The sequence below is a fragment of the Pongo pygmaeus genome, chromosome 3, assembly GCF_028885625.2.
Source record: "Pongo pygmaeus isolate AG05252 chromosome 3, NHGRI_mPonPyg2-v2.0_pri, whole genome shotgun sequence".
Taxonomy (NCBI): domain Eukaryota; kingdom Metazoa; phylum Chordata; class Mammalia; order Primates; family Hominidae; genus Pongo; species Pongo pygmaeus.
In genome coordinates, this window is record NC_072376.2 from 123,966,589 (window position 1) to 124,110,767 (window position 144,179).

The following is a 144,179-nucleotide window of genomic DNA, read 5'->3' on the forward strand; positions in this document are numbered from 1 at the left end:
AACTCCTTAAGGTGATAAGCACCTTCAGCAATGTCTCAGGATACAAAATCAATGTTCAAAAATAACAAGCATTCCTAGACAAAAATAATAGACAAACAGAGAGTCAAATCATGAATGAACTCCGATTCATAATTGCTACAAAGAGAATAAAATACCTAGGAATACAACTTACAAGGGATGTGAAGGACCTCTTCAAGGAGAATTACAAACCACTGCTCAAGGAAATAAGAGGACACAAACAAATGGAAAAACATTCCATGCTCATGGATAGGAAGAAAGAATATCATGAATATGGCCATACTGTCCAAAGTAATTTATAACTTCAATGCTACCCCCATCAAGCTACCATTGACTTTCTCCACAAAATTAGAAAAGAACTACTTTAAATTTTATACAGAAGCAAAAAAGAGCCTGTATAGCTAAGAAAATCCTAAGCAAAAAGAACAAAGCTGGAGGCATCACACTTGCTGACTTCAAACTATACTACAAGGCTACAGTAACCAAAACAGCATGGTACTGGTACCAAAACAGATATATAGACCAATGGAACAGAACAGAGGTCTCAGAAATAAAACTACACATGTAAAACCATCTGATCTTTGACAAACCTGACAAAAACAAGCAATGGGGAAAGGATTCCCTATGTAATAAATGGTGTTGGGAAAATTGCTAGCCATATGCAGAAAACTGAAACTGGACCTCTTCCTTACACCTTATACAAAGATTAACTCAAGACAAATAAGAACCTAAATGTAAGACCTAAAACCATAAAAACCCTGGAACGAAACCTAGGCAATACCATTCAGGACATAGACATAGGCAAAGACTTCATGACTAAAACACCAAAAGCAATTGCAACAAAAGCCAAAATTGACAAATGGGATCTAATTAAACTAAAGAGCTTCTGCACAGCAAAAGAAACTATCATCAGAGTGAACAGGCAACCTACAGAATGGGAGAAAATTTTTGCAATCTATCCATTCAACAAAAGGCTAATATCCAGATTATACAAAGAACTTAAAGAAATTTACAAGAAAAATCAAACAACCCCATCAAAAAGTGAGCAGAGGATATGAACAGATACTTCTCAAAAGAAGACATTTGTGCTGTCAATAAACATATGAAAAAAAGCTCATCATCACTGGTCATTAGAGAAATGCAAATCAAAACCACAATGAGATACCATCTCACACCAGTTAGAATGGCAATCATTAAAATGTCAGGAAACAGATGCTGGAGAGGATGTGGAGAAATAGAAATGCTTTTACACGGTTGGTGGGAGTGAAAATTAGTTCAACCATTGTGGAAGACAATGTGGCAGTTCCTGAAGGATCTAGAAGCAGAAATACCATTTCACCCAGCAATCCAATTACTGGATATGTTCCCAAAGTATTATAAATCATTCTACTATAAAGACACATGCACACATATGTTTATTGCAGCACTATTTGCAAGAGCATAGACTTGGAACCAACCCAAATGCCCATCAATGATAAACTGGATGAAGAAAACGTGGCACATATACACAATGGAATACTATGCATCCATAAAAAAGGATGAGTTCATGTCCTTTGCAGGGGCATAGATGAAGCTGGAAACCATCATTCTCAGCGAACTAACACAGGAACAGAAAACCAAACACAGCATGTTCTCACTCATAAGTGGGAATTGAAGAATGAGAACACATGGACACAGGGAGGGGAACATCACACACCAAGTCCTGTTGGGGGTTGGGGGCAAGGGGAGGGATAGCATTAGGAGAAATATCTAATGTAGACGGTGAGTTGATGGGTGCAGCAGCAAACCACCATGGCATATATCTATCTACATAACAAATCTGCACATTCTGCCCATGTATCCCAGAACTTAAAGTATATATAAAAAAAAGTTGTGTCATACCCCAAGTTATTTTATTTTAAAAAATTGTCTTTCTTCTTTGGATCAGTTTTAGGTTCACAGCAAAAGTGAGTGGTAAGTACCAAGATTTCCCATATGCTTCCTCCCACAACATGCACACTGCCTGACTATCAACATCCGGCAACAGTGATTCATTTGTTACATCATTGAAACTATAGTGACACGTCTTTATCACCTAAAGAAAAAAAAATCCATATTTTCTAATAAGGTTTTCTTTGTGTATATTCTATGGCTTTTACAAATGTATAATGACATATATCCATATTTATAATATACACAATAATTTCACTGCCCTAAATATGCTCTGTGGTCCACCTGTTCAATCTTCCCTTCCTCTAACCTCTGGCATCCACTGATCTTTTAGTAACTTGAAAGATCTGCCTTTTCTAGAATGTCATATAGTTGATGTCATACGGTACATAGTCTTCTGGATTGACTTTTTTTTCTTGGTGGTGTGCATTTAATGTTCCTCCATGTCTTTTTATGGTTTGATAGCTCATTTCTTTATAGCACTGGATAATATTTCATTGCCTAGATTTACCACAGTCTATCCATTAAGCTACTGAAGAATATCTTGGCTGCTTCCAAGTTTTGGCAATTATGAATAAATCTATCATAAACATCCATGGCTCTCCTGATCTTCAGTCTTTTAGATTGAGACTGAAACTACATCATCAACTCTCTGGAGTCTCCATCTTGCTAACTGTAGATCTTGTGACTTCTCAGCCTTCATAATCACATGGGTCAATTCCTTATAATGAATTTTATAGATAGCTATGTAATTTGTTGTGAAAAATCCCTTCCAGCTCCAAGAATGACTCTCTTTAACCAGAGGGCGATCTCAGACCAAAGCAAGAGGCAGAATACTCTAGGTTGGTAGGTAGTCAAAAATTCATTCAGGGGAAAATTACATATGAGGCAGTCTTGGGCACAGCAAGATGAGGTAGATCACACTTGCAATGCATGCCCATCTAGTCTTTTATACCATGCAAAGAAAAAGGAAAGGAAAAGGAGGAAAAAAGTCACTGATGGCATGTGAAGCAGTCTGGTTCCTTTCTTAATCTATTCACTCTCTGCTTAAAGAGATTGTTGGGTTTCCCTACAACCTGGTCAGCATTCCTAAGTGTGTGTGTAAGGGTGTTCACAGCAGCAGCAGCTATCTTGGTTCTCTGGTCACAGCTCACTTTGAGGTCAAATATACAAAATATATTTTATATTTTTGCAACACTATATATCTATGTATCTATTATCTGTCTATATCTATCTATCTAATCTCTTTATCTATCTATCTATCTATCTATCATCTATCTATCCAATTTATCTCCTGTTGTTTCTGTTTCTCTGAAGAATGTTTACTAATACAGATTTTTAATACCAAGTGTGGTTCTAAAGAAACAGAATGTTAAAGATGAGTTTTCAGAGTTGGTTCCAGGGCTTCTGGAATTGGCTCTCTAATCTGAATGGATTTAAAGTTGCTAATGACTCTATTTCCAGTTGTACAGAGAGAACTGATAGTCTATGGTGTAATCTGTCAATAGAAATACACAAAACACCTCCATTAAATTCTCCTAATAAACCACTTACAAGAAGCAAGGAGGTGAGTGACTGTGAAGATAAAATTTCTGAACATTTTTAGAAAACTAACAAATATAATTATGTTGGCAGACTGCTTTTAATGTCTCTGGAGAAAGTGGTGAGAGAAAAGAATGAGCTCAGGGATTCGAATTCCCAGCTTAAGCACTCCATGAAGGACTTGAAAGCTTCTATGTATTCCCTGAAGGAGACCCTTATCTCCTGTAGCCACAAGGATGAGGTTGCAAGAAATCAAATGTAGAATCTCATCTTGGGACTTGCTGAATTATGACACAAGTTAACTCTCAGCCTCAAGGGTGTGTGTACTGTTAAAGTGAAGGCATTTATTGGGAAAAAATGAAATAATAGAAGATAGAATGGAGAGGTATGGGAATACCCTGATGAAGCTGAGGATGTTGAGTCCCTAAATTCTGACAAGTCTTCTTTGTCAGTGGAAGCAGACTTCCCACCCCTGGTAGAAGTGGCCTCTCCATCCCTAGTGGTAGCAGCTTCCCCAACCTCACTAGTAGCAGCCTTCCTACCTTTCTGAAGGGATTAATCCTGCATAGCCTGAGGTAAGTGTAATGGCCTGCCCTGAGGCACTTGCCAGGAAAGATAATGCTTATTCTTCATAGGACCCATCCCTGCCACCCCTTTTTACTTCCAGACCTATAACTAGATTCCAAGTCTCAGCATTCCCCTAAAGGTGAGGTCTAATATGAGACCCATGAGCTTGTATGCTGCATTCCAAAACAACTACTTAAGTTTCCTAATTTATGTAGACAGAAATCTGGGGAACATATGTAAAAATGAATGTTGAGGGTGTGGAATAATGGTGGAAGAAACATAGAGTTGGATCAAGACAAATTTACTGATAAAGGCTCACTAACCAGAGCTTTTGCATTTAATGTTGTATCTGGAGGAGTTAATGAGGGCTGTAACAGTTTTCTTGGGTGATTGATTGAAACATGGACCAACATGACATGAAACATGGGCAATGAAATAATTAGAAACACTGGACCTGCCTTAGTTTAATTTACTGGAAGGGGTTCAAAAGCTTAGGGAGATTGAATTATTAGAGTAGATTTGTCATTTAAGACCTACTCACACTGGGAGGTTCCCAAAGTCATACCTATTACCACTAATGTGAAAAGTATATTTGTGAAGGGAGCCCCAGCATCCTTGAAGAGTTCTGTGATTATTACTTTTTGTAGGCCAGATGTTAGAGTGGGGACTGCAGTACTGACCTAAAGGCAGTAGGAGTAACTGGATCCCAGGGTAGAAGTAGCTGAGTAGCAGCACTCATCCTCCAAAAGCAATTTGGCTGTGGTTACTAGAGAGGACAGCAGAGTTAAAGCAGCAATCAGGATGTTCTGGCTCACACAGACTTATGGCATTGGCTAATTGATTCTGGTGTTTCTGTAAGTGAAATTGATAGGAAGTCTATTAAATTTTTGTTTAATTTGTATAAGCCAGGTCAAATGAATAAAAGTCTCACCTAAATTATAAAAACAGGATGTCACAGCCCCTCAATCAATTCCCAGATTTGAGCTATTGTACCCTTGAATGAAGAAAAGGCAAAGTCCTCTTATAAAATGACCCCAGCACACTGTCAAAAATTGATGCTGTTAATTTTTCTCCAAACCTTTTCTAAAGGGGCCTATGGGAACTTTTACCAAGGTAATAATATATTGGGAGAAAATAATCAGACCTTTCAGGGACTACTAGACACTAGCTCTGAACTAATTCCAAGAAACACAAAACATCACTTTAGTTCATTAGTTCAGAGTAGGGGCTTATGGAGATGAGATAATCAATGGAGTTTTAGCTCAGGTCCATCTCACAGCAGGCCTAGTGGGTCCCTGTGGTTATTTCCCTATTTTTGGAATGCATAATTGCAATAGATAGATTCAGCTGCTGGTTGACTCCCTAAGTTTGTTCCTTGACATGGACTGAGGGCTATTATGGTGGGAAAGGCCAAGTGGAAGCCACTAGAACTGCCTCTACCTAGGGAACTAGTAAACCACAAGCAGTACCACATTCCTGGAAGGATTGCAGAGATCAGTGCCATCGTCGAGGACTTGAAAGATTCAAAGGTGGTGATTCTCATCACATTCTATTAAACGTGTCAATTTGGCCTGAACAGAAGAAAGATGGATCTTGGAGAATGGCAGTGGATTATTGTAAGCTTAGCCAGGTGGTGACTGCAATTGCAGCAGCTGTACCAGATGTGGTTTCATTGCTTGAGCAAATTAACACATTCTCTGGTATCTTCTATGCAGCTATAGATCTGACGAATGCTCTATTCTTGATACCTGTGAGTAGAGGTCACCAGAAGCAGATTGCTTTTAACTGCCAAGGCTAGTAATTCAAGGCTAGCAATTCACCTTCACTGTCTTACCCCAGGGCTATATCAACTCTATGTTATCAACTCTATATACCCCAGAGCTATATCATAGCTCTATGTTATAATTCAGTTTGTAGTAATACTGATCTTCTTTTCCTTCTACAAGACACTGGCTCATTATGTTGATGCCATTATGCTAATTGGACCTAATGAGCAAAAAGTGGCAACTAATCTTTACTTATTGGTAAGATATTTGTGTGTCAGAGGGTAGAAAATGAATTCAAAAACATTCAGGAGCCTTCAAAACCAATGGAATTTCTAGGGTTCCAGTAGAATGGGAAATGTTCAGATATTCCTTCTAGGTTGAGGGATGAATTATTGCCAAATGAGTCACAATGCTTAGTGGGCTTCTTTGGATTTTGGAGACAACATATGCATCATTTGGGTGTGTAACTGCAATCTATTTACCAAGTGACGCAAAGAGTTGACTGGGGCCCAAAGCCGGAGAAGGCCCTGCAACAGGTCCAAGCTGCTGTGCAGGCTTCTCTGCCACTTGGGCCATTTGATCCAGCAGATCCAATTGTGCTTGAAATATCAGGCAAATAAGGATGCTGTTTGAAGCCTTTGTAGCCACTATAGATGAATCATGGCATAGGCCCTTAGGCATTTGGAATAAAGCCTTGCCACCCTCTTCAGATACCTACTCTTCTTTTGAGAACCTGCTACTAGGCCTTAGTCATGACTGAACACATAAGCATGGATCACCAAATAACCACACAATTGAAGCTGCCTCTCATGAGCTGGGTGCTATCTCACTCCTAAGCTATAAAGTTGGTGTGACAGGAGAATTTCATCATCAAATGAAGGTGTGATCAGGTTTGAACAGGCCCTGAAGGCACAAGGCACAAGTAAGTTACATGAAGTGGCCCAAATGCTCATGGTTCCACTGCTGCTACACTGTTTTCTCTCTCCCAGTCTGTACCTGTGACTACATGGGGAATTAGCTATGATCCGTTGACAAAGAGAAGACTAAGTCATGGTTTACAGTTGTGAATTTTATGTTGACACTACCCAAAAGTGAACAGCTGCAGCACTATAGCCTCTTTCTGAGACATTCATGAAAGGCAGTGGTAAAGGTGAATTCCCCCAGTGGGTAGAACCTCAAGCACTGCACATGGTTGTCAACTTTGGTTGAAAGGAGAAATGACCAGACTTGTGATTATACTCTGATTCATGGGCTGTGGCCAATGGTTTGGCTGGACAGTCAGAGACTTGGAAGAAACATGCTTAGAAAATTGGCTACAAAATATTTGGAGGAGATGTGTGTGGATAGACCTCTCTGGGCAAAAACAATGCAGATATTTGTATCCCATGTGGATGTTCACCAAAGAATGATTTCAGCAGAGAAGGATTTTAATAATCAAGTGGATAGGATGACCTGTTCTATGGATACCAGTCAACCTCTTTCTCTAGCTACTTTGGTCTTTGCCCAATGGGTTCATGAATAAAGTGGCTGTGGTGGCAGCAATGGAGGTTATGCATATGCTCAGCAACATGAACTTCCACTTACCAAGGCCAATCTAGATGTGGCTACTACTCATTGCCCAAACTGCCAGCAGCAGAGACAAATACTGAGTTCCTGATATGGCAGCATTCCCTAGGGTGATTAGCCAGATACCCAGTGGCAGGTTGATTACATTGGACATCTTCCATGATGGAAGGGGAATAATTTTGTCCTTCCTGAAATAGACAACAAACAGATGATTTGATTTATTTCCCCTGCATATAATGCTTATGCCAAAACTACCATCTGTGGGCTTACAGAGTGCCCTATCCACTCTCTTAGTCCATTTGTGCTGCTTTACCAAAACACCTTAGACAGATAATTTATGAAGAATAAAAATTTATTTTTTGCAGTTCTGGAGGCTGAGACATCCAATATTAGGATACTGTCACTGGTGTCTGGTGAGGCTGCTCTCTGCTTTCGAAAAGGTGCCAGGTCACTGTGTCCTCACATGTCAAAAAGTGGAATGGCAAGAGAGTACTCTCTTCAAATCTTTTATAAGGATGCTGATTTCATTTATGAGGGTGAAGCCCTCATGACTTAATCTTCCTCCAAGGGCAACACCTCTTAATACTGTTGCAGTGAGCATTAAATTTCAACATAAATTTTGGAGAGGACACCATCACTTAAACCATAGTATCCACCATCATGGTATTCCACTCAACGATGCTTCTGACCAAATAAGCTCAGGAATCAGCCCATGCTTATGGAATTTAGTGGTCTTACCATGTTCTCCACTATCCTAAAGTTGTTGGCTTGATAGAATGGTGGAATGGCTTTTGAAGACTCAGTTACAGTTCCAGCAAGGTGGTAATACCTTGCAGAGCTCAGACAAGGTTCTTTATTACAGAAGGCTGTATATTATGTGGATTAGTGTCCAATATATGATAATATTTCTCTGATAGGCAGGATTCATGACTCCAGGAATCAAGATATAAAAATGGAAGTGGTACCACTCACTCTTACCCCCAGTGCCCTGCTAGCAAAGTGTTTTTTCTCTTCTCATGACCTCATGCTCTGCTGGCTTAGAGTTCTTTTTTCCTAATGGAGTAATGCTTCCAACAAGAGATAACAACAGATGCATTGAAATGGAAGTTAAGACTGCTACCTAGTCACTTTGGGCTCTTGAATCAACAAAGAATACACTTATTGTGCTGGCTGGAGGGACTGATCCTAACTACCCAGAAGAAATTGGACTACTTCCTTGTTATGGAGGTAAGAGACACAGAAGGTCCCTGAATGTGTCTATAACCCTGCTCTGTGATTAGGGTAAATGCAAAACAACAACAAGCCAATCCAAGCAAAACTACTAATAGCTCAAACCCTTCAGGAATAAAGGTTTGGATGACCCCACCAGGTTAAAAAAAAAGCCATGACTGGCTGAGGTGCTACTGAAGGTAAAGGGAATATAGAATAAGTAGTGGAAGAAGATAGATATAAATGCTAGCTAGGGACACATGACCAATTATAGAAACAAGGACTGTAATTATCATGAGTATTTTTTCTCATTTTGTTATGAATATGTTTGTGTGCACATATAAAAATATGTATATATAAATTTCAGTATATAAGCAAGTGTATCTGTTTTTTTCCTCTCTTATTCCCTTATTATGTAACATAAAATGTGTTGACTTTATATCACAGTATTTAAGTATTGTTAATTTTACATCATAGCACCTCAGCTGGACATTCTTTACCTGGTGGGGTTATTCAAACTTTCATTCCATAAAGATTTAAGCTACTAATAGTAGTTAAGTTATAAAATATCAAGGAGAAGAAAAAACATTACTCAAGGCTTTGCCTCCTCTCCTGTGGGAGGGGTTAGTGCATTTTTAATTGTAGGCAGGATAATTGTATAGTTGTATAAGTGGAATTATACTCTTGTTATTGTCTTTCTTTGTAAAGTAAATATGGTTTAAGGAGACATATATGAGTGTCAAATTGACAAGGAGTGGACTTGTGTGTTTAATTTTATGTGTCAACTTGACTGAGCCACAGGGTGTCCAGATATTTGGTAAAATATTATTTTGCCATGTGTCTGTAAGATAGCCCTGCCCTACCCTGCCCTGCCCTGCCCTACCCTGCCCTGCCCTGCCCTGCCCTGCCCTGCCCTCCCCTCCCCTCCCCTCTCCTCCCTTCCCTCCCCTCCCCTCCCCCTCCTCCCTTCCCCTCCCCCTCCTCCCTTCCCCTCCCCTCCCCTTCCCTTCCTTTTTTCAAACAGGGTCTTGTGCTGTTGCCTAGGCTGGAATGCAATGGTCCTAGGCTGGACCTCCCAGACTCAAGTGATCCTCCCACTGCAGCCACCCAGGTAGCTGGGACACAATGCCTGGCTAATTTATTTTTAAATTTGTGTGTGTGTGTGTGTGTGTGTGTGTGGAGATAAGATCTCACTATGTTGCTCAGACTGGTTTCCAACTCCTGAGCTCAAGTGATACTCCTGCTTCAGCCTCCCAAAGTGCTAGGATTACAGTCATGAGCCACTGTGCCCTGCTGTAAGAGAGTTTCTGAATGAAATGAACATTTGCATCAGTAGACTGAGTAAAGCAGATTTCCCTTCCCAATGTGGGTGGGCTAGAATAAAATAAAAATGCTGAGTAAAAAAGAATTCTCTCAGCCTGACTGCCTTCTTCTCCTGCTTCTTTCTCCTTCTCTTGCCTTCAGACTTAAAGGCAGACTGAAACTCATGCCATTGGCTTTGCTTGTTCTCAGGCCTTTGGACTCAGGCTGGAACTATACCATTGCCTCTCCTGATCCTTAGCCTATTTACTGCAGATTTGGGATTTCCTAGCTTCCATAAATGTGTGAGCCAATTCCTTATAACAATATCTCTATCCCTCACCATATATATGTGTGTGTATTTTTATATATGTATATATTTCTCTATAAAATCATAATACAACTTAACGTTCCTTAGTGTTTTTGGTAGGGCAGTTTTTAATTTAATGAAATTAGCTAGTTAATTATTTCTTTCATGGATCAAGACTTTGGAATTGTATCTAAAAAAACACTGCCACACCCATGAGATCATCTAGATTTTCTTCTGTGTTCTCTTCCAGGAGTTTTATAGCTTTGCATTTTGCATTTAGGCCTGTAAGCAATTTAAGATGAATTTTTGTGAAGATTTAAAGGTCTGTGTCTTTTTTATTTTTTTGCTTTTGGAGGTCCTGTTTCTCCAGCATCATTTCTTGAAAAGATTATCTTTTCTCCATTATATTGGCTTTACTCTTTTGAAAAAGATCTGTTGATATTTATATAAGTCTATTTCTGGGTTCTGTATTCTGTTCAATTGATCTAGTTGTCAATTTTTCCCCCAACAGCACATTGTCTTTATTACTGTAGCTTTATAGTAAATCTTGAAGTTGGGTAGTATCAATTCTCTAATTTTGTTCTTATGCTTTAATATTGTGTTGGCTACTCTGTACTTTTTTCTCTCTGTATAAACTTCAGAATCAGTTTGCAATATCCACGAACTAACTTGCTGGGATTCTGACTGAGATTGTGTTGAATCTAAAGACCAAGTTTGGAAGAAGTGACATCTTGACAATACTGTTTCTTATTTATGAACGTGGAATATCTCTTCATTTATTTACTTTTCTTTGACTTCCTTCATCAGAATTTTGTAATTTTCATCATACCAATCTTGTACATATTTTGTTAGACTTCTATCTACATATTTCATTTTTTGGATTGCTAATGTAAATTGTATTGTGTGTTTAACTTCAAATTCTAATTGTTCATTATTGATATGGAGAAAAGCATTGGCTTTTGTAAATTAAACTCATTGCCTACAACTTTGTTATAATCACTTGTTAGTTCCATGAGTACTTTTTGTCAATTCTACTAAATTTTCTACATAGATAAGGTCATCTGCAAACAGAGATTTTATTTCTTCCTTCACGATCTGTGTACCTTTTTATTTTTTTCTTGTTTTATTATATTGGCAAGAACTTCCAGTATAATGTTGAAAAGGAGTGGTCAGAGTCGATATCTTTGCCTTCTTCTTGTCTTAGCTGGAAAACTTATAATTACTTACCATTGAGTATGATGTTAGCTGTAGGTTTTTTGTAGATGTTCATTTTCAAGTTGAAAAAGTTCACCTTCTATTCCTAATTTGCTGAGTTTTTATCATGAGTGGGTGTTGGATTTTTTCAAATGCTTTTTCTGCATCTATTAATATAATCATGTAATTGTTCTTCTTTAGTCTGTTGATGTGATAGATTATATTGATTTTTGAATTTAGAATCAGCTTTACATATCTGAGATAAATGTCACTTGGTCATAATGTATAATTGTTTTTATACATTGTTGAATTAGGTTGCCTAATATTTTGTTGAAAATTTTTATGTCAGTTCTCATGAAAGATATTGATCTGTTGTTTTACTTTCTTATAAGGTTTTGAATTAGGGTAATACTGAACTAATAGGATAAGTTAGAAAGTAGTCCCTCTGCTTCTGTCTTCTGGAAGATATTGTAGAGAAAATTGTATATCTTTCTTAAAATTTTGATATATAATTCACCAGTGAACTCATCTGGTTCTGGTGTTTCTTGTTTGAAAAGTTATTAATTATTAATTCAAATTCTATAATCAATATAGGCCTATTAATCTCATTTATTTCTTTTTATGTGAGTTTTGGCAGATTGTGGCTTTCAATAAATTGGTCCACTCAATTTAGGTTATCAAATTTGTGAACATAATGTTGTTCATAATTTTTTTATTATACGTTTAATGTCTATGGCATCTGTAGTGATGTCACATATTTCATTTCTGATATTAGTAATTTTTCTCCTTCATTGTTTTTCCTAGCCTGGATAGAGACTTATCAGTTTTATTGAGTTTTTCTAATAACTAGTTTTAGGTTTTATTTCTTTTGTCTATTGATTTTATGCCTTTGTTTCCACTGATTTTTACTTTGAGTTTTTTTTTTTTTTTTCTTTTCTTTTCTTCTGCTTACTTTGGGTCTAAATTGCTGTTCTTTTTCTAGTTTCTTAAGAAGGAAGCTTTGATTATTGATATTTGGTTTCTCTTCATTTGTATTATGTGCATTCAGTGCTGTAAATTTCCCTGTAAGCACTGCTTTCACTGTATTCCACAGATTTGGGTATGTTATATTTTCATTTTAATTTTGTTTAAAATATATTTAAGTTTGTAAAAATATTTCTTCATTGATTCCTATGTCATTTAGAAGTATGTTGTTTAATCTCCAAGGTTTTTTTGGTATTTTTTAGTTTTCTTTCTGTTATTGGATTGCAGCTTAATTCCACCATGGTCTGAGAGCAGACATTGCATAATTTATATTCTTTAAATTTGGTTAAGATGTATATTGTAGCCCAGAATGTGGTCTATCTTGTGAATATTCCATATGAATTTGAGAAGAATGTGTATTCTTCTGTTTTTCCTTGACGTAGTCTACACATGGCAATTATATCCAGTTAATGGATGATGCTGTTGAGTTCAACTATGTCCTTAGCAATTGACTGCCTGTTGGATCTGTCTATTTCAGATAGAGGAGTACTGAAGTCTCTACATATATAGTGGATTTATTTTATTTTTACTTGCATTTCTATCAGTTTTTACCTCATGTATTTTGATACTCTGTTTTTATGGACATACCCATTAAGAATTGTAACATCTTCTTAGAGAATCAACCTATCATTAAGTAATGCACCTCTTTATATCCAAAACCTTCTGTTGCTCTAAAGTTTGCTCTATCTGAAATTAATATACTCACACTTGCTTTTAATTTTGATTAGCATTAGAGTGATGTATCTTTCTCCATCTCTTTATCTTTAAGCTATACAATATCTTTATATTTAAACTGGTTTTCTACTAAGCAACATAGAGTTGGGTCTATATGATTTTTGATATGCTCTGAAAATCTGTGTTTTTACTGGTGTATTTAGACCATTCATCTTTAAGGTGATTATTGATATAGATAGATGTATTAGTTCATTCTCACACTGCTATAAAGAACTTCCTGAAACTGTATTATTTATAAAGGAAAGAGGTTTAATCAACTCACGGTTAAGCATGGCTGGAGAAGCCTCAGGAAACTTACAATCATGGTGGAAGGCAAAGGAGAAACACAAACCTTCTTCAAATGGCAGCAGGAGAGAGAAGAGTAAAGAATGAAGGGGGAAGAGCCCTTTATAAAACCATAAGATCTTGTGAGAACTCACTCACTATCACAAGAACAGCAGTGGGAAAACTACCCCTACGATCCAATTACCTACACCTGGTCTCTCCCTTGATTTGTGCAGATTATGGGGATTATAATTCAAGATGAGATTTGGATGGGGACATAAATCCTAACCAAATCATTCTGTCCCCAGCTCTTCCTAAATTACATGTCCCTTTCACATTTCAAAACCAATTATGCCTTCCCAACAGTCCCCCAGAGTCTTAATTCATTTAATAATTAACCCAAAATTTAAGTCCAAAGTCTCATCTGAGATGAAGCAAGTCCCTTCTGCCTAGGAGCCTGTAAAATAAAAAGCAAGTTAATTACTTCCAAGATACAATGGGTTGCAGGCATTGGGTAAATGTTTCCATTCCAAAAGAGAGAAATTAGCAAAAAGGAGCCAAAGGTCCCATGCAAGTCTGAAATCCAGCTGGGCAGTCATAAACCTTAAAGTTCCAAAATGATCTCCTTTGACTGACTCCATGTCTCACATCCAGGTCATGCTTCTGTAAGAGTTGGGCTCCCATGGCCTTGAGCAGCTCCACTCCTGTGGCTTTGCAGAGTACAGACACCCTCCTGGCTGCTTTCATGGGCCGGCATTGAGTGTCTGCAGCTTTTCCAGGTGCACAATGCAAGCTGTTGGTGGATCTACCATTCTGGGGTCTGGAAAATGGTGGCAGTCCTGTTTTCACAGCTCCACTAGGCAATGCCCCAGTGGGGACTCTGTGTGGGGGCTCCAACCCCACATTTTCCTTCTGTAGTGTCCTAGCAGAGGTTTTCAATGAGGGCTGTACTCCCCCAGCAAACTTCTGTCTGGACATCCAGGCATTTCCATACATCCTCTGATATCTAGGTGGAGGTTTCCCAAACCTCAATTTTTGACTTCTGTGTACATGCAGGCCCAACACCATGTGTAAGCCACCAAGGCTTTGGGCTTGCACCCTCTGAAGCAATGGCCTGAGCTGTAAATTAGCCCCTTTTAGCCTTGGCTGGGATGCAGGGCACCAAGTACCCAGACTGCACAAAGCAACAATGTCCTGAGCCCAGCACACAAAACCATTTTTCCTCCTAGGCCTCCAGGCCTGTGATGGGAAGGACTGCCATGAAGAAGACTTCTGACATGCTCTGGAGACATTTTTGCCATTGTCTTGGCAATTAACATAGAGCTTCTCATTACTTATGCAAATTTCTGCAGCAGGCTTGAATTTCTTCCCAGGAAATAGGTTTTTCTTTTCTATCACATTGTCAGGCTGCAAATTTTCCAAACTTTTATGCTCTGCTTCCCTTTTAAGCATAAGTTCCAATTTCAGATTATCTCCCTCAAGTTCAAAGCTCCACAGATCTCTAGGGTAGGAGCGAAAGGCTGCCAGTCTCTTTGCTAAAGCATAGCTAGAGTGACTTTGCTCCAATTCCCAGTAAGTTCTTCACCTCCATCTGAGATCACCTCAGCCTGGACTTCATTGTCCACATCACTATCAGCATTTTGGTCAAAACCATTTAACATGTCTCTAGGAAGTTCCAAACTTTCCCACATCTTGCTGTCTTCTTCTGAGCCCTTCAAACTGTTCCAACTTCTGCCTGTTACCCAGTTCCAAAGTTGTTTCCACATTTTGGGGTATCTTTATAGTGGTACACCACTCTCTGTGGTACCAATTTACTATATTATTCTGTTCTCACACTGCTACAAAGAACTTCTTGAGACTGTGTAATTTATAAAGGAAAGAGGTTTAATTGACTCACAGTTTTGCATGGCTAGGTAGGTGTCAGGAAACTTACAATCATGGTAGAAGGCACTTCTTCATGGGGTGGCAGGAGAGAGAATGAATGCTGAGCAAAAGGGGAAGCCTCTTATTAAACCATCGGATCTTGTGAGAACTCACCCTCTGTTATGAGAACTGCATGGGGGAAACTGTCCCTGTGAACCAATTTCCTCCACCTGGTCTTTCCCTTGATATATGGGTATTATAGGGATTATAATTCAAGATGAGCTTTGGGTGGGAACATAGAACTTAATGTTATTAATGGACTGATAGCTACCATATTTGTTACTGTTTTTTATTTGTTGTCCTTTTTCTTTGTTCTATTGTGTGTTATACTCTTTTATTGCCTTTTGTTGTTTTAGTGAGCATTTTATGTGATTCCACTTTCTCCCCTTTTTAGCTTATCAATTAAGCCTCATTTCTTACTTTTTAAAATGGTTGTCCTAGAGTTTCCAATATACCTTTACAAATCATCCAAGTCTGCTTTCAAATAACTCTGTCTCTTCATGGGTATGGCAAGTCCCTTACAAAAACAAAATAATCCTCATTCCCCGTCATAGCTGTTATTTATTTCATTTATACATAAACATATATGTATATATATTATAAACCTAAGCATACATTGTCAAACATTGTTTCTATAATTATTTTGAATGATTATCTGCTACATAAATTAAGAAGGATAAAAATAAAAATTTTAGTTTTTTTTTTACTCATTTTTCTCTGGTGATTTCCCTTTCTTTATGTAGTCTGAGTTTCTGCACTATGTATTTTTCCTTCTCTCTGATACTTTTTAAAAATATTTCTTGCAAGACAGGTCTACAAGTAACAATTTCTCTTTTTGTTTGCCTGAGAAACTACTTATTTTCCTTCACTTTTGAAGGATAATTTCATAGTGTCCAAATTCTAGGTTGGTGGTTGTTTTTCTCTTAACACCTGAAATATTTTGCTTCCACTCTCTTCTTGCTAGCATTGTTTCTTATAAAAAGCCAGTTATATTTCTTATTTTTGTTTCCATATAAATAAGTTTTTTCTTCTGGTTTCTTTCAAGATTTTTTTCTGCAGTTTCATTTATGTATATTTTTATTACTTTGTTTGTTTTTTCATTTATGCTGCTTTGTGTTCTCTGAGCTTCCTGGACTGTAACATGGTGTGATATTGATTGCCTTTGGCTATTTGTCCATTAGAGTTTTTCTATCTTCGCCTTGATTTTTGTGATTTCTGGTCTGGTTCCTGTGAACATTTCTGCTCTTGTAAATTGTGATTTTCTTTATTTGTCTGTCTGTTTCTCCAGTTTAAGGGGGCAGTGGTTTACACTGTGACCTTATTTCTCTAACAAATCTAAGAACAGTTGTTGATTATTTTGTTTAGAATTTTACTTGTGTTAGGACAGACTGATTACTTCTAAACTCCTTATATGTCAGACTGGACACACTTTTTTTTTTTATCTTTTCCCAGTAGATTATTATTTATTTTGGCCCCATTTACTTCAAGAATTAGTCAACATAACATTTCCTGGTTTCAGATTATTTTCAATAACACGTTTCTGATTAATTATAAGTGTCTGAATCAGTTACTTTCTTCATCTTATTTGTTAATAGAAAAAAGTGTCATACAAGTGATGATGTTGGGAATGGTAATGCATTTGATATTATCAAGTTCATAGTCTTTCTATAAGATTCAATTTTTAGATATTTTGAAGTCCATAAATATATTTAATAATATCTGATTATGTTTATAATTTACATTTAGCAATTGTTATAAGCAATAAAAACACACTAAAAATTGTCAGAATTGATCAAACAGAATGGTGAATGGCATCTAAATGGGACTTTGGTTGGGTAGTACTATCAATTGTTGCTATAATTAGATAAATTTATGAAGCATAAATTTAAAGAATAGGACTTCCATTTAATATTCGAGTATACTGAAATACTTCAGATAAAAAGCACCTTAAAATGCTGGATAAAATACAAAAATCAGTCTTTTAAAGTAATTTGTGCTTGTAAGAAAATAAATTTCCTTGTGCTCTAAATTAAAAAGACTGAAAACCAGAGAGTTTAGTGTATGCACTAAATGTTTCATAAACTAAGTGGAGTTTTTACCTGAGGATTCCCAGGGATGAAACTTGACTGTTTGAAGGTGACTTAATAATACAAAATTACCAATTGTATCTGGATTCAAGCTATTGTAAGTAAAAGTCAACAGAAATTACAAACAAAATATTTGAATGTGTGAGTATTTTAAATATTAACATTAACAAGCAGAGACAGAAAAATCTCACTGAAATGTTTAAAGAAAGGTAAGGTAAAATTCTTCCTTGTAATTAAGAAAGATTAGACCATCAAAAATTACCAAGCAGATTTGAGAAAATAAAAATATATGTTTCAGAAATTAAAAAAATAGAAATTTGAGTTATGAACTTAATGGTTAGTATAAACCATGAATTATACATTATTAAAAGCAATGTATACACTTAGTAATGTATGCATGTGTACATTTAGTAATGTACACATGTACATTTGGTAATGCAAGCATTTCTAAGTACACTTGAAAATTAATCAAAAAATTATCCAGTTCAAAATACAAAAATGAAGCTGAAAATATGGAAGAAAAGTTAAGAAATATGGAAGACAGAATGAGAACATGTTTAATTGGAATTCTACAAGAAGTAAATAGTGAGAAGACATTTATTTATTTATTCATTTATTATTATTATACTTTAGGTTTTAGGGTACATGTGCGCAATATGCACGTTAGTTACATATGTATACATGTGCCATGCTGGTGTGCTGCACCCACCAACTCATAATCTAGCATTAGGTATATCTCCCAATGCTATCCCTCCACCCTCCCTCCACCCCACAACAGTCCCCAAAGTGCGATGTTCCCCTTCCTGTGTCCATGTGTTCTCATTGTTCAATTCCCACCTATGAGTGAGAATATGCAGTGTTTGGTTTTTTGTTCTTGCGATAGTTTACTGAGAATGATGATTTCCAATTTCACCCATGTCCCTACAAAGGACATGAACTCATCATTTTTTATGGCTGCATAGTATTCCATGGTGTATGTGTGCCACATTTTCTTAATCCAGTCTATCATTGTTGGACATTTGGGTTGGTTCCGAGTCTTTGCTATTGTGAATAATGCCGCAATAAACATACATGTGCATGTGTCTTTATAGCAGCATAGTTTATAGTCCTTTGGGTATATATACTGGGTATAGTCCCAGTAATGGGATGGCTGGGTCAAATGGAATTTCTAGTTCTAGATCCCTGAGGAATCGCCACACTGACTTCCACAAGGGTTGAACTAGTTTACAGTCCCACCAACAGTGTAAAAGTGTTCCTATTTCTCCACATCCTCTCCAGCACCTGTTGTTTCCTGACTTTTTAATGATTGCCATTCTAACTGGTGTGAGATGGTATCTCATTGTGGTTTTGATTTGCATTTCTCTGATGGCCAGTGATGGTGAGCATTCTTTCATGTGTTTTTTGGCTGCATAAATGTCTTCTTTTGAGAAGTGTCTGTTCATGTCCTTCGCCCACTTTTTGATGGGGTTGTTTGTTTTTTTCTTGTAAATTTGTTGGGGTTCATTGTAGATTCTGGATATTAGCCCTTTGTCAGATGAGTAGGTTGCGAAAATTTTCTCCCACTTTGTAGGTTGCCTGTTCACTCTGATGGTAGTTTCTTTTGCTGTGCAGAAGCTCTTGAGTTTAATTAGATCCCATTTGTCTATTTTGGCTTTTGTTGCCATTGCTTTTGGTGTTTTAGACATGAAGTCCTTGCCCATGCCTATGCCCTGAATGGTAATGCCTAGGTTTTCTTCTAGGGTTTTTATGGTTTTAGGTCTAACGTTTAAGTCTTTAATCCATCTTGAATTGATTTTTGTATAAGGTGTAAGAAAGGGATGCAGTTTCAGCTTTCTACATATGGCTAGCCAGTTTTCCCAGCACCATTTATTAAATAGGGAATCCTTTCCCCATTGCTTGTTTTTGTCAGGTTTATCAAAGATCAGATAGTTGTAGATATGCGGCGTTATTTCTGAGGGCTCTGTTCTGTTCTATTGATCTATATCTCTGTTTTGGTACCAGTACCATGCTGTTTTGGTACGAGTACCACGCTGTTTTGGTAACTTTAGCCTTGTAGTAGTTTGAAGTCAGGTAGTGTGATGCCTCCAGCTTTGTTCTTTTGGCTTAGGATTGACTTGGTGATGCAGGCTCTTTTTTGGTTCCATATGAACTTTAAAGTAGTTTTTTCCAATTCTGTGAAGAAAGTCATTGGTAGCTTGATGAGAATGGCATTGAATCTGTAAATTACCTTTGGCAGTATGGCCATTTTCACGATATTGATTCTTCCTACCCATGAGCATGGAATGTTCTTCCATTTGTTTGTATCCTCTTTTATTTCCTTGAGCAGTGGTTTGTAGTTCTCCTTGAAGAGGTCCTTCACATCCCTTGTAAGTTGGATTCCTAAGTATTTTATTCTCTTTGAAGCAATTGTGAATGGGAGTTCACTCATGATTTGGCTCTCTGTTTGTCTGTTACTGGTGTATAAGAATGATTGTGATTTTTGTACATTGATTTGTATCCTGAGACTTTGCTGAAGTTCCTTATCAGCTTAAGGAGATTTTGGGCTGAGACAATGTGGTTTTCTAGATATACAATCATGTCATCTGCAAACAGGGACAATTTGACTTCCTCTTTTCCTAATTGAATACCCTTGATTTCCTTCTCCTGCCTAATTGCCCTGGCTAGAATTTCCAACACTATGTTGAATAGAAGTGGTGAGAGAGGGCATCCCTGTCTTGTGCCAGTTTTCAAAGAGAATGCTTCCAGTTTTTGCCCATTCAGTATGATATTGGCTGTGGGTTTGTCATAGATAGCTCTTATTCTTTTGAGATACGTCCCATCAATACCTAATTTATTGAGAGTTGTTAGCATGAAGGCTTGTTGAATTTTGTCAAAAGCCTTTTCTGCATCTATTGAGATAATCATGTGGTTTTTGTCTTTGGTTCTGTTTATATGCTGGATTACATTTATTGATTTGCGTATATTGAACCAGCCTTGCATCCCAGGGATGAAGCCCACTTGATCATGTTGGATAAGCTTTTTGATGTGCTGCTGGATTTGGTTTGCCAGTATTTTATTGAGGATTTTTGCATCAATGTTCATCAAGGATATTGGTCTAAAATTCTCTTTTTTTGTTGTGTCTCTGCCAGGCTTTGGTATCAGGATGATGCTGGCCTCATAAAATGAGTTAGAGAGGATTCCGTCTTTTTCTATTGATTGGAATAGTTTCAGAAGGAATGGTACCAGTTCCTCCTTGTACCTCTGGTAGAATTCGGCTGTGAATCCATCTGGTCCTGGACTTTTTTTGGTTGGTAAGCTATTGATTATTGCCACAATTTCAGCTCCTGTTGTTGGTCTATTCAGAGATTCAACTTCTTCCTGGTTTAGTCTTGGGAGGGTGTATGTGTTGAGGTAATTATCCATTTCTTCTAGATTTTCTAGTTTATTTGCATAGAGGTGTTTGTAGTATTCTCTGATGGTAGTTTGTATTTCTGTGGGATTGGTGGGGATATCCCCTGTATCATTTTTTATTGCATTTATTTGATTCTTCTCTCTTTTTCTTTATTAATCTTGCTAGCCGTCTATCAATTTTATTGATCCTTTCAGAAAACCAGCTCCTGGATTCATTAATTTTTTGAAGGGTTTTTTGTGTCTCTATTTCCTTCAGTTCTGCTCTGATTTTAGTTATTTCTTGCCTTCTGCTAGCTTTTGAATGTGTTTGCTCTTGCTTTTCTAGTTCTTTTAATTGTGATGTTACGGTGTCAATTTTGGATTTTTCCTGCTTTCTCTTGTGGGCATTTAGTACTATAAATTTCCCTCTACACACTGCTTTGAATGCATCCCAGAGATTCTGGTATGTTGTGTCTTGGTTCTCGTTGGTTTCAAAGAACATCTTTATTTCTGCCTTCATTTCCTTATGTACCCAGTAGTCTTTCAGGAGCAGGTTGTTCAGTTTCCATGTAGTTGAGCAGTTTTGAGTGAGATTCTTAATCCTGAGTTCTAGCTTGATTGCACTGTGATCTGAGAGATAGTTTGTTATAATTTCTGTTCTTTTACATTTACTGAGGAGAGCTTTACTTCCAACTATGTGGTCAGTTTTGGAATAGGTGTGGTGTGGTGCTGAAAAAAATGTATATTCTGTTGATTTGGGGTGGAGAGTTCTGTAGATGTCTATTAGGTCGGCTTGGTGCAGAGCTGAGTTCAATTCCTGGATATCCTTGTTGACTTTCTGTCTCGTTGATATGTCTCATGTTGACAGTGGGGTGTTAAAGTCTCCCATGTGTGGGAGTCTAAGTCTCTTTGTAGGTCACTCAGGACTTGCTTTATGAATCTGGGTGCTCCTGTATTGGGTGCATATATATTTAGGATAGTTAGCTCTTCTTGTTGAATTGATCCCTTTACCATTATGTAATGGTCTTCTTTGTCTCTTTTGATCTTTGTTGGTTTAAAGTCCGTTTTATCAGAGACTAGGATTGCAACCCCTGCCTTTTTTTGTTTTCCATTTGCTTGGTAGATCTTCCTCCATCCTTTTATTTTGAGCCTATGTGTGTCTCTGCACGTGAGATGGGTTTCCTGAATACAGCACACTGATGGGTCTTGAGTCTTTATCCAATTTGCCAGTCTGTGTCTTTTAATTGGAGCATTTAGTCCATTTACATTTAAAGTTAATATTGTTATGTGTGAATTTGATCCTGTCATTATGATGTTAGCTGGTTATTTTGCTCGTTAGTTGATGCAGTCTCTTCTTAGTCTTGATGGTCTTTACATTTTGGCATGATTTTGCAGTGGCTGGTACCGGTTGTGCCTTTCCATGTTTAGCGCTTCCTTCAGGAGCTCTTTTAGGGCAGGCCTGGTGGTGACAAAATCTCTCAGCATTTGCTTGTCTGTAAAGTATTTTATTTCTCCTTCACTTATGAAGCTTAGTTTGGCTGGATATGAAATTCTGGGTTGAATATTCTTTTCTTTAAGAATGTTGAATATTGGCCCCCACTCTCTTCTGGCTTGTAGGGTTTCTGCCAAGAGATCTACTGTTAGTCTGATGGGCTTCCCTTTGAGGGTAACCCGACCTTTCTCTCTGGCTGCCCTTAACATTTTTTCCTTCATTTCAACTTTGGTGAATCTGACAATTATGTGTCTTGGAGTTGCTCTTCTCGAGGAGTATCTTTGTGGCGTTCTCTGTATTTCCTGAATCTGAATGTTGGCTTGCCTTGCTAGATTGGGGAAGTTCTCCTGGATAATATCCTGCAGTGTTTTCCAACTTGGTTCCATTCTCTCCGTCACTTTCAGGTACACCAATCAGACGTAGATTTGGTCTTTTCACACAGTCCCACATTTCTTGGAGGCTTTGCTCATTTCTTTTTATTCTTTTTTCTCTAAACTTCCCTTTTCGCTTCATTTCATTCATTTCATCTTCCATTGCTGATACCCTTTCTTCCGTTTGATCGCATTGGCTCCTGAGGCTTCTGCATTCTTCATGTAGTTCTCGAGCCTTGGTTTTCAGCTCCATCAGTTCTTTTAAGCACTTCTCTGTATTGGTTATTCTAGTTATACATTCTTCTAAATTTTTTTCAAAGTTTTCAACTTCTTTGCCTTTGGTTTGAATATCCTCCCGTAGCTTGGAGTAATTTCGTCGTCTGAAGCCTTCTTCTCTCAGCTCATCAAAGTTATTCTCCATCCAGCTTTGTTCCGTTGCTGGTGAGGAACTGCGTTCCTTTGGAGGAGGAGAGGCACTCTGCTTTTTAGAGTTTCCAGTTTTTCTGCTCTGTTTTTTCCTCATCTTTGTGATTTTATCTACTTTTGGTCTTTGATGATGGTGATGTACAGATGGGTTTTTGGTGTGGATGTTCTTTCTGTTTGTTAGTTTTCCTTCTAACAGACAGGACCCTCAGCTGCAGGTCTGTTGGAGTACCTGGCTGGCCCTGTGAGGTGTCAGTCTGCCCCTGCTGGGGGGTGCCTCCCAGTTAGGCTGCTCAGGGGTCGGGGTCAGGGACCCACTTGAGGAGGCAGTCTGACTGTTCACAAATCTCCAGCTGCGTGCTGGGAGAACCACTGCTCTCCTCAAAGCTGTCAGACAGGGACATTTAAGTCTGCAGAGGTTACTGCTGTGTTTTTGTTTGTCTGTGCCCTGCCCCCAGAGGTGGAGCCTACAGAGGCAGGCAGGCCTCCTTGAGCTGTGGTGGGCTCCACCCAGTTTGAGCTTCCAGGCTGCTTTGTTTACCTAAGGGAGCCTGGGTAATGGTGGGTGCCCCTCCCCCAGCCTCGCTGAAGCCTTGCTGTTTGATCTCAGACTGCTGTGCTAGCAATCAGTGAGACTCCGTGGGCATAGGACCCTCTGAGCCAGGTGCGGGCTATAATCTCCTGGTGCACCGTTTCCTAAGCCCATCGGAAGAGCACAGTATTCAGGTGGGAGTGGCCCGATTTTCCATGTGTGCCATCTGTCACCTCTGGAAAGGGAACTCCCTGACCCCTTGCGCTTCCTGAGTAAGGCAATGCCTCACCCCTGCTTCAGCTGGGGCATGGTGCGCTCACCCACTGACCTGCGCCCACTGTCTGGCACTCCCTAGTGAGATGAACACGGTACCTCAGATGGAAATGCAGAAATCACCTGTCTTCTGCATCGCTCGTGCTGGGAGCTGTAGACCGGAGCTGTCCCTATTCGGCCATCTTGGCTCCTCCCCCATGAGAAGACATTTTTTAAGAAGGAAGTAAACTGATTATTTCTGAACACCTCTCAGAATTGATGAAAAAAGAAGTCTTAACTACAGGTGATATGATACCTGCAATATTTGCCTATAAAATTCAAAGTTTAAACGGAATGTTCCTTTTGGCTACAGATAGCATTATTCTGAAATGCTTTGTTTCTCATGCAGTGGCCAATACTGGTGTGACATATAGTGGGTGCTTAGCAAATGTTTGTTAATTGAATGACTATAGTCTCTTCATCGCATCTCTGTCCATCATAGCCGCAAATTATATAGTAGGACTTCATGGAGAACAATTATTATGATGTATATAAAGGTAATTTAAAATTGTAAAGTAGTATATACATACATTATTTGTAAATAGTAATAGTAGTACTTTAGGAATAGCAAAGGCAAGAGTGCTACCCTTGTTTTAAAATAATTTTAAATTGTACTTTAATCTGAATGTAAGGCTAGGCTTGTGTGAGATATAAAAGTCCCCACACCCACCTTATGCATGCCCAGTGGGATTATCTGATCTCATAGTGGTATCATAACATTTAGAGATTATGATTTATTAGTTTTATACATATTGAGCAAAGATGTCATGCACTATACTAGGCAATGGGGAGATTGCAAAAATCATTTAACTATGGTTCTTGCCTTTGAGAACTTCCAGTACAGTAAGAGAGATGGAGCTAATATGATGTAGTTACTGAGATACCTGAAATACTTTGGTCGTGAGAGGTCTTACGCAATTCAGATTTTGTTCCTGCTACTTCTTCATAACTTAAATTATGGTACAACCCAACTCCTCATACTTGTCACTGTCTTCTTTCCTGCCTTTTACCTTGCAATACTCTTTTACGATTAAGTTTCCCACTTTGGCCAACAAGCCTTCCCGATCATCCTACCCCCGACAAAGGGTTAAATATTCTCCACTCACTTTTAGAACACCCAGTTCATACTTTTCTTGATGCTCATTATATTATGATTGCACATACATACCCATCACTAGACTGTGAGTTCTTTTAGTATGGGGATGCTACCTTATTCATCTATTGTCCCCATCATTTATTCAAACATCCAACACTTAGTAATAACTCAGTAAATACCTACTGAAATGAAATTTTAAAACTTCAGCTTGGGAGAAATGATAAATTATCTACAGCGGAATTACATTAGAATGAGTGGAATCATTAGAGCAACAGTAGAAACCAAAACTATTTTGAGATAAAATACAGGTTAATCTAGCTAAATCATTAAAGAAAAAAGAAAAATATATAGATAAATTGAAAATGAAAAGTTTATCACCATCCAAATATTCTAAAAGGATGCTTGAAATGTATTCTTTAGGAAAAAGAAAAATGACTTCAAAGAAAGTACTGAGATGCAAGGAAAAATAGCAAAGACGAAGTTAATAAACATATGGGTAAAATTCAGACAAACATTGTCCATATAACACAATAATAATGAATAACATTGGGAGGCTAACAAAAGATATTAAAACCATGTAACATAATATGTAAGAATAGAGAATATGATTGTTTTTATAATGTTTTAAGATCCTTGTATTTTGAGTATGTATAATAAAAATTTAGGATAACCATTAAGAATAAAAACAGTATATAATTTCCAAATGAACTAATTGGAAAATGAAGCTAAAAATCAATCCACAAGAATGCAAAAACAAAAGCATAGAAAACAGGATGTTTAGCATAAGAGAACATAGTAGAAATAATTACATAAACACAAATTGATCAATTCATTAAGAGTTAGAGATTAATTATAATATGAAGCTATTTATATACGTTTTATAAACACGCAAAGAAGGTACTGTTCTTTATGGATTATACAGCTTTAGTAAAAATAAATAAATTTCTGAATAATCAATTTTTCACATAAGCCAGTGATTTTCTTAGGAGTACATTGAGCGTTTCATACATGATGCCCATTAGTTACTTCTTCATTCCTTTCATAGATGGGAAACATTTGCTAATATGTAGGTGAAAACCCAGATTGGATTTTAATCTGCTTTTGAATCAAGAAGTTGCTGCACTCAGTAATATTGCACATGGTAATTTTAATTATCAAAAACCATCTATGTATTGTAATATTTCTACTGTATGTATTTTAGTTTTTTAGCCACCTGTTGTTTTAATGTTTGATGTAGTATCTTTGAATTATGGCTTGAAACATGACAAGAGCAAAGAAACTAATTTTCATAAGCAGCATCTTAAAAGTTGAGACATATCTTAGATCTGAAAGATGAGAAATGGCCTCAGCTATGGGAAAACTGGAATGTAGAAAAACATTTAAGCTAGTATCTGGTTACAAGGATTTTCTACCTTCCTATTGCTCATTTTTAAGGGGGTGCTTTTTTTAGGTAATGTGAAGAGTAGAATGAATTCCCCTATTCTCCCAGTTTCCAACACCACAATTTGCACCATCTGTATTAAATGACACTTTTTGCCCAATGGAGCGATAGAATTTGTTATATTAGCTTTTGTGAGATAAATGACTTGTTGCAATCCTCCAGTTTAACTAACATGAAATTCTCACCATCCTATCATTCCTTAGACTAGTTTGAGTGTTGACAGAATGTTCACAAAAATCACTTCAGAGCCTGACACATAACACCCAATCAATGGTCTTCCTTTCTGCTCAATTTTTCTTTCTTCTGAAATATATTCTTTTACTTTTTGGATATTGATGAACAAATGCTTTATTTTACTTTATTACATTTTTTCCTGTAACTTTGGAAAATTAATGGAGATATTTACAGAAACTTTTTTATTATGATTATAGCTATGACATTTGGTTTACTTCATTACTCATCTTGTAGACACAAGAGAATATGGCTGAGGATAATAAAAGAGTATTAACTGCTGCAATCTCATACATTTCAAAAATTATGTTTTCTTACCCAAAACTAGCATGTTGCTTACAGAAAAATTAGAATATATAAAAACTAAAATATTAATCTAATCTCACCATCCAACAATAACCACTGATGTTCCCAATGGTAGTTTTTAAATGAAATTCTTTGATTTGCAACCAGGCATAATAGACAAATGGAAAAATATCTAGATAAACAAATATCTAAATATATTATTTCTACCAATCAATTTATCTTTCTATTTGTTGCTCTAAACTGTAAATCAACAAAGAATACTTAATAATTCTCTTGCAGTTAGAGGGTAAACTTTTTTTTAGATAATTTTACAACTGTTTTAAAGTTATAAGTTGTATATAAATTTGAAAGTAAGAATTTTATATGTTTCAACTTTGAAGTAAGTTGCCTTTATTGTAATAATCTGATCCACAGGTGAGTATCTGCTGGTGTTGGTGGTAACATAACTTGAATTCTGAAGTTGTTTCATTTGTGATTTTTTAATGACCTCTTTGCCTCTTAGATTTAGTATTTTTAGACTCACCTGCAATATTTCAAAAAATCCAATTTGATTAGTCATGTATACCCTATTTTAAAAATGTTCACTTTTTTATTATTCAAGATAGGCAGGGTTAATGAAACTCTTCTAGGATATCTTAAAGTTTATGTACATAATAATGATTCATTGATAAAAGGTAGAAATGTTGCACATTTTTCAGGACACCGACTTTTAAAAAATTATACAAAGAAGATAAGAGGAATAATATTACAAACCAATTTCCCTGAATAAGTCCTACTACATAGATTGTCAAGTTGAATTCAACTTCATTTTAGGGGCTGTAATCAATAGTCAAATAAAAGCTTACTGGGATTTGAGGAATTTCATATTCAAGTTTCCAACACTTCCTCTAACAAAATAAGGATCTGAATAAATCAACTACAGAACAAAGAAATCCATCAAGACAGACATATACTATGAATTTTTTGGACAGTATTAAAAAATACTTTTTTCTCTGTTGTTTTCCCTTCCATTTCCTGAAAATTTTGGAGTAACAAGATTTTCTTTGTTCTAATTTTCTATTTTTGAAGGTTATAAGGATATAAGTTAAAAATATGCTATTTTCAAGTGTGTTTGGTAAAGTATGTTATTATTGCATGCTTTTCCAGGACTTCATAAAGTTAAAAATTGAATAAATCACATTCAAAAAAGGCTGAGATGTTAGTTGAGCAGGGCACTTTCTAAAAGTGAGTTGCTCAGGCAGTTGTCTGATTCACATGAATTTGTGAAAGATCTCCCCTTAAATTTGGAAGGGAGAGCTGCACTAACAATAAATCCTTTTTTGGTTAAGTAAAATCAATAATAGAGTTCTAAAACACAATCAATAACACAATGTTAAACTAAATTAATCTAATTAATAAAAACTATTAGTTTTATATTAAACTAATCTAAAAATACTTTATAATTTATATTTTTAGAATATAGCAATTTAACCATTTGGGTCACTCAATTGTCCTGATATGATTATATTCAAAACATTCATTAGAACACATACCGTTAGAAAGATGCCAATAAAACAAATCAAATGCAAGGTTTCTTTGCTCATTTTCAATATTAGCTTAAATTTTGCCTTATGTTTTTTATTGCATGAGACTGTGTCCTGGTGGAGAAAGGAAGTGATTCTGAAGCAAACATTCCTTTTTTTTTTTTTTGAGATGAGTCTCGCTTTTTCGCCCAGGCTGGAGTGCAGTGGCGACATCTCAGCTCACTGCAAGCTTCGCCTCCCGGGTTCACGCCATTCTCCTGCCTCAGCCTCCGGCGTAGCTGGGACTACAGGCACCTACCACCATGTCCGGCTAATTTATTTTTGTATTTTTAGTAGAGATGGGGTTTCACCATGTTAGCCAGGTTGGTCTCGATCTCCTGACCTCGTGATCCACCTGCCTCGGCCTCCCAACGTGCTGGGATTACAGGCGTGAGCCAGCAAACACTCTTTAATTAAAATCACTGTTTTCTTGATTAATAGTATATGACTTTGGGCAAAAAAACTTCATTCTCAGTTTTCTCACATGTAAAATAATAACAGTAGCAATAATACTACCTTTCTCTCAAAGGATTAAATTATGTAACCTATAAAAACACAATGGATAACCATAACACATACAAATTTGATACAGAGTCTTCCATAGATGTTCCCATAGGTGTTATTGCTTCCACAGGTGTCTCAGACTTGCATTGCTCACATTGCTTGATTTTCTACTCATCTAGCTGAGATAACAATTATTTGTCTTCATAATTTATTGAATCAGATCAGGCAAATGTTTTCTCAGAGTCTGAAAAGATTTTCCTTCCATGGTCTAGAATTTAGATTTCTGTTTATTTTAAGTATATTGTGTTGGTCTGGTACCACTGTTTATTTTTATTTTTATTTTTTGAGACAGGGTCGTACTCTGTCACTCAGGCTGGAGAGCAGTGGCATGAACATGGCTCATTGCAGCCTCTACCTCTGGGGCCCAAGTAATCCTCCCATTTCAGCCTCCCAAGTAGGTGGGACCACAGGCACCACCATACCCAGCTAATTACAATTTTTTTTTTTTTTTTTTTTTTTGCAGAGAGGGGTCTCACCATGTTGCTCAGGCTGGTCTCAAACTTCTGGGCTCAAGGTATTCACCTGCCTTGCTCTCCCAAACTGTTGGGACTATAGGTGTGAGCCACTGCATCTGGCCCCAGTGTTTTATTGACTGTTAGGTTGAATGATTTACTCATAAGAATTCTAAATAAAACAACCCATAGTATTTTGTCAGCAAGATATTGCCTAATATATATTACTATATAATGAAAGTTTTTATTCCTGAGATAAATCTATTAGGAATATTTGATTGATAGTAAAAATAAGGGTCCATTTTTCTCCTGCTTTGAGTTAGGTCATTTGATCTCACAATCTATTGACATAAGCATACTTAAAGTACTGAGTTTTACTATGCCAGTTTTATAGATAATATAACAGGCATAGGTTAAAGTGTTTGTTTGCACAAATTGTCACTAGTGGAACTGGAATTTAAATGTAAACTTTCCCACTCCAAATACAGTGGTTTTCCCATTATGCTTTAATTCCTTTATTTATTATGTTTTATTTTGGTTTTATATTGATGAGATACAGTGTGTGCTTCAATACATATGTATATTGTGCCATAATCAATTTAGGGAAATTAGTGCATCTGTCATCTCAAACATTTGCCATTTATTTGTGGTAAGAACATTTAAGATCCTCTTTTCTAGCTATTTTTGAAGGGTATATTATTACCAACTCTAGTCACCCTACTGTAACAGTTCTCATTTATTTTGTGATTTAAAAAACTATTTATTGAGCACCAGCTGCAATCAGTATTGCACTATGCACTGGAAATACAGAGGTGAACAAAGCAGGCCAGTTCCTATAGTTACAGAACTTAGAGTCTTGTGTCTCAAGATAACAGTTACATTAGTTGCCTAAGAGGGTTGTCATTTCAACCCACAAACCCTGATGCTCTTCAGGAAGAACAGATTTCCTAGAACCCTCAGTGCTTTGAGCAAGGGTCTATTGTTGTGATTTCTCTTTCCAGTGTGGGCATATAAGGATCCAAACATCCTTCAAAATAATACCAATGTATACTGAACAAATTACAAAACAAAAACAAAGCCAGAAGGCCCTAGAGAGTGAAGAAAAGCAAGCATCTTCTAGAATGGAGTTGAAATTTGAAAAAAGAGAGCAGCATGGGGTAAATTTCTCAGTTTTCATGATTTTTAGCTTAGAGGTAGGCTGAAATTAGCACCAATTAGGGTGACTAAAACTCCTAATGAAACCCCAATCTTTTTATGACCTAAAGAATATAAGGACAGTGTTTGGGGAACAAGAATCACTAGAAAGTGAGAGTGGACTTCCTCTCTTCCTATTTGAATACTCTTTATTTATTTATTTATTTATTTGCCTGATTGCCCTAGCCAGAACTTCCAATACTATATTGAATAGGAGTGGTAAGAGAGGGCATCCTTGTCTTGTGCCAGTTTTCAAAGGGAATGCTTATAAATAATTCTGCTATAAAGACACATGCACACATATGTTTATTGCAGCACTATTCACAATAGCAAAGACTTGGAACCAACCCAAATGCTCATCAATGATAGACTGAATAAAGCAAATGTGGCACATATACACCATGGAATACTATGCAGCCACAAAAAAGGATGACTTCGGGTCCTTTGTAGGGACATGGATGAAGCTGGAAACTATCATTCTCAGCAAACTAACACAGGAACAGAAAACCAAACACTACATTCTCTCACTCATAGGTGGGAGTTGAACAATGAGAACACATGGACACAAGGAGGGGAATATCACACACCAGGACCTGTTGGGAGGTGGGGGGCTAGGGGAGGGATAGCATTAGGAGAAATACCTAAATGTAGATGATGGGTTGATGGGTAGTGCAAACCACCAAGTCACGTGTATACCTATGTAACAAACCTGCACGTTCTGCACATGTGTCCCAAAATTTAAAGTATAATTTTTTAAAAAAAGAAAGAAGCCAGTATGAAAAGTTATCATATTATCCTAGCTATATGACATTCTAGAAAAGGCAAGACAAAGAAAACAAAGAGGTCAGTTGTTACCAATGATTCAGGGGAAGAGAAAGATTGATAGGAAGGGGAAGATTGATGAGTAGGTAGGGCACAGGGGATTTTTAGGGCTAAGCATTTGGCAAAACCCATATAACTGTATGAGACAAGGAATGAACCCTAATGTAAACTATGAACTTTAGTTATACTAAGTTATCAATATTGTTTCATAGATTGTAACAAATGTTCCACACAAATGCAAGATGTTAATAATAAGGGAACCTGTGTTATGTGTTGCAGGACATGTGTTGCAGTATGGGGTAGTGGGGGACAGGTATATGAATACTTTGTACTTCTTGTTCAGTTTTTCTGTAAAATTAAAACTGTTCTAAGAAAAAACAAGGAAGTGAGAGTGGAACCCTGGAAAGGAGAGCTGTTCTATGTACTGTATGTAAACTCTCCCTAAGTCTCTGGCTGACTCCTGAACCATGTATTCTCAGAGCAGATTCCAAGGAGCCCAGCTAAAGTCTGAACTTAGTAATGGATGGCCCTATCCAGAGCTATTATGCAAGAGAAACAAATAAAAGACATCTAAATTAGAAAAGGGGAAGTCAAATTATCTCTGGGGGCTGAAAACATGATTGTACACCTAGAAAGCCCTAAAGACTCCTCTAGAAGACTCCCAGACTGATCAGTAACTTCAGTAAAGTCTCAGGAGACAAAATCAGCACATGAAAATCAGTAGATCAGTAACGTTTCTATAAATTAATAGCATTCAGGCTTAGAACTAAATTAAGAATTTTATCCCATTTACAATAGCCAAACAAACAAAGAAACCTAGGAATACCTTTAACCAAAAAGGTGAAAGGGCTTTATAAGGAGAACTACAAAACACTGCTGAAAGAAACTGTAGAAGACACAAATAAATGGAAAAACATCTGATATGGATTGGCTCTGTGTACCCATCCAAATCTCACCTTGAATTGTAATCTGAATAGTAGTCCCCATGGCTGAGGGTGGGACCTGGTGGGAGGTGATTGTATCATGGAGGCGGTTTCTCCCAGACTGTTCTTGTGATAGTGAGTTCTTATGATATCTGATGGTTTTAAAAGTGGTAGTTTTCCCCTCTTTCTCTCTCTCTCCTGCCACCATGTAAGATGTGCCTTGCTTTCCCTCCACCTTCTGCCATGATTGTAAGTTTCTTGAGGCCTCCCAGCCATGCAGAACTGTGAGTCAATTAAACCTCTTTCTTTATAAATTCCCTACTCTCAGGTATTCTTTATAGCAATGTGAAAATGGACTAAATACAACATCCCATACTCATAGATTGGAAAAATCAATATCATTAAAATGACCGTATTACCCAAATCAATCTACGGGTTCAATGCAACCCCTATCAAATTAAGATCATTTCTTCACAGAATTAGAGAAAACAGTCCTAAAGTCCATATGGAACCCCAAAAAAAGCCCAAATAGGCAGAGGACTCCTAAGCCAAAAAGAATGAAGCCAGAAGCATCACATTGCCTGACTTCAAATTACACCACAAGGCTAAAGTAACTAAAACAGCACGGTACTGGCACAAAAATAGACCCATAAATCAATGGTACAGAATAGAGAACCCAGAAATAAAGCCACATACCTACAATCAACTGATCTTCAACAAAGTGAACAAAAATACACAATATGGTAAATACACCTTATTTAATAAATGGTGCTGGGAAAATTGGCTAGCCATATGCGGAAGAATGATGCCCGGTATCTCTCATCATATACAAAAATTAACTCAAGATGGACTAAAGACCTACACATAACACCTGAAATTATAAAAATCCTAGAAGAAAACCTAGAAAAAACTCTTCTGACATCAGCCTAGGCAAAGAATTTATGATGAAGACGGTGAAAGAAAATGCAACAAAACCCAAAATGGACAAATGGGACTTAACTAAACTAAAATGTTTTTGCACAGCAAAAGAAATAGTCTACAGGATAAACAGAAAACCTGCAGAAAGGGAGAAAGTATTGACAAATTATACTTCTAACTAAGGATTAATGTCCAGAATCTACAAGAAACTCAGACAACTCAACAGGAAAAATAATTAAAAATTTGACAAAGGACATGAACAGATACTTATCAAAAGAACACATATAAGTGGCCAACAAACGCATGAAAAAATACTCAAATAATCATCAGATAAGTGCAAATTAAAACCACCTCACACCAGCCAGAGTGGCTTTTATTAAAAAGTTAAGAAACAACAGATGTTGGAGTAGATATAGAGAAAAGGGAATACTCATACACTGTTGGTGAGAATGTAAATTAGCTTAATATCTATGGAAAACAGTACGGAGATATCTCAAAGAACTAAAAATACAACTACCATTTGACCCAGAAATTCCACTACAATTCCACTACTGGCTATCTACCCAAAGGAAAAAAAATAATCATCATACAAAAAAGACACCTGCACTTGTATGTTTACTGCAGCACTATGATAGTAAATTCATGAAACCAACCTAAACGCCCACCAACAGTTGATTGGATAAAGAAAATGTGAGTATATATATACACACACACACACACACACACACACACTATTGAATACTATGGAGCTATACTATATATACTATAATATAAAATACTATGTATACTATACTATACTATACTATAAAAAAGAATGAAATTCTGTCCTTTGCAGAAACATGGATGGAGATAGTCTATCTTAAGTGAACTAACACAGAAGCAGAAAATAAACTATCACATGTTCTCACTTATCAGTGGGAGTTAAACAAACAGTACACATGGACATTAAGATGGAGAGCATAGACTCTGGGGACTCCAAATGTGGTGGTAGGGGCGTTGAAAAATTATCTACTTTGTACAATGTTCAATATTTGGGTGATGGGTACATAACATGGTCAACCCTCACTATTATGCTTATAATACCCATGTAAAAATAAGTACCCTTAAATTTAAAATGAAATTTTAAAAGTGAAGTCTGAACTTAAATGAGATTGGAGCTGCTGCCTGAGATGGAATTTGCAGTTGGAATCCAATCAAATTAATTGCTTGCTAAAAGAAAAACATCAATGCTCTTTGGAGGACTATAATAAAATCTATAGATTTCATAACTTAACTTTTACAATGTCTGGAATACAATCCAAATTGCTCAACCTATGAAGAAACAAAAAAAAAATGTGACTCAGTCTGTAACAACCAAGACCCCTAAGATTATTGAGTTGTTAATATTAGAATATAGGTGGTAGGTAAGTGGATATACACCTTCTTTCACCTTTGCCATGTATTTGTGAATAATCACACAAAAGTATGAAAAAAAGAGTCAGTGATGTTAGATCATATTTCATACCTTCCTCTCCTTTTCATTCTCCCATTCCTCTTTCTCCATAAGTCATAGCTTCAGTTTCTTCATAGGTTCTACTTTAAATGTCTTACTGGACATCACATTTTATAATCTTTAGCACCACATATAGAGTTTAGCATATAATAGACACTCAAAATATTTTTTTAACTTAAATACTGAGTATTAAAGTTCCATTGGACTTTCCTATAGAGCAACACAGTTATTTTCTGTCAGTGTCTTATGAATAAATGTGGTTTAATGCTTTTTTTTTAACCTCCATGAATGATTTGTAAACATGACTAATGGCACCAAACACCCTGATTTTAACCAAAGCCTATTTGTAGATGGCCCATTCCTCTTTGGCTAGAACACTGCCTCAGCTTTGAAAGCTAAGTCCCAACTTATGTACCTAAGTTCCTTTTATTAGTTCCACATACTACCACACAAGCAAAGAGCACACATGCTGTGCATTTTTTGTGTCATTAAATGCAATTTTCTTACAAGCATAAACTTGATCCTGTGTCAAGAAAGGTACAACCTGAATTGATAACACTGATAAGATGCCGCTACAGGTATTTGTTTTTATAAAATAGTCTTATCTTGTTAAATATTCAGCTAAGAAATACATAGGATGATTTTTTCTTGTTGGAAGGTCTAGTTTATTCTTAACCCAAAACATTTTTAAATGGTGGTATATTAGTCTGTTTTCCTATTGCTATGAATAACTGCCTGAGACTGGGTAATTTATAAAGGAAAGAGGTTTAATTGACTCACACAGTTCAGCACGGCTAGGGAGGCCTCTGGAAACTTAACAATCATGGCAGAAGGCAAAGGGGAAGCAAGGCACCTTCATCTCAAGACAGCAGGAAGGAGATGTGTCGAGTGAAAGGGCAGAGCCCCTTATAAAAGCATCAGATCTCATGATAACTCACTCACTATCATGAGAACAGTATATGGGAGACTGCCCCCATGATTCAGTTACCTCCACCTGGTCTCTCCCTTGACATGTGGGGATTATAGGGATTATAATTGAAGATGAGATTTTGGTGGAGACACAAAGCCTCACCATAAAGGTGGGGAGGAGCTTATGAAAAATTTAAAAAAATCATTCACACACTGAGACTAATAATAAAATTAAAATTAATTTTGTAATATTCTTAATGAACTAATTCAATGACTAATACTCCCAAAGATATTAGATAGGTGTCATCTTTGTCATCAGACTTTCAAAAGAGCAAATTCATTAGGAATTCAACCATGACATGAAATTAATTTTAAATACCCTACATCCTGTCTAGAAAATTCACCTCACCAGTAGTAATTTAAATAAAATCCTGTTGTTTATCTTAATTCCTTTCAGCAATAGAGCAACCTTGACAGATCCAATTTTGTAATGGACAGTTTACTCTGGTTAGTAATTAGGTGAGTGGTTAAAACATTGTTTCCGTATAATAGGATATTTTTCTTTAAGTGGCCCCAGTATTATCATTTTGGTCTAGTTCATGAATTAGCCTTTGTAATGTCCATAGGCAGAAATTTTTAATAGATTATCTAGCCTCAGAAGATGTTTGATATGGTTTGAATGTTTGTTCTCTCCAAATCTCATGTTGAAACATAATCCTCAGTTTTGGAGGTGGGGCTGGGTGGCAGGTGTTTGGATCATGGTGGGGATCATTCATTAATGGCTTAGCACCATCCCCTTGGTGATGAGTGAATTCACATGAGATTTGGTCCCTTTCTTGCCATGTGATTTGCCTGCTTCCCCTTTGCCTTCCGCCATGACTGTAAGCCTCCTGAGGCCCTTGACAGAAGCAGATGTTGGCACTGTACTTTGTGTATAGGCTGCAGAACCATGAGCCAATTAAACCTCTTTTCTTTATAAGTTACCCAGCCTCAGTTATTTCTTTATTGTAACACAAACACAGACTCATACGATATTCTAAGATTTTACAAAATAGCATTTTAAATTTCACTTTAATATTCACATCATTCATTACTCACCTGAAAGCAGGGTAGAGTGTCAATGGAGAGTTTGTATCACAGTTCCACCGTGGACCAACTGACAAAGACCTTCAGCAATCACTTAACCTCTCGGCTTCTTTCTCTCCAGAGATGTAAAATGGCAGTAACTACCACATTGTGTCATTAATGATTAAATGACTGATGTAAAGCACTTAGAATGAAATCTGGCTTCCGATAAGTATTACATGTTAGTTAATGTGACTGTTGTTCATATACTCATAGCCTGGTATTTAACTTCTTTCCTCTGCCAACCCCCATCCCCACACCCACTACCTGCAAAAAAACATCATCTTAGTCAACTTATTGAGTGGTAGACCTTATTAATAAACTGAAACTTTCAGTAAGGAATACATTAACTTCTTTTTTTCTGTAAAATTATAGTGGAATATAAGTTTTTCCATAGGATAAGATTTAGACACATATGATAACTTATGAGATATTCAGCAAATAAATTTAATTTTTTTCTCAAGCCTTTACATTATATATAAAGTAATTTACTTAGGCTGTATTTTAGACAGTATTTCAAATATTTACCTTGATTCAATATGTAAGATGGTAGAGGTATTTCTGAAAGGCAGTGGAAAATTGAAAAGCATTTAAATGCTCAGTTTTAGGGAGGAATTGCTAAAAATATAAATGCAAGTTTCTTTCTGTATCTCCTAATCAGCGAATAAACTTAGCTAGAGGTTCAGTATGGTTTTACTTAGATCAAATCTATAACATCTATGTAAATTGAAATGTAGAATGCCAAACTTCTGGAAATAAGAGACATATTAGTTAAAAGTCCTGAAACTTCAATTCAACAGTCAACAAATACTTTTAGGACTTTTCAGAGAGTATTGGTTTTCCCTACTGTGCTTACAGTTTCTGAGTTCACTGTGGTACTAAGTCCTGAGTAAATATGACGGCCAACTAATGTAAGCTGTATTTTCTTTGCTTCTAATTTTCCTCAATATCTGCCTAAGAGTTAGTGTTATATGGCACACAGACTGCTGGTATATTTTACAGGCAAACATGAGTTCCAGTCTAATTTAGGTAACTTTCTAGTTTTGGGTAAGTCATCATTTTCAAGTCTCAGTTTTCTCATTGGTGAACTAGAGATGCCTGTTTATGATTCTTTCCTCCTAGGACTATTGGGATAATGAAATTATGTGGTATATGTGAATGTTCTTTGTGAGCAGTGTTGTTATTTGAACTATCTTGACAGTGATAGAATCATCAAAATGAAGACAATGAAGGATTCATAGAGATAGTACTCAATCTTTTCTCCAATTGATCACTTTGCCACTGCCTCTTTACAGACATAATTATTTCTAGAGAAATAACATATAGTAGTTAAGTAATGATAAATATATAGGATGTTCAACGGGGTGACAAAATGACTATGAGTTCAGACCTTTCTCACATCTAAGCAAAATTGCTAAGGGAAGTCAAAATGATATTTTGGAAACTGTGCTGTCTAAGCTTCTGGATCCATCTCTTGCTGCCCTCCCACAAGTGCTCTGCCTCATGCTTATACCCAAATGAGCTGTGCTCCTTTTTACCTCCTATCCTTACACATACTGTTTGCTCTGCCCAAAACATTATTATTTTTTCTCTCACATACCTAGTGATCTTTTACCTATCCTTCAAAACTCTATTCATATTTACTTCATCCATCAAGTCATTCTGAACTTCTCCAGGTAGTTTTACACTTCCTTTATGTGTGTATCATAAGCCTATCATAGCTGGTACTTTTCACTCAGTTGGAATTGTAGCTTTGCATTCTTGTCCTTTACACTGGATTGTGAAGCTCCAGATGGCAGGGACAACATAGAATTTAAAAAGCACAGGTTCTAACATCACAGTGCATGAGTTAAAATTGTAGTCCTACACCTACTAGTCATATGAGCATGGACAAGCAAAGAAATCACTCATATGTAAATTAGGGTAACAATAATATGTACTTAGATAACCAGTGTATTCAGTAGACTAGATGAGTAAAACTCTTAGAACAATGTCTGGCACACATCTCAAACTCAATTAATGTTAGGTATTAAAATGATTCCATCTTTTTACTGAGACATAGAGCATTTCTAATAACAACTTGAGTGAATAAATAAGTGATTATAATGTCCACTTATGAGAGAAAATTCAGTTACTTTTAAAATATGACCTCTTATTGACATACTTGAAAAAATGTTAAAATATATATTAAAATATAAAATTATTCAATGCATACAAAACAATGTGATTTCTGTGAAAAAAGGCATATATTAGGAGAAGTAAGTTCTGCCTAGATGCATACATTTTTTGATTTGAGCAATAAACAAATAAAGTGGAATAGAAAATACAATTTATTTAGCTTTTTAACAAATTTAAAGATTCACACCAAAACCATAAAAAATAAACAAGGAAAAATAACTGAATTCTGAGTTGCCATGTCATTAAGGTCAACATTTGGTCATGGGAATATTATTCTTGGAATTAATTTATAAACCTAATGTAAATTTATTTCCAAATCCCTAGTGTTTTTCTAACATTTTACAAATATTTATGAAGTTTATATAGAAAAATAAATAGGTGCATTATAGGCAAAGCATTTTAAAAATAGATGAATGGATGACTTTCTCTGTTGTATCTTATCAATTAATTAAAAAGTGACGCCAAAACATGTAAAGTCACTAACATTGATAAATCGTCATTTCCAAGCACCAATGAAAAGATGGATTTTTAGATAAATGATCCTAGATTAATTGATTAAAAGAATAGTGAGAAAAAGAAACAGTCTTATAACATACCATAAAATAAATTGCAAGTCGATATAGAAGTAAATGTGAGGAAGAAATTTTTTTTAAGTAGGAGAAAAATGGACATGACTTTGTTTTGGATCACAGGGTGAGGAAGGTCTTTCTAGGCATAAAAGTGAAAGGAAAAAAACACTCTATAAGATTGATAGATTAAATACATGAAAATTAAAAACACCTGCAATGATAATATACCCAGTGGCCAACAGCACTGATTTTGAGATAGGCACATCCGGGTTTGAAAAACCACTCTGCCATTTATTAGGTATGACCTTGGGCAAGGTACTTAACCCAAAATGCTCAATTTTCTTATCTGTAAAATAGTCATTGTGATAATAGTAACAACTATTGTTATTATAATAATATAGCAACTACCACATAAGGCTTTTTGTGAATAATAAATAAAATAATGTTTGTTAAGCACTTAGCATAAACAGTGATAATACAAATGGAAAAACTAAATATTTATAATTATATAATATACAAAGATTTAACATCATTAATATAAAAAGATTTCTTACACATTTACATTCAAAAGATGAATCAAGAGGAAAGATGTGAACATGTAATTCACACAATAAACAATAGATGCCAGAACTAGCGCTAGAGATCAAGATTATCTTTAACTCTTAGAATCAAGAGGGATTCTTGGGTTTTGCATTTTTCAAGTTGTCTACAATAAACAATTTACTTTTATATTCAGACAAAAAAACTACAGAATTATGTATTTTATTTATTTAATTTACAGCACAAGAAAAGTGTAAATGAATATGTTGACAAGTATTTTTTAGTTTTGAGGATCTACTTTTTCTTTACTTTGTATATTCCAGGGCTTGATCCTGGGTCTTGCATGCCTTCAGGAAATCAAGATGCCTTCAGAGAATTTCTACAGATTCCTAGAATGTTCTTACATGTCCTGGTTTTTGCTTATTACCTTTTGTCCTGAGACATTGGCTTTCTTGCAATATCTCTTACTACCTTGTAACTGCTCTTCCTTGTCCTGCTTCAACCAACCCTGAGAACATTAAGAGAGAAAGAAATAGAAGGAAGGGTAGAGGGGGGTGTTAAAATAATTAATTGTCTAGTTTTTGATGAAGATATCAGCATACTATTCTCATTAGAGTATTAAAACAGACTCCTGCGTGAAATACACATTGTATAACAATGTACAAGTTTTACGTCCTAAAGCTCTATAGTAAGATGTTTAAACGTCATAAATGTAGTTTACTGATGTGAATCTGAGGAAGATTTTACAGACATATTTTAAGGGCAGACAGAATGAGATTAGGCTATGAAAATTGAGACTACTATTTCAAATAGATTGCTATTCCTTATTTGTCTGTGCCTCTGCCTTTTTTTATTGCTGTCTTCCTATGACCTTTAACTGGGAGACATATATAAAGATTGCACGCTAATGTCTCAACTGATTTCTTTCATTGTTATTGGTAACTTTTATACATAAGGTTCTTATTGTCCCTGTTGAAGGGAGAGGTAAAATCAATTTCCTCTTCAACATATTGATAAACAACTCCAGATATAAGAGGTAGGGAGGAGAAACTAGATTTACCTTTGTGTGACCTACAAAGGAATGCTGGAAAAAATTAATTCCAGAATATTATGTCAACATTCCTTGAAGTTGTGGATATGATTTACATAGTAGGTCTTCTCCATCCACCCAGCTACTTTCATCTTGATACTGTAAATTGCTTTCATTTTCCCCCCTCCGATCTGTGTGCTTGAGGTATTGTTGTGATAAATTATGGAGGTACAGAACTGAAAACGGTGCGTAGATTGTCTAAGAAATTGAGTGCAGTCAGCCTTAAAAGTGGTGGATGATGTGCTAAAGCAGCTACCTCACCCTGACCATGTCCCATATGTCGTCAATGAACAGCTGCTTTTAACTTTGCCTTTTGCCCAGAGCACGAGAGCTGCTGGATTTATTGAATTAATAACCACTCCATTATGTGTGTTTTGTTTTCCTGTGACCGTGAAATCTGGCTATAATGTTAGGAAAGTGTAAGACAGGTCTCCTTAACAAACAAGGCAGTATCTATTTTGGGGGTCATTATTTAATACTTAATCTTTTGGGTAGAAAATAATAGGGAAATCCTTTCAAATCTGGAATAGAATGCTGCTAACAATATTTAGTTAAAAAGGCATTTTGTGGGTTACATAGATAGATAGAAGCTGGCTTTCACTATGATTTGTAGTCTGAAGCACAGCTACTGACTGCAATGTGTTTGTGATTGAATAGGGTTTTTTTTGAAACCTGTATTTTCTTTTTTAAAGTAGAATGTTATATATATATATACATATATATATACATACACACACATATATATACACACACATATATATATATAGTTATATGTATATTCCCTAACAAATATCTAAATGCTTTCTGCAGGAAATGAGGGTAAATCGTAGACTATCTTCCTTTTACACCCTGGATCGTTTCCTGAAGAGTTTTGAATTCAACACGAAAGGCAGGATTGTAGCAGGGGCAGAATGCAGCACATGTGGAAAAGGTTGTACCAACGACCCTTAAATTTTTTGAGCAAGAAGGTGAGAGATAAGTCTTCTATCAAGAAGTTTTAGTCTAGGCCATTTTGACTGACGTGGTTTCTTTTCTTCCTTTCTTTTCTGTCTTTCCCTTTCTTTCTTTTTCTTTCTTTCTTTCTTTCTTCCTTTCTTTCTTTCTTTCTTTCTTTCTTTCTTTCTTTCTTTTTCTTTCTTTCTTTCTTTTTCTTTCTTTCCTTTCTTTCTTTCTTTTTCTTTCTTCTTTCTTTTTCTTTCTTTTCTTTCACTCTTTCTTTTTCTCTCATTTTCTCTTCCTCTCATTCTTTCTCTTTTCTTTCTTGCCAACTCGCTATACATTGCTCATGTTTCTGCCCTAAATTCTAACCCTCCCATCATGATTTCATAGAAAAAATGCAGCAGGTAAATGAATACCCTTTTATCAGTTGTGTTTCAAGCTGTTGGTTATTTCCCTGTTGCTCCCAGCAAGTGGCAGAAATAGTTCTTTTGAAGACTTAGAAAATAATAGTTTTGAAATTTATTCTGATTTGTTTCTTGAAAATAAAAGTAATAAAAACAATCAAGTTTATTGATAAAAAGGGCCTAAAAGATTGACTATTTCCAAGCTTAATTTTATATATGGGGGAAATAAGACTCAGAAAAGATTTTTAATTTGCCCAAGGTTATACAAATGATTTTAACCAATGTCTACTGATTCCTCTATCTACCATGAAACTAAGGAGAAAGGCCTGGATATTTTAATGAAACTCACTCTTCCCTTTGTTATTTGTTCTCAATACAGAATTATCCATAACTGTTAAACAATGAAATAAGATCTTTCTAGCATTCTCTTTTCAAATCATATTTTCAAGCTGGAACTGAAAACTATAGTGTATTAAAAGTGAATGGTTATAACAATACTTTTCAAAATATTATAAGACTCTGAAATGTTTCTGAATCATTCGAGTAAAGTTAAATTTTGTTTAGCAAAGTATATTTTATTATGTTTCAAAAATTGGGTAACACAACATAATTACTTAATAAATGCCTACTGTGAGTCAGGCACTGGCTCAGTGTCACCAATCTTCAAAACAACCTTCCATAACAGGAATCATAGGCCTCATTTTACAAACTAGAAAAATGAGAATTAAAGTTTTAGCAATTTTAAGTCATAAAAATAAGTGATTGTACTGGGATTCAAATTCAGTTCCATCTTAGTTCAAAACCCAAGCTCCTTCTGTTATATCAGGTTATTTACGTATATGTAAATTGTGTAATAAATAAATTAGTATCCATACCCCAAATAAACAATAAAGCAGATAATTTACTGCATTTGCCTTTGAAATATACTCAAAGAACATCTGAGTGAATAGTCTCCCTTCCCTTGCCTGTCCCCACCCTCCACAAACTCAGACAGCACACAGGCACACACATATTATCTCAAGTTATTATGTGCAACACAGTCTTGAATGACTTGAAAATGGCCTTTATTATTGGTTAAAAGTAGGAATGGATATTGCTTTTATTTCATAATTTTATTTATAATTTCTGAAACAATTTGAACCAATGACACTATTTCTGAATTATACTTTAAATTGAAAAATATGTATTCTAAACTATAAAAATTGGATTCAACTAAAATATTTACTGGCTTCCTGAATCAATATATTTATTGGTGATAACTTGCAAAAAATATTAGAAAACAATTTTGGGAATTTGTAGGCTGGATGTTGTGGCTCATGCCTGTAATCCTAGCACTTTGGAAGGCCGGGGCAGGAGGATTGCTTGAGCCCAGGAGTTTGAAACCAACCTGGGCAACATAGAGAGACCCTGTCTCTAAAAAATAAATTAAAAAAATAATCTGGGAATTTGTTTTGTTTATTTGAAGATTGTTGGTTGGATTAGAGTGAAATATTGGGTCATCGTTTCTATTTCTAAGTTTAATATAAAAATGAAATAAATTATTTGCTATGGGAAAGATATATTTTTGGAGGAGTCTAGTTATTTGTAGATCGACTGATTATTTATTTGCCTGGGGCAATGCTGGCTTAACTTGTTCAGGAACTCATAGCTCTTAGTCTCTCTCTCAAGTGGTTCTAGTTTGAGTGATATTATATGCCCACCCGATTGAGAGAGCACTGTAGCACCACATGTTTTAAAGAAGGATTAACTAATCATGTTATAGGATGTTTTAACATCTCCAAGTGAAGGAAAAAGGCATAGTTCATTTTCTATGTATATTAATATTTTCATATATCAATAACCTTGAAATTCCTTATATAATTATTTCCTTAAATTCCAAAGAATAGTGTTAATGTATTGTTTCTACAAACACTTTTACTCTAATTGTGTATAAGTTGCCTGGTGAAAATAGAACAGTAATAACCCTTCTATTGCCATCAATAAAATTAACTCTATCTGGTCTTGTTTTCAACATTTTATCTATGAGAACAAAACTCATTGTTGATTTGAGATGGGACTCATAGGCCCATTTGTCAGAGAGACTTATTTTCTCACCAGCCTCTTACTTAAATAAGACAAATCTTTTTTCCAACACTTCACAGCAAAATCTAGCCCCTCCAAAACAGAACACCCGTCTCTACACCATTACACACATTTTACACTAAAAATATCTCAAAGGACTATGATTCATTTTAAAAATTGAGTTGATTCACTTTAGAAAAATGAAATATATTATTTTTCTACCACATGAATAAGATGAAGCCTCTACTTCTAAATTCATTTTCAGCTAAATCTATCCCCATATAAATGAGAAACGCTGACCTTGGGTGTCCTTTTTGTTGGAGCTGGAACAATAATTTCACATGCATATTGATACCTGACATTGAAGGACAGATTCCAAAGATCCATTTATTGTAGACACAGCACTGGGATCTTTATTAAACATGTGGTGGTGGTGAGGCAATCTTAAATTGATATAACAAATTAAAAGAGACCATATTCCTGTTTTCCAGTTCAGAAACTAGTCCCTAACTACTATTGTGCAGAGGAGGTAATGCATTAGAGAGGAGAACGAAGATCAGTATACTAAAAACTTACAATGTTTATTAGAGAAATGTAAGTAAAAGTTTACTTTCTATTCAAACCCTTTGACCTTTGTCCTTAGCTAAGCTACACATAAAACATCCATATGGCCCATAGAAACCCCATCATACATCCTAGTAAGCTTTAAATATTTATTTATTTAAACTTACAAATAAATAAATTGAATGTGCTTATTTAGACAATTGTGGTTATGTTTAACGACAGGGGTGTTATTTTTATTTAAGTATTGCTTTAAATTAAATGAGACCCTTGTTGAAGCTCTTGAGCTGCTGTGTAAATGTACGTGACAGCGGACCAAGTCCTGCTTTGCAATCCACACAGTGGCATGAAGGAGAGAATGTGAAAGTGTTCCTTCAATTGAGCTACTTTCTAGAGAAGACAACTATTTAAATTTCATCTTTAAGATTTTTCATTGTATTCTAAATAAACAAATTGCCATTACAGTGTAGACACAATTGCAATGTTCCCCATTCTTAAGTCAACAGACTGTGGCTGCATTCTGCGGTGGCTGAGTTTCCTGGGTGGTCTTTAAGAATTGCCCCAGGAGGTAGGCACTGTCATAGTCTAATCCGGATGTTACAAAGGTATGTAAAATGGCATGTCTTGCGAGTTTCGTTTATGTGTTGTCTGGTCCTTCAGGTGGAAACAGACATTCTTTAAAGCTTTTTTGGAACGTCTGTGGAATGAACGGGTTTGAAAACTATTAACATTGATTTTCTTAATAAAAATGTTGAAATGAGACCAGGAGCTTATGTTGAAATATGAAAATATGTACAATGAAATTAACAAACGTTTAGAATTAAAGTTCAAGTTTGGAATATGGATGTTGAATCTGTATGTGGCTTTTAATGTAAATTTTAAAAATTGTTTCTACATCATACAACAATAGTTAATAAAATTAATTTTAATGTTTATTTTTTAAAATGTGGGGGACAAGGAAAGAATATTTTGTGTATATCATGACATCACCAATTATCTTGTGCTATCAATTCAGCAATATGTGAAATGGTGAGCTGATATTAATCTTTCCATGGAGATGGGAAGAAATGCTGTGCAGAGATGCATCTAAGACAGGGAGCTTTGGGCCAAAATAGAACTCCTCCCATATGGAACTCCCCAAAGGGAACTGACAGCACCTAGAAATGTGTATACTGATGTGACAATCCAGCACCTGTCCTGCTAACAGCCCTGAAGGAGCCAGTTTCAGTTAGTCCAGTAAATCAAAGTGGCATCTCTCCTAAGAGGTAACTGAAAAGGAAGCAGTCCAAACCACGCATTCCAATCCTTACTGGGCCACCTGGAATTTAAAGCTAAAGCACTGGCTTTTACTTACAATGCATAAGGAGACTACCTCCCCAGCATGACCTTTTACTCATTTTAGAGAATTAAATAGAGTTTACCAAAGGGTAACCTTCTCTCTTTTTCATGCACCTGCACACATCCCAAATCAAGAGTGCTGAAACTAAATGATCTTTGAAAGCAAAGAAACATCAATGACCTTTTGTGAATAAATCTTCCTGGAAAACAACTGGGAGGAAAGGTCTTGATGATGTTAGAATCAATGTCAAAAGCACTGATAATTTAAGAAAGCATTTAAAGATTCAAAATTTATTTCAAATGGAGTCCCAAACTCCCATAGAAAAAAAAATATTGAAATTAAATGAAAAATATAATGTATTCTTGCCTTATCTATACGGATTGAGTGAAAAACCCATGCAGAGTAATTATTTGAGAGTTACTAAGATGAATATTCTAATAATTTCATTATAATGAGTTACCTTCAGTGAGAAATCCTGAGGAAGTATGCTGCTTAGAATTATTCAAGTAAGAAATCCAGTGTAAATTGTTTTAATCCTTTCTAGTCAAATTAATATGGTGTGGATGTCTTGTGGAAACAAACTCAGTTATCTTTCTTGTTGACACATATAAGAAAATTCTGGCTGGGCACACATGATTTATTCTTTATATCTGGAGCTGCGCTGTAATCATTCATCCTTTTTCAAGTCGAGTTTGGCAACTTTATCTCGCTTGCAGTTTGCATTTTTTGAAAGTGAAAATATATTCTGCAGCTTTTGATGTGTTGATTGGTAGGAAGGTAAAGACAGCTGCACACAGTCCCTGGAGACAGGGCTCAGTGGCTAAATGAAGACCTCTAGTGCTTTCTTGTTAGCCAAGATAGATCTACATCCCGATGAACCACAACTAGTCAATAGCAGAGGCTCTCAGTGCATGTGATCAGAAGCCACAAATCAGTTTTCCCTGGGACTTAGTTATCGGCATATTGTGCCGTAGGCCATGCCCTGGTGCTGCTCATCTGACTGTAATTTTTCCCCCAGTGAAGTTTTTAAAGTCACAGGCTGAGATTGTAACTGTGCTCTCTTGGCAACAAGGCTGTCACTAGCCTGCCAGATATCAATTGCCCATCAAATAAATTGCTACTTTAATGTACTCAGCCACTCAGTATTAAGGAGGTTTAATGCTACCAGGATTTCTCATTATGTTTTCCTCTCCAAAATGTATTTCCAAATGTCTCCTTCCTTAAGACCAACATGTTTATACTATACTGATGCATGTGCATGAGTTGACCAGTTGCATTTTTAAGTCTCCATCACTTTTATCTAAAGTGTTGCAATGGCCTCCTCATTGGTCTCAACATAACTGACTTCTTGCTATCTAATCCACCCTACACCCTTCTTCCAGAAGCATCTTTCTAAAAGACAAATCTAGTAATATTATCTCTTTTTAGAATTTCCCAATATCTTCTCTTATATCTCATCTATCTATCTATCTATCTATCTATCTATCTATCTATCTATCCATCTATCATCTATCTTTCTTCAGTGGGGCCCCTTAAAAATCCCCTTTTGTTAGGGCCTAGGATACCCTAAAAATACCACTTTATTAGGGAGAATTGCTTTATTCAGTCATTAGCTTGTCCCCTGAAAGTAGTCAAGTCCCTCTTCTTTGTAAAATTATAGTTTAAATTTAGGCACCAAAGCTATGTTTGAAATACCCATATTGTTGGCTTGCTGCTGTGTTTAAAAGGATTAGCAGGCTATTTTTGTGAGGGAATCCTCATCCCTGGCTAGTGGGCCACTCCTGGTGTGCTCCGGGCAGACCAATCCCTAAACATAAGTTCTCCCTCTCAGTGAGTAGACCCTGCTGAGAGGGCCTCTTCTCCTCATAAGATTCTGATTATCCACGATGCCCTTTAAGAAGAGGCTGCTGTTATTGCACATCCTAGGCCCTGATGTGGTCAGTTCTCATCCTCTGCTGCTCTGATGAGAAGTGAGGTTCTCAGGGCAGCGGCCTTCTCCTTCTCTATCACTCTGAGCTGTTCCCTGGCACCCTATACTATGGTGTAGAGGTTCAGTGTTTCCCAAACTCTTGAAAGCAGCATTTATGAATGGCACAGGGTGGCCTGGTTTCAAACTGCCCACTTCTCCTGTCCCTCTCCAGGGTACTCCAGCAGTACCAGACCAAAACCACTCACAGTTCTCTGAATGTCTGCCTCTTCAAGCCTGGGTCACTTTACGTAGTATACCCTGTGGTTGCCTTCACATAGATTCCTCCTCTTTGTTATCTGCCTGCTAAATGCATGCTCATTCTCTAAGTCTCAATTTAAATATCCCCCCTTCTCTGACATTGCAGTAGCTGAGGGAAAATTATTCTTTTTTAAATAAGAGAGGCTTGAGCCTATTTGAGAAAGGAGGTGGTAGAATGGAAGACATTGATGGTCTGGGACAACTGATGGATCCCAGTTCAGAAAGACATGATAAAGAGTAAGATCAAAAGCACCGAAGAAAAGCGTGTATGCCTGCTCTTACACAGCCTCTGCGGATTGTACCCATTTGTTTGTGTTTCGCTCTCCTTTTCCAGTGGTGCAGTGGCCCAAGCCACCAGGGTCTCTTGCTGTGAGCACTCTAATAACCTCCCAAGCGGTATCCTTATTTCCACCCTTGCTCCACTGTAGAATAATTTCAACACAGCAGCTAGAGGGAAACTTAAAATGCAGGCCAGATTCTGTTGCTTTTCTGCTCAAAATCTCCCATTCTCCTTCAGATGAACACCAATGGGCCATCTGATGCCCCCACGTGATGTGCCTTGCTCTATTTCCTCCACTGAACATATCACCTTCTAACACAATATTTAAGTTACTTATTTATATTGTTTATTAATCCCTCCCACCCAACTGACATATGAGCTCCACTAATGAAGTTTTATCTGTATCTGCAATAACGGGGATACTTATTAAGTCCCCAATAAATATTTATTGAATGACTGAGAAAATTTTCCCATGGATGCTCATACATAAAAACAGTGTAGAAATTCACAAGATCATAAAATTTATACCATTCATGACTTTGGCAAAAATCTTGGATATATCTATTAAAAAAGTCCTTTTTAATAAAAAATTTTGACTACTTAACTAAACTTAGTAAATTTGAATAATTCTTTAAGCTGATACAACAGCTTCTATTAGAATAAGACCTTCAGATGATTATCCTCATATATCTCAAGTGATTGTTTCTAAGGGATTTTTTTTTCTTTTTCTATGAATGACCCTTACATTTGCTGTTATCCTGAATATACTAGAATGATTTTAAAGTTATGACTTTCTTATAAAACTTCACAAAAAAAGAAAAAAAAATTCACTAAGAGAAAATAAGCAAAATTAGAAAAAAACATAATTTATTTTTGGATAACTAAAATCAATGGAAACAACTTCCTATTTATTTACATATTAATATTTGTGTTTTGATTAGCTACCATGTATACAAACTACCATTATAATTTTTGTTTAGAAAGTTGTCACCACTGGTATTCAAAATTTTCTCTTTATGAACTGTATTTTACAAAAATATGTACTCCTAACTGAAGTCCTCATTTTTATTTTAAACTATAGAAAGCTTGTTTCTTCATTGAGCCCATAACCAGTGTTAGATTTTTATCGCTATTAACACATATGAGCCAAGAGAACATTTTCATGCCAAAGACAGTTATGCTGTCTGTGCCCTGAAGAGCACAGTAGTGGCTGTTTGGACTTTGAACAACATATTAGTGAAGTCAAGTCACACATTTCTCGATGCCATTACGCAAACACAGGAAGAATGAAAGCCAGAGCTTGTAAAAGTAATTCTTGGAAGGCTTCAGGAGTGCATAAAATGTGTTCTATAATTTTCAGCCTCCTGCAGTGCAAGTGATTAGCTGAAGAAACACTTTGAACCTGTTAGTTGTACATCTTTTAAACCATTTTAAATTATGGAAAAGATAGTCCTCAAGAAATTAATTAAAATTTTGGACAATAATGCAATCAGGGATATCTATGTTTGCAGTCTTTTCTCTCTGCTTGCATACATCTTTCTCTGTCAAGTACATCAAACAGCTAATTAGCCTCATTTTAAGAGCTTCTCTGCTCACATCACTTAAAAGGATCTCCAGGCCGCCTTCTTAGAGAGTTCACACTTTCTGTGCATTGGCTTTCTGAATGTTTCTTAGTCTTTGAAGGAATCTATTCCCTATATATTGGAAGAACTTTAAAAGTAGATGGACTTTCTTTCCCACAAATCAATTTTGTTTTCTCACTTATGATCAACATTTTACAAATAATCTTGCAAAGGTTGATACATCTATTTTACCTGATATTTGCTTATTTTAGTTAAATACTCTTGGGTTTGCTGAAGACATCTGAAAAACATTAGAATGACTGCTTTTTATTAAGACATGTGGTGCCAGGAGAAAAAAAATTATGAGAGACTAAAGTGTTGCTTTCATTTAGCATAAAGTGTTACTACCCGACAAAAGTTTGATGTTTCAAATACCCACTTTAGAAGTAACTACAGGTCACATGATCTACAGATATCACATGTTAGCACATGTTAAAAGTTATAACCATAACTAGAGACAGAATTTCTGACTCACAGCTTCCATTAATCTGAACTATCACATGTCATCTCAAGTTGACTATAAAAATAACTCAAGACACCAGAGTGCTTCAATTAACAGCTGAAATATTGTAATATTTTAACACAGGTGATATAAAGAATCAGAGCCACAAATAGATACATAACTGTGAGTTATAGCTACTTCCCTGCAAGTTTATTGTTCAGGGCAGATGTAGAGAATGCTTTCTCCCCTTATAATCCTATAGGACAGGGTGTGGGGGGGATGGGACAGTGGGGGTATTATACTTACTTGGTTTCTTGATAATCTCAAGATATGTATGAATATGACCTGTGGCAAGACCAGTGGTAGGTAGGTAAAAAAACACCCAAGTGTGTTTGACATAGGGTAGGAAGTCTATGGTATCTTGAGGAGAACAAGGTGCTCAGAAAAGCCAAGGAGATGTTTGTGAAATAACAACGATAATAACATTAATACATCCATTGTGGACTTGGTATGCTTTAGACATAATTTTAAATGTTTTTAATATTTTTACTCATTAAATATTCAAAACAACTTTTAAGGTATTATCACCAACTTACCAATATAGACACTGAGGGTGGAGAGAGTTTAAGTAACTTCCTCAAGATCACACACTCACCACATGGTGGATTTAGGATTTCACCCATGCAGTCAGGCTCCAGAACTCTGCAGTCTTAAAATCTTGAAGGAAGAACAAAAGGAAGCAATAATGGAGATAAAATTGTGGAGATGGGGATGGGATAGGAAGTGAGGGAAGAAGTAAGAGAAGAAAAGAGGACTAAGTAGAGGCTAGACAAAAGTTATTTGTTTAGGTAACATCTAATAGCACAATTTTAATGGAAGGTCAAGATGTTTAAGGAGTAAAGGAAGGTATGGGGGGAAAAATATTTCCTTGAGTAGTGTGATATTTGACCTATGCTTTTGAAGTGAGTCATGTGGATTTAAGTTTTTTTTTTTTTTGCCTTAAGATTTCTTTAAAACTGAACCCATAGTTTGTATTAATACTTACTCAAGTATATTTTTATACCAAGCAAAAAAATTATTTCAACAAAAATAAATATTATGGTTTTAAAGGAGAGGGAATGAAAGCCAGGTTGATACATGAACTATCCAAATAAATTTCAAGAAAAACAAAAACACATGAACACATGTTTTTGCTTATATTTTACTGGAGGCATGTTCATTAAGTCTCTGTACATCAAAATTAGGCATTATGGCTGGCCTCATGCAGGTATTCCTGAGAAGACCAATAAGTAATAAGCAGTCTTCAATCTTCAGCAATAACACAAAACCAAAAATGTCTCCCAGTTCACCATTAAAATATGAGTGCAATAAGTTGAAGGCAAGTTTTTAAATTATTTTATAATTAGAATGTTGTAACAAAGATTGCATCATATCATGCTTGGGAAGCTTATTTTTTCAAAGGTAGGAAACACCTTTACAAACTAAACACTTTTTTTTAACCTCACCTTTTCAGTGTTTAATAATATCTTTTCACCAGATTAAGTGCATTGATCTTGTTGGTGAGGATCTTTTTAGATCTGATGCTGCTGTACAGATATTTCTCTGTCTTCATGTCATTGACAAATTTGAACATATTTGTTTACATTACTAATATTGTCTAAATACTGATAACAATGTTGAATGGCACTGTGCCACAGGGCACTGTCACAAATCATATTTAACTCCTGGACATGGGAATATCTATTTATTTGCCAGCATATTTTTTGTAAATATATCCCGCCAGGTATTCTTTTCTTGAGCCAGCTACATTTTTCCCTCCTTTGCAAAACAACATCATAAGATTTTGAGTCCTAGTTGCCTCTAACAGGAGGAATTGTATATGGCTCCGTTTTAGCTTCTGAAAAAGAAAAGTAGGAAGTCAACCAGGTTACTTATTCATCCTCATTCTTCATTTTAGTAACTGGGTTTCTTTCTCATTCCTGTAGCCAGACCTCATCTTAAATCCATTTGTTTCACTTGGCTTGCTATCTTGTCCTTCCATGTTTTTATTGGCTGTCTTGAACCTCGCTGATTATATAGTTCTTTTGGGATAGTTCCCTGTCCTTGCAGCTCCTCTCTGGAGCTGGGATACTCTCTAACCAGAAACAGTGGGTGCATATATTCCCATAGCTCTCTAATATTAACCTACTGTTTGCCTTCTTTAGCCCTGTTCCTGGACAGTTTATATAGTATCATCATTGTGGTTTTACTCATATAATTTTCTAGCAACAACCTCACCCTCCAAAGATTAGGGATAGTTTATGTCCTACATTTCTTATGATACAGTGGCTGCTTAGATAATGTTTATTGAATGGATCAAATAAAATGTAGTTTCTTCAAGTTTTCTATTTCTAGTCTTTCTTTGCCACCATGCTACTGTAGCACCTGTTACCATGTCAGGACCCTCCTGGTCCCTGCCAGCTGTCACTTAACATCATATCTTCAGTTTCTGACTTTCACTCCTTACAAGTTGCTGAGTTTTTCTCAAACACATGATTCCCAACAGTGAGTGCACTTACTTTCCAGCTTCTTAGTTCCAGCCCTTCTTGACTTGGTTCCTTCATTGTATTGCCTACTGAACCCAAAAATCCTATTTTGACATAATAATATTACTATTAGTTAACATTTTTTTACTACAAACTCTGAACCAGGCACTATTCCAAATAAAAACTGCTCACCTAACTATGAAAAAACTAGGGTCATATAAATTGTAATAAGCCTGATGAAAGTAATTTTGCTATAAAATATTACTAGATCTGAATAATCGTAAAGCCACATTATTTCACCAGGTAACACCGTATGTAGTGGGACATTTAGGAACTGTCATGTTTATCATAGAGCTTATTACAGCTCTTAAATTTCCTGTACAAAGACTCTGACACAAAGGATTAGCTTTAAATGATGCAAAAGAAGACAAAAATGAATACGGTAGATGGCTCGTGTTTTTACAGGCTTCTTTTGACTTCATGTCTAAGTTTAAACTTGTAAAAGAGTTCTCACATTATATCTGCACATTATAAGAAAACTTTCTGAATGTATCCAGAAAATATTTCTGAAGACAATGATATCATTATCATTGCTTCATAATTACATTTTTTAAGTTTCTAATTGGAATTTGACACTACTTATAATCAATATGAAAGTATAATGCTTTAATATAAAATTGTAAAATGTCAGGTATAGTATTAATAGTATACTCAGTGAAGGACACTGCAAAAACGTCATGACTGCTGAGTTCAATAGGTAGGATCATCATAAAATAAGCAAGACTATAATTAGTGTCAAAACAAAATTCTAAGTCAGATGGATATATTAATTTTATTGTTTCAAGGTAAAGTGCAGTAAGGAAGAATGATTAAAGGAGAGATATTTTATAATTCCAAAGACACATTCATTATATACTGCAAATATTATAGCAGAATAGGTTGACTTCATCTTGTATTTGCTTCAAATCTGTTATCTTTAAGTTAATAGATATCTATCGTGATAGAAATTTGAAACCCTAGTATAAGATATTAAGCTGTTTACTTGGTTTGCAACTGGAACCCTTTAATCTAATTTGGAATGGTAGTTATTATTTTATTTCCACAATAACAGAAATAATTCTGAAAGATACACATACCCAGAATAATAATAATAATAATAACAATTTGATAGGATGTCAGTCTTTCTTCAGTACTGCTAAATCCTTCAAATAAAAACTAACTTAATCATTTCACTTCTAGTCTGGCAGAAACACATTTATATTCAAATTATTATGATTTATAGACTGCTCTGGTAATTTATATAGGACGGTCTTGGTGACAAGAATAAGAAATTCTCATCTGCCAGTTCCATTTATGCCACATCAGAAACATGAAAGAACTGACTACATACAAGTGTAACTAATAAATTTATTAGTCAAATACTTAAAGCATATACCCCTATAATTAGAGATCAGTAATTATCAAGGGCTTGAAATGCCATATACCCATAGTTCTTAGAATAAAAGATACATGCAAATCCAGTTGTTTAATCAATATATCATCTTCTGTGTTCATTTCTGGAGAAAATTATTTTGTAAAAAATAATACGCTGCACTTGGTAGAGTACTGTGAGTTCTATTTGAAAAATATTAGTTTCTTCCTTAGTATTTCTTCCACTTTGAAGTATTTTCTTTAACAGTATGTCCTAGTGATTTTTCCATCTCATAGCTTATAGAGTGGCTGATTTTTCTTTTTAAAATAGAAGAATTCCATTATAGAGAGGGACAATTGTTATTTAACTTCTATATTGATGCCACTTAGGTTGTTTCCACTCTTTAGCCATGAGATAAAATTCTTTGAAGAATGACTTATACATCCTTTTTTCATCTGTGCAAGTATACTTGTCAATACATTTCCAGAACTGAGATAATTGAATCAAAAATTAAATTCAATTATTATTTTGATAAATATTTCCCAGTTGTATCTCTGTAGACATTTTTTCTCCAGGTAATACTTCCACCAGAAATGTATGAGCAATGCTTAAGAGTCTCATCAGGAATGTTTCTCCAACTTTTGGAATTTTGCCAACTTGATAGGTAGAAGTGGTATCTTAGTGTAGTAGCTTTAATCTAAGTATCTTCTGTTATCAGTGAGGTTGAATCCCTTTCATATGTTTGATAGCTATTTGTACTTCTTTTTAAATGTAAATTTCCTTTACTCTTACCACACTTTATGTTACATTTTCAATTATACCCTTTGGAAATTTAATCTCCATTTGACCTTTTTACTTCTCAAAGACTGTACTTTGTTTTCACTTTAGTTCTGCCTCTCTATGCTGGCAACATATCTTAGGGCACCTTATGTACTTTCTCTGACAATCCTTGCTCCCTGCACAAACTCTTCATGATCTCATCCACCCTGACCTTGTGGTGCTAAGGGCACAGGTGAGAGAATATGGGAAGGACTAGAGGTGGGAGTGGGTGTTGTTCAGGAACATTTCTGACTTGATGAACACGACCCTTGCTATAAATCCGTAGACTAATATGATGTTCTCTGTGGAGCCCCAAAATACATTCAACTTAAAGTGATCCGTTTGAACAATAGGATCAAACTGGGAAAAGTCTGAGTTCCATTTATAATCATTTCAAGGATTAGTTTTGCTTAATTAAAATGAAATCTTTGAAATGATGATATTACTTGATTCCTATTCAAAGATTTTAGTCTTCACGTTAGGGTTTAATGACAAGTATCTGGGTTTGACTCTCACCTTCACCTCTTTCAGGCAGTGATCTCAGCCTCAGTTTCCTCAAGCAGTAAAATGGTGATTTAATAGTCTCAACCACAAAGGATTGTTGAGTGTTAAATTAAATAATGCACGTAAATTGCTTAGGACAATACTTGCCTTATCCTAAGTAAATACTATGTGATAGATAGTACATAATAGTAGTAATAACTAAGCAATAAATGATAAATGACTAATAATAGACTTACTGGTAAGGGTAATAAAGTCACTTTGAACAAAGTTCAAAATTTGTAAAATAGATTCAGATGATTTTTACATTTTTAACATTCAACACACATTGTTAAATCAAAATTAATGATTGAAGAATTAAGTTGTAATATGATATTGAAAAGTTTAATTAAAATTACCAGCTAATTTTTCATTATCAAAAGAATAATATGAATTCAAAATAAATTCAAAATTTTAATTATATAAGCTATATGTTTTAAACATTATTAATATATACTAAGGCAATGTTATTTTGTTTGAAAAAATATATTCATGAGATCAACTTATAATTTTAAAGTTTTATTTAAAAATTAGAAAGATAAAAAAACTTATTGCTATTCATAGTACTTTTTATATCACCACCCATTACACACACACACACATACGCACACACACACACTCACAGCAGAAAGAAATATTTCATGAAACAAATGTATCTTTTCCATTTGTGTTATGTCCTGATCTGTTCTATTCTTTTTTATTTCAACTCATTTTATTTAGTGTTTTTTAAATGATAGTCATGTCCTATTAAACTGATTTCACAAATCACTAATGGCTTATCATCTGAAGTTTAAAAAATATTGCCCAAAAGTATATATTCTAGAGAACGTTAAAAATAAGTTCTTTGCTAAACTAAATTTGAAAAATATTGGCTTTAATGAAATTAAATACATTGCCCTAGTGAAATATTTCTCATTGTTTACTGTCCAAGTTATGAATTTCCAAAAAGAGGATAGATACAAAATACAACATTTTCGAATGGCATGAGATTGTGCAACTAAACCCTCTTTGCTTGTCTTTCCTTCTGTCTTTTCCTCTTTCTTTTCTTCTTTTCTTCTTTTCTTCCTCCCTTTATTTTGAGGAAACACCTTCAGGAGTAGTTCTTAAGAAATGGACTTCATGTATTTTCATATTTCAAAAAAGTAATTACCATAGGTTACTTTTGGTTATAACAGATCTTATCTTTTTTTTATTTTTTAATTTGCTCAATTCACATATTTTTATATATAGACTTTGAATTTGTCAAACAAAATTGCTGTAATTCGAAAAGCTTCAACTGTTTTATCCTATTGCTTTTGTTTTAACTAGTTCTCTTTTATTATAAATTGTATATTACACATGTTCACATTATAAAATCACATTTACATCATAAATAATGGCTTACTGTTAAAACCCTTTATTTAGATGCCAGCTATATTTACTGAGTCCTCTTGATGGAATTCTACACATTGAAGAAACATTTATGTTGCTTTAAATCAATAAGTAGTAACCACTTATTATCCAGCAACAAAATTTTTTTAAAAGATCAGAACTAATATATATTGAATTCCTAGTTTATACCAAAGTCCTATTATTTACAAATATTTCATTGGTTAATTTTTGCTGTATAACAAACCACTATAAAAACTAGTGATTTAAAATAACAATGATTTATTATTTCCCATAATTCTATAGGTTAGTAGGGCTGAGATGGACAGTTCTTCTGTTGATCTTGCCTGCAATCACGTGGCAGCAATCATTTGACAGCTCAACTGTGGCTGAAGTATCTAAAATGAACTTGCTACATATCTGGGACCTTGACACTTCCTTTTAGCTGGATTTCTTTTTTTCATGTGGTCTCAAAATTCAAGACCTCTGAGGTCAAGGCCTCAGAGACTTCTCAGTTGTGCCACATTGTATTGGTCAGGACAAGTCAGAAAGTCAGCCAGATCAAAGGACTGGGGAAATAGATTCTACCTCTTGATAAAAAGGGCTGAAAATATCATGGCTTTTTTTTTTCAATATAGCACAGATAATTTTTTTCTTTTCTTTTTTTTTTTTTTAATAAGGAGTCTCACTCTGTCACCCAAGCTGGAGTGCAGTGGAATGATCACTGCAACCTCTGCCTCCCAGGTTCAAGAGATTCTCCTGCCTCAGCCTGGGATTACAGGTGCGTGCCAGCATGTCCAGCTCATTTTTGTATTTTTAGTTTTTAGTACAGATGGGGTTTCACCAGGTTGGCCAGGCTGGTTTCAAACTCTTGGCCTCAAGTGATTCACCAGCCTTGGCCTCCCAATGTGCTGGGATTACAGGTGTGAGCCACTGCACTCGGCCTTCAATATAGCACAGATGATTTCTATTAAAATCCTTATGAGAATGCTATAAATTATGTTAGAAGATAACTGTTTTAGAGCAGAAACCTTAAAAGGGGTTAAAGTAAAAGGCATCTATTCTTGATGAGAAGGAAATGGTAGCTTATACAATATATAATATGGAGTAAACAGTTGATAACAGTCTATGCTAGGCTTTACTCAAGTAATTTGTTCCATTTAAAAAATTGTTTAAGGAGAGTTATGACTCATTCTTGTGGGTGTAATTGCAGTATAGTAGAAAAAGCAGATGTTATACAATGGTAGAACCTGAGTGTGAATTCTGGCTCTCCCAATTATTGGTTATGTGGCCCATGGCTAGCATAACACAATCAAAGTTTCTTTAAAAGTATTTATGTTACTGGTGGTAGTTTTCCATACGGGTCTGCAGCAACCTTAATTCTTGCCTCCTCTGAAGAAAGAATTCAACACATAAGGCAGAAGGAGAGAGTGAGGCAAATTTTAAAGCAGGAATGAAAGTTTATTAAAAAGCTTTAGAGCAGTAGTCAAAGGAAGGAAAGTACACTTGGGAGAGGGCCAAGCAGGTGCCTTGGGAGACCAATTTCACGGCTTGCCCTCTTGACTTGGGGTTTTATATGTTGGCATACTTCCGGGGTCTTGGATTCCTTCTCCCCACTCCTGAGAACTTATTGGGAAGCTGCTGATTGGTTTCAGGTGTTTTCTATCTATTAGGAGCGTGTCTGTCTCTGGCACTGGCTGTGGCCAATTATTACTTCAGAGAGACAGTTAACAATCGCCAGACCATCACCTGGTCGCCCAATACTCCTGGTGTGTGCATAATGGGAGCCGTCTCCTGCCCTGCTCATGCCTGACCAGCTACCTACTGTAACTTTCAGGTAATGATAAATGAAATAATTTTGGAATCGTTTGGGCATTCAATAAATAACAGTCAATAATAATTCAATAAATGATAATCTCCTTGGTCTTTTTCTCTACCTCTTTGGAATTTATTAGTATCTATTTAAACGAAACAAAGTAAAAACAAAATTCCAAACTGCATTTTACTTTCTCCCTAGCCTTTTCCACTGACTAACTTAAAGTACAATATAAGAAAATATGACTATATGATACATTTTAATTTTTTCATTGATTTAAAGTGTTATCACAGAAGGAAAAGAGATAAATGTTTAATTTTCAAAACTAGAAGAAAAGCATGATTTGAAAAACAATGACTCATAAATGATTTAAAGTGTGTGTATATATATGTGTTGGAGAATGGGAATTATATAACTGCATTATAAGTGCTTTGGACAATAGAAATACTAAACAGTAAAAAGAAAAAAAAGCCTCATAGTTTGAAAGCCAACTTGTATTTGTAGCAAACCTCTAAAAGAAGCCTAAGAGATACATCAACATTTGAAACCATTAGTCATAATGACACAACACCAGCACTCCAATTGGATGATATGGAGAGGACCACAATGGGACATATATTTTGATATTATCTAACCAGAAAACAAAATAGAGCACCCAAATTTTGGGTAAAGAAAGAAGAAGGCTTTAAGTGGATGTCAGGGTGCCTCTATGGTAGAAGACAGATGCCTCTTTTGAGTTACTGATTCAAGATTTTTGTAAAGGAAAGCTTGAAAGTATGATAGTCTTGTCTTTCCAAGTGTTTTCTTCAATCTTCTGCTAGACCTTAGCTCTGTAAAACCTAGAGGTTTTGTGGAGTTTTTCTGGGGGGAGGAAGGGATCCTATAAACAAAAATAAAGCAGTGAGTTTGTGTTGAGGGAGTCTAATAAATATTTCAATCAATATCAAAGAAACCATCTTCTTCCAGAACAGTGAGACAGAGAGGCAGAAGCAGTGGGGAGGGCAGAGGCAGTAACAGGTCCCTCTTCTAGATTGTGATGGGCAGCATCCCTCTGGTGATTGCTAGATGTGGTAACTGGGAAAGGGCCAGGCCACTAGGAGGCAGAGAGGGAATAATAATGAGAAGGACACTGCCCAGGAAACTGTCAGAGGTTAAAGGAGCCTAGAAAGCAAAAACACTGCTCTGCTTACCTCAATTTATTATTTCCCCTACCCCCACGTCCAAGGTCAATATGGACAAGGCAACCCCAGTATTACTCTTTGTATGTCCCAAAACATCTCTCAGAAAATATTTTCGTGTTTCCTAAATTCGAAGATATACAAGTGTATTAAACAATTACTAGGGATCTCAAAAGGACACCTCATTGCAGTTAGGCAATGAAGGTAATTTGATTTCTAAAAACATGAGTAAGAGCTATAGTATCTGTTACATTGTTGCTTCCTTTCATCCTGGAAATAGCCACAGACGCAAAATTCTTATAACCTTATCTTCCATTTTCACTCTTAGCTGTTACAAAAACACGCTTTCCATTATATTTAGATAAATAATATTGATACCCTTTTATTAAATTTGTCTTGTTCTTTTTGGTTTTTTGGACCTCTTTTGGAATACATCTGTCTGCATTGTGTCCAGTAATATTGAGAGTTGTACCTTCCATGATCCTTTGCCATTGCATGATGAAACGCTCTATTTATATTAAAATGAAGGTAGTCCTAGGGGAGACATAGAGCAGAATGAGACAACAAACAGAGCTTTAGAGACTGAATATGTGAAGTGACAGTGATGGCAGAATGGTAGCTCTAGTTACTGAGTGGCCCAGAGGACTTTAGAAAGACTTATAGCTCCAGCCACAGTGCCTTGAACTTGGCAGCTCCCATAGGTTTAAGTAATCATAGAACAGCAGCTAATCAAATAATTTCTCCTCTTGCACATCTCGACTTGGTATGTCATTGTAATAATATGTAGCTGGCTGAGGGTCAGGGGATTTTTCTTCCTCTTCTGTTAACCAAGTGAAGCATTTTATCAAATGATCAAATTTCTTCATAGCAATATTGTGATTACAATGATCTGTTTACTCCAGGTAATGAGAGGATAAGCCACGAAAATCACATTAACTTTAATGTGATATTACACCAGCCTTGAAAGAAAAGAGGAGCAAATTAATTGAGATACTAAAGTTCTTTCTTTAAGTCTAATTTTTATGGTAATGGAATGGAAGATGTGAACACAGGGTTTCCTTGGGGCCATTCAACCATTTGTCCAAACTGAGTAACAGTCAATGAATAATGTGGGATAAAGGCCTGAGTTTTCCCTTTAGCTTTGTTACTCTTTGGATACACAGTCACATGAAAGTGATTTTACATCTTTTGGATGCAAATTTATAATATAAATAACATATTGGATTAAGTGATCTTTTAAGTTTCCTTGCAAAACTAAAACCTATTATTCTTACTGGAATTTGCATTGGGCAAAAATTTAAAAAAATATTTATTGGAAGAGCTCAAAATTAATCATTCCCTGACTGATTGTTTTATTAAGATTGTTTTACCTTCAAGTGAAGCATCATTACATGAGCTAGAACACATTTCCAGACTAGAAGTTCATGGCCTTGGTTGTCTATGTATTGGACAGACTTTCTGGGAATTTTGGACCAGGACATGAGCTCTCCAACAGTTAATCTTTTATTCAGGTATAGTTTCTTCTCTGGCTCCTCATTTATTTTTTGTAAGAGGTGGAAAATCCTCTACCAGATCAACTGTCAGTTAAAATGTGTAAGTCCATATTTAACTAAAAGTATAGATAATCTACATTCTGAGTGTTTGCCAAAGAGTATAATTTCAAACTCCTTGCTTTCCAACATCTATCAAAGGATCTGCAGACAGAAACAATATATAGAAAAGATTGCTTGAAAGATGAAATCCACCCATTATTCCAGACACTTTAAAATCTACCCTTGGATTTGGTCAAATCAGAAGACAGCTGCATACCTGGATGGTATTGTATTGACCCCTATGGGATTGCCTTTACTAAAATGTTGTTTTAGAGTGATGCCAACAATATTATGAAACTTGTCATGTGTCTACTCTAAAAGTGTGGTTGAAGATGTAAGCCAGTATATTACATGGTACTGGTTTTACGAGGACCATGGGGAGATATTTCTGTCGGATATTAGTAACAGCAATAATTGTTTTGTCTTAACAACTGTTCTGATTTTATCTTATATACCTTGTAAATTGTGTAACTGACCAGGATTCTATTTTCCCACCAACTGTTAAAAAATCTTAGGACAGATTTTCAGCCTACCAGTAGCAAGTTTTTATGATATGAATTTTTTAGAGGTCTCATTTCTGGCTGCTCTATCTTATGACCCTACCAATATTCTCTTTTCACTTTATTTCCCCTGCTTTTAATTCAAGCTGTCTCTTCATTTCATTTTTTCTTTTAATCTGACAAATTATTTCTGCACCTAGGTGAGGTATGTATTTGCTTATTTATATATTGTTTTTTATCTGCCTCATTTCAAAAAGATTTACAAGAGTTTAACAAAATTTATGCAATTATACTTAAAATATATAAACCAGTAAATTGGAAAACAAGGTGAAAATTAAGGTGCATCTACTTGATTTCTATCGTAGTCTCTTTGGGTTGCTATAACAAAATACCTTAAACTGGTAATTTATAAACAGCAAGAATTTAGTGATCACACTTCTGGAGGCTGGGATATCCCAGATCAAGGCATAAGATTCCTTCTCTGATGAGAGACCGTTTATCATAGATGGCACCTACTATATGTCCTCACATGGTAAGAAAAAAAAAGAGGGGGGCAACAGGCTCCCTCAAGCCTCTTTTACAAGGGTACAAATCCCATTGGAATAGCTGTATTCATAGCCCATGTGCCTCCACTTGGAGGCCTCTTCATTAGGGGCCTTCAGCTAAGGTCTTCCTCAGGCATCTCTACTGAGACCTACTTTTAGAAGGAGGGTGGTACCTTGAAGACAATTTTCACCGCTCTCACTCAGTACTTTTCTACCCTGAGTTTTTCCTCTGCTTTACTCCCCTACCCAATCCAGGCCCGTAAAATGCAGGTGCCTTTTTGGGAGGCTCTCTCTACAAGTATTTTACATTAAATGCAACAATGGAAAAGCCAGTACTTTTACCTATTTATTTAGCCTCTTGTTACTATCACAGAAAGTAATTAAAGGCTTGACTATTACTTTAATTTTGGCTTGTTGTCTTAATTGGCTACCCTGAGCTCAGCTCTATCCAGCTGAACTCAGCTCTCGACAAACCCTTGATTTCATGTTTGGTCCCAAGAATTATTTTACTTTGAGAATTTTTGCTAACTGAAGAGACTGGGACTGAGAGTCTGCTTTATATTTTAGCTCAGCAAACCCTGGCCTTGTATATCTTTCTCTAATTATTCTTGCAGACTAAACAACTCTTTCTTCAGCTCATCTCTCTTTTCTTGTACCTTATCATATTCAACTAAGACAAGCCGCTTGACACTTTCAAAATTCTGTGTAAAGATGTCCTAACTATAAAATGAAGAATAAGCCACAAGTTTATTACATATATTTCCCATCTTTCAAATTACTTCAGGTGACAGTTTTGCAATTGTTCTGTGCTATACACCACAGTTCCCTCATTCTCCAGCCTCTGAAAGTCCCTTTCCATCTTGCTACCTAACACCAGCTGCTCAGTTCCAAAGCCAATGCTACATATTTAAAGTTCTATAAGACAGTCTCCTACTTCCAGTACAAATTTACCTCTCAGTTAAATATGGCTGCCTAATACACTGTACCAAAACTTAGCAGCTTAAGTAATTAGAATTTATTATTTCTTTGGATTCTGTGGGTTGCTGCATAGTTTCTTTAGTGCTCGCTCATGTGACTGCATTTAGCTGCAGGTTGGTTGCATGAGAAGGTTCAAGATGGCCTCACTCATTGTATTAGTCCGTTCTCATCCTGCTAATAAAAGCATATCAGAGACTGGTAATTTATAATGGAAAGAGATTTAACTGACTCACAGTTCCACATGGGTGGGGAGGCCTCACAATTATGGGGGAGGCCTCACAATTATGGCAGAAGACAAAGAAGAGCAAAGTCACGTCTTACAAGGTGTTAGGCAAGACAGCTTGTTCAGGGGAGCTCCCATTTATAAAACAATCAGATCTCATGAGATTTATTCACTACCACAAGAACAGTGTGGGGTAAACCACCCCCATGATTCAATTATCTCCACCTGGCCCCACCCTTGACATGTGGGGATTATTACAATTCAAGGTGAGATTTGGGTGGGGACACAGCCAGACTATATCACTCATGTTCAGTAGTTGGTGCTATAAATCTGGGATGCCCCAGTTCTTCTTCATATGGCCTTTTGTCCTCCAGTAGGCTAACCTGACCTCCTTCATGGAAGTTTCAGGGCAATTCCAAAGAAAAAGAAAGCAAAAACTTCAAGACCTCTTGAGGTTGAGCCTTTGGAATTTACACAATGTCTTCATTGTTGTGGCTTACTAGGATGCAGTTCACAAGACCAACCCAGATTCAAGTGGCAGGGAAATGAAGGCCACCTCATTAAGAAGAGCTGCAAAATATTTGTGACCACATTTAACATGCCATATTCATGACCATATTTAATACACAATATTTCTCACAAAAATAAGGGGACTTTTGTCCTGACCAGGTATGTGCCCCGAAGAACTTGCTTCCTATGTGGTGACAGCTACCCTACCAAAAGTTGCTCCAGTCTGCTTCTCCTGGTTCAGTTCTTGAAATCTTGCTTCCATCACTGGATTTTGAACCTTAGCTCTGATCTTTTTTGCACAGGATTCCTACTACCTTTTTATTTTGCCTCTCTATGTAGTACCTTCTTGTTGATGGCTTATTATTTTGTCTGTCTCATTGACAGTTTTCTTATGGAATGCTGAATCTTCAACTGCATGCACTGAAGTCCACAGACCAGTGGGTTTCTATGCCAGTCCAGTGTCTTGAAAATCTTCTCTATATATTACCACCCATTCCCAGATTTGTCAGAGTTGAGTCACTCACTGCCTGGTCTTTCAAGAATGTGCCCTGATATCTCATGATTTACAATGTTTTTAGTTCTCAGTCCCAACAACTCAGAAGAAAACAAAGCCTTATTTTTAACAGAGCATAACTTTTGTTCTATTGTAAATGATAACCATTTTTCTTGGCAATAACTTGAAGAAAGATCTATTAAAATATCTATATTTTAATACATTGTGAGAAAACAGATTTCATGTAAAGGGGTGGCATAGACTTCAAAGAAAAACACCGAAATCTAGGAAAATCAGAAAACAAATTTGGCATGAGTAGAACTAATGTTATAAAAGACAATAACATAGTATGAAGGACACTCATTTTGTAGTTTTCTTTATACAATACTTAAATTTTTAAACATAATCTTTCCAAATTCATGCTATCAAAAGGAAACAAACTATTGGTATTAATTCATCAATATTTTATGCCTCTACAAAAATTATAATGGATAAACTGAGAGGATTCATGGAGGTGAGAGAACCTAGGTAAAATTAATTGCTTCCATCATAGTATAAATAGAAAAGGGCTCCATATAAGCAGTGAGACTTCTGAGTGAGGAAAAAGTCATTTTATTAGAGCTGAAGACATCTGAAGAAAGAGTTAGCATGGCTTATCCTGGCCTAGATAGATTAAGCCCAAAGCAAACCTTCCAACTGTTGTTGAATTACAAATTTAAAATTCTTCAGAAAGTTTCCTTTAAGTACATATCTTAACAAAATTTGAGTTTTTATGAAAAAGTTAGAAGAAACTACTTTCCCATAATACAATTTAAGGACAAATACTAAATTTAATATTTAAATAAACATTGTAGTGTTTCGATGGAGACATCCTGATGAATTAAACCTACTTACTCACATTTTTAGTTATTCAGCACAAATATAAGATTATAAGTATTAATATACAGTAGTGTCTATGATTATGTTCCTTTCAAAATGCTCTCATAATATTATACTAATTATACAAATCCATTTACACAAAAAGTTAACAAATAAATTATTGATGTGTTATTTGCTTGATATTATATATTTCAGAGCTAATAAAATTCACTTTAATTTTGTTTATTTAAGATATATACTTTCCCATTGCTTCACATGTGGTATTAACTCAAAAATTATTTACATAAGTTTTACTTTCAGATACATATCAATGTCTTCTTCATTTCCCTATCACACACATGTTTATTTTATTTTATTTTACATAGAAACATAATCAACCTACCATTATACATTTGGGTTTTTTAGAGGTTTTTCAGCAGATTATGACAGTATTACCTCACACTCAACACATTTGGAGGATTGAATATCAGGCTGGGACTTTTAAATGCTTATTATTACTGTGGTTATCTGATACAACAGTGAATAAGAGTGTTGGATTACCTTTTGCTCCATGTTTATGATCTTCCACTGAACCTACAATGCTTAGAATTACCACATTCAGCCGAGTATCTCTAAATAGACATAGAACTAAATGAAACATAACTATTTGTTAAGCAAAAAAGAAAAAAGAAAAGTCCCAGTAACAAGCAATATCCAACTTGAGCCTACTTGTGCATTGTCATATGGTAATCTCATTCCTTATAAGGCAGGTCTCCTCTATGACCTTGAATTGGGGCAGAAAAAGTGGTTAGAGATCCCTTTTGAAATTGCCACCTCCAGAAGCATGGGAAAAGCTGAATGATTTTTTTCCATCACCTCTCCCTCTCCTTTATATGCACTTCAGTAAAAACTTATAGTAGATTAGGACTACTAGTTTTCTTTATTTATGCTACAACTTTATATCTGGAAAGAATTTTTCTATAAACTGTTTTCAGGAATGTGTTGATTATATTGACAAAATACTATGTGATTTAAGGTAATTGAAATCTATATATGAGAGAGAGAGTGAGGGAGGGAAGGAAGTAGGTAGATAAATTCATAACAAATAGGAAGATAGATTGGTATTTTGCAGGATAGTAGAACATTATAAAGGTAAGACTTAGAAATTCAATACTGGAAGTGTCATTATAACAAAAAATGTTCAGGAAAATGTTCACATTCAGTCAATTTTACCCTTAGTCATTTTTTTCCTTCACAGAGCAGGAAATGATGTTCTTTCTGTAGTCCTGGAAACTATGCATAAAATTGCAGGTCCGAGAAAGTGTCAATTGTTAGCTCCCTTCCCACTAATTCACCTATAACCACTGGGAGACCTCTTAACCTCATCTGTAAAATGGGGCGAATAATCTTGACCTGTTTTATTGGCTGTTGGAAGGTTTGGCAGTAAATGTTTGAAAAGCACTTTAAAAACACAAATGAAAAATGAAAAAAAAAGGTCATTTAGGTGACAGCAGAAATGCATACAGTTTTTGAGGTGAACCAAGTTAAACAAGTGTGCACCTGAGATCCCGGAGTAAGAGACATGTGGTGAGTGATTCATGTTCTGTCTGTCTTCAGTGGTAACTGCTTGTTGTTGAAGCACTAGATAAGACAACATCAACAGAAAAAGGCTGTTTGAATATTCCCAGAGAACTGTAATTTCATTATTAGCAGCCCTAAGCAAAAATTTAGCACTATAAACACTTTTGAAAAATATAAATGCAAAGAGAGCTAAGGTGAAAAGGGAGCAATCTCAGAGACAAAAACACTGCATTTTTCCATATAAATAGGAGGGTTTGAGAGTTGCTTGAAAGTCAGAATGATGAGTATCAGCATGGTTCATTAAGAAGAAAACAGTGCAAGAAAAAATATAGCTGGCATGGAGCCCTTTATTCAAATCAAGAATGGCTAATTGAAGTAAGTGTATTCACTGAGGGCAGAGATAGGCAGAGATGCCCTTTAGCATGCCTTGTAATTTTCTGTTGAAAGTTGGGCATGGTGTATCAGGAAAAAGGAACTGAGGTAGTTAGGCCTTTAGTGTGAGGTCGATGGTGATCTGGTTAAAATTTAGACTGTGTTTACTATTTGCTGTCATCACGGTGTCATAGGCTAAAATTTCCTCTGATGTCCTTGTTTTGTCTCTTTTGTTGTCCTTGGGTTTCTCTAGAGACTCCTTAACTAGAGATTGAGGCTTATAGTTCTTTTAACTTTAATCATTTACGATTCTACAGGAGTTCTATCGATGTGGTGGTAAGGCATGGGGGAGGGAAACAGTCTATAATTCTCCGATTAGATTTCAGTCTTAGTTTTTACCCAGTACTTAAGATGGGTATTTCATTTGCTTCACATTGAAGGCTAGAAGGAGCTGCAATTGGGTATTTCCTTTTCCTCCAGGGTGCTAGTTAATTTTCAGTGTCAACTTGACTAGATTGAGGGATTCCTAGATAGCTAGTAAAACGTTGTTTCTGGGTGTGTCTGTGAGGGTGTTTCTGGAAGAGATTAGCATTTGATTCAGTAGATGAGTAGAGAAGATCCACTCTCACCAATGTGAATGGCCATCCAATCCCTTGAGAGCTCAAATAGAACAAAAAGGCAGAGGAAAGGCAAATTTTCTCTCCCCTAGAGCTGGAATATCTACCTTCTCCTGTTCTTGGACATCAGAACCCCAGACTGCCAGGCCTTTGGATTTCAGAACTTATACCAGCAGCCCATCTTCCCCAGGTTCTCACAGTTACAAGTCTGCTTCTCAGGCCTTTGGACTCAAACTGAATTATACAACCAGTTTCCTTGATGGTGCAGCTTGCAGACAGCATACTGTGGGACTTCTTGGCCTCCATAATTGTGTGAAGCAATTCCTATAATAAATCCCCTGGAGAACCCTGACTAATACATCAGATCATCTAGTCTTCGGTAAAAAGACTCCAGTTGGTTAGGCTCTGGTAAAATAGTTTCTCTTGAGTGTAAGCTTTGTTAAGAAGAACAAGAAGTTCTGAATATATTTCAAAATGGTCACTTTTCCCCTCTCCCTGCTAGAATTAGGAGGGGAATTTTCTCTGATATTTAGGCTGTAAGGTCTTGTATTAACTTTCCTCAATTTGTAAACTTACAATTTGGTAAAGCAGAAATAATTCTATAAACATGTATGATATTTTTAAAGTTTCTTTTTGATAATAATTCTCTTAACTATTAGATGGAAAGTCCATATTAATTAAAATCCATGACCCTCTTGAAAGAGACAGGGTCTTATGAGTCACAAATTACACTTTAATGGGAGAAGCAAGGATACCCTAAATAGCTTAGACATTCTATTCTATAAAAATGCTCCATGATTTAGGAGGGGTTACATCCCAATAAATGCATTGCAAGGTAAAAATATTATAAGTTAAAATAGGCATTTTGTAGACATGATGAGATGCAAAATCACAAAAAACAGTAACCCAAGAATGTGGCACACAATGCGTGTAGACTATTGCTTGTTTACTCTCATGATGACATGGCTGGCTGGGAGCTTCACCTTTCTACTGCTGCCCAGCATCTTCAGAGAGTGTTGTACTGTATATTGCTAGCCCAGGAAAAGATGAAAATTCAAAGTAGGGATCCTACTGAATGCATATCACTTTTGCAACATCATAAAGTCAAAAAATCCTAAATCAAACCGTCAGTAAATTGGGGACTGTCTGTAGATCATCTAAATGGTATTCGTGATTTAGTTTTGGATAACAAAGGACAATTTTAAACAGTCTTTCTTCAATTAAAAAATAGAACCATTTCGAGATACTAGAGATTGATATTTTAGTTTTAGAAATTTGAAGCATTATTCTTCCAAGTCTCTATCTGTAAAAATATAAAATAGAGGGAGATCAACTTTAATTAAGCTCTTGTCTATATAATTCCCTTACAGATAAAAAAAAATCACAGGAGTTTTTAGTTGTTGGTTGTTGAATATATTATGTAAAGTAGAATCCTTTGCTTTTTAAATTAGATTATTTTATGATGTTACACAATTTGGAATTAGTGAAGACCAAGAGTTATTTAAATTATAACTTAGGGAAATCGGTTCTCTGTGTAAGCATTAAAAAAAAGAACTAATAATAAGGTAGAAATCTGTTTAAAGATAAATGTTAAAGGAAACACATTTGCTTTAAGGCGATACTAAATCCAATTATAATCTGACAGCCCTTTCATAGGAAGAACATTGCATTAAAATATATGGACCTCCAAACATAATGTATAATACAGTAAAACTAGTTTTTAGTATCTAATAAAAATATGCAGCTGTTTAAATTATAGGGTTTTCTCATGTGTTCAGCATTTCTTTCTTATTATTGTCTTTTCAGTAGATTATTAGCCCAAATAGTTATTACTAAATTTATTCTTCTTTTTCTAACAAAATAAGTCTCAAATCATCAGATACATATAATATTGCATATGTAAATTATAACAAGAGGATAAGTGTTAATTTTTTCCAAATTATGCATCAATAAGGCATGCAATATGTGCTCAGCAGTTCTGCAAATAGAAGTATACAACCAAGTTATGGCAAATTAAAAGGCTGTGGCAGCAACACGGGGGCTAGGGGAAGGGTGACAGATGTGTTCTACTGAGGGTGTTTACTCCAGTTTAATTCATTTTGATTGTGAATGGCATATGCAGAAGCACAGTAGTACCTGACTTCCAAAAATTATAAGCTGCATGTTGACAGTTGCCTACTTTGCATTTGTTACTCAAGCTCTTTTTTCTACTGCTATGAATTAGACATTATAGAACCATACAAAAAGCGAGCTGATTCTTGAAAAGCACCACAGTTAAGAAAATATCTACATCTTGCTTTTGTAAACATGCATTTTGCCTTTGCTTTTTGCATCATATTTAACAAAGGTCTATGATGTCTCAAAATTTTCTCTTAATATTGAAAAGTTAATTAGAAGTGGAGGAATGGGATGGAGCATTTCTAATAACAAGTCAAATTCATTTGAACAGTAAAAATAATTGCTGTAAGAAATTAAGGTGCAAGCACATGCCTGCTGTAATTGGTGCGTACTTATTAGGAGCTCTTCTTTTGCAACCTCTCTCGGTATTTGGGGCCCATGATAATGTGAATACTTAAGGGAAAAGTGTGATTAGGGATGGTGTCGTTCATTCAGTAAACATTTCTTAGTGTTTGATGTGACTGAACTGAGCGTCACATATGATTTTACACTTTTATCCTTTCAGGCAACTGACAGGTCTCTAATCTCCATCTCAGAACCTTCACTCAGCTTGAACTTTGGCTCATAAAGGTCATTTTTGAACCACTTGGGACAAAGAGCCACGTCCATGAAATCCCACAGAGTCGATAGATGCAATAATAGCTTTAGGCATATTTTCTTAAGACCCAAGGGGAAAGACAATTTCAATAAATGTAAAACTATGCCATCTACAATCCACACGATATCTTAGAAAATCTCATAGGAATAAATCTTCTCTTTTCCTCCAGGCAAGAACCTCCTTAACAATAATGATGCAAGATCTTATTAAGAGTATAAGATACTAACTTTGCCAAAACAAAATGCAACACACACACACACACACACTAGCCTCAAACACAAAAAGAACATTCATAATTTGATATATTGTACTTATCTTTCAATAGCTTGTAAATCATGTTCTGAATATTTAGACCTCACATTGTGAAAATGGCTATAAATGTATGAAAATGGACCAAGTTAATAATTGGAAAATGACTTAGGTATATCATTCTTATGGAATGATTTAAATGTAGTTTCTTTTTTTCTTCCAAATCTTAGTCTCCAGCTTGTCTTAAAAAAGACAAAAAGCAAAAAACTCACAGGTTAGATATGTCAGGATAATTAACAGAAAGATCCTCAGCAGCAGATGTCTGAGATAAATAGTAAAGGGCATTCTCTTCCCTTGACATGCCATCAAAGGGAAAACAACGACTATTTAAATGAAAGAAGTGAAAATTATATGGGTTTATGCTATAATTTAAATAATTAACAAAGATATTTTAAAATCATGATTTAATCTAGAGAACAATTAAGAGACTTCATAACAATTTTAATATTAATTTTCTTTGATTGCCACAAATTTTAGCATTGTCTTTGATTTTTTTCTTTCCTTGATAAATTTCATGATGCAAAGGAATGCTTCTTGAAAGTAATGTATCCCCTCCAGCAAAATATTTTACTCAATTTGCCTCAGAGAATTCTGCGGCAAAAAAAAATAAGAAAAAAATGCTCCAGAAAAACTTCAAATTCAACAGCTTATAAGTAGTTTTAAAAATAATCTTTTCAAATAAAATTGTTCAGTAGGTCAAAATGAATCTGAAACTCAAATTTTTATTTTAATGTTATCTTAATATTCTAATTGTGTGCCTTTCCCCTTTTTCATTTATTTCAAATAGCATGAATGCAACCAATCATAAATCCATCCTTCAAAATAGATATGTTAGGAAAGCTTTCCTTATTTACTTTTAAAAGGTCTCCTGAATCGTAACAGGTGCCAACAGAGAAATTCTTCTAAAGGTAGTTTACTCTACCCTTAACCAGAAAGTGATGGAGGCCAGTGCAAATAACATTCACCTGATTTTGTAAAACTCATAATAAGAAATAATGAAGCATCTGGCAGACAGGGAAAGGTCAAAGAAGAAACATTTTGAAACGGAAAGTATATCAGTCCCTTTGGCAAAGACTTACTGGTTGGCAAAGACTGTTCTTGCTTCAGGAAACCCTTGTCTGTCATTTTCAGAGTAAGAATGTATATTCTTCCATGCATTCAGTGTTGTCTTCAGAGTGGAATTAGTTCTTAGGACCAATAGTAAAGCATGTTCTTGGTTCCCTTTTCCCTCAGAAGTAGTTTAGAGTAGTGGTTCTCAAACTTTGCTGTTTATTAGAAGCACCAAGTATCTTAGACCACTTATGCTGCTATAACAAATACGTAAGACTGGGTAATTTATGAAGAACATAAATTTATTTTCTCATATTTCTGGAGGCTGAGAAATCAAAGATCAAGGCATTGGTAGGTTTGGTTCTCTGGGGAAAACTACTCTCTGCTTCCAAGATGGCCTCTTCAGAAATTCTGTATCCTCAAATGCCTGAAGGCAGGTGGAAAAGTTCACAAAACATGGAATGAAGCCTCTTTTATAAGGGCTTTAATCTCATTCACAAGGGGAGAAGCCCTAAAGGCCTAATCACCTCTTAAAATGCCAACTCTTAATACCATAAAATTGGCCATTAAGTTTCAACACCTGAATTTTGGAGGGGACACATTCAAATCATTGCACCAGAACAACTATTAAAAAATCCCCATGCCAATTAAATCAGAATCTCTGGGGCTGAGACCCAGGTACCAGTAGCATCTAGAGCACCCCAGATGATTCCACTGTGTAGCCAAATTTTAGAACCAATGATTTAGGGCATTTATACAAGTGAATACAAATGTGTACAGACCTGCAAAAGTAAGGCATCCATATTCCTGTACTCATTTTAATACAAGCATAGGGAATAATGTAACAATAATACAAAAGCCTTCTCTAAAAGAATAGAGTGACATGGATTTTATGAGGGTAAACGTTGGGATAAGATATGCAAAAGCATTTTTTATTCAGAGCATGTGACTTCATTTCTTATAGCAAGGATTTGGATAGAAATGAAGTTCACATAGTTGTAGTTTCTCGAATATTCACTTTTTGGGAGATTGTCTCCATTTTGGCAAGTTAGAATGTTGTTGGATGCTGGGAAGAGGAAACTTAAATGACGTAGAATCTAATCCCTCAATTTGCTGCTACTGACTTTGGGTTGTTTGTAGCTTTAAGAAGAATACCACCAGATCTCTGATACATCTAGCATTTTAAAATTAACCTGTGCACTTGTGGGTTTAGGTGTGCAAACTTTTTTTTTTTTTTTTTTCGCTTTTCTGGAAGTTTTCCACTCCTACTACTTTGGGCATGTAAGTACTTTTATACACTCATCAGACTTAAGACTGTAAACTTCAAACGAGTGATTCTGATTGGCTTTTACTCACAGTATTAATATCTAAAGAAAGATAATTTTAGAATTTATTAGTAACAAAATTTATATAAAAGAATGGTAAGATGAAAATTCTGATAGTAGCAGGCATACTGTATTTTCATGGTTAGTACTTAAAGGCTTTAAGTTCAAACTACTCATCTCAGTGATTTTCTTAAAAAGCAGACAATTTGCTATTAACTTATTCTGCATCTATATTCCAAAACTGTTTTATGTATTCAGAAACACATTAATTTTATGGGGGATTTTTTTTGAAATTTTTATTCTACATTTTATTACTATACTTTAAAATACAATATTCAAAGGACAACTTCAAACTGTTCTAAAATTACACTGTGATGATCATGCTCTATCTCTATATAAATATACTAAGAATAATTGAACTGCACAGTTGAAAGAGGTGAATTTTATCAATTATATCTCAATAAAACTGTTAATAAAAGCAAAGAGAAAAAAGACAGCTTAGATAATATAGTGAGAAACCATTTAAATATTAAATGATTCCTTTTGTAATCTACATTCTAGCCAAGCCATTTGATAAACACAGCCAGTTCTTTACATCTTTGGTCCTTGATCCCATTATGATGAATGCTATCTACCTCCATTGTACCCTTTGAATTCCTATCCATTCTTGAAGGCCCACCTAATGTCCCACTGTTTAAACAAATCGAGTGTGGAAAGTTTCATAAAAGAGATGGGGCTTTTTTATAAATGATCAATGATTTTTCAGGAAACTGGAATTGAGGGAGAGGGATAGAGAGAGTGAATATATAAGTTTATGTTTGGGATATATTTGCCAATATTTTAGCAAATAAAATACAAAATTCAATACAGAATTTTTATGCTGCCAAAAAGGGTAATGAATTTGTTTATAAAACCCTGTCCAATACATGTTTGTCATATGACTGTAATGTTGACTGATATCATTGGGGAATGAATTTTTCAGGTACTTGAAATTTGCCTCTAACTAGAGTGTCATTTAAAAAAGTATTATTAATAGGAAACATGCAGAATATGATTATTTAGTTTCCCCTGGAAACCTTCAGTTTTGTTCTTCAGCACTTGAGAAGCAAAAAGCCAATGTTGACAGATTAGGACAAAAGTGGAGGGATATAAAAGTAGAAACAGAAGAAACAGGATCAACGACTGATAAAATAAGCAAGAAATAAGGGGATGACCACAAGTTTGGAAATTCTGCATGTGTCACTCCAGACATAGACTTTCTTCCCAATATTATTCAAGACCAGTGGGTTACAAATAGAATTTGTGTAATAGTCTCCAAGTCCATAATAATCCAGGTCTATATCCTGTCAGGAGTAAATCTCCTACACATATTAATGTCATCTTAGAGCATCACTGAACTACAATGTAGTGCAACCAAAGTACTAAAAAGAGCATTTAAAACTGCAAAATGCTGTGCAAATTATGCCATGTGATTTCCATAATAACATTTAGCAAGGTTTCATTCTACTCTGAACAATAAAGTTCATTAAAACCTAAAATGTATATTTTAGGAACATTGTAATCAAAAATAGTTAAAATTTTAACAAAATATCTATGCTCAAGAGATATGAATCAATGAATTCGTACCAATTTTTCTTGCACATTTTTTCTCTAAGAAATCAGATAAATGAGATTTGGTATAGGCAAGGAATCATCAGTCTTTCTGAAATCACACACTAGATGCTACTAGATACACTAAGTACCACTAGAATTAGAAGGAATAGGACCAGACATAAAGACTGGACATACTTCTTATCAGGCCACAGATAGTATCTTGCCAAATCTTTTCAGGGTATAGTATACCTGATCTAAATCTAGTAGACAAGTAATAGTCTTCAGGTTTCTTGTGAGTGACTAGGAGCAGATCATGAAGGGGGTAAATTGACCTACACATTATTTTAGAAGAATTATCTAAAATTCTTATAATCTATTCTCTCTTTTAATGGGATAATTTATAGCTACCCATAAGGAGGAAACAGAACAGACTGGATGTCAGGAAACTAGCATTCTAGACCCATAGCTACCACTATTTAGTTGTGTGATCTTATCACTTAAGAGATACCATCCCTGCATCAAAAATAGTATTTGTTAAATGTAAGATAGTACATAAGTAAGAGATTCTGAAAGTATTAATTCCTCACATCAAGATTTAAAGTGAAAGGGAATACAAAGACTATATAATAAAATACATTAATTTCTTTCTCAAGATATTTCACCTTAAAAGTTATTTAAAGTACTTGATAGCTTAAAATAATTGAAACAGCAGAAAGTATAAATTCAGAGCTAAGGGCAGCTCAAAAAAGCATTCATTCATTCTGACCAAGTGGGGAATTAAAGTTAGTCATTCATGTATTCATTCAGTGATTATTATTGGATGAAAACTCTGCTCTAGGTACTATACTGGGCCTTGGGACTAAATAGTGAGCCAAAGTAGAGTCTCTGTCCTCAGAAGAGTTTACAAACTAGAGGGAGACATAAATACATATTACTCAACAACTCACATGGACAAATGTAAAATGAAACGGGAGCAAGTATGTACAAAATTAACTGTATGAAACCTTATGGAGACTTAAGCTTTTCAGAGAAGTCAAGAAAGCTTTCTCTTTAATAAGTGACATGAGTTTAGGTATGAAGATTAACTGAGTTAAATAAAGAAGGAAGGAAATAGTGTGCCAGTCTGAGAGAACAACGTAGACAAAAACACTGTGACAGAAGAAAACATGGTGCATATACAAGGCAGTGAATGTCAGTATCGTTGAAGGAAAAAGGAGGGAGATGGAAATGGTGCAAATTAAAGCATGAGAAGAATGGTAAATCCAGAACATGCAAGTCTTTACATACCATTAATGTGACTCCCTATGAGCAATGGGAAACTACTGGGGAGTTGTTATTTGTTTTTGTTTTTTTTTTGTTGTTGTTGTTGTTGTTGTTGAGACAGGGTCTCATGTCACCCAGGCTGAATGCAGTAGCACAAGCATGGTTCACTGCAGTCTTGACTTACCAGACTCAAGCGATCCTCCTGCCTCAGCATCTCAAGTAGCTGGGACTACAAGTACATGCCTGGCTAATTTTTGATTTTTTGTAGAAACAGGGTTTCACTATGTTTCCCAGGTTGGTCCTGAACTCCTGTGCTCAAGCAATCAACCCGTCTTGGCCTCCCAAAGTGCTGGTATTACAGGTGTGAGCCAGTGCACCTGGCCTGCAACTACTGGATAATTTTAAGTAGAAAGATGAAATGAGTTAATTTCCTTCTAGCATAAATTGTTCTGGTTTTTCTGTGGAGAATGTGTGGGATTGGTACTAAAATAGATGGAGGTAGACAAGTTACTAGTATATAAAAGAAGAGACAAAAGATGATGACCACTTGACCTAAAGTGGTTACGTGCACCAGAGACAGAGGAGGATTTAAGAAATATTTAGTATTTGACAGACTGTATTTGTGGACTATACTTAGGGAGTAGAAGGAATGGGAGGTGTCAGAAAATAGTCTTAGTTTTTTTGGCTAGTATAACTAGATTGTGAAATCATTAATTGGTTGGAGAAGTGTGGCAATGAAAAGATCATGAATTTAGTCTTGGTTTTATTGAATTTGTGGTGCTTTTGATATAGCCAAGAAGAGATGTTGACCAGTCAGAAAAATGTGAGCCAGAAATTCAGAGAAGGACCTTGGTTTGGAGTTAAAAATTTATGCATTATCTCTGTATAGTTCCCACCTGGGAAGAGAGTTATAGAATGAGAGATAAAGATAGTTTAGGTCCTGGGCTCAAGTCATTTAACATGCAATAGGCAAACAAAGACAGGTGAGTCTGGCAAGAAAGAATAGCCAGAGGGCTAAAAACATAAAATTATGTCTCAAAAGCCAAGGAAATAGCCTACATTAAGCAGCAGGACATGCTCAACTATGTGGAATGCTGCTGAAAGTTGAAGTGCAAGGAGGACTAAAAAATATGAAGACTACTTACTACTTCTATAAGATAGTTTGAAACCAGAATGAAGTGGACTGAGCATGGAGCTAGAGATTAAAATTTGGAAACAGACCCAGAGTAGCCAGTATTGAAGGGAAGAACAAAGCTGGAGGATTCATACTACCTGCTGTCAGTCCTTACCGTAAATCAAGACAGTGTAGTATTAGCAAAAGAATAGACAAATGGATTGATGGAACAGAATAGGCAGTCAAGAAATAGACCCACACAAATATAGATCTTTGACAAAGGAACAAAGGCAATAAAATAAATGAAAGATTGTCTTTTCAACATGTTGTACTGGAACAACTGGTCCTCCACATACAAATAAAATGAATCCAGTTACAGACCCTACACACTTTACGAAAATTAAAGTGAATCACTGGCCTAAATGTCAAATGCAAAACTATATAACTCCTAGAAGATGACATAAAAAAGTCTAGATGACATTGGGTTTGGTGGTGACTTTTTAGTTGCAGCATCAAATGTAAAGATCTATTAAAGAAAGAATTGGTAAGCTGGACTTTATTGAAATTAAAAAATTTTGTTCTGCAAGAGATACTATCAAGACAAGGAAATGACAAACCACAGACTTGGAGAAAATATTTGCAAAAGACACATCTAATAAAGGAATATTATCGAAAATATGTAAAGAATTCTGAAAACTTTAAGAATACAAACAACTGAATTGAAAAATAGGCAAATAACTTTAACAAACACTTCATCAAAGATAATATACAGACGGCAAATGAGCATATGAAAAGACGCTCCACATCATGTGTCATCAGGGGAATGCAAATTAAAACAAAAATGAGATATCACTACACATCTGTTAGAATGGCCAAAATACAAAACACTGACAACACCAAGTGCTGACAGGGATGTGTAGCAATGGGAACTCTCATTCATTGCTAGTGGGAATGCAAAGTGATAGAGCCAACTTGGAAGACAGTTTAGCAGTTTCTTACAGAACTAAACAACTTTTACCATATGACCCAGCAATTGCACCCCCTGATATTTTTTCCAAATAAGTTGAATACTTATTTGCACACTAAAACTTTCATACAGATGTTTATAGCAGCTTTATTCATAATTGCCAAAACTTGGAAACAAACAGTATATTAATCAGTGAGTGAACGGATGAATAACCTGTGGCATATGCAGACAATGGTATATATGTAGTGCTAAAAAAATTAGCAACGAAGCCATGGAAAAAGATGGAGGAACTTCAAGTGCATATTTTTAAGTGAAATAAGCCAATTTGAAAAGGTTATATATTGTGTGTTCCAACTATATGACATTCTGGAAAAGATAAAAACTGGAGACAGGAAAAGGATTAGTGGTTTCCAGGGGTTATGATGGAAAAGAGAGATACAGGAAGAGTCCAGAGGACTTTTAGGACAGTGAAACAATTTTATATGATACTATAATTGGAAATACATGTCATTCCACATTTGTCAAAACCCATAGCATGCACAACATCAATAGTAAACCCTAATGTAAACTATGGATTAGGGGAGATAATGATATGGCAATTTGGTTCATCAGTGATGACAAATGTACTACTCTGGAGGATGTTAATAGAGAGGGAGATGGTATGTGGTATCAGAGGGTACATGGGAACTCTCTGTACGTCCTGCTTAATTTTGCTGTGAATTTAAAACTGCTCTAAATAATAAAGTCTATTTCATTGCAGCTCCGAACATAGCAGCGGGCTGTGGCTCACATTGTAAATTTTAGCTCCAGATCGACTGCAAGAACAAATCACCAATTCTGAGAGGAACCACAGACCCTCTGAAGGAAGAAGACTGCTCCTGAAGGACCCAGGAGACTCCCCCAAAACTGTGAGTGCTCTAATTGCGGGAATAGGAAAAGGAGACCCTCCTCTCCCAAACACACACCCCCACTGGAGAAGCTGAAGGTCTGTTTGCGGGAGAAGTTTCTAACTTTACCTGGAGCTGAGTTAATTTGGAGAGTTGAGTGAAGTATAGGGGTAGAGGAAGCAGCAGAAAGGCCCTGGGAGCTCACTGGGTCCCCTCACAGCCCATTCCTGCCTGGCACCACAGGGATACAAAGGGAGAGGAGCAGGGGGGTAAAACTACACAGGGAGAAGAAAATCTCTAGCTGAACTTTGCAACAATTTCAACAGGGTGAGAAGCCTCCTGGCCAGAACCTGGGGGAGGGCGCAAATCCAGTGTGCAGACTCCACAATGGGGAAGAACCAAGCCCTTTTCTTTCCCAGGTGGGAGGCAGATAGCCTGGGGCAGGTTTTCAAGCCCATATTGCTCCCCACCTGGAAACAGTCTGGGGGCTGTTGGTGGGGGCAGGGTGGGAGTGAGACCAGCCCTTTGGTTTTCATGGAAGCTGGGTGAGGCCTGTGACTGCTGGCTTTTCCCCACTTCCCTGACAACCTGCATGACTAAGAAGAGGCAGCCATAATCCTCCTAGGGACACAACTTCAGTGACCTGGAATCTCACCCCAACCCCTACAGCAGCTGCAGAAAGACCCACTCAAGGAGAGTCTGAGCTCAAACACATCTAGCCCCTCCCCAACCTGATGGTCCTTCCCTATCCACCCTGGTAGCAGAAGTCACAGGACATATACTCTTGGGGGTTCTAGGGCCCCTCCCACCACCAGTTCCTCCCCATAATACCACAGCTGATGTGCTCTGGAAAGCGCCACCTCCTGGGAAGAGGCCAACCAGCACAAAAATAGAGCATTAAACCACCAAAGCTAAGAACCCTCACGGAGTCCATTGCCCACCCCCTCCACCCCACCCCCTACCCCTGCGCCATCTCCACCAGAACAGGCACTGGTATACACAGTTGAGAGACCCAAAGACAGTTCACATTATAGGACTCTGTGCAGACAATCCTCAGTACCAGCCCAGAGCTGGGTAGACTTGCTGGGTGGCTAGACCCAGAAGAGAGACAACAATCACTATACTTCCGCTCACAGGAAGCCACATCCATAGGAAAAGGTGGAGAGTACTACGTCAAAGGAATACTATGTGAGACAAAAGAATCTGAACAGCCTTCAGCCTTAGACCTTCCCTCTGACAGAGCCCATCCAAATGAGAAGGAACCAGGAAACCAACCGTAGTAATATGACAAAACAAGGCTCTTCAACACCCCCCAAAAATCACACTAGTTCACCAGCAGTGGATCCAAACCAAGAGGAAATCCGTGATTTACCTGAAAAAGAATTCAGGAGGTTAGCTATTAAGCTAATCAGGAAGGTACCAGAGAAAGATGAAGTGCAATGCAAGGAAATCCAAAAAGCGATACAAGAAGAACAGTCAGCAGAGTAAACAGACAACCCACAGAGTGGGAGAAAATCTTCACAACATATACATCTGACAAAAGACCAATATCCAGAATCTACATCAAACTCAAACAAATCAGTAAGAAAAAAAACAATCCCATCAAAAAGTGGGTTAAGGCCATGAATAGACAATTCTCAAAAGAAGATATACAAATGGCCAACAAACATATGAAAAAATGCTCAACATCATTAATGATCAGGAAATGCAAATCAAAACCACAACACGATACCACCTCACTCCGGCAAGAATGGCCATAACCCCAGATGCGGTAGCTCATGCCTATAATCCCAGCACTTTGGGAGGCCAAGGCAGGCAGATCACCTAAACTCAGGAGTTCGAGAGCAGCCTGGCCAACATGGTGAAACCCCATTTCTACTAAAAATACAAAAATTAGCCAGGCATGGTGGTGGGCGCCTATAGTCCCAGCTACTTCGGAGGCTGAGGCAGAAGAATCACTTAAACCCGGGAGTCAGAGGTTGCAATGAGCTGAGATTGCACCACTGCACTCCAGCCTGGGCGACAAGAGTGAAACTCCGTCTCAAAATAAATAAATAAATAAAAATAAAAAAGAATGGCCATAATCAAAACATCAAAAAACAGTAGATGCGAGTGTGGATGCAGATAACAGGAAACAGTGCTGGTGGGAATGTAAACTAGTGGAGGTGCTGTGGAAAACAGTGTGGAGATTCCTTAGAGAACTATAAGTAGATCTACCACTGGATCCAGCAATCCCACTACTGGGCATCTACCCAGAAGAAAATAAGTCATTATTCAAAAAAGATACTTGCACATGCATATTTATAGCAGCACAATCCACAATTGCAAAATTGTGGAACCAACCCAAATGCCCATCAATCAACAAGTGGATAAAGAAACTGTGATATATATATATATATATGCCACATATATCTTAAATGGAATATATATTAAATGGAATATATATTAATTTATATGTATTAAATGGAATATATATGCACGATGGAATACTATGCAGCCCTAGAAAGGAATGAATTAACAGCATTTGCAGTGACCTGGATGAGATTGAAGACTTATTCTAAGTGAAGTAACTCAGGAATGGAAAACCAAACATCATATGTTCTTACCGATTTGCGGGAGCTAAGCTACGAGGATGCAAAGGCATAAGGATGCAATGGACTTTGCGGACTTGGCGGGGAAGAGTTGGGGGCGCTGAGGGATGGAAGACTACAAGTATGGTGAAGTGTATACTGCTCAGGTGATGGGTGCACCTAAATCTCAGAAATCACCACTAAAGAACTTATTCATGTAACCAAATACCATCTATACCCCAATAACTTATGGAAAAATAAGTGATAATAATAAATAATAAATAAAAATTATAAAGAGTGAGTAAAGGCAACTCTTTCTAAATATTTGTCAGTGAAAAGGAGTTTATAAGGAAAACCACAGATATGGACCAAAAAAATTTTTTTGATTTCTAAAAGCATTGATTGGTGTAAGGTTTTAAGATCCAGGCTGCTTTTAAGGCTTTCCTGGAAATTTCCTATAAATCAGGAAGAAAGGAAAGAAAAGTGATAATTCCAAAGTTATGTAAGGCTACTGGAGAATATTCACAAATATGATAATTTAAGTTTCAAAAATAAGTTAGTCTTACTTTTGCATGGCCAAGTCTATTGAATAACTGATGATTAACATCTGTAAGCCAATCCTCTAAAACAGGGGTCCCCAGTCCCCGGGCCACAGACCTGGTACCAGTCCATGGCCTGTTAGGAACTGGGCCACACAGCAGGAGGTAAGCAGTGGGCAATGGAGTGAAGCTTCATCTGTATTTCCAGCCGCTCCCCATCACTCACATTACTGCCTGAGCTCTGGCTCCTGTCAGATCAGCAGTGGCATTAGATTCTCATAGGAGAGGGAACCCTATTGTAAACTGCACATGTGAGGAATCTAGATTGCATGCTCCTTATGAGAATCCAATGCCTGATGAACTGTCACTGTTTCCCATTACCTCTAGATGGGACTATCTAGTTGCAGAAAAACAAGGTCAGGATTCCCACTGATTCTATATTATGGTGAGTTGTATAATTATTTCATTATATGTTATACTTACAATGTAATAATAATAGAAAGAAAGTGCACAATAAATGTGATGCATTTGGATCATCCCCAAACCATCTCCCCCTACCTTCACCACCCTGCTGTCCATGGAAAAATTGCTTCCACAAAACTGATTCCTGATGTCAAAAAGGTTGGGGACATTTGCTCTAAAATGAAAGGATTCATTTTGATAAAATTGTATTAGATGTACTGAATATTTTCTTGACTTCTTAAATCTAACGTACTACTGCTTCTATGTTATATGTCTCCATCTGCTTTTTTTTAATATTTTTTAAACTTCATGATTATTCTTTTAAAATTGTTCCTCACTTTCTCATTGCTACAAAAAATTATTTTCATTATAAAAAGTGAGTCACTTTCTAATTTCCTTTTACAAGATATTATGTACTTCTAGATGTTAGCATGCTGTGTAACATAAAGGAAAAATGATGAGAAAGAGAGACTGAGACTTTTTCTAATGAGTAATATTCATGTGTATTGCTTTTTGGTATCTTTTGCATTCTGCTTGAAAATTGGGTATGTGTTCCATTGTGTTTGTATTTTCAATGATTATAGTGCCTGGCACATGAAAGATCCTAAAAATACTTGCTGAGGAATTGTCATGAACAAAAGGCTAATTTTTTTGTCTTGGTTAGATAAGGTATTCCTTGTTTTCTCCTACCTATATAATTAAAGCACAAGCCCTATTTTGTTTCCAAGAAAAAAATTATGCCAATTATACACTTATTTAGATAACATGAGGAAATTCCTTGACACGTATGTCTTAATCCACAGGTAGGGTAGGCTTTAAGAGAATGATAGAATGTAAACTTCATGAGGGTAGAGATTTTTTCTTTACTTTTTTTCCTAGTGTAGCCTTACTCTGCCATTTGTTCTGGCTTGCTACACAATTAGTGAGGCATAAAATGGATGTTGGATAGGCAATCAAAATGCTCACTTACCTTCCTCATAAGGTTGTTGTAAAGATGGAAGGAAATCATGCAAACAGAGAGCCTATGTAAGTGTCTTTGTATAGCGAGCACTGTATACATGTTGATGATGATTATTGATATTCTCATCAGCAAATCTATACTTTTATCGTTTTTAAAATATATTCAATGAAAATAAACAGTGGAGCCAAAAACAAACCCAAACTGGACTTCATGTTACATGATTTCAACTTGTAATGTTTTATTTTACATCTATCAAGGAGTTTAGTTGAGAGAATTGAAGAAAGGGAGTCATCTTGAAGACCTTGCTATTACAAGGGAAGAGAATAAAGATAAAGCACCAATGGTGGGTGTACAGGAAGGAGAGTTTTGGATTTATGGAACTCTGATTTTTCTAAACAGATGTCCTCATCATGAAAGTTATTGTAGTCTCCACTTAACCAGATGGGATACCAAACTCCCTGTTGTGTTCAGAACTGGCAGGGCTCATTAAGTTGGCTTTAAACTGGGTATTAAGGGAGGATCTTTTGCTTAGCTCAAATAATCTCAACATGCACAATGGAGAGAAGAGGGAGTTCTACAAGCAGAAATAAAATATAAGATAAGTGATAAGTAATATTAACATACTGGACTTAATTGTCTATAAGTAACTACAAAGTAAATGGGAAATTAAAAAGATTAACTGGAAATGTTTCTAAGTAAGGGAGAATATGACCTAATGAGCACAACAAAAATAGAAAGGTAACATTTCCTTATTGGAATGTCAAAACTTATAGTTGAAATATACTCCATAGAGAAGACTGAGAGGAAATTAAACTTGAGGACAAAGTACTGTAGCATATGAGATCCAAAAAGCAGAATAAAAATGCCTTGTCATTCAATAATGGTAATAGCAGGAAACAGCTTTTGATTAGAGATATAGAAGTTGAAAATAAAAGCCTGTGATTGGTATATGCTTAAATATAAATAATTGGAAGGTCGGTTCTTTCGTGTTTAAAAATACCTGGACCAGGGGGTGTTTCAGACATTTTAGTGTGAATATGTAGTGGAAGGTCACTACTTATTTAGATATCAAATGAGGAATGTCAGTTGATAGACACAGAGCCATGAAATATTTATTGAGTTTGGTGTTGGTAATCATGAAGGTTATTTTTTAATTTGGAAATTTAAAAAACCCATAAAGATGCTAGACTTATTTTATGAAAGAAGATCTATTTTAGTTTATTTGACTGACTTTACTAAATGAGTTTTACAAGGGCATGTATAGTTAACAAATTTAATGAAGAAACAATGGGTGATTAGATACTACCTACATGATCTCTGATAAGGAATGAACTAATTTATTAGCCTAGCTTTAATTTCCAGATATTGTGAGAAGCAGCAGATCTAGTACTATTTATGATTGGTATAAAATATCAAATATTAATAATGGCTACTTAATATATTGTAAGCACAGGTTTAAATTTCTCTATTTGTGATTGCAAATTAAGTAGATTATTAGTCTCTCTAAAGCTCATTTTCCTAACCTACATATGTACATATATATATATATACACACACATAATGGGGATAATATTACTTACCTGTTTTTTTGTTGTTGTTGTTGTTGTTATATAAGATAATGCTTTTATAACTTTAGTATAGTTTTGGGGACATAATGGGAACTAAATGAATGATAGCTAAAAAAGTTTAATATCACAACTACCAAAATTAATTAAACCAAACTTTATTCTGGAAATTTGTAATTATAAAGAGAAAAATAAAACAATAGTAGTTTGCATCTAAGCATACTGTTAGTCTTTGCCAATCTTAATTCATTAATGAAGCCAGTCTTTGGGAATGAATTTGCCTCCACCAAAGAAAAAGGGAAACTGAAGCTGAAGGAAGTTAAATCACTTGTCCCAAACCGCAGATTAGTGAGAATTGTTCTGAAACAATATTTGGAAGTTTCTAAAGTATTAAGTTTGTAAACTTCTATGTCTTTTACAGATATTAAAAAATCTTTAAAAATATATCTAGGAGTTGAAGACAAAGGAATTATACTCTCTCAAGAGACAGAAAAAATATTTTAAACACTTAAATATATACATTCCTTAACTAGTAACTTGAGAATGAAAGATTTTAATTTTCTTTAGCTTTGTCAAGATGAGGATCTTAATTGATTAACAATAGTTATGGTAATGTGTGCCTGAAGCATCTTCTTATTTTAATTGTGGGCAAGGGTACCCTGGGAATACAATCTAGGAATGCAGTACACAGCAAAAGTATTAAAATTATAGCTTCTGGCTTTGGCACCAAAGATAAACTAAATTGACTTGTTTCCTAACTCTTTTCTGTATTCAAGCTATAATTTACTGAATGCCTATGATAGGCAGGTACTGTGGTAGCCTTTGGGTACATATTGATGAGCCCAGTAGTTCCAGACTTCCAGGGATCAATTCAATTTCCTCTTTTGAAACATTCTAAAATTACTCTCTCAAATGTGGTCCTTTCTCCAATATTATTCTCCCTTTCTTTCCTACCAGATCTAAACATACCCAACTCATATCTTCTATAAGGCACACATATAAGAAAGTTACCTTGCAAAATCCTAGGCATAAAATGGTTCCATTTTATTATTTCTTCAAATGTACCCAAATTATAATCTAACTTCTTAGCTTGACACACAAGTCTTTCCAGAAACTTTCCCATTACCTCTCCAATCGAATACTCGTCTCCTCCACACATCACTCTTACGTTCTAATGACACTGAACTTCTCACGACTCAATTGACATGTGATGCATGTTCATACCTTTAAGCTTTTGCTCTTATTTCCTGTCTTCACAATATGAACTTTCCTACTGTCTATAATGCATTCCTGAAATATTTGTAAAATATGAAATTTGAATAACTGGTTTCAATTTGAAATTAAAATTGGCTTCTTTGTCACTCCTAATGATTTCCAACTTTGCCTATCTTAGAACAATTATATGATAATAGGCTTCTTATCCTGGCACTTTTATTTTTTTCCATTTTAAAACTTATTTTTATAAGAAAGTAAAGGTAATTTACAATTAAATAGCAAAATAATTTATCAGACTCTGTTGAACAGATAATGATGACCAGATTACCCAAATGGAATGGTTGAGTGGCCTGCTGACCACTGATAGACTTGGTGGTTCATTAAGTGGTTCTTTTGGACACTTAATGGCAATCTCAGGTTATCAGAATAAAAGGAACAAAAAGTGAAATTGTTGCAAAAGTTGAATGAATTAAAATTGAGCACAGCCTCCATTGATAAAAACAACATCCATTTATATTATGTATTGGAGATTTTGGCAAGGACATTATACATCCATGTACTCGACCCAACAATGAGGTAGTTAACCATAAGGGTACATTTTAAAGAGGAGTAAGCTGATAGTGACCTAAGTCACAGAGTTATTTAGTGGCACAGTGAGGATGAAAATCCTGATCTTTTTTGTTCAAAAACAATTTGGAACGATTTCTTTCCTAACTGTTGTTGTTGTTGTTTTTCTCCTGTGCCTATTCAGCCAGTTATCATAGTTACCATATTATTTAGTTTTTGTTGGTTACTAGACAAGCACTAGAGTCTAGACTCTTCCAGAATAGTGTCTGAATCTAAAGACATTTGATATCCCCAAAGCCTTGCAGAGTTCATACACTTAGAACTTTAGTAGCGATTGTTGAATATAAAAATGAATGCGTGAAGGAATTAAATACATATACATATGCATAAAATAAGGAGTGTTATATATAGAGCCAGAAGGCTGTTTTTGTTCTTCATATACATGTACATATACATATTCATATACATATATTTTATAAATAGATATATTTTCCTTATATATATATGTATTTTATTATTTATTTATTTATTGGAGACAAGGTCTCACTCTGTTGCCCAGGCTGAAGACTGGTGGCATGGTCATAGCTCACTGCAACCTAGAACTCCTGGGCTCCAATGATTCTCTGGCCTCAGCTTCCTGAGTTGCTGGGATTACAGGCATGAGCCATTGCACCTGGCATGTTCTGTTTTTTCACTGATTTATAGACATTTTGTATAAAACTAACTTGGAATACTTTTCTATTATCTTTATGTAAGAAATATAAACCTAATTCTGCAGGTAATATTAAATAGGGAAGCATCTGTCCTCTTGTTTCACAAAAAGCAATAATTTATAAAAAGGAATGGGATGATGAGAAGATATGGTTAGATTGTCAGACTAAAGGTGTCTCTTATCTCAGCATTCTCTCTGTTACTAATGGTACCAGGAAATATTTTGAGGAAAGCAGAGACTTTCCTCTCCCAATTGTTGATTTCAAAGGGTAGAATAACATTTCCAAATTCCATTTCTAAATCTATTCTGTATATCTAACCTTTGAATTTCTAAAGCCCTCTTAAAACCCATGAATATTTAGCATCTGCAATCACACCACAAAATACAGATTCGCTGTTTACCTCCCAATATTTCATGTACTTGCGTTATGATCACAATAAGCCAAGCCCTTCTAAGGTTCCCCCTTTTCTTGCTATTCAGGAATATGTTACTCAAGTTAGTTTTTGTATTTTTCATTTCCTCCATGTGTTTAAAGCCATATGTGAGATTTCTAATTTTATGTATTCAATTTCTATTATTTTAATTATCTTTTTTTGAGATGGAGTCTTGTTCTGTCACCAGGCTGGAGTGCAGTGACATGATCTCCATTCACTGCAAACTTTGCCTCCCTGGTTCAAGTGATTCTCCTGCCTCAGCCTCCCAAGTAGCTGGGACTACAGGCGCACGCCACCACACCCAGCTAATTTTTGTATTTTTAGTAGAGACGGGGTTTCACCATGTTGGCCAGGATGGTCTTGACCTCGTGATCCACCCACCTTGGCCTCCCAAAGTGCTGGGATTACAGGCGTGAGCCATTGGGCCCAGCCTGATTATCTTTTTTTTTTTTTAATCCCCTGTCTTCCTTGAGGAGCAGTGGCAAAAGGTTCATGAAGTATTCTAGGCCATTGGTTTTTTAAATGTTTCTTATGTTCATTTTGAGGCTTGAATATATCTATCCATACTATGATTTACTTAGTATTGTTCTTTGAATTACAGTAGGGCAGGGCCTGTGGTATAAAAAGGACAAAATAGGGCTATGGTTTTTTGCTTTATTTTGTTTGTATAGCAAAGCACCAACCAGTTATAGTACGCACCTGCCTTTCTTGGACAAATCAGGACAGTAGAAGACCCATAGGACATCTTTCCTACTTGACAGCTACTATTGCCATGCTCACTAATGTCTCTTTTGGACGCATTGCTGCCACAAAATTGTGCTAAAGCAAGCGTGACTTTGGATTATTTTTATTTCTGGCATGTTAGCCATCTGACCCTTTTAATCATTTCTGAAGTTGTGGTCAAGCACAACACAAGAACTGCCATTGTTAACAATTTTATGAACATTTTTCTTTAAGTTCTAGCCAAATCTAGATGCAATTATCTTTGTCTCCTTCAAAGAATAAGAAGTATTTTATGTAGAGATATTTTTATAGATAAAAATGTACTGGTCAAAGGAACAAAATAGAAAGTCCACAAACATATGTAAAACTACATGCAATTTTAGAGGGTGAAGAAAATGGCACATCAAAATTTGGAAAGACGTATTAACTAGTTAATAAATAATATTGAGACAACAGGCTATTATTACTTAAAAATAAATTTATAAGTGTAATTCTTTTAAAAAGCCAAAATTAATGTTAATTAGATTAAAATTTAAGTGCATAAAATGCAACCATAGAATATGAGACAAAAATATATCTCATTACAATGGAAGAAGAGTGTCTAAGCATGGCACATACAACCTTAGTCCTAAAGAAGAACATTAATAAATTTGCCTAAATAAAATTTAACTATTAATTTTAGTGAGACATAAATATCATGAACTATAAACTAATGATAGCACATGTAATAGAAAACGGTTAATATTCTTTCCCTTAGGGTGCTTTTACCTAATTAGTGGAAAAATAAGCAAAAAACACAAAAAGGAATATCATAAAAGAAAAAATATGAACAGAAAATTTAAAACGTTAAACTAGATTAGTATTCAAAAAATGCAAATAGAAGTATCACCAAGACATCATTTTTGAGTATTAAATTCAGAATAATATATTCATAAGAAAAAACCCTTAATCTGCAATTAAATTTTTGTATATGTAAAGTGGAGAGCAAGGTTATTTTTTTCTTATGACTATCCTACGGCTTCAGCATGATTTATTGAAAAGGCAAAACCAAAAACATATCCTTTTTCTTTAAATGGTGTTGATGCCTTTGCCACAAATCAAGTGAATATATATATGCCAGTCTATGTTTTAGTTCCTTGTTCTATTTCCTTGGTCTATTTGTCTGTCTTCATGACAATATCATACTTCCATAATTACTATAAGTTTATAACAACTCCTAAAGTGTTACAGTTTGTTCTTAAAGATTGTTTTGTCTATTTCAAGTCCTTTGCATTTCCAAATAAATTTTAAAATTAGGTTATCTCTTTTAACAAAAATGCCTATTATTTTAATTTTGATTTTATTGAATCTAAATCAATAAATCTAGATTAATTTTGGAAAATAAATATATTAAAATAATAGAACCTTCCAATCCATGAAAATGGTATAATTCTTCACTTATTTAAATCATCTTTATCAAATCAGTATTTTCTAATTTTTAGAGTAAAGGCTTCCAAATTCTTCTTTAGATTTATTTGTGTTTGATATTTTTGAGACTTTTGTAATTCGTATTGTCTTTTTAATTTCAATTTTAATTTCCTTCTTGTTAGTATATAAAAATTCTATTGATTTTTCTGCATTGACCTTATATCCAGACCTTGCTAAAAAACACATATTATTATAATATGCTTATAAATTTTTTCACTCTATATAATTATGTACTTTTAATTGAAATTAATAACTTTTACCATCAAAACATAGCACTAAAATAATGAACAGGCAAGCCGTAAACTGAGAATATATATGTATATATATATGATATATGTATGTGATATGTATGTCACATATATAACTGAGAATATATATATGTGCTCTAGGGTCACACAGCTAGTAGTTGGCAGAGTTAACAACTGAACCCAGATTTGTCTGAGCTGGAGATTTTAACTAGCATGATATAATTTTGAGATGAAATGATGTTCATATATATATATATATATATCACAAAAGTCCTATATCCGTATTATATAAAGAACTCTTACAAGTCAATAAGAAAAATGACAACCCAAACATGGGCAAAATATTTGACTAAGTAATTCATAAAAAGCTTTTAAAAATGGATGATAAGCATATTTTCAAAAGTGCTATACAATTACTCATCAGAGAAATGCAAATTAGAACCACTATGAGATATACAACAATGAAAATGGTAAAACAAATAAAGGACTGATGATATCAAATGTCAATGAAGATATAGAACAGCTAGGACTCTTAAACGTTGCTGATGAGAATATACATTGTTTTATACATTTCGAAAACTGCATCTGTCAAAACAAAATATATACCCACTCTAATGAAACAGCAATTTTACTCATAGATGAATTCCCAGAAGAAATGAGAGCATAGGTCCACCAAGTGAATATATAAACATTTACATTGTTGACAGCAGCTTTATTCGTAACGCCCCTACATTGGGAACAACACAAATGTGCAAACATATGGGAATATACAAAGAAATTGAGGTATGTTCATGCAGTAGAGTATTATGCAACATTAGAAAAGAAGAAACAAGAAACTGCTGATACACAGCTGGCTGGATCTCCAAAACATTGTGTTGAGCAAAAGATAAAACACACAAAAGCGAACATGCTGCATGATTCTATTTATTTTAAGGTCAAGATGAGGTAAAAAGTAGTCTCATAGGTTAGAAGTCAGATAGAATTTATCTCTGATATGGGAGGTTATTAACTAGGAAGAGTCAAGAAGCATCCTTCTGGAGTGTTGGAGGTGTTCTCTATATCGATCCAGGTGATGGTTATACAGAGGTATACATACATAAAAATTCATCATGCCATACTGCTAGGATTTTGCAATTTACATTATATAGATTGCACCTTAATTTAGAAAATTGATAATATGGAAATGGAAATTTTATATAATGCTGATTTAAATGCTTAGTATAATGTTGGTATCATTTTTCAAAATATAATAAAACATTTTTTAATGCCTCTGCTCTCTGATCCAGGAAATTTTGTTCCAAGTAACCGATTCTAAGGAAAGAATCTGACAAATGGCAAAAATGTGTGTATAAAATAACGGCATTCCTTATGATAGTGATGAAACCAAGACAGAAAATCCCTAAATGTCTAAGATTTGGAAACTGGAAAATCATGGTTTATGTGCACTAGTCACCAAATGAACCCCTAGCTAGGCATTTACAATGATGACAGAAGGAATTTTTTTGATTAATATTTTTGGAGTGAATATTAATTGACATGTATTTGTACCACATTTGCCAAGTATTTATATATCAAGATGGCTTATTCTATTTAACGTTTATTAGAAACTGACAGGTAAGGGTTATTAATACTCCCTCTTTTTTTTCAACAGATGAAAAAATGGAGGCTTAGTAGCTTGCTTTAGGGTCACACAGCTAGTAACTGGCAGAGTTAACAACTGAACCCAGATTTGCGTGAATCCAGAGCTGGAGTTTTTAACTAGGGTGATGTAATTTTGACATGAAATGATGTTCATAATCTATGGTTAAATGAATAAATGACTAGCCAAACTGTAAGTCTCAGAGTATGATTTTATATTTGTAAAAAATATGTACACATAGACACACATGTGTGCTTGTAAAGCAAAATCCTATGATAAAACTCCTGTGATTGGCAGTTGATTACCAGACCCTCCACTCCCCTGTTCAGATAACTAGCTATGCAGGTTTTATTTCATCTTTTTATTAATCTCACAATAAAATTTATTTATGTTTATATAACTGAACATTTTAGACCTCATTTGTAGCTTATGGCAGGGTTTTACTGTGTGTGTGTGTGTGTGTGTATATATATATATATGAATGATACGTAATAAACATATGTATGTTAACATACATATAGCAGCAGTTTGTTTCTTCTTTTAAACATATATATGTTAATATATATACTGTATGTGTATATATATATTATATGTAATAAACAAATCTGCTTGGCAAAGCAAATGCCAACTGCTGACTCTGCTTCTTTCTTGGCGTTGGGATTACTGATAATTTAAAATATACACTTGTTCAGCTGATTTACATTTTTTACTTGTTCTAAACTGGATGTATAAAATTGATGCAATTTAAAAAAAGGCCCACAGGAGAGATGAAAATGTGTTTTAATACAAGACTAGCCTGTCTTTTAATTCATGCTCTATCATCACCTGACTGAATGAATTGGGCTTTACATTGAACAATAAATATTAATGTTTATTGAAAGTATAATTTGTACTGGGTACCTTATAAATGCCTATGAATATATTTTTCCAGTGAATCCTTTCCACAACCGTATGAGGTAAACACTATTATTATCCCTATTTGATGTCTGAGGAAACTGAAGTACAGAGAGGTTAAGTACTTATCACAAATCTACACAGTATGATTTGAGCTCAGAGAGTCTGACTGTGGGGACTTGCTCTAGACCCCTAAGCTGAACCTCCCCTGTAAGTGTAACACTAGGGGCCTCATCTCCTCAACTACAAAATGCAGGGCCAAAATAGTTCATTTTAAAGGCACCTACACGTTCAAACATTCTGTGATCTTTAATCCTATGAATATTTTTACCGAAAATATATGCTTTCTGCAATCAATCAGTTATTGTTTTTCAGCACCTACTATGTGCCAAACTCAGTAGTAGCTTTTTGTTTTACTCAATATCAATTTTATTCTCCACTTGAATGGAGTGACCTGGGTGCCTTGGATATGAAATGAGGGCATATCAATCTGTGTATACGTGGCAGTTGAGCCCAAGCAAAGCGTTTTGATTATTTAATAAATTATAACTTGAAAAGAGGGTCTGACAGTTACTTTTGTACCTTTCCTGACACATAATCTAATTCTTAAGTCAGTGGTTTAATATAATTTTCTTAGTTGCTAGCTTGATTCAGAATAGGCTTCAAGCATAAAATCACACAAAGCTTTTGTTTTGCAAAGCTCTTTCACAAATCACCCTGGTTTCATGCCCTAATTAATCAGCGTTCATGGGGGAATGAGAGGTTATTTGCTTTTCAGCTTCTGCAGATATACTAATAGCATAGCAGGAGAATTCTGAAATAACATGGGTTATTTCTCATATTTGAAGCAGTTTCCCATGGATTCTTATATAATTATCTAGAAAATGTGAACCAATATAATTATCTAGAAAATGTGAACCATTGTCTCTACTGGAATTATATCTCATGCTGACAGGAACTTCCAAGATTGCAAAAATCTACCCGTTACTAGGTCTTTTGAGCATAATATTATTCCAATATGTTAAATTGAACGTATCATGGTATTTAGAAATCCCTCAATAGTCCCTGACCCTTATAATTCAGAGAAAAATGTAACCATTTCTTTTTCTCAATTAAATCACTTTTAAAACATGCAATAAAGCGTTTCTCATTGACAGAAATAAAAATAGTGTGCGATTTTCCAATTTAGTAGAATAGTTTAACAGGATATTGAAATCCAGTAAGGTTTGGCTAATAATCAAGTCTAAAGAGAAGCATTACTTATTTCCTTATGTGTTATCATTAGCCCCATAAAATTGGGTTATTGAGCAGAGTTTCAAATCAAAATTTTACAACATCACCCTTGGTACACTGGGGCCTTATGTGTAAAGGATATGTTCATTCATTATCCAGAATTTCTTTTTAAAGGTGAGGCAGTTGTAGGATTGAAGCCGTTGTTTTTTTCTACTGGGAGGCAATTTTTATTGCAACAGGTTCTCTGGGTCAAAATAACTGCTATTGCTATGAAATTGCTTTAGAACAGAAAATCTATGACAGATATGATAAAGTAAATATACTTTATATCATTTCATTTTAAAATACGAAAACATAACAGATTTTTATATTTTAGGATCCTGGATGCTTTTGCTTCTAGGTTTTGAGAACAGTTCTGTTTATCAATGTAAAATTATTTACATAATTACAGATCAAACCAATCAGTTACTACCTTGTAAGGCTAAAGGTTATGTCTAGCATAAGCAAGTAGCTCAGATGCTGCTCCTCTGTTAATACCTATTCACTCTAGGGCTGCCGCCCTATTCCCAGGGCTGATTGCCCTCTGTCCTGTGGCTTCAAGTAATATAAATTGTATCTTGTCCCTGGGTAATCGAGATCAGTGTTGCCTTGTCTGTCCACTCCCTGCCGATGCCCTCTCTGTGCTGCGATAATGGTTTTGGTGGGCAATCAAGGAGGATGCCTTCTTGACTCATCTCTCATAATAGATTGTCCTCCTCAGGCAAAATTGAATAACCCCCGACATGGCCTAGAGGCAAGCAATGAGAATTCAATAAGTCTGCAGGGTCAATGTCCTGTCATTTTTGGCAAGCAAGTAATTATTCTGCACTAACATTCAGTAATAGGAGAAGGAAACTGCTGTAGACACCTTCATCTTGATGCCCAGAAAACTCACCTTAACAGAATTTTTCCTCTAATCAGCAATAATTCCTTCTCCTCTTCTGATGTGATTTAGTCCACTTTTTCATGTGAGTTGCATGTGTGGATTTTCTAGACTTTTTTTTTTTTTTTTTTTAACCTGCAGTATCTGTGGGAAAGTTTAACAACTTCACTGCCTGTTTAATATTTTCCACTTTTATGGGCTGCAGTTGTGCTGTCTATTTGCTTTTACTGATTTGTGAAAGATTTATTATAAACCAAATACAGCTGTTCTTCTCTTTCATAAACTCAAACTATTTTGGCAAACCTGTTTTCCACTAGGAAAATACATTCAACATTATTTCCCTTACCAGCTTTCCTACCATAAGCATTCAGCTGTGCTTAGTGGTGCAGGGTAGGTCCCAACGTGGTTGTGGATTCACTTAAAGAAATGAGAATGCATTCAAAATAAACAGGCAGAAGAGAAGAAATGACTTTTTTTTTGGCCTCCTGGTGGGATTCAGTGTTATCATGCACAAATCCCAAGAGGGCAGAATTTTAATATCCCCCCCAAAAAAAGCATCTGCAAATGCAAGCCACTGAAGTGTTCTGCTTTTGCATTTACATTTATGAAAAACACACGTGTAATTTAACTATGTAACCTTTACCTGAAACTAATATTATGATTAACCTTTTAATCTTCTTAAAATAAGAGTGCCATGTACCATGACTCCCTTCACCATATGTACACACACATAAATATCCTTGTATTTATATTTAAAGGAACATATTCACTTAATCAGTTTCGACCATTCAGATTTAGATCTCTGACTTACGACATTTATTTAAAGAAATGTTGAATTACCAGTTTTGAAGACAGCAAAGTTTAGTACCATTTTAGTTATTTCTATAGCCACCTCTTAAAAAGCGATCTTTTAAAAATGAAAACAGCAAAAACAAAAACAAAAACAATTAGGAAACAAAAATGATTTCTAAACCCAATCTAAGTTGCTTTTCTCTCCATTTCTCTCTGTGTAGAAACTATTGCTTTATTCATTGGAAGGTACCTTTATCTTCTCTCTCCTGAGATCAGTGTGCACAGCAAATAATGAAGAGGCTCGTATAAGAGCAGAATAAGCACTTTCCATGACTGATTGACAATTGATTATTGCTGGGATGTCTCCCCACGGTCACTCATCACTATGCTTTTCTGACAACCAAGCTGTATTTCCGACATGAAAAAGGTGTTTTGATCTGCATCAATTTGGCTTGTTAACTGTGACAAAACTCAAACTGATACCGATCATGTTCAGTTGTCGATGTTGATTTGGGTCTTGGATGTAGAAACAGTTCATAATCATATTAATACACTTTATTTTTATTTGAGAATACCATAATATTGAGATATATAATAATACTGTTCTTGGAACATTTTTTATTATCTTCAAAAGTTCAGGATTTTGTTCACTATAACAAGCTTTTGGCACAGTTTTATCTTATCGTTGCTTCTCTCAATTTATTTTAAACAGCCTGCTTTAAAATTTCTAACAATTGTTTATATGACTATAGCCAAACCTTTCACCATATAATATTGGCGAGAAAACTATAGTTGCTTCTCATGCAAACTACTGCAAAATAAAATTTATTTAGAAGAATTGTTTTGCATTAAGTAGAGTATACGTGTCCTAGAAGTAAAGCACAGCAGAGAGAATATATTTTAAAGACTGTCTTAAGGAAGAGATAACACTGGGAAATCCCTGTTCTTTTTTTTCCCCCCAAGTACTTTGGGTTCAAAGAGTGAAATACGTTCTTGCCAATTAATTACTCTCCCCCACATTTTAATACCAAGATTTATTTAAAATTAATATACCCTAAACATTTATCAAAATTCTTATTATAAAATAATATTTGCTACTAAGAAGCTAGTCTAATAACTTGTATTTAAGTGTATTTAACTATCATTATTTTTGTTTTGTACTGAGAAATTAGAGTTAGAAAATGGAAATTTTATTTTTCAAATTATATTTGGCTTCAAACTTAAAATTGAAGTAATAATCTTTCTTCCTTTTGCATTCTCATTTCCCCTTTCTTCCGATTTTAAGACCTGTATTTACCCTCACACCACAGAGCAAGTACAATAAATCCAATGAGCCATTTTCATTGTGTTTCTTGATGTAGTCCTTGAAAATGACCATGAGACCTTAGCTACTACTCTTTTCTTAAAGTGAGAATAAAGTTGTCTAGTAAAAACTACAGCATATTATTTTGAGGCTTGCATCAAGTCTCTTCTCCCCCTTCCCGTACTATTTAAAATTTCTTGATTCAAATAATCAAGCATTGTATTACATTTACTAAAATATATTGAATTTTTTTTTCCTTTAGTTTGCCATACTGAAGTTACTCCAAAAATTAATATTTTAATCTAAGTGATTATACAGAATTCCTTTCTGATGTTATGGCTGTTTTTTGAGTTTATGAGGTACTAAAATGTATAAATAAAAACTAATACCTAAATATCTCCTTATCACTGAAGAGGAAAAATCTGGGCAAACACAGATTTTTTTCATTGACATCTGAGAAGTTGCCTAATTAGGAGGTCTCCTCATTCCACCTTTCACAAGCGTGCTCTTATGTCAGTGAAACCAGTGATCTCAGTGTTGCTCTGGATTCATTCTTGGGATGAGTGCAGAAAAGACACTGCACACTACTATTTCCAAGTTTTGAGAAGACTTTCTTTCTCTCTGTGATGAGCTGCTCTCTGATTTGTCTTTTCTTGGCATGCCTCTAAATCAGCACCCGCAGTTTCAGTGGGCCGCACCTCCCAGGGTGCTGGCACCTTGGGCCACATGCTGGCCCAGGCCCTGTTGTCAGAGGTCGACTGTCCCCAGCCTCATCCTTCACCTTTGGCTCCAATGTCTCTGTGAATTGCAAAGAGAAAGAAGCTGGGGAGACTTGATGTGGGGAAAAAGGAGACCAGAGAATTTGAAAGTGAGAAAAAAGGACGCTGTATATTTAGAATCTCAACCTGCCTTGCCCTGCATCAAAATGTTTTTTAATGATCATTTACTTACTAGCTTAGTGAGTAGGTTATGATCATGTCATGATGTGTGTATGGCTTTCTTTTTCTCAAACTTCTTGTTTGTTTGTTTTAGATTTTCTGTTTGTTTGTTTCATCTCACTTTCCAAGCTTACTTTACATAAAGTATCAAAAAAGAATGACAGAGCTTTTAATCAGAAACACTGCCACAGAGGCAAAGGAAAGGCCCTTTAGGAGACTATGCTAGAAAGGATGCCATCACCTTACCCTGGTTTAAAATAGATAGGTGGAGAACTCAAACACTGGAGCCAGATTGCCTGGGATCAAACCCTGACTCTGTCACTTACATGTTATGTTTTCTTATACCTGTTGTATAATATCTCTGTGCCTCTATTTGCTCATCTGTGAAGTGAGGATATTAATAAAAATCAACTTCTGAAATTGTTGAGAGTATTGAATAAGTTAAAATAGTTGATACTGTTAGAACAATGTTGTTACTGTTATATGTAAGTCTCACATATGTTATTATTTGGGTAGAAGTTGACACTTTACAAAGCAATTTCTCAAATATTTTCCTTTGGACCGTCTTAAGTTCATAGATCTAGTTTAGGAGGCAAAACTAAGAAAGTGAATGACTTGACCAAAATCACGTGATGTACAAACCCTGAAGAACCTAATACAGGTCTGCTTTTAAGCCCGTTTTTTTCCCTTGGACAATATTTGTCTGTTTTTGGAGACTGGTTATGTTTGCTATGATGTCATTAAATGTGAAAGAAATGAAAGGCTAAATTTAGAGTGGATAATGTGAGGAGAGAAGAAATAACACTCACTAGGTGTTGATAAGGGAAAATGTGAGCTTTACAATTTCAGAATATACTTATTCATGTGATTGATCAGTGTAATTAACTATGCACATATTGTTAGAGATTGTGGATACGAAAATAGACAATGTACCGTAAATTAAATTCAGAGAGTTCAGTGGAGAAGAGAGACAAGTAAACTTATTGCAGCATAGTGTAACAGAGGCACACATGAGTATTATAAAAGCACAAAGGAGTGGCTCCTGACCTAGCCTGGAGGATGTGAGAAAATCGGGGAAGATTATGTAGAGGATTTGCGGCAGAGTAGCTAATAATCTGGTTCATAGCTTAAAAAGATCATTGTGACTTTTGTGTTAAAACTGTAGTGTACAGAGCAAGACTGGAAGCAGAAAAATCAAGTTGGAGGTTATTGTAATAGTTCTGGCAGGACATATAATGGAAGCTTGACTATGTCTATGATATAGTCAAGACTATGATATAGTCAAGATATATACTAGACTATGACTATGTCTAGTATAAAAGTCTGAAATAAGTGGGTGAGCATTTTATCATGCATGTAAATTAAGAATTTGGGCATGCACACAGATTCTCTATGACGAGAGAGAAGGAAGGGGTAGATAAAAATGCTGAGAAAGTTGAGAGAATGATCACATCAGCTGATGTTTTGCTAATTTGTTAAACCTAAACATGAGGTTCATGTCATGATGTCATAACAGCCACTCAGTATATTACCTTTGCAAACATTAAGGTTCTTTGGAGGGAATGATAGCTCTTTGATAATGTTTTGGTTGTGGTAACAGGCAACTTTGGCAAACAATGATTTATGACAGCTAAAACTATTGAGATGACTCACACTGAAATAGGACAGCTTAAAATAGAGACCTCATAGAGCAAAAAGCTGCCAGATATTCAAAAGGCCAAAAAAAAAAAAACTACAAAAAAAATCCCAAGTTTGAAATAGAAACTAGATAAATGCATAGGCTATTTCTTTATATTATAAAGTATGATAAAACCCACTACACATACATATAATGTATGTGAAAGGCACACAAACAACTAATTCAAATATGATACTGATTGGGGTGAAGGCCAGTTTACTGCCGTCATCTTTCATTAAGGCAGTGTATTCGGGAATAATTATATAATAATATAAATTTCTGATTAGTCGGGATGTTGTTTTTGAAAAAGGTCAACTTTAAAAAATGTTTCTGCTTAAGGTCCTTAACATCTTTTGTGATCATTCCTAATCTAACATCTGAGTTTTTGTCTGTCTGGTTTTTATTTAATGCTCTGTTTCTCTGTCTATCCATCGTGTGTTATCTACCTATTTCTTTGAATAGAGAAAACATGTTTTTAAGGAATATAAAATTGGAGACACATTTGATTTGAAAAAAAGTCACAACTTTGGGGACTAAAAGACTAGACATTTATGAGTACAGTATTGGGAAGCATTGTAGAACTATCAGCATGCAAAGATAATACACGTTAGGTAACTGATTGCTTATCAGATTACTAAAGCGGGAATTCCTAGAATTCTTGGCCATAAAACCCTTTCAGGAAGTGATAGTTTTTCTTTTACTTTCTTCGTACTAAGCTTTGAAAGCTAGGCATATCGCTGCTTCCATTTTTAGAGCAAGATTCTTGACTGTACTTTTTATTTTGTTGTTTTGAGAGCCATTGGCATTTCTTCCTTTGGTGTTCAAAGTAGGTTTACATAGAAGATGGTGGCATTAGACCCTCCCTCTGTACCATCACCCTTTTTCCATGTAGTAAACCTTGTGCTGCTGGGTTTGCTGGGTGGTATACAAGTGCAGGGCCAGAAAGAGCCAGGGACTAGATTCGGCTATACTTTCTACCACTCATGTCTGGTTTTCTGTGTGCAATAATAGGGTTTTTTACATACTATGAAGGAACATGTAGGACTGATTACTTTGGCACCGGAGAACAGTCCAGGGTGGCTACATCATTTTTTGGTTTATTTGGTATAAGTTTCTATAATAGATTTCTAAATGGAAAACAGAGAGGACATTTTCCCATTCTGTGCTCAAGAAGCAGAAAGTCTGACTGAGAAAATCTGTAAGATGAAGTACAGTTTGTGATGAAAACATATCATAAGATTGTTGAAAAACCATACATTTGCTTTTGCATCTCTGGCAAAGGTTATCAGTTAAATATACACATAGCTAATTGAGATTTCCATGGTATAATGGATGGCTCTGAGCAGCTATCCTGGAAATGCATACTAGATTTGAAACAATAGCCACAAAGATATTTTAATGATAATATTACCTTCCTATATAAAAATAATACATTATCATTATATTTTGAGTAATGCACTGGATCTGTCATGCCTCTTCTCCAAGACTGCTCATTCACAATTTCTACAAGGAGAGGTAAGAAGTTAGCTTTTCACATGAACTGTATAGGAAATAAGGAAAGGAAGGGAGAATTATAGAGGCAACATTACATTCCAATGTCTAGGGCTGTATTCCCTCTTGTACATTCATTGTAATTATATACTGACCTTTGAGATCAGTGGCTGGTTACTTATGGGATAATATGATTAAAGTATACGTAACAAGTATGTTAAATTATTTTTAATGCAATTCTAGTGGAGAAGATCTGTGTAATTGCTAATTCCATTTCATTCTAGAGGCATCTGAGATAATGTCCCTTGGGTCCAAGCCTATAAACTAGACTAAAGCACTATCCACACAGAGGCCAGTTTGAATACTGCTACTTTTGTTTTACTGATGACTGGTTTGCATGGAAAAAGGAACTTGTAGCTAGTTAAAAATTCAAAGAGAACACATACACTTTTCAAGGAATACTTTGTGGCATGTATATAATTCTTTTATTTGTAAGTCATGTTTGGAGTAAAACTCGCTTTCCCCTTTCCTCCCTAAAACATGAGTTCTAGGGCATTTGAGTTGCCTTCTGTTTGATGTAACCCAACTTGTTCTTATTTTGATAGTTGGGTATTTTAATGGGTCCATTTCAAATGCCTTAATGGTATTTCTCGTGGGCTAAAACTTTGTTGCTGATGATCCTTTGAAAGGACATTGGACTTTATCTGCTGATAGACATGGGGAAAACTGGTTGGGAGGAAGCTGTTGATGATGGAACTTAAATTTCAGGGAAATACCTCAGAAGGGATTGGATGAATTGTGGGATCCAGAGAGGAAATGTTTGCCTCAGAGGCAGGGTATACATGTGGAAAAAACTGTGCTGGAGACATAGACAACAAGGACTGAAGCACTGGCCACTCTGATGGTAGAGATTACGGTAGGGAAAAAGAAACGTAAGAGGCTTATTACATCTCACAAAACTCAATGAATTACCAAAATCAAGTTAAATATTTATTCCTAGATCTTGAGAATGTTTAAAGTTCTATATTAATATATCATTATCAGTATCTTAGATGGAATTGATGTTTGTATACCTGAAGCATATTATTAACAGATCATATTTTATCCATTGCTCAGTTGTTATAACAGATTGCCAGTTTATGTTGAAAATAGAATGTATTTTTATTTTCCTCCATGTCTAGTACTGCTTCAAATTAGCTGCCATGTATCTGTAAAACATTTTTGGCATTCAGCTTTTTCTAATCATTAATAACCATGATGTTCTTGAAGCATGTTCTCCGTGTCTTCATTTAAGGTAAGAATTCCTGCTTTCTTCTGTAAATGCCTGGGCAGGTATCAGTGATTTCCTAAAGAGAATTTTTGGTAAGGGAATTGGCTTTTTTTTTTTTTTTTTTTTTTTTGGAATTGGCTTTTATACTACATTTCATTTCAGACATCTTTCTTAAAGAAGAAAGCTGTGTGTTAGCTTCAGGAGCTATGGATCTCTAAATGAAGGGTCAGATGCCCTGAGTTTAGGCAGAGTGGAAGACTTACTTTTGCACTCATCCTCAAATATGTTAGGAGGAATATAGAGTACTTTTAAAAGCAAGTACTTGAGGCCAACTGGGTTTGGGTCCTGACTCTGACATTTACAAGTATGTAACCTTTGAAAATTGCTTTAGTTATCACTTCCTCAGTTTCCTCATCTACAAATGTGAATAATGTCAGTAGCTACCCCAAATAGTTGAAAGATTAAGTAAGCTGATCTACACAAAGTGCTCACTTAGCACCTAACTCTTGCTGTCAAAGATCACAGTTACCAGGCTCAAGAGGGGTTGTTTAGTTTATTACTATATCAGCACCTAGAACAGCGACTGGCACATAGTAGGCAGCTGACTCTTTATTTGCCAAATAAATAAATAAATTTGAGGAGGAAATAGTTAATATTTCTGCTGATTTTAGAGTATTGTAGCAGAGAAAGACCCCCTAGCAGGGGTTTAAAATTGGTCCCTTGATTCCCACTGAAGAGGAAGATTGTTAATGTGGGATAAGTTTAAGGAAATAATTCAGTCAAGGAACTAGAAATGGGAACATTTAGTGGGACAAGAGAACAGGCATAAGTTTTTTCTTTGTTTGTTTTTGTTTTTTTTCTGTATTGATTGCTCTTTTAATGTCAGTTTCTCTTCCAGTTACCTTCCTTTTTGGAACACTTTTCTCTGTTTACTTCTTTCTCTAGAATCTATTGGCACCCTCACCAATTTTGCTTGTTGTTGCTTCTCTCTTTCTGAATTCATCTCCCATGCAGCAGGGACAGGAAAAGAAACCACAGGTTTGTACTTAAGAAAGTATCTAACTATAGCCGTTGTTTTCTCCTCAGTATCTGTTGGAATATGCATCCTCCCCTCACTTCAGTTATGAAAGAATATTGGCATCACAAAAAAATGCAGATAATTTTGGTGTTGGGAGATGCCAATTCAGTAATACACTTTGATATTAGCACAGACTCCATGTGCCATAAACTCTCTTCACATTGACATTTCTCTTATTAAGGCTCCTATGTGTAAACCAAGGAACAAGTATCACAGTGGTTACTTTTAGAAACTTGAAATCTCTTACTTCAAGAAGCTTATAATTTATGGCTACTGCTCATTAAGATCTGAAGGGAAATTGAATTGCTTTATCTTGAAACTCTCAAAACTAAGCTAACCAAGGGACAAATCTGAGTGTCAGATTCATATTTAACAGAGATGACACAGATGGTTATATGGGTTAGTTGATATGCATAATATTTCACAAACAGAAGAATTCTAAAGTTTTCTTAACTGAAGGCACAAATAAACCACCAAGGAAAGCTATGCTACTTTTCAAATAAGTTATTGTGCTCATCTAAACATTTACAGGATTTTAGTGTGAACTCATTATATTTGATGTTGTTTTGTATGGACCCCCAGTAGAGTTCATACTCTATTTTGTTTGCTTGTTTGTTTGTTTTGAGACGGAGTCTCGCTCTGTCACCCAGGCTGGAGTCCAGTGGCGCGATCTCGGCTCACTGCAAGCTCCTCCTCCCGGGTTCACGCCATTCTCCTGCCTCAGCCTCCCGAGTAGCTGGGACTACAGGCGCCCACCACCACGTCTGGCTAATTTATTTTTGTATTTTTAGTAGAGACGGGGTTTCACCGTGTTAGCCAGGATGGTCCTGATCTCCTGACCTCGTGATCCGCCGGCCTTGGCCTCCCAAAGTGCTGGGATCACAGGCGTGAGCCACTGTGCCCGGCCCATACTCTGTTTTTATACTAAAAACATAGTATGCACTCAATAATCATTCATTTATTCAACCAACACATAATTATTAAGCACCTACCAATTATTGTCCAGAAGCAGAGTTTATTGGCAAGAAAGATATCAGAGATCTTACCTCATGCAATCATAGGGCAGAAAAAAAGTAGACATTAAGTAAAAAATTACTAAATTATGATTAATGTGAAAATAATTCCTCTACTGGCCAAACAAAAATGGTAATTTTAATATTCTGCTTTAGCAGTTAATTTCTTACATTTACTATGATATTGTTAGCATCATTGGTGATGAATCTCAGCTGAGGTGATAGTGATACCAAACTGCTAGTTGAAACAGACCTTTAAAAAATATGGTTTGGAAAAAGAGCCCAGTGGATTTGGCTATGTAAACACTTTGAAGGATTGAAAGAGCCACATTAAATACACTCTGAGGCTGGCCAAGCCACTGAAGACTTCACCAAGTCAGTGGTGGGTCAAACGGAAGAATTTGCATTTTCTTTACGCAATCTCAGTCTCTCCAGAAAAGTGGCCACCTTTAACATCTGTCGTCTCTCTCTGTCTCTTTCTGATTCTGTCTCTGTGTCTCTCTCCCTACTTTAAAAAATGGTTACATTATCAAAAGTTTCTTATATGCCATAACCAACTGTCGAATTTATTTTTTAAGTTTTCGTATTGAGTATGAGTTTATTTGAACTGTAAAATATATAAGCAAATATTAGCAAATCACATAAACAAGATATTGTGATTTATTCTTTTACTACTGTCAGTAAAAAAAAAAAAGGAATAGCTATTGGTTGCTCTAAAAACACACTTCTAATGGCTAACATAAAACACATGCTCACTTTCTATCTGAACTCTGAATTGTGGCAATATTATAACTCTAAAAAAAAAGGAGTGGCAGGAACATTCTATTCATTCTCTTTGGTCTGTAAGTCTAAGCTGTTCACAAATGTAGTCGCTGACCCAGGGCCTGGCCAGACCCCAGCAAAGAATGAGGGAGAGGAACTCAATCCCATTTGACAGTCTCAAAACACATGAATTCTCCCGAGTGCTTTTTCCTATGTCATGCTCCTTTTTGGAAAAGATATGGCTATGACAAGAAAGAGAAATTATTTTTTCTTTCCCACATAAAGATGCAAAAGTTATCCTGAATTGTGTCTCTGTGTGCCCAGAGCTATAGAAGGCCCAGATTGCTGGAGGAGACAGGAGCTGTAATTTCATAATTTTAATTATACTTTTGTGAGTCATTTACCATCCCAAATAAAGAGGGAACATTTTTGAGTCAAGTAGGCATGCATTTACATCCTGTAAAAGTTTCAGCTTTTTAATCTATAAAATAATGATAATATTTGCTCCAATATTAGCTCTACCTCCAACATATACTTATTGGATTATTGCCATATGCCAAGCACAATTGTGGGTAATGGGAAGGAAGCAGTGAGCAAGACAGGCTAACTTTCAACTTTATGAAGCTTACCTTCTACCTGTTGTCACTGGAACAAATGAGATATGTGTGCAGAAGTCCTGCTGTATAAAAGGTATTCAATAGGTGGAGGAGCCAAGATGGCCGAATAGGAATAGCTCCGGTCTACAGCTCCCAGCACGAGCGACTCAGAAGACGGGTGATTTCTGCATTTCCATCTGAGGTACCGTGTTCATCTCACTAGGGAGTGCCAGACAGTGGGCGCAGGTCAGTGGGTGAGTGCACCGTGCGCCAGCCGAAGCAGGGGCGAGGCATTGCCTCACTCAGGAAGCACAAGGGGTCAGGGAGTTCCCTTTCCAGGGGTGACAGACGGCACCTGGAAAATCGGGCCACTCCCACCCGAATACTGTGCTTTTCCGACGGGCTTAGGAAACGGTGCCCCAGGAGAGTATAGCCCGCACCTGGCTCAGAGGGTCCTACGCCCACGGAGTCTCGCTGATTGCTAGCACAGCAGTCTGAGATCAAACAGCAAGTCGGCAGCGAGGCTGGGGGAGGGGCGCCCGCCATTGCCCAGGCTCGCTTAGGTAAACAAAGCAGCCTGGAAGCTTGAACTGGGTGGAGCCCACCACAGCTCAAGGAGGCCTGCCTGCCTCTGTAGGCTCCACCTCTGGGGGCAGGGCACAGACAAACAAAAAGACAGCAGTAACCTCTGCAGACTTAAATGTCCCTGTCTGACAGCTTTGAGGAGAGCAGTGGTTCTCCCAGCACGCAACTGGAGATCTAAGAACGGGCTGACTGCCTCCTCAAGTGGGTCCCTGACCCCTGACCCCCGAGCAGCCTAACTGGGAGGCACCCCCCAGCAGGGGCAGACTGACACCTCACAGGGCCGGCCAGGTACTCCAACAGACCTGCAGCTGAGGGTCCTGTCTGTTAGAAGGAAAACTAACAGAAAGGACATCCACACCAAAAACCCATCTGTACATCACCATCATCAAAGACCAAAAGTAGATAAAACCACAAAGATGGGGAAAAAACAGAGCAGAAAAACTGGAAACTCTAAAAAGCAGAGTACCTCTCCTCCTCCAAAGGAACGCAGTTCCTCACCAGCAACGGAACAAAGCTGGATGGAGAATGACTTTGACGAGCTGAGAGAAGAAGGCTTCAGACGATGAAATTACTCCGAGCTACGGGAGGATATTCAAACCAAAGGCAAAGAAGTTGAAAACTTTGAAAAAAATTTAGAAGAATGTATAACTAGAATAACCAATACAGAGAAGTGCTTAAAGGAGCTGATGGAGCTGAAAACCAAGGCTCGAGAACTACATGAAGAATGCAGAAGCCTCAGGAGCCGATGCGATCAAATGGAAGAAAGGGTATCAGCCCTGGAAGATGAAATGAATGAAATGAAGTGAGAAGGGAAGTTTAGAGAAAAAAGAATAAAAAGAAACGAGCAAAGCCTCCAAGAAATGTGGGACTATGTGAAAAGACCAAATCTACGTCTGATTGGTGTACCTGAAAGTGACAGGGAGAATGGAACCAAGTTGGAAAACACTCTGCAGGATATTATCCAGGAGAACTTCCCCAATCTAGCAAGGCAGGCCAACATTCAGATTCAGGAAATACAGAGAACGCCACAAAGATACTCCTCGAGAAGAGCAACTCCAAGACACATAATTGTCAGATTCACCAAAGTTGAAATGAAGGAAAAAATGTTAAGGGCAGCCAGAGAGAAAGGTCGGGTTACCATCAAAGGGAAGCCCATCAGACTAACAGCAGATCTCTCGGCAGAAACCCTACAAACCAGAAGAGAGTGGGGGCCAATATTCAACATTCTTAAAGAAAAGAATTTTCAACCCAGAATTTCATATCCTGCCAAACTAAGCTTCATAAGTGAAGGAGAAATAAAATACTTTACAGACAAGCAAATGCTGAGAGATTTTGTCACCACCAGGCCTGCCCTAAAAGAGCTCCTGAAGGAAGCGCTAAACATGGAAAGGCACAACCGGTACCAGCCACTGCAAAATCATACCGAAATGTAAAGACCATCGAGACTAGGAAGAGACTGCATCAACTAACGAGCAAAATAACCAGCTAACATCATAATGACAGGATCAAATTCACACATAACAATATTAACTTTAAATGTAAATGGACTAAATGCTCCAATTAAAAGACACAGACTGGCAAATTGGATAAAGACTCAAGACCCATCAGTGTGCTGTATTCAGGAAACCCATCTCACGTGCAGAGACACACATAGGCTCAAAATAAAAGGATGGAGGAAGATCTACCAAGCAAATGGAAAACAAAAAAAGGCAGGGGTTGCAATCCTAGTCTCTGATAAAACAGACTTTAAACCAACAAAGATCAAAAGAGTCAAAGAAGGCCATTACATAATGGTAAAGGGATTAATTCAACAAGAAGAGCTAACTATCCTAAATATATATGCACCCAATACAGGAGCACCCAGATTCATAAAGCAAGTCCTGAGTGACCTACAAAGAGACTTAGACTCCCACACATTAATAATGGGAGACTTTAACACTCCACTGTCAACATTAGACAGATCAATGAAACAGAAAGTCAACAAGGATACCCAGGAATTGAACTCAGCTCTGCACCAAGCGGACCTAATAGACATCTACAGAACTCTCCACCCCAAATCAACAGAATATACATTTTTTTCAGCACCACACCACACCTATTCCAAAATTGACCATACACTTGGAAGTAAAGCTCTCCTCAATAAATGTAAAAGAACAGAAATTATAACAAACTATCTCTCAGATCACAGTGCAATCAAGCTAGAACTCAAGATTAAGAATCTCACTCAAAACCACTCAACTACGTGGAAACTGAACAACCTGCTCCTGAATGACTACTGGGTACATAACGAAATGAAGGCAGAAATAAAGATGTTCTTTGAAACCAACGAGAACCAAGACACAACATACCAGAATCTCTGGGATGCATTCAAAGCAGTGTGTAGAGGGAAATTTATAGCACTAAATGCCCACAAGAGAAAGCAGGAAAAATCCAAAATTGACACCCTAACATCACAATTAAAAGAACTAGAAAAGCAAGAGCAAACACATTCAAAAACTAGCAGAAGGCAAGAAATAACTAAAATCAGAGCAGAACTGAAGGAAATAGAGACACAAAAAACCCTTCGAAAAATAAATGAATCCAGGAGCTGGTTTTTTGAAAGGATCAACAAAATTGATAGACCACTAGCAAGATTAATAAAGAAAAAAAGAAGTATCAAATAGATGCAATAAAAAATGATAAAGGGGATATCACCACCGATCCCACAGAAATACAAACTACCATCAGAGAATATTACAAACACCTCTACGCAAATAAACTAGAAAATCCAGAAGAAATGGATAAATTCCTCAACACATACACCCTCCAAAGACTAAACCAGGAAGAAGTTGAATCTCTGAATAGACCAATAACAGGAGCTGAAATTGTGGCAATAATCAATAGCTTACCAACCAAAAAAAGTCCAGGACCAGATGGGTTCACAGCCGAATTCTACCAGAGGTACAAGAAGGAGCTGGTACCATTCCTTCTGAAACTATTCCAATCAATAGAAAAAGAGGGAATCCTCCCTAACTCATTTTATGAGGCCAGCATCATCCTGATACCAAAGCCTGGCAGAGAACAACAAAAAAAGAGAATTTTAGACCAATATCCTTGATGAACATTGATGCAAAAATCCTCAATAAAATACTGGCAAACAGAATCCAGCAGCACATCAAAAAGCTTATCCACCATGATCAAGTGGGCTTCATCCTAGGATGCAAGGCTGGTTCAATATACACAAATCAATAAATCTAATCCAGCATATAAACAGAACCAAAGACAAAAACCACATGATTATCTCAATAGATGCAAAAAAGGCCTTTGACAAAATTCAACAAGGTTTCATGCTAAAAACTCTCAATAAATTAGGTATTGATGGGATGTATCTCAAAATAATCAGAGCTATCTATGACAAACCCACAGCCAATATCATACTGAATGGGCAAAAACTGGAAGCATTCCCTTTGAAAACTGGCACAAGACAGGGATGCCCTCTCTCACCACTTCTATTCAACATAGTGTTGGAAGTTCTAGCCAGGGCAATTAGGCAGGAGAAGGAAATCAAGGGTATTCAATTAGGAAAAGAGGAAGTCAAATTGTCCCTGTTTGCAGATGACATGATTGTATATCTAGAAAACCCCATTGTCTCAGCCCAAAATCTGCTTAAGCTGATAAGCAACTTCAGCAAAGTCTCAGGATACAAAATCAATGTACAAAAATCACAAGCATTCTTATACATCAATAACAGACAAACAGAGAGCCAAATCATGAGTGAACTCCCATTCACAATTGCTTCAAAGAGAATAAAATACCTAGGAATCCAACTTACAAGGGATGTGAAGGACCTCTTCAAGGAGAACTACAAACCACTGCTCAAGGAAATAAAAGACGATACAAACAAATGAAAGAACATTCCATACTCATGGGTAGGAAGAATCAATATCATGAAAATGGCCATCCTTCCCAAGGTAATTTACAGATTCAATGCCATCCCCATCAAGTTACCAATGACTTTCTTCACAGAATTGGAAAAAACTACTTTAAAGTTCATATGGAACCAAAAAAGAGCCCGCATCACCAAGTCAATCCTAAGCCAAAAGAACAAAACTGGAGGCATCACGTTACCTGACTTCAAACTATACTACAAGGCTACAGTAACCAAAACAGCATGGTACTGGTACCAAAACAGAGATATAGATCAATGGAACAGAACAGAGCCATCAGAAATAATGCCACGTATCTACAACTATCTGATCTTTGACAAACCTGACAAAAACAAGAAATGGGGAAAGGATTCCCTATTTAATAAATGGTGCTGGGAAAACTGGCTAGCCATATGGAGAAAGCTGAAACTGGATCCCTTCCTTACACCTTATACAAAAATCAATTCAAGATGGATTAAAGACTTAAATGTTAGACCTAAAACCATAAAAACCCTAGAAGAAAACCTAGGCAATACCATTCAGGACATAGGCATGGGCAAGGACTTCATGTCTAAAACACCAAAAGCAATGGCAACAAAGGCCAGAATTGACAAATGGGATCTAATTAAACTAAAGAGCTTCTGCACAGCAAAGGAAACTACCATCAGACTGAACAGGCAACCCACAAAATGGGAGAAAATTTTCGCAACCTACTCATCTGACAAAGGGCTAATATCCAGAATCTACAATGAACTCCAACAAATTTACAAGAAAAAAACAAACAACCCCATCAAAAAGTGGGCGAAGGACATGAACAGACACTTCTCAAAAGAAGACATTTATGCAGCCAAAAAACACATGAAAAAATGCTCACCATCACTGGCCATCAGAGAAATGCAAATCAAAACCACAATGAGATACCATCTCACACCAGTTAGAATGGCAATCATTAAAAAGTCAGGAAACAACAGGTGCTGGAGAGGATGTGGAGAAATAGGAACACTTTTACACTGTTGGTGGGACTGTAAACTAGTTCAACCCTTGTGGAAGTCAGTGTGGCGATTCCTCAGGGATCTAGAACTAGAAATTCCATTTGACCCAGCCATCCCATTACTGGGTATATACCCAAAGGACTATAAATCATGCTGCTATAAAGACACATGTGCACGTATGTTTATTGCGGCATTATTCACAATAGCAAAGACTTGGAACCAACCCAAATGTCCAACAATGATAGACTGGATTAAGAAAATGTGGCACATATACACCATGGAATACTATGCAGCCATAAAAAATGATGAGTTCATGTTCTTTGTAGGGACATGGATGAAATTGGAAATCATCATTCTCAGTAAACTATCGCAAGAACAAAAAACCAAACACCGCATATTCTCACTCATAGGTGGGAATTGAACAATGAGAACACATGGACACAGGAAGGGGAACATCACACTTCGGGGACTGTTGTGAGGTGGGGGGAGGGGGGAGGGATAGCATTGGGAGATATACCTAATGCTAGATGACGAGTTGGTGGGTGCAGCGCACCAGCATGGCACATGTATACATATGTAACTTACCTGCACGTTGCGCACATGTACCATAGAGCCTAAAGTATAGTAATAATAATAATAATCATAATCATAATAATAAAAAGACAAAAAAGAAATAAAAAAGGTATTCAATAAATAATTACTTCCTTTTATAACAAGAAAATAAAACTATATGCACAACATAAAACTAGGAACTTTTATCAATATAGAGGCTATAAGGAATGATATATTAAAGGAAGTTTTATAAAATCTGGATCTGAAGTTTTACTCTTATCAGATGAACTTTGATGTTCTTTCTCTTAATTCCAAAATAAACGGCATTAAATCTGCTTTAACATTCATTAATCAATTAAAAAGCCTCTATTCCATTGTCTATATCTTACTAAACTCTTTGGGCTATGTTTTTTAAAAAATTGTCTATACATTTAGCATCAACTCTCATTATTCCAGAATGTGAATCTGTCAATTGCTGCACTGTTCACACTCAATTCATCCCAAGCTCTGTGCATGTCTACATTGTTTACTAATTAACAGCATCTTTCTCATGCTTATAACCTATTCAAGATCCTGTGCATGAAGATCCTATGCAAGTCCTGCTTCCTTCACGATATTTCCCCAGATTGATCTAGAGTGCTTTGGAGTTCCCCTTTTTTCACTTCTTATATCTACTGTGACCATATTTTCTGGACCATACCCATATTATAGAGCGTTCTCTTTTATTCTCTAAAGTACACATTGCTGTGAGTTGTTGTTTAATTTTTCCAGAGTGCTTCTCCTGTCTACTCAAATTGTATAAGCTCCAGATGGGAACTCAATACTGAATGGGTGAATGATAAAATCAATAAATCAATCAAATTGCATGTGATTATTCTTTCATGAGGATAACTCATATGTTGTTAACTTACTTTGGCAAATAAATTGGTGGAAGAGCTATTGGTCTGGGAGGATAATTTTTGGCTCTTCTGAAATCACAGCCCATGCCAATGTGTATGTTACCTGATCCAGGAATAATAAAAAGGTCTTATAGGGATGTGTGCTAGAAAAGTAGTTCTGGGTGGATCAGGAGAAATATGGACCATGAATGCCACAAAAATTCCTATAACGTTCTTGAAATGCTTGTTCCACTTTCTCCCTTTGGTGGGTAAAGGAAAAATGATTTCCAAAATCAGGAAAATTACTAAACATTGCCCCCAATTGGGATTCTGGCAACTAGTCAGCCTTATTATGTTTTATTGAAAGCTAATGTCATTATTGCACCACATTCTAAAGAACAAATGGTTTTTAATGAGCAATGTGTTGATTAAAAGGAACAGTACAAATGAAATCCATTTTAATGAGTGATAATAATAAACCAGTAACAAAAATTACTTAATGAAAGGTAGAATAACAAACGTCACTTTTCCTTTTCCTGATGTCTCATTGTAGTATGTCCTTATGTCTCTTCCAGATCTAGCACTAACCTGTATTCAGAACCAAATCAATGTAAGTAGTAAAGTGTAAAATGCTGGAGCATTACGGTGATGATCTTTGTTCTGCCATTGCTGACATCTAAATTTACTGATATTGATATAATAAGCCATTTCGTGTTTTCATTTGTATAAACCAAATGTGTGGCTTAGCTTATTGATTTTATAATCAAGATATAGTTTACTGAAGTGTTTATAAAATGAACTCTTAAACACATATTCTTTATTCACTTCTTAATCCCACAAACCCCTCTTATGTGTATAGATTTAATTTTGGTAGAGTGGTGGATGTGAAAATGGCATACGAATGAAGATTGGCTATATAGGCATTTGACTCTAGGAAAAGACTGTATGTCAAAGAAGGAAATAAGAAAGAATTTAAAATGTGGTAGCTTTCCATTTTTGTTTTTGTTTTTTTTTTTTTAAATAGGTAGAGAATAAGTTAGTGAAAACTGAATGATGGTTACCAGAGGCTGGAAGGGTGGTGGTAGGAGAAATGGGGATGGTTAATGGTACAAAATTATAGCTGGATAGAATGAATAAGACGTAGTATTTGAGAGCGCAACAGGGAGACTGCAGCCAACAATAATTTATTATACACATGAAAATAAATAAAAGTCTAATTGGATTATTTAAATACAATGAAAGGATACTTGCTTGAGTGATGGATACCCCCATTAACCCTGATGTGACTATTATGCATTATTTGCCTGTATCAAAATACCTCATGTACCTCATAAATATATACACCTACTATGTCCCCACAGAAGTTTTTTTAAATACTGAAGAAAAAATACCTGTTTGAAGGCAAACCGAAAAATGACAGACTCTTCACAGTTCACATATTTCCACATACAATACCTAACTTAACCGTCAAACAATCTTGTTATTAGTGTCATTCTCATTTCACAAATTAGGACATTTAAACTCATTTGGGTGAAGGTATTGTCTCAAGTCATGTGCTTAATTAAATAAGCAATAGAAACAGGACCACTATTCAGTCTTGTTTGCTAGCTGTTTATTCCAAGTTCTTGGGAATGTAGTCTCAGATACAGGTGGAAGAGGTATTTTTTAAAATGAGGCACAAACTCTTCTGCTAAGGAAAGATCAAATAGTATTTTCTGTTTGACAAAAGATGAAAGAGTTAAGGATGTACAAATCCAGGGGGTGATGTGGAAATGTTCTACAGTATTATGGAAAGATAGAAGACAATCTGGAATACCTGCTAAGGGTAATGAGTCCCAAAAAGAAGAGTAGGAAAACGTTCTGAACAATTGTAAACAGGTTACCCAGAAACCATAACTGTAGAGGATAGGTCAAGTTTATTAATGATGCACTTCTATTTAGGAATACTTAGCATTATTCTAATTTGCATATATGTGCTTACAGTCTGCTGCTAAAAACTGCTATTTGAACTGCACAGTTCAGTTTAAAGGATTAAATGCAATAAACGGTGTTGGGAAAACTGAGTATCAATATGCAGAAGAATGAAACTTGACCATGTCTCATCTTAAAAAAAAATCAAATCAATAATGGATGAAACACTTAAATCTAAGACCTCAAACTGTGAAACTACTACAAGAAAACATTGGGGAAACTATCCAGGACATGGGTCTGGGTAATGATTTCTTGAGTAACACTCCACAAATACAGGCAACCAAAGCAAAATTGAACAAATGGGATTGCATCAAGTTAAAAAGCTTCTGCACAGCTAAGAAAACAAAACAACCAACAAAGTGAAGAGACAACCCACAGAACGGGAGAAACTATTTGCAAGCTATCCATCTGAAAAGGGATTGAAAGCCAGAATATATATGGCACTCAAACAACTCAATAGGATAAAACTTAATAAACTGATTAAAAAATGGGCAAAAGGTCTGCATAGACATTTCTCAAAAGAAGACATACAAATGGCAAACATATATGAAAAGTTACTCAACATCATTGGTCATCAGAGAAACGCAAATTGAAACTACAATGAGATACCAACTTACCTAGTTAAAATGTTTTGTTTTGTTTTGTTTTGTTTTTTCCCAAAGGATAGACATTAACAAATGCTGACGAAGATGTGGAGAAAAGGGAGCCCTCATACACTGTTGGTGGGAATATAGATTAGTACAGCTACTATGGAGAAGAGTTTGAAGGTTCCTAAAAAAACTAAAAATAAAGCTACCATATTATCCAGCAATTCCACTCCAAGTATATACCCCCAAAAAAGGAAATCAGTATATAGAAGAGATATCTGTACTCCCATGTTTATTGCAGCACTGTTTGCAATAGCTCAGATGGAAGCAACCTCACTGTCCATCAGCAGACAAATGGATAAAGAAAATGTGGTACTTACACACAGTGAAGTAGTAGTCAGCCATGGAAAAGAATGAGAACCTGTCATTTCCAACAACATGGATGGAATTGGAGGTCATAATGTGAAGTGAAATAAGCCAGGCACAGAAAGACAAACGTCACATATTTTCACTTATTTGTGGGAGGAAAAATTAAAATAATCATAGAGATAGATAGAAGAAGGATGGTTACCAGAGGCCAGGAAGGGTAGTCAGGGAGGGTGGGGGGAAAGGGAGATGGTTAATGGGTACAAAAGATAGTTAGAAAGAATAAGTAACACCTAGTAATTGCTAGCACAATGGAGTGACTATAGTAAATAATAATTTAATTGTTCACTTAAAAATAAGTAAAATAATATAATTGGACTGTTCGAAACACAAAGGATAAATGCTTGAGGTGATAGATACCATGTTTACCCTGATGTGATTATTATGTATTGCATGCCTGTGTCAAAATATCTCATGTAACCCATAAATATAGACTTCTACTATGTACCTACACAAATTAAAAATTTTAAAGTAAAGGCTTCAATGTTTCTTATTTTTACTCATTAAATCAAAATAAAATTTGCAGAGCACTTATTGCCACCCCCCACCTTTTTAAAGAAAATGGAAGTTTTAAGATATTAATTAATTATAATTGCATATCTCTTTTAGTCCTTCTGCCACAGAAAATGAAACCTGATTTCTTGTATGTATAAAGGTAGCCTCTCCACCCATATAATAGACCCTATAACCACTAATCTTCCCTCAAACTCCTCTCCTATTTTTAAGCTTTTCTATTGGCCCTGGTCCTTTTCATTAATATAATGGTGATCAGTCTCTTCTCTCACATATTAAAGAAAAATGTCTTGCCTCAATCTGTTGTTTCTCTCTACTTCTAGCTCTAAATTTCTCTGTTTGTGGGCATCAGAATAGTAGATGAGAACATCTGACTTATTAACTGTGGGATTTCAAACAAATTACTAAATCTTTATTACTTTATCAGTTTTATCACTTTATCAGTTTTATCACTGATAAAAATTTTATCAGTTTTATCACTGCAAAGTGATGATAATATTTATTATATAGATTTGTAATGATTCAATGGCTTAGTTACTACAGAGCACTTAGTCCAGAGCCTGGCACATGGTAAGCACTCAAAAGGCTTAACTGTATTATAATTATTATTAGAATACTAACTCACACATAAGCCTCCTGGAAATGAAATCTATACATGTTATCTCCAATTCTTAATTTCCTATTTATTCCTTAATTTAATCATCTTCATCTAAAGACTATACTAAAATTCTTCCTAAGTCAATGGCTTTCTAATTAAAATAATTTATTGAATATTTTTATATTGTCTTACTTGACCTTTCTACAGCATTGAGGTCAGTGACTCCTTCCTCCTTTGAAAAATTGTCTTCCGCTTTGGCTTCTGAAATATGAATCTTTTTTTTAATCTTCCTCCTGCTTTTCTAGTCACTTCACCATTCTGAGTCCTCTTTTCTCTACTTTCCCTTAAGAGTTTGAATACCCTAAAGATTCCTTCTTGAACTTTCACTTTCTTGACCTTGTATGCTCTCTTAACCTAGATATATTACCTCGACTCCTCCTATGCACTGACGACTTCCAAATCTTCGGTATCTAAATTCTGCATGCCGCTGGCTACTAAACATTTCCACTTAGATGTCCTATTGCCATCTCAAATGCAATACAACCATAATTAATTTTAAAATTCCCTTTGTTTCCCCTGTTAAACCATCTTTAAAGTTGTATTTCCTTACGTATTGAGACACCAAGAAAGAAATCTGGGTAGCATCGTAGACATCTTGCTCATACCTCATTAGCAACCAAGTTCTTAGACCACACTTTCTGCATATCCCCTTTTTAATCCATTCCTTTCTTTTCATCCTACTCATTGCCAGAGCCTCAGGCTTCTTTCATTAACCTTTTACAGTTACTCTCAGCTTCTAGTTTCCCTGTCCTTCAGTCTACTTTCCATGCTTCTTACCCAGTGATCTTTTCACTAAATATCTTAAGTTATTTTCATATCACAGAGAAAAATCCTGAACATACTAAGCCTAGTGCACGAGGCCTTTTCTTCTGTAACCTCTCCTGCCACCACGCCCTACCCAGCTTCTCCAGTGTCTCTCTTTTCACTTCAGTTGTCTCTTGTTAAGAGTACTCTTAGCCCCTTTACTTTCCACCTAGCTCTGTCTTGTAATTTTTCAATCTTAACTCAAGCATTTTCTTCTCTAAGAAGTCCTCCTAGAATCCTTTCAATGTGCAATTTACATGTCCCTCCTCTGCACTCACATAGTACTTTGTTCATTCTGCCGTCACCAAACTCAGCAATTATTTTCCAAGGTGAAACACCTATTTGCATTCTCCCATTAAGGTAATTCTTGAGGAAAGGTATCATGTTTAGAACTCCAGCATTAGTTCACAACCTGGCACGTCATAGCTACTCAATACTCTCTGGAAAGATGATGATTCACAAACAAGTTTGTTGCTTTACATATTGTATCATATTGCCTGTATATGTGTAATGATTTATCAGAAATATTAATTATAAATGTTTTAGTATTATGTATATATTAAATAGTTCTAAAAGGTATTCAAACATTGACTTGAGAGTTCTATCCCTCTATTACTATTAACCTGCTATGTCTCCATATCTATCTTACCGAAATTCATTGAGCCTCTCTTTTTTTTTTTTTTGAGATGGAGTCTTGCTCTGCCGCCCAGGCTGGAGTGCAGTGGTGTGATCTCGGCTCACCACAACCTCCGCCTCCTGAGTTCAAGCAATTCTCCTGCCTCAGCCTCCCAAGTAGCTGGGACTACAGGAACCTCATGTTTTATGCTGTTAAACAAGAGGATTAGACTACTTTTTAGTTACTTTATACATTCTAAACTTTTAAATTTCTGACAGATTTTATCTTATTTTTTGATTAATACCTTTTGGAGGTAATTCTAAATAATATAAAGATATATGAAATAATATAAGGATGCTTTTTGGCTTTGGCATGTTACATTATTTTCACATTTATTTTGTTTACCTTTTCTTTTCCATTTACCAGTACCTTAGTGTCATTTTCCAATCTAAAAATATAGAGCCTTATTTATATGTGATAGCAACATCATAAATAGCTTGATGTATTGAAAACAGTAAACTAAACATGTTACAGAAGAAGCTGGTGCCTTTCATTGGTATTATCTCCTTCAAGATGACAGGCAGTCTCAGGAGGCCAGAGAATTCTTAGTTGTATGAGTTTGTGACTAATAGGTGGTTTGATGTGACAAGAGCTGGCCGTCTTGGGAAATTGAACTATCTTTATGCTCAATACCCTTTGTGTCTCATTCTTTGTAGGTTATTGTTGGAGGCCTTTGGGGACCTCTTTTACAGTTTGCATTCACAGAAAATATGAGATCAGCAAGAACTCTGTAGTTTTACTGTCATTATTGATCTGCTGCCATTCCATTCTGTAGCTAATTTGCTTGTTAGCAGTTATTCTAAAAGCTATTTATATTTTCAGTATAACCTATGCTGCATACTGGGCTTTATATTTTTCTGGATTAAGACAAAATAGTACAACTTACCACCAAAAGACTGTGCTTTAGGCTAAATATTTTCTGATTTTCCATTTACAAATAAGAGTTTAAAAATCAAAAACATATTACTGTGAATGTGATCTCTTTGATAAACACCACATAAGTTCAGAAAAGTTAAGGGAAAAACAATGACCATATTCATGAGAAAACATCATTTTTAAAAAATCTTTTAGCCTATAAATTTATACACAATTTGCAAGAAGAGTGATGTATTAGGAATTCATGAACACTGTTTCTAAAGTTGGGATTTATTTGAAGTTGAACACTCAATAAATGTGTGGGTTGATTGACTGATTCTCTGTTCTGAAGGTAACCATAATACACCCTTGTTATTCATGCCAATTGTTGAAGGAAAAAAGCCTCTTTCTGCCTCTCTGGAACAGGAGGTGTGTGTCCCCTTTCTGAGGTCAATTTCTGACACATGTATTCATCCTAAATGAATTTCTAGTGAGCTGGATGTGCATATGTGTGTAGCACCCATGAGCACAACACCTAAATAGGGAAAATCCCTGGGAAAAACTAATACAAAACAAGCAATAAAAAAGAAAAACAGTAGGCTTACATAAGATATATTTATCTCAATTTAAATATGTAAAGTGAATGAAATATATATTTGATTTATTTTAATCATATACCTGAGCTATGGAAAGCAAAATATCCTCATTCCAAATTTTGAAGAAACTGCAATCCGAAGTACAAGCACTTGAGCTGATGTTAATGCTGCCGCCTGGTGGTGGGGTAGGGATATGCAGCGTTATCAATGAGAGCCTTGGATTTTCATACTCAGCCAAGGAAAAGAGAGTATGTGGAGTTGCCGCAGCATAAGAAAATGTAACTGAAACTCCTGCATAAAATTCAGAGCATCAAGTAGCTGCAAAGACACTGAAAAGGAGGGCTAGAAAATATATGGCCAGTGTACTAAAAAGGAAAATTATAACAGGAATTTATATAAAAGGAAAATTATAAAATTTATATAAAAGGAAAATTTACTAAAGACATTGGATTCATCAGTCATCGATTCAAAAAGGACAATAAGACTAATATTGGATAGATATAAGTAAATCCCCATCTGTGATATACATGTTTGCAGAACATTAAAAACAAATAGGTTTTTAAAGGGAACAGAAGAAAGAGAGATAAACTACAAAGGGATGACAATTAGAATAGCAGCAGAATTCTCAGCAGCAAAACAACACTGAAAAACATTAATAATAATCGGATTTTCCAAGTGCTAAAAAGGGAAACAGCTCTTAGCATACTCAGCTAATCTGAACTATTATTCAAGAGTGAGAGCAAAATAAAATTATTTTGAATCTGGGAAAAAGAGAATGTACTACTCTCCAACATTTATTAAAAGTATAACTAAAAGGTATACCTCAGGAGGGAGAAAACTCCTAGAAAGAAGAAGCAGGATGTGAAAAGCCTTTGTGAGTAATAAAACTGATGGAACTCGAGATTTATATAAATGGATATTGATTATCTAAAGCAATAACAACCAATACTATAAAATATTAAAGTGTAAAATGGGTGGTTTATTGTGAATAGGGCACTTAGGGCCTTTGTGTTATTCAGGAGAAGAGAAATAGCATTGTTCAAACCCGGGCTTTGCTGAGTCAAGTGTGCATGTTAAAAATATAGGGAAATGTCTAAAAATTAAAAATACAAGTAGAGTAAAAGGATGTAAGAATACTTGATTAATTAAATAGAAAGTCGTGATGGAGTAGAAGATTAAAAAAGATTTGTGCATTAATAAAAAAGCTTATTAATTAGAAAGCATAAAATCACATGGCGGAATTTTTTCCAAATTTATCAATAATCATAATCGTGAACATAATGGATATTTTATTTTAAAAAGCGAATGTCAGGTGGAAGGGAAAAAGTCTCATCTAGTTATGTAATATAAAGTGCTGATGATGATAAGAAGAAAAAATACAATAAGCAAATTTTAACTGACAAAAAGCTGATACAGCTTTATAGAATTATAATATCATTCTATTATTAGAAAGAGCTTTCCCTTTTCCCTGTGTATTTATTTATGAGTAGAAAAACCTTAGGAACAAGTCTTATATTCGTATGTACATACATACATATACATACACATATATATGTGTCTGTAAAATATGTATTACAAAAATTATGAAACATTGTTTTAAGATATTAAAAAAGTCTTATTCTATAAACAAAACTCAATTTTCAATTACAGGAAGATGAATGATTTAACTATCAAAAGAAAAACTTTAAAACTTTGGGCACAAACTATAGGCAATATCTTTATCAATCTACTATAAAACTATAATAATTAAGATACTATGATATTGGCATAGGCATAGACAAAAACTTAGTAGAACAGAGCCTTGAAACTAACTCATGTGCATATGTGAACATGACACATGGCAGAGGTGATATTACAAATAAGTGGAGAATAGATTGAATGAATGATACATCAGTTAATCACATGAGAAAGATAAAACCACATAACTGAATCACACGCTATTCAGAAAATTAATTTCAAATGGACAAAATACCTAAACAAAAACCAAAATTTTTAAAGTAGACGATTAAGACTTCAGAGTACAAAACAATTTCTTATAAAAAATACAAACTAAAAGAAAAAAAGTAATGAAGATTGCTGCTGCCTAATTAAAACCATTCATAGAAAAGCAGTTAACTTAAACAAAATGAAAATCTGTGGACTGATGTGTTATTTGCATCCCATATAAAATAAGAAAGAATTAATATCCAGAATAGACACAGAACTTCTACAAATTGCTAGGGTTGAACAACTCATAGAAAATATGAGGAGAATATAAACAGGAAATTCAGAGAGGAGAAAATCAGATGGACAGGAAGATAAAATATATTATCAACCTTAACAGTAACTAAATCAATTAATATTAAAATAATCACAACGTATAATTTCACTACTCAGATGAAAAATACTAAGTCTGCTAACACCAAGTGTTGACAATGTGGGAAAATGAGAACACCTACAGAGCTTAAATTATTAGAATGGCTTTGGAGAGCAATTAGGCAAAAAGGAATAGTCAATAAGTCTTAAAAAGACTGTGTGTGTGTGTGTGTGTGTGTGTGTATGTGTGTAGGAAAAAGTATTTTCAATCTGGGTGCAGTGGCTCATTCCAGTAGCTACTCAGGAGGCTGAGGCAGAAGGATTGCCTGAATCTGGGAGTTTGAGGCCAGGCTGGGCAACATAGTGAGACCCCATCTCTGAAAATAAAAAGAAAATAAGTGTTTTCATGTACACATTTTGTGATATATTGAATTATATATGTAAACTAAGTTGTATGCTTAATAAGGAGCTGCCACTGTGATTATGTTTTTAGAAAGTGGAATGTACCTTTAAAAAATGCTTTGGGTTGGCCAGGCGTGGTGGCTCACGCCTGTAATCCCAGAACTTTGGGAGGCCGAGGCGGGTGGATCACGAGGTCAGGAGATCGAGACCATCCTGGCTAACACGGTGATACTCCGTCTCCACTAAAAATACAAAAAAAAAAAAAAAAAAAAGAAAGAAAAAAATTAGCCGGGCCTGTTGGCTGGCGCCTGTAGTCCCAGCTACTCGGGAGGCTGAGGCAGGAGAATGGCGTGAACCCGGGAGGTGGAGCTTGCAGTCAGTAGAGATCGCGCCACTGCACTCCAGCCTGGGCGAAAGAGCGAGACTCCGTCTCAAAAAAAAAAAAAAAAAAAAAAAAAAAAAAAAAATGCTTTGGGTAAGTACTTACAATTAGTCGAAAAAAGCATTCGCATAATTGAGGTGATCATTTTATAACAGAGACTACACTAAATCAGGCTTAGTTACAAAGTTTAGTAAATTCCAACAACTGTATGAATAGTTTTAGAAAGGTTGTTACAGATCCAGGAATTGTATAGTTTAACAAATATATCAGTGGATGTTTTTGTTTTTTAAAATCCATGCAATAAAGGTTGCTGACTTTGTATACAGTACCATCCAAAATAATCCACTCACAGATACGCGCTCCGGCTCGACTACACTTCTGTCTCTATATCAGTTCTTTCCCCTTCTCATATGTAAGAGAAGTACATTTTGTTTCTTTTTCCAAATGCTAGCTTTGATCTTTGTCATTTGGATTCCAGGATGGAGAGGGATTATAGAGGGTTCCTAAACCTTGTTTGTTTCAGGAAACTTTCTCTTTCCACTGAGCTTCCAAATATGTTCAGTTCACTGTCTAGAAGGATAAAAAGGAATACAAACCTCACTTGTATTTACTGATCACTTTGAAAACTATTCTATTTCTTTCATTCATTTCTCTTCCAACTAGGGAGGAGTTAATTTTAAAAAGGACTAAGAGTTTTAATAAAATACAAGATAAAATTTAGCAAACAATATTAAAAAATGCTAATGAGGTTATATTAAATCTAATATAGATTAATGTAAAATTTAAAAATTTCCCTTGATAGTACCTGAAAATGCTGAGATATGTTATACAGTGGGTCTCATTTGAAGTCATGTTAAAATGGCAGAGATCTTATTGGAAACTGTGTATTTGAGGGTCTGCCAGTGCTTAGCTACTCCACCGCATTTAAACTGGGTTACTCGTATTTATGAAAAATTCCTAAGTGCTATGAGGATGTGGATAGTACTGGCGGAGTCAGTTTTTAGATCCTCCCCTTCCATAGGCACTCTTTTCTTCTAAAATCCATCCATTGTAGAACAAGCCCATAACTGAAGCATCTTACAGGTTCTTCTTTCTCACACTGTTTTACACAATTATTCTTTTTTGCACCCTACAAAGAAAGGTATATTTCTTATCCCTGCTGAATCTTCAGAAGGTACACTGGTAAGAGTTATAAGAAAATATAAATCAATATATAGGTACTTGGCAGAATCTTCTTTATTCAAGGCATAATTTATATCTTTCTGTATCTTATGCCCATGTCTGTCAAGGCTAAATTGTGACTTTAGAAACAAAATATCTGGTTTCATGTTGAGATATGCTGAAATCAAATATATTGTACAGCCATGATGGCAACTTTCACTTAGTGATCTCACCTCTTCCATTCCCCAGCTATGGTAAAAGAATGCAGAGTTCCTGAGAAAGTATCCTGAGAGTCCAAGAGAGATCTTCAATAAAAATAATTACTCGTGTCTGTTTATTTATATCTGTCTGTCTAGCTAGCTAGCTATCTTTTTATTTATGTGTCTATAATTCTATCAGTCATCTATGTATCCTTCAGAACTAATCTATGTAAAATGTGTAGAAGGACTAAAGGTCAATTTCAGTATTCTATGGCATGTGTCCTTTTCCATTTTCGGCATTTATTCTGGGTTCTGATAAAGAATTTGATGAGACATTTGTCCATGTATTGGCCTATGTTGCGATTCTTAGTTGCATAGTTTGTATGATTTCAAGTAAGGTGAGTTGAAAATTTTACATTCATCTTTGACAGATGGGTCTTATATTTTTAACTTAATGGAACGTGTTTCACAGATAAGTGAGTGTTTTAAATTTTCTTGAGCATTTATTTCTGTTCATAGAAAAACATTCTTGATAACTTTTGCCAAATACTTACAGATACCATTAATCTGTATTCACTCTTTATTTGGTTGCTGCTTACTGTCTTTTACCCTTCAAGTATCTTATCACTTATAAATATACACATTGTTTTTTAGGTTTAATTTTCCTTAATAGGAAGATGTTTGAAGTTTACTGTAAATAATAAACTAATCTATAGTCATTACTTACTAGCAGTAAAAATGCTGCTCTCAGTCTTTCTCTCTCTCCCTGATTTGTTAATTTCAAAAAAAGTATATTAAACTACACTTTTAAGAGCAAGAATCTGCTTATTTATAGCTATAAGACAATATGTCCCCAAAATGCAATCTAACAGGTCTTAAAATTTATATAATCAGTTTTACTGAATTAAGATCAATTCTTTTTTCTCGTATGTTCTTATGCTTCTCTAATTCTGTTGAATGTAACTATAAACTTAAAATTTTTAAAGTGATATTACTAATATTTTTCTATAACATTTCTCAAGTGTCTATTTCTTATGTCGTGTCTTTTTAATGCACTTTGAAATGATTATGAATTTGAAATCTGAAATTAATCTACAAATGGTCCTGGATTTACAATGGTTTGACTTACAATTTTTTTGACTTTATAGTGGTGCAAAAGTGATATGCATTCAATAGAAACTAAACTTTTTTGAATTTTGATCTTTTTCTGATTTGGCAATATAATATAAGATACCCTCTTGCGAGGTTCGCAGCTCCCAGTCAGCCATGTGAGCGATCACAAGGGTAAACAGCTGAGATTCTGCAGTGTGCTGTGCTGCCAGATGATCTTGCCCAATTGTAGGCTAAGGTAAATATTCTGAGCATGTTTAAGGTAGGCTGGACTAAGCTATGATGTTTGGTGGTTAAGCATATTACGTGCATTTTTGACATGACATTTTCAATTTATGATAGATTTATGTGCATATAATCCTATTGTAAGAGGAGCCTCTGCATAGATATTCACAACCAATGGGGAAAGTAATAATACAAAAATTCCAAAAACATTTTTTTCTTAGCCTAGATTCATATATATATATATTTTTAGCTAAAAACTAAGGTGTCCCTTAGTGAACTACTGAGAGGAGCAATTAATGGTTTTTTGACAAGTCTCAATAAAACTCTTCGGTGGACTTTCTTGAAATAGTGAAAGTGAGGGACTTAAATGAGAAGCAAATGTGTCTGCAAGTAAGGTTTGCAATGCTTTGCATTCTATGAGATTAAAGGAGGATGTTAGCATTGTCAATTGATGGAGAGGCTTAAAATATCTTTAAGTATAGATTGTTATGTATAATTTTACACATATTTCCTTGTAGAAGTTCCAACAATATAGTGACATTGGTAATACACTTCTGACATTTCTATCTACTGAATAATATGCATTAGATTTCTCAGAATTTGCATCTATAAATGTGAAAGTGAATAAATTGGATGCTGAATTCTGTCTCAATTTGCACAAAGTAGTATTTAAAAACAAACATTCAAAACATAATAGATGTTGGCAAGGTTGTGGAGAAAAAGCAAGTCATACACTGTTGGTGAGAATGTAAATTAGTTCAGTCACTGTGGAAAGCAGTTTGGTGATTTCCCAAAGAACTAAAAATTAGAACTATAATTCCACAGGCATTGCTAGGTTACTAATATCCCATTACTAGCTATATACCCAAAGAAAAATAAATAATTCTACCAAAAATACACATGTACTTATATGTTCCTCACAGCACTATTCACAATAGCAAATACATGGAATCAACCTAGGTGGCTATCAATGGTGGATAGGATAAAGAAATTGTGGGACATATATACAGTAGAATACTACACAGCCATAAGAAAGAACAAAATCAGATCCTTTGCAGCAATATCAATGCAGCAGGAGGCCATTATCCTAAGTAAATTAATGCAGAAAGAGAAAACCATATAATACATGTTCTGACTTATAAGTGGGAGCTAAACTTTGGGTACACATGGACATAAAGATGGGAACAATAGACACTGTGTAATACAAGAAGAGGGGAGGAGGGAAGGTAGCAGGAATTGAAAAAAACTACCTATTGGATACTATGCTCACTACATGGGTGATGGATTCAATCATACCCCAAACCTTAGCATCACACACATGTGCCCACTGAATCTAAAATAAAAGTTGAAAAAAAAAACAAAATAAAACAGTATTAACTAAAAACTAAATATATACATAAACAGACATATTAAATATATGAATAAATATATAAAACATAAATATAAATAAAATATATTAAATAAATATATCAAAAAGCAGAGATATTAACTAATTGGGAGGTGCCCCATTCATTTTAATAAAAATAAATTTTAATATAATTTGACTTTTGTTTAGTATTTATTAATATTTATAATCTATATTTTATTTTGACTGGCAGTTGTTAACTAATGATAACTGTAGTAAGTCTATGCTGAAGACATTTGTTAATACTTAGAATTTAATAATATAATATTTTAATAAGTTAAGATTTCTCTCTCTCTCTCTCTATATATATATATATATACCTAATTGTATCAGCAAAGCATGATAAAGTGATTATTAGAAGGCTTTTGTAAGAATAAAATGTTGTTGCAAAGTGGAACAGAAATATGAGTTCAAGGAGAAAAAAGGAAATGACTTAATATTTCTGTTAAATGAGAGCTTAGCCATGTATTTTTAAAATTGATAATGGTTAGTATCACATTTCTATAGGATTTTGATTACACCAGAAATAATTTTTTTCTTTTTTATGCTTGCAGACTACATGTTTTTATTATTATTATTATACTTTAAGTTCTAGGGTACATGTACACAACGTGCAGGTTTGATACGTAGGTATACATGTGCCATGTTGGTTTGATGCACCCATCAACTCATCATTTACATTTTAGGTATTTCTCCTAATGCTATCCTTCCCCAGCACCACACTCCCTGACAGGCCCTGGTGTGTGATGTTCCCCGCCCTGTGTCCAAGTGATCTCATTGTTCAATTCCCACCTATGAGTGAGAACATGCGGTGTTTGGTTTCTGTCCTTGTGACAATTTCCTGAGAATGATGGTTTCCAGCTTCATTCACGTCCCTGCAAAGAATATGAACTCATCCTTTCTTATGGCTGCATAGTATTCCATGGTGTTTATGTGCCACATTTTCTTAATCCAGTCTATCGCTGATGGATATTTGGGTTGGTTCCAAGTCTTTGCTATTGTGAAGAGTGCCACAATAAACATTCATGTGCATGTGTCTTTATAGTAGCAGGATTTGTAATCATTTGGGTATATAACCAGTAATGGGATGGCTGGGTCAAATGGTAATTCTAGTTCTAGATCCTTGAGGAATCACCACACTGTCTTCCACAATGGTTGAACTAATTTACACTGCCACCAACAGTGTAAAAGTGTTCCTATTTCTCCACATCCTCTCCAGCACCTGTTGTTTCCTGACTTTTTCATGATCACCATTCTAACTGGCGTGAGATGGTATGGCATTGTGGTTTTGATTTGCATTTCTCTGATGACCAGTGATGATGAGCATTTTTTCATGTGTCTGTTGGCTGCATAGAATTAATATTCTATCAACCAAAAAAAAGTCCAGGACCAGACAGATTCACAGCCGAATTCTACCAGAGGTACAAAGAGGAGCTGGTACTATTCCTTCTGAAACTATTCCAATCAATAGAAAAAGAGGGAATCCTCCCTAACTCATTTTATGAGGCCAACATCTTCCTGATACCAAAGCCTGGCAGAAACACAACAAAAAAAGAGAATTTTAGACCAACATCCCTGATGAACATTGATGCAAAAATCCTCAATAAAATACTGGTAAACTGAATCCAGCAGCACATCAAAAAGCTTATCTACCAGGATCAAGTTGGCTTCATCCCTGGGATGCAAGTCTGGTTCAACATATGCAAATAAATAAATGTAATCCATCACATAAACAGAACCAAAGACAAAAACCACATGAGTATCTCAATAGATGCAGAAAAGGCCTTCGACAAAATTCAACAGCACTTCATGGTGGGGGGAGGGGGGAGGGATAGCATTGGGAGATATACCTAATGCTAGATGACGAGTTGGTGGGTGCAGCGCAACAGCATGGCACATGTATACATATGTAACTTACCTGCACATTGCGCACATGTACCATAAAACCTAAAGTATAATAATAATAATAATAATAATAATAATAATAAAAGAAAAAAAAATACGGGTTAAGCAGGAAAAAAAAAAAAAAAAAAGATTGGAGCACTAGTCCTACTGGCTATTAATACATGGTTCTAAGATTCTTTAAGCAAAACAGCTTGATATAAAGTCTGGATAAAAGCAGCTATTATTCTATTATAATAGATTAAAGTATAGATGGAAACCTAATTTATGATAAAGGTAGAATTTAAATTCAGAGGGAAAACGATGTTGGCGTAATTGGCTTCTAGCTAGAATAAGATAAAATGAAACCACAACTTCACACCGTGTATATATAAAATATACATGTGAGGTGGAATAAATACTGAAATGTCAAAATCAGAATATAAAATAATAGAAGAAAAATTTTGATTATATTTAGTTTTTCTTTAAAAACAGGAAAAATCCATAAGCCATTTAAGAAAAGGGTTGGATAGTTTTCACTAACAAAATTATAAATTTCTGTGTTGAAAAATGCACAACATAAAGTAAGAAATACAAGTTTAGACTGAGAAAATATTTCCAATACTGCATTATAAACAAAAGTGTAATGTACTTATACAATGAGACTTAATAAAGCATTAAGAAGCATAGAAACAACAGGCAAAGCATAAGATTTGGCAAGATACATTGGATGGAATGCAGATGGCCAATAAATGGATGAAAAAATGTTTAACTTTTGAAATAAAAGAAATACAAATTAAAAAATAAATGAATAAAAACTCTCAATAAACTAAGTATTGATGGAATATATCTCAAGATAATAAGAACTATTTATGACAAACCCACAGCCAATATAATACTGAATGGGCAAAAACTGGAAGCATTCCTTTGAAAACCGGCACACGACAAGGATGCCCTCTCTCACCACTCCTATTCAACATAGGGTTGGATGTCCTGGCCAGGGCAATCAGGCAAGAGAAAGAAATAAAGGTTATTCAATTAGGAAATGAGGAAGTCAAATTGTCCCTGTTTGCAGATGACATGATTTTATATTTAGAAAAACTCCATTGTCTCAGCCCAAAATCTCCTTAAGCTGATAAGCAACTTCAGCAAAGTCTCAGGATACAAAATCAATGTGCAAAAATCACAAGCATTCCTATACACCATTAACAGACAAACAGAGAGCTAAATCATGAGTGAGCTCCCATTCACAATTGCTACAAAGAGAATAAAATACCTAGGAATCCAACTTACAAGGGATGTGAATGACCTCTTCAAGGAGAACTACAAACCACTGCTCAACAAAATAAAAGAGGACACAAAAAAATGGAAGAACATTTCATGCTCATGGATAGGAAGAATCAGTATCCTGAAAATGGCCATACTGCCCAAAGTAATTCATAGATTCAATGCTATCCCCATCAGGGTACCAATGACTTTCTTCACAGAATTGGAAAAAACTACTTTAAAGTTCATATGGAACCAAAAAAGAGCCCACATTGCCAAGACAACCCTAAGCCAAAAGAACAAAGTTGGAGGCACCACGCTACCTGACTTCAAACTATACTACAAGGCTACAGTAACCAAAACAGCACGGTACTGGTACCAAAACAGATATATAGACCAATGCAACAGAACAGAGCCCTCAGAAATAATACCACACATTTACAACCATCTGATCCTTGACAAACCTGAGAAAAACAAGAAATGGGGAAAGGATTCCCTATTTAATAAATGGTGCTGGGAAAACTGGCTAGCCATATGTAGAAAGCTGAAACTGGATCCCTTCCTTCACCTTATACAAAAATTAATTCAAGATGGATTAAAGACTTAAATGTTAGACCTAAAACCATAAAAACCCCAGCAGAAAACCTAAAACACCAAAAGCAATGGCAACAAAAGCCAAAATTGAGAAATGGGATCTAATTAAACTATAGAGCTTCTGCACAGCAAAAGAAACTACCATCAGAGTAAACAGGCAACCTACAGAATGGGAGAAATTTTTTCAATCTACCCATCTGACAAAGGGCTAATATCCACAATCTACAAAGAACTTAAATAAATTTACAAGAAAAAAACAAAAAAGCCCATCAAAAAGTGGGCAAAGTATATGAACAGACACTTCTCAAAAGAAGACATTTATCAGACACACAGACCAATGAAATAGATTTGAGAACTCAGAAATAAATTAATACATCTATAGGGAACTAATTTTTAGCAAAGTTGCCAAGAACATACACTGGGGAAAGGACCCTCTCTTCAGTAAATGGTGCTATGAAAACTGGATATCCGTATACAGAGGAATAAAACTAGACCCCTTTCTATTGCTTTATACAAAAATCAGATAAAAATGGATTGTAGACATAAATCTAAGACCTTGAACTATGAAACTACTAAAAGAAAACATTGAGGAAACTCTCCAGATATGGGTCTTGGCAAAAAATTCTTGAGTAATACCCCAAAGCACAGGCAACAAAAGCAAAAATAGACAGATGGGATGGGATCACATCGAGTTAAAATGCTTCTGCATAGAAAAAGAAACAATGAAAAAGTGAAGAGACGACCCACAGAATGGGAGAAAATATTTGCAAACAACCCATCTGAAAACAGTTTAATACTCAGAATATATGAGGAGCCAGAACAACTCAATAGAGAAAAATCTATTAATTTAGTTAAAAACGGGCAAAAGATTCGAATAGGTATTTCTTAAAAGAAGACAAACATATGGCATACATGTGTATGAAAAGAAGCTCAATGTCATTGATCATCAGAGAAACACAAATGAAAACTAAAATAAAATATCATCTCACACTAGATAAAATGACGTATATCCAAAAGACAAGCAATAACAAATGCTGATGAGGATAAGGAGAAAAGGGAACCCTTGTACACTGTTGGTGGAATTGTAAATTAGTATAGCCACTATGGAGAACAGTACAAAGGTTCCTCAAAAAACTAAAAATGGAACTACCATATCATCCGGCAATTCCCACTGCTGGGTATATACCCAAAAGAAAGGAAATCAGTATATCAAAGAGATATCTGCACTTTGTGTTTGTTGCAGCACTGTTCACAATAGCTAAGATTTGGAAGTAACCTAAGTGTCCATCAACAGATGAATGGATAAAGAAAATGTGGTACATATACACAACGGAATACTATTCATCTATAAAAAAGAATGAGATCCTGTCATTTGCAGCATCACAGATGGGACTGGGGAACATTATGTTAAGTGAAGTAAGCCAGGCACAGAAAGACAAATTTTACATGTTATCACTTACATGTGGGAGTTAAAAATTAAAGCAATTGAAATCATGGAGATAGAGAGTAAAATTATGGTTCCCAGAGGGTGGGAAGGGTAATACAGAGAAGCAGGGGAAGTTAGGGACTGTTAGTGGGTTTAAATATATAGTTAGATTGAATGAATTAGATCCAGCATTGCTAGCACAATAGGGTGACTATAGTCAACAATAATATTTTGTACATTTAAATATAACTAAAAGAGTATAATTGGAATGTTTTTAATACAAAGAAGTGATCAATGTTTGAGATGATGGATACTCTATTTACTCTGGTGTGATTATTACACATGTATGCCTGTATCAAAATATTTCATGTACCTCATAAATATGTACACTTCCCATGTACCCATACAAATTTAAAAATTTAAATAAAACAAAAAATAAATATCCCTCTATCGTACAGATGGCTTTTAGTCCATTGCTTCTGCTCATATATTTATCTTTTTTGCAACTTTGGGTTTAATTGGCTAAAATTTTTTCTTGCTTCTTCCAATCAGATCTTAGATTGATGATTTTCAACCTTTCTTCTTGTCCTATATATTCATTTAAAGCTGTAATTTCCCCCCAACCATTATTTTAGCTGTATCTTATAAGTCCTGAAACAACATTTTCAATAGTATTAGGTACAATATGATTTCTTGTTTCCATGTGTTAAGATGCTAAGAATATAAATAGCCTGTGAGACCCTTGGTGAGAATATACGTAAAATTTCTCTAACTTGAAATAAGTGGACTTCTTTAGTAAACACATAGGTGTCACAATTCTGTGTGTAGAGAGCATTTCCTTATTTTTAGGGTAAAACATGGGATACCAAGACTGTGAGTTGCTGTGAGAATTATTATATTGAAACATAAGCCATTTCCCAAAATGATTAAAGTCATTTATCAGTGGTTTATGACAGAAGGATCAATTAAATGATGCTACACCTAAATTTTCTAAAGAAAACCAGTAGATTTAATGACATTACTTTAAAGGTACAGATTCAAAGAAGCTTGTGAAAGGCCAAGAGTGAAGATGTTATTTCTAGTTCAGCTGTGAAAATATCATTTAGGAAAGTTGTTTATCATGCTGTTTATAGCACACAGTAGCCCAGGGAAGTTTACATATCATTCAACACTTCACTATTATAAACCCTTCTTGTACAGAGAAAAATGCTAACTTCTAGAGAAGAAATACAGATTTGATCATTAGAAGACCTAAAGACACATATAGTTAATTGAGGAAAGCCAACAATGAAGGCCTAAATCTCAAACAGCTGCAACATAATGCATTTAAACTTCACATTTGCACATTATATCATGAGGGCAAATTATCATATCTTGTAGAGAACACCAGAGAAAAACATCAGCTCAAACAGGGTTCTAGATAATCACTCAACTGGACAAAATAAATTATAACTTCATTCTACCATTAAAGCCTCTAATTTACGTAGGACTTAACCCTTTCTATCATGTACCACTATGAGATTCTTCTTCAAGAAGAATCATTACCTTGTTCAAACCATTTGTCTTTCCATTACTTATGATGATGCAGAGGTGCCCTTTCTCTGCCCTTTTATTTCCAGTAAGTCAGCTATAATTACCAAAAAGTTTCCTGTCTGCAACATCACTGCATCACTAAAAGCAATAGACCTTTATCAGGCTATCTAGTTAATCTTAGCCATAATGACAGAACTTGTAATATTATAAAATTAAATCCATTTTATAGCTCATTTTACAGCTCCAGGGTTAGTTGTAACAGTGATAGCTCCTGTGTGATTAGATTAATACATCTTTTACCAAACATGTAAAACATTTGTTTAACTATGTTTTGCTAGTGATTTTAATATTCTTCACCACTTCAATCAATCAATAACTCACCTACAATAACTCAAATGGAAATAACAAGAAACGCTAGTTATATTTGAACTATGTCTTCTCTGAATTTGGCTGGATACACATGGATATATACACTCACATAATAAAGTCTTCATTTAGTTTTAATTCATTTCACATTAGTCTGCCAAAAGATATCTTCATATTGATTTATTGATACTTAATGACTAAGAGTTTTAGTTTTTCCCTTTTTATTGGCTTTTCAGTAAAAGGAAACAGCTAGCAGAAACACTATCCCAAAGGAAAAGTAATTATCAATGACTGTTGAACAAGCATTATCTTTATTTAATGTAGTTTCACTTATAAGAAAGCATTTGAAACCCTGTAAAGTATCCATTTGCAAATGTTATTTCAGTTTGCATGTGCAACTTGAATTCAGTTCAATAAATTAAATGTAAGTAATTGGTCTATTTTGTTTATGGTAAGATTCAAAAAACGTAAGACAAGAATATATTTATTAACGGTGTATATTAAGTAATTTGAAGTTAGGTATAAAACATGTTTCTCATGCAGTGCAGTTAGAGAAATCAATAGAAAACAAACAATTTTTAATAACTATGATACGTCCCAATGTAACTTACAGTTCCTGTGTATGGCTAGACTTTGTACTCTAGCACTGACATCTGGACAAAAGAACATAAAGACAATAGATATGTGTTTGGGGTCCTCTCTGAGCTTCAATGAATTAATTGAAATAATTAATGAATTAATTATATGACAATAAATCAGCAATTTATAAAATCTGGGTCTTTAGCCATTCTCTGTTAATTGGTGATATCACTTGCCCAACTCAACTACTTATGAAAATAAGATGATCTACCAGTATGAAAGGGCTTTATCAAGGAAAGGCCTTTATATATGAGATATTATTAAATAAAGTTTCTCTCCTCATGATTACTAAAATGAGCCCATCCAGCCCTTTGCTTTCAACCTTATTCCTGCAATGAAAATAAATCTTCCATTTCTTTGCATTTCTTGACACTACTTTATCAGGGAGGCCTTTTCTCTTCCTCACAATCCAAATTCCCCTCATCCTTCAAGATTTGTTCTAACTCCCCCTGCATGGACATTTCCCCTACTTTTCCCCATGTGTACTGATCTCTTTTATTGTATACTCACTGTCCCAACAACAAGAGTCACTTGCATTTTCCGAGTAATATTAAATAAATTCTATAAATAATTTTTTTCTTAGGATATCAAAATGGATCATAAACCTAAGTATAAAACTTCACCAAAGCTAAGAACTTCTATTTTTAAGTAGATATCATTAAACAAATAAAAAGATAAGCCATGAACTAGGAGAAAATATATGCAGATTCTAACAAATGATTTATCCCCAGAATTTAAAAAGAACTCTCAAAATTCAATACTAAGAAAACAAACAACCTAATAAGAAGTGAGGAAAAGCTTTAAACAAACACTTCATCAAAGATGATATATGAATGACAAATAAGCACATGATAAGATATTCAACATTATAAGTCATTAGAGATATAAAAATTGAAACCATCAGTACCTGGCCCAAAGTCAGGCTTGAGAGATGAATACGTTTTGTAAATCAATCAAAAGTCCAATAAATATATTGAAAGTTAAGATAAAGTGTTTTCCAATCTCTATTTTGAACAATCCCAACGTATCTTGGGTTATACAAAGATATGAAAATATCAACTCTAAAATTTAAATTATTTTCTGTTTAACTTAGTATAATAAATAAATGCCAAAAAGTATTCTTATAAATAGGAAAATGTTGAAGATTTTATAATAGAGAAGTAGTGAACCATTATGATAAGTAAAGGGGTCAGATTATATAAAAATGTTTTCCATTGACACCTAATTGCTTTGCATGGTTTGATGTGGAATGTGATAGTATTTCAGCTATCATCTACTCAAGGGAATTACTTTATGTGAATGTAATACCATCCATCATCTTGTTAGTTTAGTCCAGTTTTTATTGTCTCTTATGAACATTCATAGCCTTTTCCCAAACAAATGATGCCAGGAGAAAGCAATACCTCCAATACATATGACCTTAAGAGCACCATGATATTAAATAGTTGATTTTCTGACTTGGTCTTGAGTAAAAGGTATCTCTATCTCTAATTTAGTTTAATCAGACTGGCCTGGTTCTTTAAGAGTTGAGAAAGAGGAAATGTCTGCTCTATAAAATGGGGTTTCTAATCTGGCAAGTAACTGTTTTAAAATGTTTACTCTGCCTTTTTGCTCATCTGTATTTGACTGAAATGCTTTTGATCAGTGAGGTGAACATTGAAAGGAAATAAAAAAGCAGATAGAAAAGAGAAAACAGGAAATTAAGAGAGGTAAGTGCATGGAAAAATAAGGAGCTAAATATTATAATGTATTCATTTTAAATAAGATTATTATAAAGCTATGTATTTAAAGGTATATTATATGAAAGAGGAAATGTATTTTAAAAATACTCAACTTCATTTATTACCAAGAGAGCAGAAAAAAACAGAAAAACATAAGGATGTGTTAAGGAGGAGAGAAGTTCTAAAACAAAACATTTTTTTCAACTGTCATTAGAAGGCATAAAAAGGCAGCAGCCAGCTAGAGAGAGACTCCTTTCTTCCCAAGCTGAATATGCTACTTGAATATATGAATATGTGAAGGCTTTGGCTAACACCCTAAAGGGGGCATTCTGCAATAAACAACCTGATACCCTTTTGTCTTGTCACACAATACCAAAACTCTTCACAATAATTTTAAGATATGCTCTGCTGTTTTGTACACAAGTAAAGTTCCCACTATTGTATTCATAAGAACAGGATCAAGCACACTTTGTTTAAGTGGAAGAGCTCTGTTCACTAGGTAGTTCTTAATTTCTTTTTCTTTTTTTAACTTTTATTTCAGGTTTGGGGGTACACATGAAGGTTTGCTACATAGGTAAACATGTGTCATGGAGGCTTGTTGTATATAGTATTTCATCGCCCAGGTATTAAGCCTAGTACCCAATAGTTATCTTTTCTGTTCCTCTCCTCCTACCCTCAAGTAGACCCCAGTGTCTGTTGTTTCCTTCTTTATGTTCATAAGTTCTTATGATTTAGTTCCCACTTACAAGTGAGAACATGCAATATTTGTTTTTCTGTTTCTACATTAGTTTGCTAAGAATAATAGCCTCCACCTCCATCCCTGCTCCAGTAAAAGACATGATCTCATTATTTTTTATGGCTCCATAGTATTCCATGGTGTATATGTACCATATTTTCTTTATCCAATCTATCATTGCTGGGCATTTAGGTTGATTCCATGTCTTTGCTATTGTGGATGGTGCTACAGTGAACATTCACATGCATGTGTCTTTATGGTAGAATGATTTGTATTCCTCTGAGTATATACCCAGTAATAAGATTGCTGGGTTGAATGGTACTTCTGATTTTAGCTCTTTGGGGAATCACCATGATGCTTTCCACAATGGTCGAACCAATTTACACTCCTACCAACATTGTATAAGTTTTCCCTTTTCTCTGCAACCTCACCAGCCTCTATTTTTTTTTTTTTTTTTACTTTTTAATAATAGCCATTCTGAATGGTATGAGAAGGTATCTTCATTGTGATTCTGATTTGCATTTCCCTAATGGTCAGTGATATTGAGCTTTTTTCATATGCTTGTTGGCCGCATGTATGTCTTATTTTTTGATTTCATATGAATTTTAAAATATTTTTTTCCAGTTCTGTGAAGAATGTAATCGGTAGTTGATAGGAATAGCATTGAGTCTGTACGTTGCTTTGGGTTGTATAGCCATTTTAATAATATTGATTCTTCCTATCCATGAACATGGGATGTTTTTCCATATGTTTGTGTCTTCTCTGATTTCTTTGAGCAGTGTTTTGTAATTCTCATTGTAGAGATATTTCACCTCTCTGGATAGCCGTATTCCTAGGTATTTTATTCTGTTTGTGGCAATTGTGAATGGGATGGCTTTCTGATTTGGCTCTCAGTTGGGCTGTTATTAGTGTATAGCAATGCTGGTGATTTTTGTACATTGATTTTGTATTCTGAAACTTTGCTGAAGTTATTTATCATCTGGAGCTTTTGGGCTGAGACTATGGGGTTTTCCAGATATAGAATCATGTCATCTGCAAACAGAGATAGCTTGACTTTATCTCTTCTTATTTGGATGCCTGTTATTTCTTTCTCTTGCCTGATTGCTCTAGCCAGCACTTCCAATATATGTTGAATAGAAGTGGTGAGATAGACAATCCTTGTCTTGTGCCAGTTTTCAAGGGGGAATGCTTCAAGCTTTTTCGCATCAGTATCATGTTGGCTGTGGGTTTATCAGAGGTGGTTGTTATTATTTTGAGGTATATCCCTTCAGTACCTAGTTCATTCAGAGTTTTTAATATTAAGGGGTGTTTCGTTTTATCAAAAACTTTTTCTGCATCTATTGAGACAATCATGCAGTTTTGTCTTTAGTTCTGTTTATGTGATGAATTGCCTCTATTGATTTGCATATGTTGGACCAACCTTGCATCCCGGAAATGAAGCCTACTTGATCATGGTGGATTTGCTTTTTGCAACTATTTTGTTGAGGATTTTTACATCGATGTGTATCAAGGATACTGGCCTGAAGTTTTCTTTTTTTGTTGTGTCTCTGGCAGGTTTTGTTATCAAGATAATGCTGACTTCACAGAATGAGTGGGGAAGGAGCCCCTCCTCATTTTTTTTGGAATAGTTTCTGTAGGAATGTATTAGCTCAAATTTTTCAATGCAATCTTTAAAAAGTAAAATTCAAAACACACAACAGCTTAACAAGAGAGTAGAGTTTTTGGATTATTTTTAGGTGGTTCCTCATCCCCAATTTTTTCAGAGATTAATTTAAAACAAAATAACCCAATGTGCATTTTAGTGTGTATATATGTATATATTTTATATATATATATATATATATTAATTTAATAGTGATCCTTTGCTGGATACATACCTGAAAGAAAATAAAACATGCTACCAGACAGACACATGCACTTGTATGCACATTGCTATGCTATTCATAATAACAAAGACATAGAATCAACGTGAGTGCCCATGAATGATAGATTGGATAAGAAAAATGTGTAAATGTATACCATGGAATACTATGCAGCAATGAAAAACAACAAAATCATGTCCCTTGCAGCAACATGGATGCAGATGAAGGATATAATCTTAAGCAAATTAATGCAGGAACAGAAAACCAAATACTGCATGTTTTTACTTATAAGTGGGAGTTAAGCATTGAGCACACATGGACATAAATATGGGAAAAAAGACACAGGTGACTACTAGAAGACGGAGGGACGTGGGTGGGTTAAAAAAAAATTACTTATTGGATACTATGCTCACTACCAGGGTGATGAGATTTGTACTCCAAACCCCAGCATTATGCAGTATTCCCATGTAACAAATCTGCACGTGTACTCCCAGTATCTAAAATAAAATGTGAAATTAAAAAAAAACATTATTTTGGCTTTAATTTTTAAAAATACTTTGGCACCCACCCAAATATTTAATTGGTAATGCAGTTATGCTATGGGGCTATGGAGCTTCCACTATACTATGAAGATTTTACTGAAAGGTTATCTATTGTGGCATAATGTATTGTCCCAAAACTTTGTGGCCTAAAAAAACACAGATTTACTATCTACTGTTTTCTGTGGGTCAGGAATTGAGACATGAGTTACAATGGTCCTCTGCTTTAGGGTCTGTCACAGAGCTGTAATCAAGACTCAACTGTGAAAAGTTCTGCTTGCATGGCCATTGGCACTTCTTGTGGTTTGCTGGACTGTTGACCACAGTTCTTTGCTGATTATTGATTGGAGGCCTCCCTCAATTCATTGCCTTGTGGGCTTCACTATACGTCATCTCATAGCATGAAAGCTTGCAAGTCAGAGTGTGAGCAAGTAAATAATCAATCTCCTATAATTTGAACTCTGAATTGACATCCCATCACTTTTTCCATACTCTATTCATTAGGAGAAAGTTAGGTGGACCAGCCTATACACAAAGAGAGGGGGTTACATAGAATATGAATATCAGGAGACAGGGATAACTGAGAATCATTCAAAAGCTGCCTACCACATATAAAAGAAACACTACATCATAGGCCACCTATAATCCATCAGCAGCAGTAGCATCATGAAGGATAATAAATGTTTATTGATTGCTTCCAGTGTACAGTGTATTGGTCTCAAGTGTTAAGATACAAATAATACTGTCAGTTTTTAAGAAAGACAACTGCAAACACAGATGAATTTTACCCTAAATATATGTTTCCTTTAGGAATAAAATAGTAATTTAATAAATAAGAATATTTAAATTGTATATTTGCATATTCAAATTTAGGAAAGATGTATTAGTGTATTCTTTAGAATGTGGTTAGATTTAACTTTAGAATTCAGCTAGTGACATAGGAATACAAAGTGCTGAAAAATACTACAATTCTATATGAACTGATTTGTGTGGTACCTAAGTCAAGGATGTATTATGATGCACAAACTCAAAAAGCTTTTTACGCTGTAATGGTAAATGCCATTACCAAGTTATGTGTTTCTTTTTTTCATAGAATTCCATGCTAAAAATGAGCTTTTTTGGATATGCCACTTTGAGCTATATTTTTCTTTACAGCATTCCAAAAGAATAGGAGTTTATGAGAAACATAATACAAAGAGCTATATTTGTAAATGTAATGTACATAGACCTAATTTATAGTAGCTACATAGAAAGCCAATTAGTTGACCCTAAATTTTAGTTTCTTTAGAATCCAGAAAAGATTGTAAGGTCTTCTGGGTTCATTATGTTACCTCAATTGTATTTCTGATTTGCTTCAATTGTAGCCTTTATTATTATAGTCGCATTCTAGTTATTTGCTAAATTAATAAACTAATGGCCATAATACCTTCCTGGACTAACTCTAGGTCCAGGCTACTTTAGGAAAATGATATTTGATTGCCTTGATTAGAGATAGAACCTAGTAAGAAATTTTTTCCTCAGGGGTTGAGCAGTGGCAAGTGCTTGAGTAAGAGCTTGGAGCCATGGCCTTAAGAAGAACACGTTTTTTAAAACTGCTAACTTTACATTTAACACTATTCACATCTTTGATGTTTCATCAAATACAAATGTCTGGTTTCAGATGAGTCTGGTTTAGAAAAAGAACTTTAAAAAAGAGTAAAATATTCCATTTCTTCTAAAAGAAATAATTCATATATAATAATCAAGTAGTAAATTTATATTTTACATCTAGCTATACTATCATATAACAGGTTGAATAAATAACATATCACATCTTTATCAAAAATTAATTGACCATAAATGAATGGATTTATATCTAGGCTCTCTATTCTCTTCCACTGATCTACGTCTCTATGTCAGTACCAGAAAGTTTTGATTATTGTTGCTTTGCTCTTTTTGCCCAAGAACAAAGGGCTATTTGTGGTATTTTTGTTTCATATGAATTTTAGGATTACTTTTTGCATTTCTGTAAAAACTATAATTTGAATTTTAATAGAAATTTAATCCACATTGAATATGTAGATTGCTTTGAGTGGCATGGGCATTTTAGCAATATTAATTCTTTCCATTCATGAAGATGAGATCCTTTTCAATTTGTTTGTATATTTTAAATTTTCCTTCAAAATATTTTGTAGTTTTCAGCATACAAGTGTTTCACCTCATTAGAGTTTTCTAATTTCTTCAGGAATTTAGAAAAATAGTCTCATTTACAGTAACATTAAATTATAAATTAGATTACATTTCTAATTAAAATAGCACTATTAATTTTTCGGTGTTGATTTGTATCCTATAACTTTATGGATTGTTTTTTATTAGTTCTAACTTTTTTTTTTTTTGGTGGAGTCTTTCATGTTTTCTCTGTATAAGATCATGTTGTCAGCAAACAGAAACAATTTAACATTTTCCTTTTTCATTTGGATGCCTTTTATTGTATTACCTTGCCTAATTGCTCACTAGAAATTCCAGTACTGTGTTGAATAGAAATGTTGACAGTGGGCATTCTTGGTAAGTTCTGGACTGGAGAGAAAAAGCTTTCAATTTTTTCCATTGAGTGTGTTGGTATGACGTTAGCTGTGGGCTTGTCATACGTGGTTTTTATTATGTTGAGATACTTTTCTTCTATTCCTAGTTTACTTTGTTTTGGATGAGGGTCTCACTCTGTTACTCAGGCTGGAGTGCAGTGACATGATCTCTGCTCACTGCAACCTCAGCCTCCTGGGCTCAAACCATCTTCCTATGTCAGCCTCCTGAGTAGCTGGGAACGCAGGTGCATGCCACTATACCTAGCTAATTTGTTTTATTTTTGGTAGAGGTGGTGTTTCATCACCTCTGCCAAAAATAAAGGTGAGCAGATCGCTTGAGCTTAAGAGTTGCAGGCCCAGCTGTGTTTTGAACTCCC

At 35.4% G+C, this 144,179-nt stretch overlaps 1 long non-coding RNA gene across 1 annotated transcript; it reads right to left on the reverse strand.

Moving 5' to 3' along the window:
• Positions 1-40,660: 40,660 nt before the first annotated feature.
• On the reverse strand, positions 40,661-107,845 carry LOC134739380 (uncharacterized). The gene is made up of 3 exons (XR_010125976.1): positions 107,534-107,845; positions 51,815-51,935; positions 40,661-40,761 (listed from the first exon to the last, which is right to left on the reverse strand). It is a non-coding gene; the product is annotated as an uncharacterized LOC134739380 (long non-coding RNA).
• Between the last annotated feature and the right edge of the window lie 36,334 nt (positions 107,846-144,179).